The following is a 144,179-nucleotide window of genomic DNA, read 5'->3' as shown; positions in this document are numbered from 1 at the left end:
CACTTCCCAGAGATCAGAGAAACTAATACATCATCTCCTCAACTGTCTAACTGGTGATAAATATCAGGCATTTGAATTTGACCTTTTAAAGTCTCCAAATGAGGGCTGAGCCGAAAACGATTTGGGGAGTCATTTAGAGAGAGAACTAAGAATGTATTGACTGTGACTTAACGGCCCAATGTTTGAGCCACTTCTGTAATAAAGCAAAAGAGAGTAAAAGTGACTGGTGATTTCTATTTGAAGACAATGTGTGGCCATTCTTTAACATTGAAAATATCCCCCAAAACATATTTTGAAAATGTGGTACAAAAAGAAAAATTTCTCATTATCTCAGTAATCACCTCTGGTTCTACGCTAATGAGGTAGCATATAATTCTGCTTCTTTTCTCAGCCACAGTAAAGTAAAAAGTCTCTATCAGCAAGCCTATGCATTATATGTAACCCATTTAATGAATCACAGGATAGTTTGGTCTTATTAGTAGCTTACTATAAGAGTACCAATTGACAAAATATGAGGGACAAAAAAACTTGATTTAACAAGTTTCACCATGGAATGGAAGACAACACAATTCAAGGACCAAGATGGCATTGTTAACTTTGGAAAGAATAGAATCAACAATAGAACCAACCGGGAAGATTTTTAAAATGGCAATGCCTGGCCTCTTTCCAAGACGATATTCTGATTCAATGATCTCAGAAGGGTCTTGTCCTGGAAAACATTTTTGATGCTTCTTCAAAGATTCTAGTGAATATCCAGGTTTGAGAACAATTGGGACAGGAGGCATGAGGAAGTATTAAGATTTTTAAACACCAGAATTAGACAGGTGAATGTTTCAGGCAGTTTTTATTATTAACGAATAAAAGAAACAGATCATTCCTACTATCTGTGATAAAAAATAAATGGTGGTTATGGTGGAAATAGGAACAATTACCTTGGTCACTTAGGAAAAAATTGGAAGATAATTTCACCATTGTAATTAAAGGCAAGGGACTGAATCCCTGTGGACTAAGAAATTTAACTAGGAAAAAAACCCCTAGAAATGTAAGCCTTTTCAATTTACTCAGTCAGTATTATTGTATCTTCTTGGAAGCACCAGAAGGTGAGATTGGAAGAAGAAATTTTAATCACAAAAATTCTAGGACCTTTTTGGTTTCAATGAGGCAGAAATGGGTGAAAACCTGTACTTTTTCAGAGACTTCCAAAGCAAAATATAATTTTATATTAACTTGGCATGAATTAATTCATCCCAAATTTAAAACTTGAATAACATTAAACTTGACTAGGTCCTGAGCTTTTTAAAAGGATACTAAGTGAATGTAAGGCATTGTTATGATTTGGTTGTTCTGTAATGTATGCCACTTGAAAAATCACTTAGAGAATCTCTTCATGGATCTCGCACTATACTTCAACACTTTTTTCCCCTAAGAACCCCATATTCAACTCTGCATAAAGCATAGTTCTGTTTGATTAAAATGTTACTTTAAAAATGGAAGCCATAGACTTTTCCTTTCAGAGACCTATACTCTAGTTGAGAGAATAAGTATTTACTCAAAATAATAGGTGGCAAGTAAAGATGGAAATCGAATCAATGTATTTGTCATGGGTTGAACTGTGTCCCCCTCAAATTTGTATGGTGAAGTCCTAAACTCTAGTACCTCAGAATGTGATCTTAGTTGGGGATCTGGTTCTCACAGAGGCAATCAACTTAAAATGAGGTCATTAGGGTAGGCTCTAATCCAAATAATTAGTGTCCTAATAAAAAGAGGAAATTTGGAGACAGACGTGAACACAGGGAGAATGCCATGTGAAGTTGAAGAAAGAGATGAAGGTTACACTCTTACAAGTTAAAGAATACCAAAGATTGCCAACAAACACCCAGAAGCAGGTGAGAGGCATGGGATTCATTCTTTCTTACAGCCCTCCGGAGGAACCAACTCTGCTTACACCTTGATGTGAATCTTCTAGCCTTCAGAACCAGGAGAAAATAAATTTTTTTCTTTCCTCCACCCAATTTGTGGTCTCATGTTCTGGCAGCCCTCAAAAACCAATATTATATGATTAAATACCAAAATCATGATAATGATAATGATTAAGATGGTTGAAACTTATTTTTTGAGATATACTTTGGATCAAGCTTTGTGCTGAGTGATTTACAAAAGTTATCTTTTGTAATCTTTACGACAAATCTAAGAGATACATATTAGTCTCACTATAGAAATTTTTATAAACAGAAGAAGAGAAGGCCAGATGATATCATGATTGGCAGTAGAGTGATAATTCAAACCTACGCATGTCTGATCCCAAAATACACGTCCCTGTTCAATGCTCTGCACTGCTTTTGGTAGAGCAGTAGAAAAGGCCACATGACTGAGTTTAGTGAATGGGGAGAATTTTATCTATTAAAATGAAACAAAGCTCATGAGGATGATGAACTTGTTCTAGAGCTTGAATGAAGGAATGAACCCAAAATATTGAGGTGGCTTGAAGAACAAGGTGTATTCTTTTTTTTTTTTTTTTTTTTGAGGAAGATTAGCCCTGAGCTAACATCTGCTGCCAATCCTCCTCTTTTTGCTGAGGAAGACTGGCTCTGAGCTAACATCTGTGCCCATCTTCCTCTACTTTACATGTGAGATGCCTACCACAGCATGGCTTGCCAAGCGGTGCCATGTCCGCACCCGGGATCCCAAAGGGTGAACCCCAGGCCGTCAACACAGAACATGCGAACTTAACTGCTGCGCCACCGGGCCGGCCCCCAAAGTGTATTCTTGATGAGGGAAGTTACCAGAGCCAAGACCTCACATCGGAAAACATCATGGAGTATTTAGGATGAAAGAGTAGGATTGTCAGTGTTTGTGTTGAAAAACTATGAGGAGAAACCTCTTGAGAGGGAGGATGTAACCTCCTGTGCAGTGTCCTGAACCTCAAAATAAGTAGTCGCCGTTTGTTTATCTGACAATTTGGAAGATTCTGGAGGCTTTTGAGGAAAGTGACATAACTCAGTGGTACTAAAAAAAGTAATTAAAGAATATTGTATCCAGAGAATGGGAAGTAAAGGATTTACTTTACTGGACATTGGATGAGGTTACCGGGAAAGGTAGAGGAAATTTTCAGAGGTAGGCAGTGTGTCTTTCTAATAGATACTAGCCATTCTCTATATGGGATACTGTGAGCAGGTCCTCTTTGAAAGCAGGAATATGGACTATATCAGTAGTTCTCAAACACTAGATAGCATCCATATCACCTGGAGATTTGTGAAAACATATTCTTGGGTCCAACCCCCACAGTTTCTGATTAAGTAGGTCTGGGGTGATGCCTTGGAACTCACATTTCCAACAAATTCCCAGGCGTTGATTTTCCCTGGTTAGGGGATAACACTGTGAGAACCACTGGACTAGGTGAGTGCTTTCTCTCCATTTTAGGATTATGCTCTACTTAACCTGCTGTGGGCTTTTTGCTGTGTTCTGCAGGAAGACAGTGTTGCTGGGTTTATAACTCTTCTTTTAATGATAAAAGGAATCATGTCTGCAGTTGGCTGGTTTCCTCTTTGTTGGTGCTACAGCAACATGAAAAGGCATCTCTGTCCAGTTTGCTTTGTGTGAATCCTTGCATTAACAATTCCATTTTTTCCCTAGTTAAAAGCTGGCCGTGGCTCACTCTTACACTGATAGAAATATACTAGAACATTTGTCTGTTTGTTTTGCCCAATTTGGTACTGATTTAGAAAATTCTGGGGCCAGCCCAGTGGCACAGCAGTTAAGTGCGCACATTCTGCTTTGACAGCCCAGGGTTCACTGGTTTGGATCCCGGGTGCAGATATGGCACTGCTCATCAGCCATGCTGTGGTAGGCGTCCCACACATAAAGTAGAGGAAGACGGGCACGGATGTTAGCTCAGGGCCAATGTTCCTCAGCAAAAAGAGGACGATTGGTGGCAGATGTTAGCTCAGGGCTAATCTTCCTTAAAAAAAAAAAAAAGAAAGAAAGAAAGAAAAGAGAAAATTCTGCTGAAGCATGGGATATGGATTTGGGTAGCTTCCTACATCTTAAAGTTTCTTCATTTTATATGTGAAAAGAAAACTCAAGATACTGCTCTCCTAAACTGAAAGATAAATGATAATTTAGTTTTTTTACTGTCATTTATGATTAAATCACCTAAAACAGAAGTAGGAATTACATGTAATTATTTAACGATTATTCTGAACTGGAGGTTCATCATCTATATTATTGTATCAGTAGTAGCCCCTTTGGTCTCTAACTTTGGCGCACAAATGAAATTATATAAATGCATGTGTCAATATCTCTCAGAAACAACAGATAATTAGTTATAATTGTTACTTTATTATATAGGCAATGCCGTTCAAAATGCTATTCCTCTGTTACAGAATTTGCTACATAGTGACATATGACAAATTTATAAATGTACTCCTATCTAATACTAGATTATATGGTTGTTGAAGAATCAGACGCTCTGCCCAGACATTGTGGAAAGCATTTGGTATCTCGTTTAACAACCACAACAATTCAATTAAAAAGTTATTTCTCTTTTGTAAAGGAAGTAAATTGAAGCACATAGAAATAACTTGTCAGAGGATATGCGAGTTTGTAGTGGTGAAGCAGGAGTGTGGTTAATGCTACCTGACTGCAACATCTCTACTTATTCCTTTACACAGTCCTGACCATGTCATGCATGTTAATACCAGAGCACAACACATAGAGTAGACAATAAATAAATAACCAAATGTTTAACTTTTGTAACTTCTTGTGGTTCTAGATAATGAAAATATCCATCATGGAATGGGAGAACCAGACATCTAGCTCTGACTTCATCCTGACGGGAATCTTCAGTCACGCTCCCACTCATATCTTCCTCTTCTCTCTGGTCCTGGGCATCTTCACAGTGGCACTCTTGGCAAATACTATCATGGTTCTCCTCATCTACCTGGATACCCGGCTCCACAACCCCATGTACTTGCTCCTCAGCCAACTATCCCTCATGGACCTCATGCTCATCTGCACCACTGTACCCAAAATGGCCTACAACTACTTGTCTGGTAGGAAGTCCATTTCTGTAGCAGGATGTGAAGCCCAGATATTCTTCTATGTGTCCCTCTTTGGTGCTGAATGCTTCTTATTGGCTGTCATGGCCTATGACCGCTATGTTGCCATTTGCTACCCTCTTCAGTACCACAATCTCATGAACTGGAAAATCTGTGGAGTCATGGTTGCCTCTTCATGGATCCTTGGTTCCTTTGATGGGATTGTTGATGTAGCCGCTACTTTGTCCTTTTCATATTGTGGCTCCCGAGAAATACCCCAGTTTTTCTGTGATGTGTCTGCGCTCCTAAGTCTCTCATGCACTGATACTTCCACATTTAAAACACTTGCTTTTATCTGTTGTGTATTAATGCTTCTTTTCCCGTTATTACTCATCATTGTCTCCTACACTCATGTAATTGTGGCTGTCATTCGCATGAGTTCTCAGGAGGGTCGGCACAAGGCTTTCACGACCTGTACTTCACACCTTCTTGTTGTCGGAATGTATTATGGAGCAGCTATGTTCATATACATGCGGCCCACTTCTAATCGTTCCCCAACCCAGGACAAGATGGTGTCATCCTTCTACACCATTCTCACCCCCATGCTGAATCCCCTTATCTACAGCTTCCGCAACAAAGACGTGGCCAAAGCATTCAGTAAGGTACTAGGGAAGGGGAAACCTAGAAAATTATTTGGATAATGATCAACAAGGGCTTTTCCTCTCATAATTCCTCTCTCTCAATCTGATACATTCATTTATTTAAAAACCTGTTTTAGTAACATATATAAACCACTTTCATAAGGTATTTATACGCAGCAGAGTTGATAGACTCTGTGTACACATGCAATCAACTGACATATTTTGAATTTATTGCATTTATTTTGGTTTTAAGAATAAGTCAAAGTTCTTGAAAAGTAAAAAATTAAGTTAGTAAACATATATATCTTAGTTACAGAACTAAATAAGAAATAAAACTGTATTAAATGTTTTCCCTTATTTTGAAAGCCCAGGTCTGATTAAACTGCTTATATTCTGTCTTATGTACTGAGTTAACTAGTACACTTGCCTAATTAAGTTTGTTATTAGTTCTTTCAAAATAAATAGCCAAAACAGGAAGTCACAGATATTTCCTCATTTACCAAAAAGCTTAACTTACAATGAATGCTACTTATGTTTGCAGAGAAAGGAGGGGTTTTTTTTCCTAAGTGTTTGACTTTCTTGACACACTGAGCATTTCTATGTTTGCAGGTTGTCTTTTGATGTCAAATCTGAAAACTCATCACCAAGATCAGTGTCAAGGAGCTTACTGCCTGTGTTTTCTCCTAGGAGTTTTATAATTTTAGATCTTTCATTCCAGTCTTTAATCCATTTTGAGTGATTTTTGGGTATGGTGTAAGATGGTGGTCCAGTTTCATTCTTTTGCATGTAGCTACCCAGTTTTCCCAACAGCCTTTATTGAAGAGACTCTTTTCTCCATTGTATATTCTTGGCTCCTTTGTCATAAATTAATTGACCCTATATGCCTGAGTTCATTTCTGGGCTCTGTATTCTGTTCCATTGATCTAGGTGTCTGCTTTTATGTCATACTGTACTGTTTTGATTACTATAGCTTTGTAATATAGTTTAAAATCAGTAAGTATGATGCCTCTAGCTTTGTTCTTCTTTCTCAACATTCCTTTGTCCTTTCAGGGTCTTTTGTGGTTACATACAAATTTTAGGATTGTTTTCTATATTTCTTTGAAAGGTGCCATTTCAGTTTTGATAGGGATTGCATTGATAGTAGATTGCTTTGGATAGTATTGAGATTTGAACAATTTTAATTCTACCAGTCTATGAGCACAGAATAGCTTTCTATTTATCTGTGTCTTCAGTTTCTTTCATCCATGTCTTATAGTTTTCAGTGTACTTATCTTTTACCTTGGTTCAGTTTATTCCTAAGTATTTTATTCTTTTTATTGCAATTGTAAATAGGATTGTTTTCTTAATTTATCTTCTGAGAGTTTGTTATTAGTGTATAAGAAATGCAACAGATTTCTGTATATTGATTTTGTGTCCTACAACTTTACCAAATTCACTTATTAGCTCTAACAGTTTTTTGGTGGAGTCTTCATGGTTTTCTATATATAATATCATGTAATCTGCAAATAGTGACAGTTTTACTCCTTCTTTCCAATTTGGATAGCTTTTATTTCTTTTTTCTGTCTAATTGCTCTGGCTAGGACTTCCAATACTATGTTGAATATAAGTGGCAAAAGGACATCCTAGTCCTGTTCCTGATCTTAGAGGAAAAGCCTTCAGGTTTTTATGTTGATTATGATGTTAGCTGTGGGCTTGTCATATTTGGCCTTTTATGATGATGAGGTACATTCCCTCTATACTGACTTTGGTGAGAGTTTTTAATCATAAATGAATGTTGAGTTTTGTCAAATGCTTTTCCTGCATCTATTGAGATATCATATGATTATATCCTTCATTTTGTTAATGTGGCATATCACATTGTTTGGTCTGAAGGTGTTGAATGATGCTTACATAGCTGGAATAAATCTCGCTTGATCTTGGTGTATGATCTTTTAATGTATTGTTGAATTCTGTTACCAATTTTTTTTGACAAAAATATAATTCTTGACCAGAGAGGTTTTTTTAAATGACTTTGTAGTTCACAGGTGATTAAATTTTTAAAACTTTCTTCCTTCTTACTTCTGCCATTCTCTCTCGCTTTTTTAGTACATATTTCTCATATATGCTGATATGTATTAATGCTGATATATGCTGATATGCAATCAACGGAAAAAGTACCATAATTTTAGTTTCTTATGTTGAGTTCATGGAAGTTATCTTTGCTTAGGAAACAATATCATAAATAATTAATTACTGCTTATATGTTAATTGGCTACTACAGCCTGTAGATTTAGTTGATGTGACCATGGTATTATCATGTTCTTAGGTATTTTGAAGATCATAGAAATATTGGGAACTTTGTATCCACATAAGCAAAGGTGGGAATTTTGTGCCTCCAAGGTGCTGAGTGAGCTATGTGTGTTTGAATGGAAGATGGCCAGGCTGCATATGCTGAAGTAACCTAGTACTGTGAAAGACCTATTGGATTCCGTTCCTTAAGAAAGATAAGAAAAGTGGCATAAGAGGATGGTGGCCCTATTCATCTCACATCTAATCTGATATCATAGTATCTAACATTATTTGAGTGTATCTGGTACATATTACAGTGGTGAGTGATGAACTGTACAAAGTCATTGAGCACACTTCATTATGAGAAAAGACAACGGGCCTCAAGGAAATGTCATTAAGTGTGTCCTAATCAGTTTCAGGACCTACTGCTTCATCCTCATCAAAGAACCACACTTAATGACACTGAAGGTCCTAATTGCACATCTAATTTATCTCACAACATGTGGATACTCTGCCAGATTTGGGCAATTGAAGCTATAAGGAATAAGCTGAGGGTTACCAATGTTCCACTGATAACCTGTGTGGAGTCCAATACTCTTGTTGATCACAGACTCAGGTATTAAACACATCCAGGTTTACAAGAGAAAGGAAGAAAGTTGGGAGAATATTGGCATCTATAGTAGCTCGGTTCTGCTCAGCTATACCTTTCCCTGCTTCACTCCCTGGACAGGAATGCTAGTACTAATGGATCAAGTATAAAAATACAAACAATGCTATTGGGAGAGGATACAGATCTTTAGGTATGAATGAACAAAGGGTTAAATATCTGCTTTTCAATATAATTAGTGAATGACAACAGGTGAAGCCAAGAAATAGTTGCCTCTAGAAAAGATGTTAGTTGGACAGGTTAGTCCAGTCATGGCTCTAAATTATCAGGGAACACTTTTGCTTTCCTTCCATTCTGGTTTGGCGGGGTTCTTCACCATGGGAGGTAAATGTATAGGGTTGAAGTTTGTATGTGAACATACGCAGGAAATTGCAGAAAGACCCCTCAGCCAACTATTGTGTTGTATGACAGTTCTATAGTCATACTGTCTAGCCCGTCTCTACAAGAATTAAATTGAGATGGGGAGGGGGGTCTGGAAAATGAAAATCATAAATCAGTATTTACTTGAGAATGGATCTGAATACCTTTCTTCTGAGCCTCTCTTTTTTGAGAAAGTGGTGGTGGTAGGCCTTGCTCTGTTCATTTATGATCTTTAGTATTGGGATAAATGTCTCCACTGAGGTTAAACAAAGATGCAAAATTTTCGGATTCTCAGACTGCATTCAGCTAACTTATAATCTTAAAGTAAAATATTTCACTATGTTACTTTAACATAGTAAAGCTGAAAAGGACCTCTATACCCAACCAGGAATCCAGAGTAGTTATTGAGGTCCAGAGATATGAAATGATTTTATCAAGGTCACAAATTTTTGCATTGTACAGACTCACCAAAGAGAGTTTAAAAATTTTAGAAAACTTAAGACAGCAAATATTCTAACACACTCTAACATAAATAAATTTGATGGTAACTATCATGTTCACTTCATTTCTAGTCCAATGTAATAGTTCTTATAGGTTTATATTTGAACTTGTAAATTTTACCAGTCTTTTCAAAAAGACTTTGTGGTGTCATCTCTAAATATATTGTTCACAATGAGATTGGTAACATATATGATAAGTCTTCTAAATCTCAACATATCTGGAAGTCAAGTTATAATCTAAAATTTACTCTGAGTTTTTTGACTCTATTGTTCTTTGACATTTGTTGGAGTGATTACCATCTCACACTAGTGATTTCTGGAAACTAGAGTCTCTTTGCTCTAAGCTCAGTAGAGAAGTATTATTAGAAAAGTAGTGTTCAGGGATTCATTTTATGAGGTATGTTGTGTTGAAAAGCTTGAATGAGCATGGCAAAGTTGAAGACCCAGGGAGTCTAGTTAAAAACTGCCCAATTGGAAAAGTATAAAACCTAATGTGGTTTTAGGGATATATAGACAAAGTACCAACTAGGGAAAGATGGAAATTGTCATGATTAGCAAACTCAAAAGGACAAAGCTGTTTGGTTACTTTGGTGATGGCTGACAGAGAAAGAAATCTAATAATGGTAAATAGGCATCCATCAAAATGATGTGAAAGCCAGTTAACGTATAACCATTTCATGCTAATTAATACAATTAGTGGATCATGTGCTGGACCTGTTGTGACATAAATATCTCCTATATGCCAAATCTAACTGTTTAAAGTCATATTGCTACAAATTTATGTAGATTATAAATAATATGGTCAAATTCATATATGTTACCTCTGAGACGCACTTCAGAATTAAATACACACATAAGTTGAAAGTGAAAGGATGGAAAAAGAAATTTCATGCAAATAGAAACCAAGAAGTAGCAGATGTAGCCATGCTTATATCAAAGAAAACAAACTTTAAGTCAAAATCTATCATAAGAGATAAAGAAGGTCATTGTACAATGATAAAGGAGTTAATTCACCAAAGGATAAAACAACTGTAAATACATCCAACTTTTCAGCACCTAAATTTATAAAACAAATATTAACAGATCAGGAGGGACAAATACACAACAATGCAACAATAGTGGGGGACTTCAATACTCAACTTTCAACAATATATAGATCATCCAATAAAAAATCAACAAGGAAACCTTGGAATTGAACCAAGCATTAGACTATATGGACTTAACAGAGTTATATAGAACACCCCATCCAACAGAAGCAGAATACAAATTCTTCTCAGGTGCACAAGGAACTTTCTCCAGGATAGACCATATGCTAGGCCATTAAAAAAAGTCTTAATGAATTTAAGAAGATTGGAATTGTATCAAATATCTTTTTCAAACACAATGGTGTGAAACAAGAAACCAACAACATGAGGAAAACTGGAAAATTCACCATTATGTAGAAATTACTCAACACAATCCTAAATAACAAATGGGTAAAAGAAGAAGTCAAAAGTAAAATAAAAAATGTCTTGAGACAAACAAAAAATGGAAACACAACATATCAAAAGTCATAGGATGCAGCAAAAGTAGGTGTAAGATGGAAATTTTATAGTGATAACACCTTCAATAAGAAATAGGAAAGATCTCAAGTAATAAGCCAAAGTTTATACCTCAAGGAAATAGAATAAGAACAAACTAAGCCCAAAGTTATTAGAAGGAAAGAAATAAAGATTAGGGAAGAAATAAATGAATTATAGACAAGAAACACAGTAGAAAAACATTAATGAAACTAAGTGATGGCTTTTTAAAAAGATAAACAAAATTGACCAACTTTTATCTAGACTAAGAAAAAGAAGAAAAGACTCAAATAAATGAAATTAGAAATAAAAGAGGACACATTTCAACTGATAGCACAGAAATACAAACGACCATAAAGACTACTATGAACATTTATATGAGAATAAATTGGATAACCCAGAAAAATTAGAGAAATTCCTAGAAACATACAACATACCAAGACTGAATCATGAAGAAATAGAAAATCTGAACCAACCAAAAATAAGGAAAGAGATTGAATCAGTAATCAAAAATCTCCCAATAAAGAAAAGCTCAGGACTAGATTGCTTCATTGATGAACTCTGCCCAATATTTAAAGAAGAAATAGAACCAAACCTTCTCCAACTCTTCCAAAAAATTGAAGAGTAGGGAACACTTCCAAACTCATTTAACAAGGTCATTATTACCCTGATACCAAAACCAGACAAGGATACCACAAGAAGCGAAAATTACATGCCAGTATTCCTGGTGACTGTAGATGCAAATCCTCAACAAAATTATAGCAAACCAAAATCAAGAGCAAATTTCAAAGATCATACACCATCACTAAGTGGGATTTATTCCTGGGATGCAAAGATTATTCAATATATACAAATTAATGAATGTTATACACCATACTAACAGAATGAAAGATAAAAATCATATGACCATCTCAATAAAAGCAGAAAAAGCATTTGCCACAATACAACATCCTCTCATAATAAAAGCTCTCAACAAATTCGGTCTAGAAGAACTGTACATCAACATAACTAATAAAGGCCACATATGCAAAGCCCACAGCTAACATCATACTCAATGGGGGAAGGCTGAAAGCTTTTTCTCTAAGAAGAGAAACAAGACAAAAATGCCACTCTCACAACTTCTATTCAACATGGTATTGGAAATCCTACCCAGAACAATTAGGCAAGAAAGAAATAAAAGGCACTCAAATAAGAAAGGAAGAAGTAAAATTGCCTTTGTTTGCAGATGACGTGATATTATGTACAGACATACCTCGGAGATATCGTGGGTTCCATTCCAGACCACCGCAATAAAGCGAGTCACACAAATTTTTTTATTTCCCAGTGAATATAAAAGCTATGTTTACACTACATGATAGTCTATTAAGCGTGCAATAGCATTATGGCTAAAAAAAAAAATGTATGTACTTTAATTAAAAAATACTTTATTGCTGGGGCCGGCCAGTGGCGGAGCGATTAAGTGCACACGTCCTGCTTTGCCGGCCAGGGTTTGCCGGGTCGAATCCCAGGTGCAGACATGGCACTGCTTGGCACACCATGCTGTGGTAGGCATCCCACATATAAAGTCGAGGAAGATGGATACAGATGTTAGCTCAGGGCCAGACTTCCACAGCGAAAAGAGGAGGATTGGCAGCAGTTAGCTCAGGGCTAATCTTCCTCAAAAAAAAAAAAAAACCTTATTGCTAAAAAATGCTAACCATCATCTGAAACTTTAGCGAGTTATAATCTTTTTGTTAGCGGAGGCTCTTGTAAAAAAATGCAAAATCTGTGAAGCACAATAAGGAAAAGCAGAATAAGATGAGGATGCCTTTATAGAAAGCCCTTAAGACTCCACCAAAAACCTCTTGGAAGTAATACACAAATTCAGTGAAGTTACAGCATACAAAATCAAATATAAAATCACTTTCATTTCTAAACACTAAAAATGAACTATACGAAAAAGATATTAAGAAAACAATTCTATTTACAATAGCATCAAAAAGAATAAAATACTTAGGAATAAATTTAATTAAGGAGATAAAAAATGTGTACTCTAAAACTATAGAACATTGATGAAAGAAATTGAAAAAGACAAAAATAAATGGAAAAAGATCCTGTGTTCATGGGTTGGTAGAATTAATATTGTTTAAATATCGATATTACTCAAAGTGATCTATAGATTCAATGCAATCTCTACCAAAATTCCAACGGCATTTTCACAGAAGTAGAAAAAAACCTTAAAATTCGTTTGGAACTACGAAAGACCTCAAATAGCTAAAGCTATCTTGAGCAAGCAGATTGTAGCTAGACTATATCATTTCCTGATTTCAAATTAATTTACAAAGCTATAGTAAGAAAAACAGTATGGTACTGATGTAAAAACAGACACAGAGGGCCGCCCCGGTGGTGCGGTGGTTAAGTTCCCACGTTCCACTACTCAGTGGACTGGGGTTTGCAGGTTCAGATCCCAGGTGCAGACATGGCACTGCTTGGCACGCCATGCTGTGGTAGGCGTCCCACGTATAAAGTAGAGGAAGGTGGGCACGATGTTAGCTCAGGGCCCGGCTTCCTCAGAAAAAAGAAGAGGACTGGCAGTAGTTAGCTCAGGGCTAATCTTCCTCAAAAAAAAAAAATAGACACAGAGACCAACTGAACAGAATCAAGAGTCCAGAGATAAATCTTCAACCAGGGCACCAAGAAGATACAAGAGGGTAAAGTTAGTCTCCTCTATAAATGGTGTTGTGAATACTGGATATCCACGTGCAAAAGACTGAAATTGTACCTTTATCTTATATCATATACAAAAATCAACTAAAAATAGATTAAAGAATTAAATGTAACACCTGAAATTGTAAAACTCCTAGAATAAAATATAGGGGACTAGCTCTTTGGCATTTGTCTTGGCAATGATGTTCTGCATATGACACCAAAAGCAAAGACAACAAAGTCAAAAATGAACGAGTGGGACTACATCAAACTAGAAAGTTTCTGCAGAGAAAAGGAAACAACAAACAGAGTGAAGAGACAATCTACGGAATGGGAGAAAGTATTTACAAACCATACATTTGGTAAGGGGTTACTATCCAAAATACAAAGGAACTCAAAGAACTCAATAGCAAAAAAACAAGTAACCTGATTAAAAAGTGAGCAAAGGAACTGAATATACATTTTTCTAAAGAAGACATATAAATGGTCAATAGGTATACGAGAAAGTGTTAAACATCAACAATTGTCAGTAAAACACAAATCAAAATCACAATGAGCTATAGCCTCACATCTGTTATAATGATTATCATCAAAAAGACAAGAGATAACAAATGCTGGCAAGGATATGGGGAAAGGGGAATCCATATATACCGTTAGTGGGAATGTAAATTGGTACAGCCATTATGGAAAACAGTATGGAAATTCCTCAAAAAATTAAAAATAAACGTACCGTATTATCTAGTAATCCTACTTCTGGATATATATCCAATGGAAATAAAATCAGCGTCTGGAAGAGGTAGGCCCTCCCATATTCATTGCATCATTATACACAATAGCCAAGCTATGGAAATAGCCTAAGTGTCAGTGGACAGTGAATGGATAAAAAAATTTGGTTATTCAGCCTTTTAAAAGGACAGAAATTCTTTCATTTGTGACAACACAGATGAACCTGGAGGACATCATAATAAGTGACATAAGCCAGACACAGAAATATAAATACTGCATGATCTCACTTATATGTAGAATCTAAAAAAATTAAACTCATAGAAACAGAGAATAGAAGGGCTGATTACTAGAGGCTGGAGGGCAGGAGAAATGGAGAGATGATCAAAGAGTAGAAACAATCAGTTATAAAATGAGAAAGTTCTAGAGATCTAATGTACAACATGGTGACTGTAGTTAATAATGTATTGTAAACTTGAAATTTGCTAAGGGAATAGATCTTATGTGTTCTCACTCTCCCCCTGAAAAACCCAAAACAATAAATATGTGAGGTGATGGATATGTTAATTAGCTTGATTGTGGAAATCATTTCATTTTGTATACATATATCAGAACATCATGTTGTATACATTAAATACATATAATTTTTATTTACCAATCATACCTTAATAAAGCTAAAAAATAAATAAATGAATGAATAAGCGGTCGCGGATTTAAACAGTAATTTCTCCAAGGAAGATAGACAAATGGCCAATAAGCTCATGAAAAGATGCTCAACATCATTAGTCATTAGGGAAATGCAAACCAAAACCACAATGAGATACCAATTCACTTCTATGATGATGGCTACAATTTTAAAAACAGCAGCCTCAAGAATAGTTTTACCATTTCACGACAGAGTTCCAAACTTTCTCAGGAACCCTAGGGGCATTTCATGGTCCAAAGACTCCCCTTTCTGTGGAAACTATATACTGATGTTCCCAAAATTTTTGTTCCAAGTGATTTCTTGAGTCCCAACACATTTTCCATTTATAATGAGGAATTATTTTCCCTTAATCACCACATTTTTCTCCCTATTTGCAAACCCTGAACAGACATGTGATCCACCCTTAGGTTTATTTGAGTGTTAAAATAAAACTCATTCTAAAGATCTAGAACCTAGCAAGGAGTTGTTTGGTCCCTCATGTAACGTAATTCTGAATTACCTTTTATTTACCTCAAATACTCCTAGCTAAGTAGTTATAAAATTGGATCAAATAGAAGCTTGACAGAAATTTAAATCTTGGTGTTTTATATGACGATATGTCTAAATGCTAATCCCATGGTACATTATGTCCATTACACCCCAGTAGAAATAGTGTAAGTATAGTATTTGTTGTTAACCAGTTTTCTATAACAGAAACTTCGGTGGGAGTCTGACATGATTAGTTCAGTACTTGGACAAGTTTGGAAGTGCAAATGTCATTTTTCTATGTCATAAATTGTATTTACCATAATTCTTAGACAAATGTGGAAATAGCTTGCTGTTTACATGATACATGCAATAGATACAAACTGGTTTTTAAAATTTGTGGTGCTGCCGGTTTGCGCCTCCATGACCTTGCTGATTCACACAGTTTCTGCTATGACTGCCTAACCAAGCTGGGTAGGTGGGGGCAGGATCAGTTCTACTTGTAGCCTAGATAGTGGCAGCGAACTCTTGCCTTCACAGGGCCCCAAACTACCAGATGGGAGTTTCTCTTCAGTGGCGTTTCCTGCCTTAGAACCTCCTCTTTTATTAGGGCATCCTTGCGGGACTTCGCCTTTCGAAAGTGGTTCGAATTGCACATCCTGCCTGCCTCACTTGCGACTTGTAGACCACCAGGCGGTCTGTTTAATTGACATTGATTTTTTTTTCCTCGCTAGTTGGAGGACTAAACTCCAGTGGCTCTTCTGGAAGTTGAGAGTTACACTCCTAGGCTTATTGGGAATCGCAGGGTCACAGCCCAGAAGCACCACGCTGTCGAGGACTGTGGGTCTTGATTCCTCTGGGCGAAAAGATCGTGAGCCAGGGGGCGCGCAGTTCCTGACCCCAGCTTCTGAAGTCAGCACCTGTGGTCACCCACCCCCGCCCCAGTATGAATCGAAGAATTTGGGAGTATTTGCTGGGAGAAGGGGCAAGTTTCGTGGGAGCGCAGGACTCCCTTCCACTGCTCTTTCTTCGTCTTTGCCTGCAGCGGATCCTATCTTTCCTGAACCCCGTGCGCCCCTCTCCAGGTAGAAGGTTGGGTGCGCCGTTTGGGAGACACAGAGAGTTTGAGGCAGTCAGCGCCACATGACCGAGCTGTGGTGGCCTCCATGGGAGCTGCCTCCCTTGAAAGAAGAGTAAGAGAGGAAACAGGCCCCCAGCCTCTTTCACATCTTCGGGTCCTGTCGCGCCCCCTCCCTTGGCGCCTGAGACCTGAGCACTGAGGGTGGAAATGGACTCGCGACAGAGCAAACAGGTGGCAAGGAGGACGCCATCTTCATTCTCCAGTCTCAGGGTTCTGGCTTTCCCTGCAAACTTCTTCTGGTCAACGATCCCAGGTAGGAAGGACCTAACGGAAAACTCTGAGGACTCAGTTGGGGTTCCAGGCCTCTTCCCTGGTCTTTGATGATTCTTTGGTGGGTGGGGGTGGCCTAATTCCTTATCTAGTTGTTTTGCTAGTAGCTGTGTCATACGCAGGGAATATGTTAATTCAAGGTGGCTGTCTTTTGAAATGGACACCTCAGCAATCAAAAGCTTAATGTCAGGCACTTACACTACATACTCTTACCATACAATCCAGCAGTCATGCTCCTTGTTATTTACTCAAATAGTTGAAACTTGTGTCCACACAAAAAACTGCACGCAAATGTTTTTAGCAGCTTTATTCATAATTGCCAAAACTTGGAAGCAACCTGGAAGGAAGATTTCCTTTAGTGGGTAAATAGATAAATAAAAGGTGGCACATCCAGACAATGGAATATTATTCAGTGCTAAAAGAAAATGAGCTATCAAGTTATGAAAAGATATGGAGGAATCTTAAATGCATATTACTAAATGAAAGAAGCTAATCTGAAAAGGCTTCTGTATGAGTCCAACTAACTGACATTCTGGAAAGGCAAAAGGATGGAGACAGTAAAAAGATCAGTGGTTGCCAGGAAGGGGGCATAAATTTATCAATTTTTACTTTTATGGATCATGCTTTTGTAACCACAGGCCCACTAGAACCAGTTCCAACTGACCCGATCTTATCAACAGAGTGATTAACAGTTGTTTTTCAGAACCAGTAAGCAAAAAACCTCTTGCCAAGTCATGTTGCCAGAGTACATGCAGAGGAGAAAATCTTGACCTGAAATGACATGGGAACCAAAGATTCTCCCCCGACAGAACCAAAAGACCAGGACATGACCAGAACTTGAAAGCTGGACTCTTGTTAAAAGCGAGGGGTCCATTGTCCAGGAAGATCTGGTGTTAAAGCCTCTTCTGTACCTTCCCATAAATGTTTAAAATAGCACCATAAAAGTTTAAAATCGCCCCATAAATGTTTAAGGCCCACCAATCAAAACCTGCCCATTGGTGTTTCTGCATACCAGCCTGTTCTCCTTAACCTCTTAAATTTCACCCCAAACCTTGAATCAAGGAGACAGATTTAAGAGCTTCTGCCTCCTGTCTCCTTGCAGGTCAACCTCACAACAAAGCCTTTTCTTTTCTCAAAAGCTGATGTCGTAATAATTGGCTTTTTTTTATGTGCATCAGGCAGAGAACCTCCTTTTGTGCGTGGCACTTTTGGTGTCAAGTTTAAGAACTCTTAGCCTGGACCTAGGTCACAAAGATGTTCTTCTATGTTTATTTTCCAAAAAGTTTTGCAATTCTACTTATAGAATATTACACTCAATACAAAAGTCCACCAGCCAAGGCCAGCAGGGACTCACATATAGTTAAACAAAGTTAGATTTTTTGGTTTTCTGTGGCAACTGAGGATGCACCCCAGAGGACACTTGAGAACATTTCAGTAAGGAAGATAGGGGAGGGTTGTTTGTCTGTTTGTTTTATATATATCTAGTGTTTGACCTTGTACTGGCTGTGTATAGCTCCAGTGGAAGACATTGGTTTACCCATTGGCTAATTTAACTTCTGGAAGAGGCTCAAGTACCAACAGTGAATGTGGGTTAGTTATGGCTTAGTGTGCTTGATAGTTTTCAGTTTTATTTTTAGATATGAACCTTGTACAAATAAATTGATAAGAGTTATCTGAAGGCGTTTCCAAGAGAGCTATAACAAACGTTTTAAAAAAAATGTATGATTCTCCTTCATCTGAAAATTAATTTCCTTCATCTTTAAGGAAATTTTAAAAAATGGATAGTGGATAATAAAGAGGAAATAAAGAACAAAGACATAACATCTTCAGGGCCTTTCGTTCCTCCCATAAAGTATAATCTAAATATCACTTATTGACAAAGGTGTTTAAAGCTAGAGACAAAATCTTTTTGGCAATGAATTTGTTGACATTCAATCATGTCAGTCTTTGTAAGTGAACATCAATATTTTTATTTTAATATAAAAAGGACACAATTGTATTTCAACAACCATTAAAACATATCATTAATATATTTTTTGAATTTATCTTTTTTAAAATTGTAAAGTTTTAATTAATAGACTTCATTTTTTAGAGCAGTTTTACAGAAAAAATGAGCGGAAAGCACACAGAGATCCTATATGCCCCCTCACCACCCTACAGTTTCTCCTCTTACCAACATCTTGCATTAGTAGGATACATTTGTTATAATTGATGAACCAACATTCACACATGATTATTAAACTAAATGCTACAGTGTTATAAACTAAATCCCTTTGTGTTACACAGTCCCATGGGTATGGACAAATGCATAATGTAATATATCCACCATTACAGTATCCTAAAAATTTTCGCTGACCTAAAAATCCCCTACTCATGCTTCCCTACCTCCCATCTGCCGTCTGACTCCCTGGTAATGATTGATCTTTTTATTGTCTCTATCATTTTGCCTTTTCCAAAATGTCACATAATTTGATCATACAGTATGTAGCCTTTTTAGTAATATGCATTTAAATTTCCTTCATGTCTTTCATGGTTTGATACCTCATTTCTTTTAGTACTGGATGATATTCCATTGTCTGGATGTACCATGGTTCATTTATCCATTCACCTAATGAAGGACATCTTAGCTGCTTTCAAGTTGTGCAAATCGTGAGTAAAGCTGCTGTAAACATTTGTGTGGTTTTTATGTGGACAAACATTGTTAACTCATTTGGATAAATACTGAGGAGCGGAATAGCTACGTCACATGCTAACATTATGTTCACTTCTGTAAAGAACTGCTAAACTGTCTTCTAAAGTGCCTGTACCAATTTGCATTCCTATCAGCAATGAATGACAGTTCTCACTCTACATCCTCATCAGCATTTGGTGTTCTGGATTTTAGCCTCAGCATGACCTGACCAGTGGTGCCATGTCCACGCCCATGATCCCAACCAGCAAAACCCTGGGCCACTGAAGCAGAGCACACAAACTTAACCTCTCAACCACAGTGCTTGCCTCACATCTTCTCTCTGATGTGCCCAGATTCACCAGAAAGATCTCTTTCAATGACATACCTGGAAGTTAAAGACTGCCTACTCTGAATTCTGGTATGAGAGTTGGGGAAGAGGGCTGAGATTTAGCAGCCAGCATGTATAAATTTGTGTGATAATTCTATTTCCCCACCCATGATATCTATCACCTTACCTGGGTGATACCTGGGGCCTTGTGTCCCTCCTTCAATACGCTATCTGTTTCATCTTGTTTATGCCAGGGTTGGAAAGACATTCTTCCTTATTTTAACCCTTCACCAATTCCCTCTCAGTTCCAGAAGTACCTATGGTGATGAATTCCTGAGCCTTTAGAAAATTCTGTAGGGCAACTTAGGTTGGTTTTTAGTTTTCCCCACTACAAAGGTAGAATTAAATTTTCTCTTTTCATCTAGGTAAGTTGACTCTGGTCCATTTGTTCTTGGCCTTTATGGCTGTACGTTTTTTTCCAAAAATCAGTTTTTGTGCCCCATTTGTTTTAAAGTCATATATCCTATAAATATACTTTTTTGCATTGTCTTGAAAATTTAGCACTTATAATTAATTTAACAATATTTAAAATTAATCAACATATTTACAATTATCCAAACAATACAATGGCCTTAGAACACTTATATCTTATGACTTCCCTCCCAAAGTTCATGATTTTATTATTCAGTAATCTGTTTGCTTTATATAATCATAATACCATTATTGTTTCATACAATGTATTAATTTACCCACATATTTAGTAATATCATCTCTCCTCACCGTTTATGCATGTAATATTTTCCTCTTGGAAATAAAAATATGACTATGAAAGTAAATACTCTGGCTGTATTTATATATCTTTGCAAAATAATAATATTTTTATGTTCATATATATCAAATGTGTGTACACAATACATGAAAAAATGGTAACATTGTCTATCTTTGGAGAGGAAGGAAATGACTAGGCTTAGGCATGATCAAGAGGATATTATTTTTTGTATATTACAGTGTCATGTAATATTTCAATTTTTTAAATTAACTTTTTCATCTTGAGAGAATTGTAGATTCACATGGATTTGTAAAAAACATTACAGAGAGATACCAGTTTCTCACAGTGGTAAGTAACATCTTATAAAACTATAGTACAATAATACAACCAGAATATTGACATTGATACAGTGAAAATACAGAACATCTTTATAACCTCAAGGATCTTTCATGTTGCCTTTTTATAGTCACACCCACCTCATTCCTCCATCTTCACCCCTGGAAAACCCTAAGCTATTCTACATTTGTATAATTTTGTCATTTTAAAAATGCTATGTAAATGGAATCACACAGGTTGTAACCTTTGGGAATGGCTTTTTTCACTCCGAGCAAGTATTTCAATATTTTATTTTTATTAAGTGGATCCTGATGAGGATCAAAGCTGCCCCACTGAGAGAAGCCCAAGGCATCCTGGCCTACATGCCAATCTATATCATCCTCCAGGAAGTATATAATGTCCTGACCTGATTTGACCTGATTCATTTCCAAAGTTATATGACCACGCAATAACCAGACCCCACCTGCACTGATACCATTTTAACGACTTTTTTACATGATCTGTGCTTTGTTTAGTAAAGAAATAACTCACATACCCATGCCTTATAAATTTAGCCTACCCTCAACCCATTGCAGCTCTTCCCTGCCCATGGGTCCTGTCCCCATGCTACTCCATGCTATTCTCTGAATAAAAGAGCACTACCACCAGACCTTGAGAGTCCAAAAGATCTTTCTTTTGACTCCTTGGCTCGCTGAGCCTGCACCAGATTATATTATTTTTCTGGTTGAGGAATTAAAATTTATTTTCCTAAAAACAAGAAAGTGTGAAAACGCTATCAAGTTTCATTGTTTATTAATTGGTATAATTATAATTTTCATTGAATTAACTGACTGACCAGTATCTCATCATTGGAATGGCAATGATTCCTTTGTAGTATGATTTTGACTAATGAACTTCATCTTTTAGTCATCAGTTCCTACTTTTCTTAAAGACATGTGTCCAAAATCTGTGGAGGTGGTTGTCTTTACTGATAAGAATCACGGGGCTCTAATAAAGCAAAGCCCACCCCAATGAATTTCTTAGCATTCAGAAACATGGGTTCATTTTTTGAAAAATAACCTAGACTGAAGGAAAAAACCGCATCAAACCCATAGAAAGAGATGAAACACAGAGTCAAAATGATGATCTTTTCCATTGCTCTCATCTCAGGGCTCCTTTTGAAATTCGTGCTTGATCTGTGAAGGTGCTGTATTTGCTTATGATGTCTGTAGAGGCGAAGCATCATATACACACTAGTCCAGCACATAGAACCCAGGAAGGAGACATCTCGAAGGCCATGAATGTGAGAAAGAACCACCTAATTAGGTCATCCATTCCTAAAATAAAACAAGATTTGACAATGACTCTGGATAGAGACCCATTCCTTAAGGTTGACACTGAGATAATTCAGTTAGAACAAATGAGTAGATTAAGTATCCAGCTGAAGAAAACAGAGTAAAGGATGTACAATGGGTTTCTGATTTTGAATGCTGCCCAACAAGAGCTACCAGGACAAATGGTGAAGGCTTGCAGAGTGCTTAAAAGACTTGTCAAACAGATGGAAAGACCACGCGACACTCTGTGTAGATAAGCATTTGTCTTACATACAGCATCATCCATGAAAGTTCTAAAGCCCAAAGCTGCTGCTTCCTCAGGGATTCCTATAGTACAAACTAGTAACATGTGAACCAAGGATAAGTGTATTATTATTAAGCATATGGGCCTTTGTTTGATTCTCACAATGAAAATATAAGCATAGCCTACAAAGAGAATGACATTCCCCATGATACCAAGTCCAGTTTGAAAGAGAAAAGCAATTCCCAGGATGCCACCCACTGAAATCATTCTGACACTTCATGGACTGCAGAATTACAGGATGAACTTCTAGTACTTGTTTTTTTAAATTCCTAATTTTAGCAGTTATTACCTGTGGTCTCAAAGAGGCATTGAAAAGATTAACCATGCTCTAGGGTTGCCTTCTAGGGTTTTATTTGGTGGAGAATGTTGCTATAATCACTTTAGAGTGTTTTGCATCTGAGAATGCTTGACTATAGCTAACTGTGTGTTGTGTGATGATATATTAGTAATATTCAGCAAGATTTGCAACTCCATTTCCTAAGCCCATTTGTCATGCTCCAAGATTCCTCCATGTTGTTGGCTCTGAGAAGGAAGGTAATAACAGGAAGTAGAATAAATGGTGGTTTTTTTTAGCACAAAACAGATATGGAAAGGGCAAGCCAGGGTCAGCATTCTTTTGGAACAGTCATACAGTTCAATACTTACTCCATTCTTCATTGTTCATCTAAATTTTTGCACTGATGCCTTAACTATGTAAACGTCACCATTTAAAAATCTTAAATCATTTATTTTTCCTTCTTTTTACTGATAACTTCCCTATCTAGAGGACCATCCCTTTTATCAGTTCTTTCTAAGAAAAATAAAGTTTTGGGTTTATTGGTCCTCTGCATTGTCTTTTTGTTTTTCCTTTCATGAGTTGCTGGTTTTTATCCTCAACTATCCTTCAAAATAAGGGCACTGCTCACTTCATTGCATACTGCTGAGCATGGATCTCATTCCTCTGGGTTCTAGCCAACACTCTCTCTCCTTAGCTTTTCAGTTCTACTAATATTAACACCAAGTTCCTGCTGTATCCGTTGTAGATCCTGTTTACTTCACTCACATCTTTGTCGTCAGTCACTTTGCAAGTAACACTTCTTGATCCATCCTGATTTGTATGCCATCTTTTTCCTGTTGAGATTCTGGTACCAAGTATGCAATCTCTCATTATCAGTTCCAAAATCAGACAATCTCTAAAACTGAAAGTTTTTTTTAAACATTCGTTAAGCAACAAAATCTGACCTGACTTGCTGCACACGTTGCATTTCCTCCCCACTAAAAGCTAGCCTGAAATTATGTGAGATTTATGTTGATGTCATCTAGCATGGATATCCATGCATTTTGTAGCAAAAATATCAATGTGATTAGTTATGTGTGCAGCCCTAGGCCTTGTTGCGTGTTCTGTGTAATATTCAGTACATACATTGTATTATATTTCTAAATTCTGAAAAAACTACTTATCTCTGAAACACAATTGGCCTCAAAGATTTTAGATAAAGGATTGTGAGCATGTAGAAACTGATTTCCATATATTTGTAACTCACAGCAATCTATTACATAGGCACCATTATTATTCCCACTTATTTAATAAAAGGGTCACACAGGATTCAAATCAAGAAGTCTGGCTCAAAAATTAAGTGCCTAACAAGTTATTACATATTGATTCTCCTATAGCTGTTTGGAAGCTCCAAGTACATGTTTGGGAACAGCAACTGAGAGTCTCAATCTAGGATTATCTAAGATATTTTGTTGGCAAATCTTCAACTCAGTATATTGACTCTTTCTTTTTGTCATGTTCATCAAAAAAATTCTTCCAGTTGTCCTGTATACATGCTGAATGCCTGTTTCCCAACGTCCTGGGACTGAAGACCACAGTATTATTTTCATGGCACCTTTATAATATTAAAAACTATAGTTTATGACTGTGTTGGTATAAAAATTAACATAATCCAGGCTAGAATCATTATTATATATTTATTATTGTCATACTGTTTTTTCTTAGGATCTTAATAGGAATTAAATTTAAAACATTCTCACAAAAAGCATCATGCTCGCTAGGCACTGGGCCTTCTATGCCCGCTGTACCTAATGGATTAGTTGAATTTCCCTTGTATTCCACGCACTATCTCTGCTTCTAGTGTGCCTCGTGTCTCCCATTACAGAGACCCTTTTTTTATTCTCTCCCCATGGTAAGCTTCTAGTTTTATGCCTGAGTTGCAAAAAAATGGCTGGTATATGGAAGGAATGGAGAAGATTTCCAGCTTTCAGCACCTTATTTTTATGATATGTCCTTTCAAAACCGCTTCAAGAATTACGTGATAATTTTGAATTCTTGATAATTTGGGAATTTTTGAAATTCTCTGGTTTTCATTGGTGTGATTCTTGTATTTCTGCATTGTTGGGTGAGATTCAACTGTCTAGAGTCTGTTAAGTTGGGCACCTCTGATTCTTATGGTTTCTTGTTACAAAAATGCTGTTGCTGTTTTGTCCTATTTTAGTCTCCCCATCTGGATTTATGTGTTAAAATTTCCACCACTGTTGTTTAAGAAACTTTATTCTTTCAACATACATGATTTTTCATGATATCAGACAAGATATCTAAAAAATGTCAGCATTGGCTTTATTTAACAAGGCTTTATTTAAAAGGGATGTCATATAAAGAGACATGTGAAAAAGTGAGGAAACAGGAAATGAGGTAGTGAGCAAAAAGGAGATGGATGTATATGAACATGTATCATGAGGCATTAGAAGATGTATAGTAAGTATGGGAGAAAAAAGATGTAAAGAGAAAGAGATGGAGACTGTAGAAGAGAAAAATAAAGGAAAGTGAAGCATCACAGAAGAGAGAAAGAGGGAAGAGTGAGGAGGGAGAGTGGGGAATGCAAGGGAAACAATAAAAGGACAATAGCAAAAGTGAAATTTGGAAGAAAAACACTATAGCATTGAAAAATCCAACAAAAGGGAAATTAAAACCCATCAAAATATAGTGGGAAAGGAAGAAAGGAAAAATAGAAGAGCAAGTTGAAGAGGGTCACATCAGTATCACAGCAGGATGAGTTGTTCCCTTTGTCTCTCCCCTCTAAGTAACAACCAGTAGGACATCCATTGACCAACAAAGGACTCCCTGCAGAGCACACCAGAATGCCTGAGAGATCTATGTATCTATACATCTGAAAGTGGGTGGGCTGGATCTCCAGGAGGCAGTGGAAGGAGGGAAGTAGCCCTCTCCACCTCCCCCAGTGGAAATCCAAAACACAGATACCCCTGGCAGGGGCAGTGGTGCCCTAACCTGAGATTTCAAAAAGCACACCAGTGCGCACTGGTGACTAGAAGCTGAAAGAGCAGTAATGCTGCTCACAGCTCAGCCCCTTCCACTCCCCCAGGAGTGGTAGTTGGCAATGTGACCTGAGGCTTCAGGAGCCACAGCATAACCCATGACAGTCTCCATTGGCAGCATCCTTGACACTGGCTCTACTAGCTGCAGGGACTGCATACAAGACCCAAGACCCCTGAGAGTGGCAGTGACACTTGTGAATGCAGCACCCTAGCAGTGGTTCTGCCAGCACTCCCAGATAATCCAGGAGCAGCAGCACAGGTGGAGCATGGGGTAGCAGCATCTGAGCCTATGGAGAGCTTTCAGAGAGCTTTCAGAGAGCCAGTGAGGGAATAAAAGATCCAGGCCACCCTGGAGGCATCAGAGGTACTTGCAACCTGACAGCTCTGGTCATGACACATATCACTGCAGTGACATCATAAGCAGCAAGTCACCAGCAACCTTGGAGGCACAAGCAGCAGAAGAAGAACACTGATGATGCCTTTAGCAGAGGAAGTAGAGGATGAAAAGTGAAGGCTCTCAAATACAACGAGAAGCAGCTCAGAATCAAAGTAACCAAAGCCTTACCTAAATAAGAAAGGTGTTTACTACCACAAATGCACCAGAAGAGGATCAGTTCATGAAGAAACATGAAGAACTACAGTAACACAGCAGAAGAGAAAGAAAATGACAACTCTCCAGAAACAAAACTTGAACTCACAGAAGATTGCTATCTGACTGACAGAGAATTCAAAATAGTTGTCATGAAGAAACTCAATGAGTTACAAGAAAACTCAGAAAGGCTGTGCAAGAAAATTAATGAACAGAACTTGAACTTCACCAAAGAAATTGAAACTCTAAACAGAGACCAAACGGAAATTCTGGAGATGAAGAACACAATTAATGAGGTGAAAAATAAAGTATAAAACATTGGAAATAGAGCAGACAATATAAAAGAGAGAATTTGTGAGCTAAAAGATAGAAATCTATAAATGATTCAGATGGGAGAGGAGAGAAAACTAAGATTTTTAAAAAATGAAGACATTCTACAATAAATATTTGATTGAGTTAGGAAAGGCAACTTAAGGATAAGGGGTATCCCAGAAGGACAAGAGAGGGAGAAAGGAGCAGAGAACTTATTCAAAGAAATAATAGCTGAGAACTTCACAAATCTTGGGAAGGAACTGGATATACAAGTACATGAAGCTAATATAACTCTAATTATCTCAACCCAAAAATATCTTCTCCAAGACACATTATATTAAAACTGTCAAAAGTCAAAGACAAAGAAAGAATATTAAGGGCAGCCAGAGAGAAGATAATAACCTACAAAGGAACTTCCATCAGGTTTTCAACACATTGCTCAATAGAAACCATACAGGACAGGAGGGAGTGGAATGATAAATACAAAATACTGAAAGATAGAAATTATCAGCCAAGAATACTCTGTCCAGTAAAACTATCCTTCAGATATGATGGAGAAATAAAAGCTTTCCAAGACCAAACTGAGATAGTTCATTGCCACTTACCTTACAAGAAATGTTGAAAGGAGCCCTCCTACATAAAACAAAAAGGCAAAGGTATATAAAGCTTTGAGAAGGGTGATAAATAAACAGAAAGAATCAGAAAATTGCAACTCTATAACAGAATAGGTTAGTAAACAATTATAACATAAAGCCTAAAGGGAAAGAAAGCATCAAAAGTAATGATAACAACATAAACTTGGTCATAAACTCACAACACAGATAAGAATAATTTGTGACAACAAATATGTAAAAGGAGAAGAGGAAAACAAAGGAAACTGCATAGGCTAATGGAGGTAAGAGGCTATCAGAAAAAGGACTATCTCATATATGGCGATCTTTTATACAAACCTCATGGTAACCACTACACAGAAATTCACAACAGAGTCACAAATCATAAATAAAGAGAAAACTATTGCAGAAAACCACCAAACTGAAATGGCAGACAGAAATGCAAGGAGAAAGAAACAATGGAAATATAGAACAACCAGAAAACAAAAGACAAAATGACAGTATTAAGCCTTCATATATCAATAATCACTCTAAATGTAAATGAATTTAATTCACCAATCAAAATACACCGAGTGACTGGATGGGTTAAAAAACAAGAACCAACAATATGCTGCCTCCAGGAGAAGCATCTCAGTTCTAGAGACAAACATAGGCTCAGATTGAAGGGATAGAAAATGATACTCCAAGAAAATGGCAACCAAAAGAAAGTGGGTAGGGACATTATATTACGATAAAAGGGACATTCCACCAAGAAGACGTAACACTTATTAATATATATTCATCTAACATAGAAGCACCAAAGTATATAAAACAACTATTAACAGTCTTAAAGGGAGAAATTGACAGCAACACAATAATACTAGGGGACTTTAACACCCCGCTTAAGTCAATGAATAGATCACTCAGACAGAACGTCGACAAGGAAACAGTGGCCTTAAATGAAAAACTAGAACAGGTGGACTTAATAGATATATATAGAACATTCCATCCAAAAACAGAATACACATTGTTTTCAAGTGCTCATGGAACATTCTAGAAGATACACCATATGTTGGGGGAAAAAGCAAGCCTAAATAATTTAAGAAGATAGAAATCATGTCAAGAAACTTTTCCAACCACAATGGTATGAAACTAGAAATCAACTACAAGAAAAAAGCTGGAAAAGTCACAGATATGTGGAGACTAAACAACACTCCACTGAACAACTATTGAATCAATGAAGAAATCAAAGGATAAATCAAAAAAATACCTGAATACAAATGCAAATAAAAACACAATATGACAAAACTTATAGGATGCAGCAAAAGGGGTATGAAGAGGAAACCATATAGCAATGCAAGCCTACCGCAAGAAACAAGGAAAGTCTCAAATAAACAATTGACCACTACACATAAAAGAACCAGAAATAGAACAAAGCCCAAAGTCAGTAGAAGGATGGAAATAAGAAAAATCAGAGTGGAAATAAATGAAATAGAGACTAAAAGACAATAGAAATGATCAATGAAACTGAGAGGTGGTTCTTTGAAAAGATGAACAAAATTGACAAACTTTTAGCTAGACTCACTAAGGGAAAAAAGAGAAGACTCAAAAGTAAATAAAATCAGAAATGAAAGAGGAGAAATTACAACAGATCCAACAGAAATACGAGGGATTATAAAAGAATAGCATGAAAAGCTATACACCAAGAAGTTGAATCACCTAGAAGAAATGAACAAATTCTTAAAATCATACAGCCTCTTAAAATTGAATCAAGAAGAAATAGAGACTCTGAAGAAACAAATCGTGAGTAGAGACTGAAAAAGTAATCAAAATATCCAAAAAAACAAAAGTCCAGGACCAGACAGCTTCTCTGGTGAATTCTACCAAACATTCAAAGAAGATTTAATATCGTTCTTTCTCAAATTCTTCCAAAAAATTGAAGAGGATGACATGCTTCCTAATTCATTTTATGAGGCTAACATTATCCTGATACCAAAACTAGACAAGGACAATACAAAAAAGGAAAATTATAAACTAACATTGCTGAGGAACACAGATGCAAAAATCCTCAACAAAATATTAGCAAATCAAATACAGCAATACATTAAAAGGATCATACATCATGATCAAGTGAGATTTATACCAGGGACACAGGGATGTTTCAATATTTGCAAATCAATCAATGTAATACATCATATTAACAAAATGAAGCATAAAAATCACACAATCATCTCAATAGATGCAGAGAGAGCATTTTACAAGATTCAACATCCGTTTATGATAAAAAAAAAAAACCTCTCAATAAAATGGGTATAGAAGGAAAGTACTTCAACATAATAAAAGCCATATATAACAAACCCACAGCCAACATCATACTCAGCGGTGAAAGACTGAAGGCTATTTCTCTAAGAACAGGAACAAGACTAGAATGCCCACTCTCACCATTCTTATTCAACGTAGTATTGGAAGTCTTAGCCAGACCAATTAGGCAAGAAAAAGAAATAAAAGTGATCCAAATTGGAAGGACGGAGTAAAACTGTCACTATTTGCATAAGACATGATTCTATATATAGAAAACCTTTAAGAATCCACCACAAAACAATTAGAAACAATTAATAAATACAATAAAGTTGCAGGGTACAGAATCAACCTACAAAAATCGGTCATATTTCTATATACTAACAACAAACTAGCAGAAAGAGAAATCAAGAAAACAATCACACTTACAATTGCAATAAGAAGAATAAAATAACTAGGAATAAATTTAATCAAGGAGGTTTAAGACCTATACACTGAAAACTGTAAGACATTATTGAGAGAAATTGAAGAAGACCTAAAGAAATGGAAAGATATCCCATGCTCATGGATTGAAAGAATAAACATAGTTAAAATGTCCATGCTACCTAAAGTAGTCTACAGAGTCAGTGGGATCCCAATCAGAACCAATCACATTTCTCACAGAAATAGAGGAAAAATCCTAAAAGTTGTATGGAGCAACAAAAGACCCTAAATAGCTGGAGCAATCCTGAGAAAAAAAGAACAAAGCTAGAGATATCACCCTGATTTAAAGATATGCTACAAACCTATAGTAATCGAAAGAGCATGGGACTGGCACAAAAGCAGACGTGAAATCAATGCAACAGAATTGAGAGCCCAGAAATCAACCCACACATATATGGACAGCTAATCTTTGACAAAGCAACCAAGAACATACGATGGAAAAGGGAAAGTCTCTTTAATAAAGGGCGTTGGGAAAACTGGACAGCCACATGCGAAAGAATGAAAATAGACCATACACAAAGATTAACTCAAAATGGATTAAAAACTTGACTGTAAGACCTGAAGCCATGAAACAGATGGAACAAAACGTAGGCAGTATGCTCTTTGATGTGGGTCTTAGTAGTATCACTTTGAATATCATGTCTCCTTAGGCAAGGGAAACAAAAGAAAAAATAAACAAATGGGACTACATCAAACTAAAAAGTTTCTGCATGAAAAAGGAAATCATCAATAAAATGAAAAGATAACTTACCAACTGAGAGAAGATATTTGCAAATCACATATCCAATAAGGAGTTAATATCCCAATATATAAAGAGCTTATACAACTCAACAACAAAAAAAATGAACAACCCAACCAAAAAATGGGCAGAGGATATGAACAGACATTTTTCCAAAGAAGATATACACATGGCCAATAGGTACATGAAAAGGTGTTCAGCATAACTAATTATTAGAGAAATGCAAATTAAAACTACAATGAGAAATAACCTTACTTCTCTCAGAATGGCTATTATTAAAAAGACAAGAAATAAGTGTTGGAAAGGATGTGGAGACAGGGGAACCCTTACACGCTGATAGTGGGCATGCAAACTGATACAGTCACTATGGAAAGCAGTATGAAGATTTCTCAAAACACTAAAAATAGAAAGACCATATGATCCAGCTATTCCACTTCTGAGTGTTTATCCAAAGAACACGAAAACATTGATTTTAAAAGTTATATGCACCCCTATGTTCATTGCAGCATTGTTCACAATAGTTAAGGCTTCGAAGCAACATCAGCACCCATCAACGGATGAATGGATAAAGAAAATATATTTTCTTTATATATGGATAACATTATATATATATAACACATATATTATGGAATACTACTCATCCATAATAAAAGATGAAGTTGTGCCATTTGTGACAACATAGGTGGACCTTGAGGGTATTATGCTAAGTGAAATCAGTCAGACCCAGAAGGACAATTACCATACGACATCACTCATATGTGGAAGATAAACAAACAGATACAGAGAACAGATTGGTTGTTACCAGAAGGAAAAGGGGTTGGGGGAGGGCAAAAGGGATGAAGGGGCACATAGGTTTGGTGATGGATGGAAACTACACGTCTGGAGGTGAACACAATGCTGTCTATCCAGAAGTCAAAATATAATGATGTACACCTGAAATTTATATAATGTTATAAACCAGTATGACCTAAATAAAATTAAAAATTTTAAAATATTGTTTTTAACAAGGCAAGTCCAGGAGACTGAAATGAGAGAACCGGCCCCCTAGCACGTTCCTCCTTTGTCCTTAGTGATTTGCAATCACGATGTTCAAGGATTTTTCTCTCCATTTTGTACCACCGGGTTACTGGTAAAGGCATAGCAATCTATTTAGGAAGATAAAGTACTGTTTTGTAAGTCAATAAATTTAAGGAAGTGGACTCAGGGTTTGGGGCATCTGCATTTGAAGCAACCACTTCCCACAGTTGAACATCTTGTTATTTAATAAACTAATCCATATGTTACAGAAAGCTTGAAGATTTAAATGTTTGTGAGTATATTGCTTTAGATTGAGAAAGAAACCTTTAAAGATCAAAATATGTTCCAGCATAATTTCATTGATGTATAATTCACTGTTTAAAATAACACTGTGTAATTCAAACCATCCTACATTACATGAGAATTCAGCATTTCAAAATAATTAAACATTGTTAAGTCTTGTTGCTTTAGGATCATCTATAAACTTCAAAAGGAATCATTTGAAAGGGCTATATGTGATTAAAGCAATTTTCAGTTTAGCTGAACCATTTGTAAAGATGTAAAATCCAGGCAGCAATTTAAATATTTCAAACTGCTGGTCCACAAGCCTGATTGGACCCACAGTTTTGTTTTCGTGTTTTGGCTTATTCTGTTCACATTTATGTTACCTGCACATCCATATTTCTCTGAGACACTGAGTTAGTAATCTCTAAAGGTGATATTAATTTACATTAGCATAACAAAGAAATCCAGATATTTTATAGAGGCCAGCCCAGTGACCAAGTGGTTAAGTTTGTGCACTCTGCTTTGACAGTCTGGGGTTTCACGGGTTTGGATCCTGGGCACAGACATGGCATCACTGCTCATCAGGCCATGCTGAGGCTGCATCCTACACAGCACAACCAAGGGGACCTACAACTAGAATATACAACTATGTACTGGGAGGCTTTGAGGAGAAGAAGAAGAAAACAAAGAATTGGAAACAGATGTTAGCTCAGGTGCCCATCTTTTAAAAAAAAAAAAAAGATATTTTATAAAACATCCTTTCTTGATGTTACAGTGATGAGTTTTGTTGTGTATGTTTTAGGAAACAAATTAAAATAAGTACCATAAAAATTATCTTAATGTTGAAAATTCTTCTGGCACTATTCATAATGACTCTACAAAACTCATCATTTCTACATTATAAGTAAATGTAATTATCTATGACTCAGACTGAAGACTCCTAGTTAGCAATAAGTCAAGTCGTTTTCTTAAGGAAATAAGAAAAATCTGAACGGACTTAATTCTTAAGCTGCTTCCTCATTTCTTACAGATGATGCTCCCCATGGTCCAAAGTATTTCAAAGCAATGCTTAGTTAGCCAATAAGTATTAAATTCCATGATTTTTTTCAAATAACTTTTCTCAGAATGAAGTCTACACTCTAAGGAGAGTTAGTCTATCCAAACATTTTTTTTAATTTTCTTATTCAAAGGTGTCAGCGCTGCTTGAAGACTAGGATTGCATCCAACTGACTAACTGAACTGATTTTATTTACAAAATTTCGTCCTTTTTTAGCTGTTTCACATATATGTTATCCCTCCTTCTCATAGCCACATTCTTCAGAAAAAAGAGATTCTTCTCATTTGTTGTTTTGAGTATAGTTACCCTAATGTACCCTCAATAAGAATTCATTGTATTCTGTTGGTAAAATTCACCCTTGTTATGCTCCTTGTCTGCACACTTTTTCTCACAAACTCTGGCAGAAATATGTTGCATTTCTTTGGTTAGTAACATATTTAGATATACTCAACCCATCCCAGTTAATTCTAAGATGAATATCCAAATATTTGGATGTTGGTGATTTGAATCATTTCTCTTACAGCTCTGAATTTTTAATAGAATATAATCTGGTGGAGGCTTCTTGTCTAAGGCTGGTGACCCACACTGGAATTTAAAGTCTGGTCCCAAGACATATTTCCATTCTTGTTCCCTCATATAAGTGTATTTCTGATACTCCAGATATGCTACATTTCCCATGTTTACTAGACACACTCTGAACTCTTTAGTTTGTGTAACACTCCTCAACTTTCTCTGTTTCTGGAGTATCTTCTGCCCATCTCTACCTCTTGAAATCCTATTCATTTTCAAATGTACCTATGAAGCATCAGCAACCCATTGAAACTTAACTGATACTGTGTTCTCCTAAGAAAGTTTCCCAGAGGGTTATTTACACACGAACACGCATTCACATACATACCCCATATCTCACATTCTGATAAGGTATATACTGTCTATACATATGCTCATTACCTTTTCTGTAAGTGATTTGCCCTTTGTCAAAACAAATATGAAATAAAAATCATTCCAACTCTAGCCTGCAGTGCTATGAATATGTTCTGTGTGCAGACGTCCTGTGTGTGCCTGTGTGGGTATGGTTGTGAAAGGAATAGATGTGTAGTCATGTATTTTTGGAAAAGTGCAATAACAAATCAATAGCTGTGCCCTCACACAGGCAATAATGCTTATCCTCATGCATTATTTCTCTGGTTCCTCTTTTAAATGCTGACAAGATTTTTCTCTGCATCATACCATCTTCTCTGTCCTTTACTCCTGATCTTTCCTGTGCTAATGGGACAACTTCAAAGCATAGCTTCTGGGCATATTTCCAGTACTTTCACTTCAATTATCCCTTGCTGTATACCACATTACCCATCTTCCTCGATTTTATAATGGGGTTACCTTCTAATAAATGTATTGTAAATTGAAAATACTGTAAGTCAAAAAATGCATTTAATAAATCTAACCTACCCAAAATCATAGTTTAGCCTGTCCTACCTTAAGTGTGCTCAGAACACTTATTTTAGCCTATAGTTGTACAAAATCATCTAACAAAAGCCTATTTTATAACAAAGTGTTGAATATCTCATGTAATTTATTGAATACTGTACTGAAAGTGAAAAACAGAATGATCATACGGGTGCAGAATGGTCGTAAATGTATTGGCTGCTTACCCTCCTGACCGCATGGCTGGCTGAGAGCTGCTGATCACTGCCACTGCCCAGTATCATGAGAGAGTAACAGTACAGCATATTACTAGTCCAGGAAAAGACCAAAATTCAAAGTATAGTTTCTACTGAATATATATTACTTTTGCACCATGATAAAGTCAAAAAGTCCTAAAATAGAGCCATCTAAGTCAGGGACCATCTGTATCTGAAAGAGGAGATACACTGTCAGGCTTACATAATTTATTTCAATGGAAACTCTATTTTCATTTCCTGGAAGTTGTGCTAAGCATTGACTTTGGCTAGACCCAGGACTTATAGTTTCTTGTGGGCCTATATAGCAACACTCTTGGAATGAGGAGTGATATGTATTTCTCAGTCCCAGCAAAGAATACTGGTTAATCCTTAAGAAGAAGGATTAGAAGGAAGTGTGTGTGCGTGAGTTTGTAACTTTAATTACTTAGATAATTAAAGTTTAACATTATGGGACTTTTATTTTCTTTCTTGGCTCTGTGATTATTTTAAAAAGGTATTTTTAAAGTGTTTGAAAAATATGTTTAGGTATTTATATAAATTTAAAACAAGGATGTAAACTATTCTTGTTATTTTAAATCAGTAAAATTCTTTATCAAAAATGACAAGAAAATTCACCTAAATATTATGAATGGGTGTTCATATTCTCTGTTCAAGGATGACTGCTTTTGCCTTTTTTTCTATTTCTTTATTCATTTAGAGTTTGACAAATTTAGGGTCAACTATGCATTGATTTTATATTGAGAAATACAACTGAAATTTTCAAAATAAATATGAGATAGTTTAAATAAGGAAATTGGTAAAAGCCTACTAGGAAACTACAAGTGTGATTTTGAGAATATTTAAAAATTCTGAGTGGTTCAATTTTTCAAATGTAAACCTCATATTTTTCCACCCACTAGGGAGGTGGCATCCCACCTAGTCTTGTAAGGTCCTTCCAAAGAGTGATATGGGTTTATTGTCCACATTCTTTATTCTCTTTTGATCATATCCCATAAAAAAGATGAGAAAATACTTCTCCTTATGAACAAACAGGAGAAAAAAAACTCACCCAAGTCATCAGAACTATAATGAGGCTAGTGGGAAAATTGAATAATAAATATTCAATCCTTAGAACAACACTATGAGGCAGGTATGATTACTATTTCAACTTTATAGAAAAAGAAACTGAGATACAGTGAAGTTAATACATTGCCTAAATTTATAAAACTAGTAGATGACAGAACAAGGATTTGCACCCAAGGAGTCAGCCTCCAGATCCATGATGTTAATTCCCATTCACACATGTGATTTTACATTTTTAAAAGCTCATTCCCAGCAGCTTCTATGGAGTAAGCATTTATTGGAGCAGCACCAAAACAGCACCAATGGACAAAAAACCTTTGCAGTCACACTCAAGGAAGCTTAGTCTCCCCTTCAGCCATCATCCCACATGTGGATTATCTTCAAACTTTTATTCTCACTCATGAGTTCTGATACTTCCTGAATTAATTCCCTCCAGTGCTCAAATAGTACTTTCTAAAAGCTTCTTGAGCACTTTTCTTTGCTGCCTTAATTAATTTTTATTCTTGGCCCTTTTTTTTCAAAGCCTAAGTTTTCATTTTACTCACCTGAGTGGAAAGCTCCTATTTGCTGTGAATCTTGGCAGTTAAAATCACATTAAATAGTAATGGTAAACGTAAGTAATAAAACCACATGTGTCTGGAATTTTAGAATGTACTTCTAGGAAACTCATGAGTTAAAAGAAGTAAGAATTGTAGAAGGGAACAATGCAAGTACATTTCAACATGTGGGAAATAATTATGATCCTTGGAACGGCTTTAAAATTATTTCATAAGAGAAAAATAACAAGAAAACAAATGTTTCCAATAAGTTTGGAATTTTAGGGAAAGAAAAGAATTTTCTAGACAGTAAAGATTAGAAACATCAACTTGAGAATAAATAAAATCATGAATAAACAAATAATTATTACAGAAATCAATTAATCCAGGTATTCAAGTATAATACACTCGAGGCACATAAGATTATATGGGTGAGTTATTACAAATCTTTAACAGATAATTCCTGTTACACCAAACTGTTTCAGAGAATGAGATATCAACCAACCACAACCAACAATGATCTAGAGTCTTTTACCCAACTCATTTATAATCTAGGAAAGTTGAGATATCAAAGCTGGGCAAATGTAGTAGTAGAAATAAAAGTATGGAAGACCTCATTATGTATAAATTTGAAAAAATCCTAAATAAATTATTATCCAGTTTAGTATAGCAATATTCACATACATATATCCAATTTCATGATTGAATGGGGTTAATCTCATAAATAGGAACATACCAATAAGTATATTGGGCTGTACTATCAAATTCAATTGAAAAAACCAGCATTATCAAAAAGTTCAACTAAATTTAACACTGTACAATGATAAAAACCTTTAGCAATCCAAGAATAAGAAAATTGTCTTAATGAGGGGCATCCAGGAAGATCTCATTACAAACCTCAAAATTCATTGTGAGACATTTTAAATATTTTACTCAAAATCAGGAATGAGCAAAGATAATAACTATTACCACTACTATTCATACATTGTCCTAGAAATTCTGGTGATGCAAAGAGACAAAAACAAAGACAAATTAAAAATCAAAATGATTAAAAATGAAGAGATAAAATTGACATTATTTTCAGGTAATACAATTTCAACATAATGTCTTCAGAAAATCATTGTTGTTGCTGGATGTGAGCATAATCTGTACATAAAAGTAAATAGCATTCTGATACACCAGACAAAGATGCCAGAAATATAAAAGCAATGTGCTAAAAGAGAAACACGAGGGGGTAATAAACTTAGATGTTCAACCTCACTATTAAAACAACAGTCAGCTAGAGATGGGTAAGTATTCATTGCAATGCTTATTTACCCATTGATATATAACATATATCAGCCCAAATTTCTATCAATAGGGGCATGGATAAATAAGTTGATGTTATATTTATACAGGGAAATATTCTACAAATGTTTAAAAGTTCACATGAATAACTTGACTTATATCGACATAGGTTAATTTCAAAAAACAGTGTATGAAAGATGCAAATTGAAGAATTATTTGAAGAGTAGAATATCTCATGTATCGAGTATAAATATCTTCCTAATGACATTATATAAGTTTTATGAATGCATACATATTCAGAAAAATATACATTATTTCCTCTTATCCTTGGTTTCCCCAGAGATAAACAATTCTGAAGTTTTAAATTGTGCACCTTTCTGCGTAGTGTGATGAAATCTCACACTGTCCCACTTTGTCCCACCTGGAGCATGAATCATCCCTTTGTCCAGCATATCCATGCTGTATACACTACCTGGCTCGTTAGTCACTTAGTAGCCATCTCAGTTATCAGATTGACTGTTACAATATCACAGTGCTAGTATCCAAATAACTGTCGACATCATCTGCTCCTGACATCCAGCCATCTACCTTGTCTTGACTCAATGATTCTCCTTCTAACCTGTCTTCAGAAGGACCATAGTAGCCTAACACTAAATCATTCACCTCACTTCATCTCATCACATAGGTGTTGTCTCATCTCACATCACCACAAGAAGAAGAGTGAGCACAGTACAATAAGATATTCTGAGAGAGAGAGACCACATTCACATAACTGTTATTACAGTATATTGCTATAATTGTTCTACTGTCATGCATCACTTAATGACATGGATATGATCTGAGAAATGCATAACTAGGCAATTTTGTCATTGTGGGAATATCACAGTGTTCTTACACAAATTTGGATGGTATACCCTACTACACATCTGTGCTATATGGTGCTAATCTTATGAGACGACCATCATTGACCGAAATGTCATTATTCAGAGCATGACTGTATTTTATTAGTCGTTATTGTGTTAATCTCCTACTGTGTCTAATTTATAAATTAAACTTTATCATAGGTATGTATGTATAGGAAAAAACATAGTATATGTAGAGTTAAGTACTATTTTCAGTTTCAGGCATCCACTGGAGGTCTTAGAATGTATCCCCTGCATTTAACGTGGGGACTACTGTAATAGCATACCCAGGAATAATAATCACAAATTCAACTGTCTGATTAAGAAAAGAAAAATAAGAAGTGAGTGGTATGATTGTGGGAAGTTACACAGAGGGAATCAACTCTAGGTAGAATTTATTTTCATTAAAAACAGGAAAAGAAATAAAGTCATAAAGTTAAGATGCAATAAACTTTTAAATTGGATATCTGCATATTTATTCTATCACTCACTTTGTACCATGTATCATTAAAATATTATACAGTAATAAAAACAATAAAATAAATTAATTCCAGGAATAAAATTCTATTTTATTTTTATTTATTATTTTATTTACTTAGTGCCTCAATAAAACTTGATTTGATGGTTCAATTGACTACCGAAATCATGTAGAGTTGGTTACTTGGCTTTTAAAAAGAGAAAAATCCTAGTTTGAATACAGTGAGTAGTCTAAATATTGAATACAATAGAGTCTAACATAAAATCAGTTGACAGAATAAATGATCTCTTATGATCTAACTATAAAGCTGATTACTAGATTATTTTCTATGTAAAACATCCTGGATTCATCAGAAAAAGTGTTTTTAATTCCAGATGTACATAAATTTGTAGAGATATTATTTTAACTTTAAACAGATTTGGCCTATAGGAGACATTTATGTCATAACAAGCCTAGCACATGCTCTACTAATTGTATTAATTAGCATGAAATGGTTATATGTTAACAGGTTTTTCATATCATTTTGATGGATGCCTATTTACCACTATTAGACCTAATTATCTGTCAGCTGTCACCAAGGTCACCAAACAGCTTTGGCCTTTTGAGTTTGCTAATCATGAAAATTTCCACTTTCCCCTAGTTGGTACATTGCCCTATGTCCCTAAAACCACATAAAGTTTTATACTTTTCCAACTAGGTAGTTTTTAACTAGACTCCCTGGGTCTTCAACTTTGCCATGCTTATTAAAAGTTTTCAGCTCCCATGAGATACCTCATTTAATGAGTCCCTCAACACTGTTTTTCTGATAGTACCACTGAGCGTGGAACAAAGTGCTCCAAGTTTCCAGCGATCTGAGATGATGATCACCCCAACTGATGTTAGAGAACATTAGAATAAAAAAACTCAGAATCAATTTTAAATTGTAACTTGACTTCCAGACATGTTGAAATCTAAAAGACTTATCATATATGTTACCAATCTCGTGATATATTTAGAGATGGCAATGCAGAACCTTTTTCAAAGAACTGGTAAAATTTGCAAGTTCAAATATAAATCTATAAGAAATACTATATTGGACTAGAAAAAAAGTGATCACTGTAGTAACAATCAAATTTCATTGTGTATTTGGTCCTCCCCAGCCTTGCACATTTATTGTGTTAGTTTCCTAAAATTTTTAAGCTCTCTTTGATGAGTCTGTACAATGCAAAAATCTGCGACGATGATAAAATCTTTTCTTATCTCTGGACACCAATAACTACACTGGGTTCCAGGTGGGTATGGAGGTCTTTTTCAGTTTTAATATGTTATAGTAGCATAGTAAACATAGTGGAATATTCTACTTTAAAATTGTAAGTTAGCTGAACGGATTCTGAGGATTCTAATATTTTGCACATTTGTTTTATCTTAGTGGAGATGATATTTATCCTGACACTAAAGATCACAAATGAATGGGACACCCCTTCCTCAAACCAGAGAGGCTTGAAAAAAATGTATTTAAACCATTCTCAGGTAAATACTCGTTTATGATTTTTATATTCCAGGCCCCCTCCTCCATTTCAATTTCATTCTTGTAGAGATGGGTTAGACAGCATGATCGTATAACTGTCACATAACACAAAATGTTGGCTGAGGGTTCTCTCTGCCCTTTCCTGCACAAATCTCAACTCTATATAGTTAATTTTCGTGGCACAGAAGCCCAATAAACCAGAATGAGAGGAAAGGCAAAGTGTCCCCTGATAATTTAGAGCTATGCCTGGACTAACCTGTCCACCTAATATCTTCTCTAGAGGAACTGTTCTTGGCATGACCTATTGTCCTTCACTACTTATATTGAAAAAGAGATATTTAACCCTTTCCTCATTCACACCTAAAGATCTCTATACTCTCACCATATGCGTTTCATATTCCTATTCTTGATCCATTGGTACCAGCACTCCTACCCAGGAAGAAGAGCAGGGAAAAGTGTAGTTGAGCAGAATTGAACTACTCTAGACACCAATATTCTCCCAAGTTTCTTCCTTTTCCTTTGTAAACCTGGATGTGTTTAACATCTGGGTCTGTGAACAAGGATACTGGACTCCACACAGGTTATCAGTGGAACATTGGTGACCCTCTGATTATTCTTTATGGTTCAATTGCTCACACTTGGCAGAATACCCACACGTTGTGAAACAAATTAGATGTGCATTTAGGACCTTCAGTGTCATTAAGAATGTTTCTTTGATGAGGATGAAGCAGTAGGTCCTGAAACTGATTGGGACACACTTAATGAAGTTTCCCTGAGGCCTATTGCCTTATCTCATCATGAAGTGTGTTCAGTGAGTTTATACAGTTCATGACTCAACATTTAATATGTACAAGATACAGTTTCACTCAAATAATGGTAGATACTATGATATCAGATTAGATGTGAGATGAATAGTGCCACCATCCTCTTCCCCACTTTCCTTATCCTTCTTAAGAAATGGAATCCCAATAGCTTTCAGAGCACTGAGTTTCTTCAGCATACGCAGCCAGGCAATCTTCCATTCAAACATACATGGTTCCTTTAGCACCTCAGAGGTACACAATTGAAACTTTTGCTTACATGTATCCAAAGTTCCAAATATTCTTATGATCTTCAGAATAACTAAGACTATAATAACACCAAGAAAATCTACAGGCTGTAGCAACCAATTAACATATAAGCTGTAATTAATTCTTTATGATATTTTTTCTTAAGCAAAAGCAAACTCCCATGATCTGAATATAACAATCTAAAACAATGCTATATTTCCATTGATAGCATATTATATGTCAGTAAGATGTACCAAGAGAAAAAGAGAGAGAAAAACAAAAATAAGAAAGTTTTAAAAAACATAATCTGATCACTTTTGAACTTAAAAAATCAAATTAGAAAAGCTCTCTGGAAAGAACTATTTTTTGGTCAACAAAATATTTGCAGACTGAATTCAAGAATACTTTGAAAGAATCATATACCATGATCTAGTGGGTTTTATTCCAGGGATTCAAGGATGGTTTAACATCTTCAAGTCAGTCAAAGTGAAACACCACATTAACAAAATGAAGGGTAAAAACTCAATAGATGTAGAAAAAACATTTGACAAAATTCAACATCTGATAAAAACTCTCAACAGAGTTGGTATAGAGGGAAAGTAACTCAACACAATAAAAAGCCGTATATGAGAAGCCCACAGCTAACAACATATTCAACAATAAAAAGCTGAAAACTTTTCCTCTAAGATCAGGAACAAGACTAGGATGCCCACTCTTTCCACTATATTTGGCAGAGTATTGGAAGTTTTAGCCATAGAAATGAGGCAAGAAAAAGAAATAAAAGGCATCCAATTTGGAAAGGAAGAAGTAAAATTGTCGCTATTTGCAGTAACATTATATTATATGCAGAAAATCTTAAAGACTTCACTAAAAAACTGTTAGAGCTAATAAATGAATTCAGAAAAGTTGAAGAATACAAAACCAATATACAGAAAGTTGTTGTATTTCTGTACACTAATAACAAACTATCAGAAAGAGAAATAAAGAAGATTCTATTTACAATTGCATCAAAAAGAATAACATGACTAGGAATAAATTTAACCAAAGTGAAAGATCCCTTCATTAAAAACTATAAGACATTGATGAAAGAAATTGAAGAAGACACAAATGAATAGAAAGATTTTCTGTGCTCATGGATTGGAAGAATTAATATTGGTTAAATGTCGATACTATACAAAGCAATCTACAGATTCAATGCAATCCCTGTTTAAATTCCAATAGCATGTTTCACAGAAATATAAAAAAAATTTCTGTGAAAGATTGAAAGTAGACCATTATCTTACACAATAGACAATAATTAACTCAAAGTGGATTAAAGACTTGAATGTAAGACCCGTGGCCATAAAACTGCTGGAGCAAAACGTAGCCAGTATGCTCTTTGATGTAGGTTTTAGTAGTATCACTTTGAATATTATGTCTCCTCAGGCAAGGGAAACAAAAGAAAAAATAAATGAATGGGACTATGTCAAAAAACATATGCAAGGCAAAGGAAACCATGAACAAAACAAAAAAACAGCCCATTAACTGGCACAAAATATTTTCAAATCATATATCTGACAAGGGGCTAATTTCCAAAGTATATAAAGAACTCATACAACTCAACACCAAAAAAACTAACAACCTGATCAAAAAATGCGAAGAGGATATGAATAAATATTTTTCCAAAGAAGATATACAGATGACCAAGAGGCACATGAAAAAGTGCTCAGCATACTAATTATTAGAGAAATGCAAACCAAAACTACAATGAGATATCACCTTACTCCTCTCAGAATGGCTATAATTAACAAGACAAGAAATAAATGTTGGAGTGGATTGGAGAAAAGGGAACCCTCATACATTGCTGGTGGGAGCACAATCTGGTGCAACCACTATGGAAAACAGTATGGAGATTTCTCAAAAGATTAGAAATAAAAATATCCTACAATCCCACTATCCCACTACTGGCTATTTACCCAAAGAACATGAAATCAACAATACAAAGAGATTAATGCACCCTTAAGTACATTGCAGCATCATTCACAACAGCCAAGATGTGGAAGCAACCAAAGTGCCCACCAACTGATAAATGGATAAAGAAGACTTGGTATGTATATACAGTGAAATACTACTCAGCCATAAAAAAAGACAAAATCATCCCATTTGCAGTAACATGGATGGAGCTTGAAGGTATTATATTAAGTGAAATAAGCCAGACAGAGAAAGATAAACACAGTATGATTTCACTCATAAGTGGAAGATAAACAAACACATAGATAAAGAGAACAGATTAGTGCTTATCAGAAAGGAAGATGTTGGGGGGGCTGGGCTAAAGGGGTAAAAGGGCACATATGTACGGTGACAGATAAAAACTAGACTATTGGTGGTGAGCATAATGCAGCCTATAAAGAAAATGATATATAATCATGTACACCTGAAATTACACAATTTTATAAACCATATGACCACAATAAAATTTTTAAAAATTCCTAAAATTTCCTTGGAACCACAAAAGAACCTGAATGGTCAAAGCAATCTTGAGAAAGAAGAACAAAGCCCAAGGCATTACACCATACTGTTTTGGTGTGATGATTTTAAAGTATATTAGAAAGCTATAGTAATCAAAACAGTATGGCATGGCATAAAAACAGACACATAGATCAATGGAACAGAATACAGAGCCCAGAAATAAACCCATACATATATGTTCAATTAATTTACAACAGAGAAACCAAGACTATACAATAGGGAAAGGACAGACTCTTCAATAAAAGGTGTTGGGAAAACTGGACAGCCACATGCAAAAGAATGAAACGATCACCATCTTACACCACAAGCAAAAATTGATTCAAAATGGATTCGACTTGAACGTAAGACCTGAAACCGTAAAACTCTTAGAAGAAAACATAGGCCAAAGCTACTAAACATCAGCCATGGCAATGAATTTTTGGATTTGACACCAAAAGAGAATCTGCAAGTATATAAACACACTCAGCACATCAAGGGAGTCACTTTGCAGAAAAAAAAAAAAGAGCAAAACTCCTTCCTCTGTCAATATAAGAAGCATTCAATATAGAATAAACATTTTGGTAAATGAGAAAGTATCTGTGACTCTGGTTTGGATATTTATTTTGAGTGAACCAATAACAAAAGGAATTAGGCAGGTGTAGTATTAGGACATAAGACACAATATAAGCAGTTCAATAAGACTCTGGGCTTTCAAAATAAGGGAAAGCATTTAATACAGTTTTATTTGCTACTTAGTTCTGTAACCAGGGTATACTTGCTTATTGATTTAATTTTTCACTCTTTAAGAAATTTAATTGATTTATACTTAAAACCAAAACAAATACAATAAATTCAAAATATATCAATAGACTGGATGTGTACCCAGAGTCTATCAACCAAGAGTCTATCAACTCTGACGCATATAAATATCTTAGGAAAATGGTCTATACATGTGTAGCTAAAACATGTTTCTAAATAAATGAGTGTGTCAGATTGAGAGAGAGGAGTTATGAGAGGAAAAAGACCCTTGTTGACCATTATCCAATTTATTCCCTAGATTTCCCCTTCCCTAGGACCTTACTGAATGCTTTGGCCACGTCTTTGTTGCGGAAGCTGTAGATAAGGGGATTCAGCATAGGGGTGAGAATAGTGTAGAAGGACGACACCATCTTGTCCTGGGTTGGGGAACGATTAGAAGTGGGCCGCATATATATGAAAATACCTGCTCCGTAATACATCCCGACAACAAGAAGGTGTGAAGTACAGGTCATGAAAGCCTTGTGCCGACCCTCCTCAGAACTCATGCGAATGACAGCCATGATTACACGAGCATAGGAGATAACAATGAGTAACAAAGGGAAGAGAAGCATTAAAACACAACAGATAAAAACAAGTGTTTCAAATGTGAAAGTGTCAGTGCATGAGAGACTTAGGAGCGCAGACACATCACAGAAAAACTGGGGTATTTTTCGAGAGCCACAATATGAAAAGGACAAGGTAGTGGTTACATCAACAATCCCATCAAAGGAACCAAGGATCCATGAAGAAGCAACCATGAGTCCACAGACTTTTTGGTTCATGAGATTGTGGTACTGAAGAGGGTAGCAAATGGCAACATAGCGGTCATAGGCCATGACAGCCAGTAGGAAGCATTCAGCACCAAAGAGAGACACATAGAAGAATATCTGGGCTTCACATCCTGCTACAGAAATGGACTGCCTGCCAGACAAGTAGTTGCAGGCCATTTTGGGTACAGTGGTGCAGATGAGCATGAGATCCATGAGGGAGAGTTGGCTGAGGAGGAAGTACATTGGGGTGTGGAGTCGGGTATCCAGGTAGATGAGGAGAATCATGACAGTGTTTGCCAAAAGTGCCACTGTGAAGATGCCCAGGACCAAAGAGAAGAGGAAGATATGAGTGGGAGTGTGACTGAAGATTCCCATCAGGATGAAGTCAGAGCCAGATGTCTGATTCTCCCATTCCATGATGAATAGTTTCATTATCTAGAACCACAAGAAGTTATAAAGTTAAACATCTTGGTAGTGTTTGGTATCTATTTACTGTCTATTCTATGTATGGTGCTCTGGTACCAACATGCATGATATGGCCAGGACTGTGTAAAGGAATGAACAGAGACTGTGCAGTCAGGTAGCATTAATCACATTCAAGCTCCATCACTACAAACTTGCATATCCCCTGACAAATTATTTCTATGTGCTTAACTTACTTCCTTTACAAAGGAGAAATAACATTTTAACTGAGTTGTTGTGGTTGTTAAACAAGATATCACAGCATCTGGACTGATAATCTGAGTCCTCAAAGACCATATTACCTAGTATTAGCTAAGAATATAACCATAAATAAATTTATCATACGTCAGTATGTAACAAATTCTGTAACAGAGGAACAGAGCGTTTTGAATGTCATTGCCTATATAGTAAAATAAAATAACTATGATTAATAATCTGCTGTTTCCAAGATACATTAACATAGACATTTATATAATTCATTTGTGCACCAAACTTAAAGACCAAACATGGTTACTGGTTATACAGTTACATAGATGATGAACCTCCAGTTCAGAATAAGTGTGAAATAATTGCAAGTAATTCATACATTATGACTAGATGATTCAATCATGGATGAAGAAGTAAAACAATAAAATTATCATTTATGTCTCAGCTTGAGAAGGGCAGTATTTTAAGATTTCTTTCTTTTCACACCCACAAAAATGAAGAACCTTTAAGAAGGTATAGGAACGTATCGACATGCCATATACCCTGTGCTTCTGCTGAATTTCGTTCATCAGCACCAAATGGAGCAAAATAAACATCTTGGTATATCTCTATCAGTGTAAGAGTGAGCCAGGGCCAGCTTTTAGTACTTAGGGGAAAATGTAGTTACTATACAGAGGATTAGACACAAGCGAACTGGACAGAGACTTTTTTTTTTATGGAATGCTTCACGAACTTGCGCGTGTCATCCTTGCGCGGGGGCCATGCTAATCTTCTCTTTATCGTTCCAATTTTTAGTATATGTGCTGCCAAAGCGAGCACCAGAGACGCCTTTTTATGTTGTTGAAACATCAATGAAGAGGAACCCAGCCAACTGCATGACATAATTTCTTTTGTCGTTAAAGGAAGCATATTCTTTCATTCTGCCCACCACTGACTCAATCCAACTGTGTTTAAAGATTGAACAGGTTTCATGCTTTTACTCCCAAATGCTGTTGAAGCCAGCTTTCACTGCTCCTGTGGTCTCTAGCTTCTATACTGCAGCCCCATTATGACAAAATTTTCTGGGAAAGAGGTAGTATGTTTTTAAATCCCCTTATTTTCACATCTCTCTGTTTTTTCATCCCCATCCAACGGAGGATTTACCTGAAGCTAAAGTCCATTACCAGGACTTAGCAGTTCTGTATTCATAATTGTGTGTTTGGTTTTTTTTTCTTAAAAGTGCCCTCAAAGGTGTACAAGTTTGAAGCCCAACCAGGACTGGAGCTGCCCTAGCTCCCATCCCTCCCTTGGCAGAAGGCTTATACAACTCTATCATTCCAGAGGTACCTGCTTCTCCTGCTGTGAAGGTGGGCTGTGGCAGGTGACCCATGATTGCACTCTACAAATCGTATGCAAACAGTATCTATCCTGTTTTCTCCTACTCTCATTTTTCCCCCTCTGGAGATTGCTTCTCCACACTAGATTGCCCTTCCCTCAAAAATTTGTGGTGAAATTAGTGATTTGGGTGTGTGGATTGTAGTAGGAGACTAAGAAGGCCTATCATATGCTGTGGTCCAGTCTATTTAGGCAAAACTAATTTAGAAGACTAATAACATCCACATTTAGTCTTTTATTTTTTCTGGAATACATTGGGTTTTAGAGACAGACCCTCTATAATAATAACATAACAGTACATTTACTTGTAGCCTAATAATACCTCAATTTTATAATAGTATGTCATGCTTAATAAAATTCAAATGAAACTAACTATGCAGATAATTGCAATAAAATAGACAAATTAAGACCACTCTTAACTAAATTCCTTCATTCAGCCAATACTTAAATAAAACTTTTCTCCTGTTTAGAGGATTATTTGGAAGCAGCCAATAGTCAACATCCCTATTTACTAATGATAGCATTAGCTGACAAGAATTTTACTTTTATATATCTATGCAAAATTATTTTCTAAGTAAATGGTTAGAGAAATAAGCATGTTTATTTGGCAAAGTGTTATCAAAATATAAGGACTTCTCATATTAAAACCATCAGTTAGAATGCAAATTTGAAATTCTTTTTTTAATCAGGCTAATTCAGCAATCTTGTAGTGGTTTTTTGCTTTTCCCCACATTACTTGTTTTAAATTTTAAAGTCTATAATTATAATAAAATATGCATATTAAAATGTGAAATCTTCACTTCTATCTTATTCCCCAGAGGCAACTAGTTTTTAATAATTTATTATTTTACCTGCTGGTTACAGTCATAATAATATGTTTTTTTCCTCTATTTTGTGAAGACCATATCTGACATGAAAGTTAAGAATTTATGCCTTGAAATAGCTCTCTATATCTTATACCATTTTCTTCATAAATTTTGAATAATTATAGTATTTTTCATGTCCGTTTCTTCTATTATCTCTCTTTAGAAATTTGTAAAATATCATTAAAATTCGATTGCTTTTTTATTGCATTCATAAGGGAGAACTATGAGTCCCCATATCTCTCACTGTGTTCCTTCACCATCCCTTCCATAACCAAATATTGTCCCTGTTGATAGTATTTATTAAAACGTCTTTTTGAAAGATCATATCATGCTTGTCTATTGATTTAAATATTTTAACACCAATGCAATTTTGTAATTTTAAGAGCATACAAATATTAGGAGCACAAATTCCTCTTTTTTTGGTAGAGATAGGACTGATTCCTCTACAGGCCTCTACCCTGAAGGGGTAGCTGAAATGTAAACGCTTAAAATGAGAGAGTTGGATTTGGGAGTTTTAAGAGCTCACTCTTCAAATGGGACTTTCTGAATACCAAAATAAGAGGTGTATGTGGGGGGACCAACACACCAGGAAAAGCCTTTATCCTCTCAGTCAATTTGGTTGCTGTCCCCAGAGAGCAGTACTCTCATTTGTTTTGCTTCCAGGTATGCACCTTGCCGCCAATTACTCTGCATGGGGAGTGAGAACCAGAGACAATAGTGGTGGGGATTACTGGAACAGCATTTTTTGAACAGATCTTCAGTTAATGTTTTTTCACATAGGGCCTTTGTGTGTAATTCATGACTGCATAAATCTCTGGTTTGTTTATTCAGCAGATATCCATGTGTTTTGATCTTTCCACGTATCCCGTGTAATATTTAGTTTACTGATCATCTCTTCTCCTATAATCATTGTCCTTATTTATTGCTACATATACTCCTCAATATTCTTGAGTTGGAAGCACTCCCATAACTTTTTAAACATACCTCTACAATAGCACTCATCAAATTGCATTGTAATAATTATTACATATGTATATGTGTTAGGCATAGGTATACGCACACATATGCTCTCATCTCCATGAGAAAATAAATACTTCCTTGAAGATGTCCTCACCCATTTGCTCATTCTGTATTTCCAAAATACTTATATCCACAGTCTTTCTCAATTCTTTAGCTGTACATCTCAGTAATCATAAAGCACTTCTTTTTTTACTCCCAAAGATCCAGTCACACAGTCATACAAATTTCTTCTTAAAACTAACTCTGTCATCATACAAATATGTCTGTTCTTATTTCCATAATAACAACCTAATCTCCATATATTGCTACATATTATACCAGCTAATTAAGCTTTATTTCTAAAGTTTCTTAAATTTTCAGCTCATCCTTGTCGGTGTCACAATCCAATGTACACATCAGGATAGATGTGGAGAGGGCTGATGGCCACTCTGAGTTTATTATAACCAGTGTTTCAATACATATATAGCTTACATCTGTTAAACATACACAGGTGTTCTGGATGAAGTAATTAGCGAATGCCAAGAATTCTTAGTGATTTCTCAAGGAGCCCTCCCTTGGCCTCTGTTTTGATATTATCATGTTATTGCTGTGCTCCTATATTTTTATCTCGGAGCAGGCAAGGTCTCTTAGGCAACGGTCCCTCCTGCTCCTGATATCGATATCGTTTCTCCATCTGTGCCCCCGGGCGGCCGCCACCTGGCTTAGGTTGCCCCTCCAGGGGGTCTTACCCGTCATTGGCTAGCCGGCCTTCTCACCTCCGGGTCACAGTTTGTTGGCAAGCTTTTTCCAGTGATTATTAACCCTTCCTGTGTCAGGGGCGGCTACAATCCTACAAGTATATATTAATGACCATCATTGTACTTCAAAAACTCCAGAAACTCCAACTTAACGTTCAACATGTTCAAGGATGTACTCTGCTTACTAAATACAGTTTAATTATCCATGGGAAACTTGTACCTAACTCAAGCTGGCATATTTACTGACCTTGAAATATTTTGTTAGGTAACAGTATTGAAAACACTGAAATAAGGCAAAAAGGCAGTTGACGTGCCTTTACAAAATCATACAAAGAGATTATTTAACAGACTCTTCCAAGGATTATTTAATTCAGGGAATGTACCTGTATTTGTGTGTGTGTGTGTCTCTATCCCTGAGAACAAGTAGTGTGTCTGAATTCCTCCCAATTGTAATGAGAATTTGTGATTAAAAAGTTATCTTTAAATTTACTAGAGAGTTTAAAGAAATAGCAGATTAAAAAATCTCAGTATTATCACCTGCAAAACTATATTTTGCAAAATATTAGTGGCCAATAAGATTGTGATTAAATAATTTTTAAAAACACCTTAGGCTGCCTTTAGTTATGGAAATAATAATACAAAGGGCTTATATGCATTAATACACTCAAAACTTAAATTTCATTAGTTCAACCTTTTGTAAAGTATTGTAAATTCTTCCTCATAAAAGAAAATCCACATCCAAATTCTCACAAAATGTTTCACACTATATAATTATGAATCAAAGGCTTGAGTTTCACTAGTGTCACTGGTTGTTTAAAACACTGCATCATAAAGCACTATAAAGCTATACTTAATTTTTAGAGTACAGAATTATACTGAGATTACCTTCATTCCTACTTACAAGAAGGCCCATTCCAAATATATATTAAATATACGTATATGTTAAAGGAAAATGGGAGAAAGGAGGAAAAAAAGGACAAATGTGCTGATGAAGCTGATTAAATAAGCATAAATTTTAAGAAAAATAGAGACTTAAGAGGAATAAAAATATAGGAGAGAGGGGCCGACTCAGTGGCACAGCGGTTAAGTGCTCACATTTGCTTCAGCAGCCCAGGGTTCACCATTTCGGATCCCGGAAGCAGACATGGCACGGCTTGGCAAGCCATGCTGTGGCAGGTGTCCCACATGTAAAGTAGAGGAAGATGGGCATGGATATTAGTTCAGGGACAGTCTTCCTCAGCAAAAAGAGGAGGATTGGCAGCAGATGTTAGCTCAGGGCTAATCTTCCTCAAAAAAATAAAATAAAATAGGAGAGACCATATGGAAAGGAGAGATAAAAACTTGAACACAGTTGGAGCATATCAAACATGAAAGGTCAATTCATGTGTGGATACCATAGTGTTTTCTAATTTGCATTCTCCCTCAGTTACAAACCCAGCAACACCATCCTCCTGCAGAGCAGAGTAAAAAGCCTGCAGCAGGTCAGCTGGATTACCATGGCACACAAGCATGACATCTAAGATGGTTAGAAAGTACTCATTTAGTCCAGTGGTTCTCACAGTATGATCCCCCAACCTGGCAACACCAACACCTGGGAACTCATTGGAAATGTGAATTCCCAGGCACCACTCCAGGCCTATTGAATCAGAAACTGTGGAGGTTGGACCCAGAAATATGTTTTCACAAGCCTCCGGGTGATTTGGATGCTGGCTAATGTTTGAGAACCACTGATGTAGTCCATCTTCCTGCCTTCAAAGAGGACTTTCTCACAGTATCCCAAATAGAAAAAAGTTAGTACCTCTTGGAAAGACATACCGCTACTTCTGAAAATTTCCTCTGTCTTTCCTTGTAACCTCATCCGGTTTCCAGTTAAAGTAAATCCTTTACTTTCCATCCTCTGGATACAATATTCTCTGATTCATTTTTTTAGTACCATTGAGTTATGTCACTCTCCTCAAAAGCCCCCACAGGTTCCAAAATGTCAGAAAAACAAATGGTAAGTACTTATTTTGTGGTTCAGGACACTGCACAGGAGGTTATATCCACCATCTCACGAGGTTTCTCCTCATTGTGTTTCAACACAAACCCTGACAATCCTACTCTTTCGTCCCAAACATATCACTATAATTTTCTGCTGGGAAGTCTTGGCTCAAGTTACTTCCCTCATGCGGAATACACTTTGTTCCTCAACGACATTTTCAGTTGATTCCTTCATTCAAGCTCTAGAACAAGTTCATGATCCTCATGAGCTCTGTTTCATTTTAATAGATAACATTCTCCCCATTCACTAATCTCAGTCATTTGGTGTCTTCTAGTGCTCTTTACCAAAAGTGGTGCAGAGTCTTGAACAGGGATATGGGTTTGGGGATCAGACATGTCTGAGTTTCAAAAATCATTCTACTGCCAAATGTGGTATCATCAGACTTCCTTTTTTTTTTTAACTTCTATAGTGAGACTAATACATCTCTCTCAGAATTATTGTAAATATTACAAAAGATAATTTTTGTGCATCACTCAGCACAAAGCATAACCCAAAGTATATGTTTAAAATATACCAAGTATATATTTCTCAGGAAATATGTTTCAACTATTTTAATCATTACCATTATCATGATTTTGGCATGTAATCATATTGTATTGCTTTGAAAGTGCTGCCATAATAAGATGCCACAAATTAGGTGGAGTAAACAAAAAACCTTATTATCTCACAGTGCTGGAGGCTAGAAGACTCAGATCAAGGTGCCAGCAAGGTTGGTTCCTTCTGAGGGTGTGAGAAAGAATGAATTCTATGCCTCTCACCCAATTCTGGTGGTTTGCTGGTAATCTTTGGTATTCTTTGGCTTGTAGAAGCATAACCATACTCTCTTTCTTCATCTTCACATGGCAGTATCCTTGTGTTTGTATCTGTCTCCAAATTTCCTATTTTTATAAGGACACCAGTCTTTTGGACTAGGGCTTCCCCCTCCAATGACCTCATTTTAAATTAATTACCTCTGTAAGGTCCATATCGCCAACTAAGATCACATTCCAAGGTACTGGAGTTTAGGACTTCCCTATATAAATTTTGAGAGGATACAGTTCAACCCATACCACATATATTGATTTCCATCTTTACTTACCACCTATTATTTTGTGTAATAACTTACACTCAACTAGAGTATAGGCCCCTGGAAGGTACAGTATATGGCTTACATTATTAAAATAATATTTTAGTCAAACAGAACTACACACAGAGTTGACCACGTGGACGTTAGGGGAAAAAATGTCTTCAGCTATAAGGCTAGGTCCATGAAGAGATTCTCCGAGTGATTTTTCAAGTAGCATACATTGGAGGACAACTAAATCATAATGAAGCATTACATTTTTGTAGTATCCTTTTAAAAACCACAGAACTCAAAATTTTAAAAACCCCAAAACTCAAGTTTTAAATATGGGATGAACTAATGCATGCCAAGTTAATATGAAAATGTATCTATTGCTTTGGAAGTATCTAAAAAATGTACAGGTTTTCACCCATTTCTGCCTCATTGAAATCAAGAAGTTCCTAGAATTTTTGTAATTTAAATTTCTTTTTCCAATCTTACCGTCTGATGTTTCCCAAGAAGATATAATAATACTGACTGAGTAAATTAAAAGGGCTTAAATTCATAGAGATTGTTTTCCTAGTTAAATTTCTTAGTCCACAGAGATTCAGTCCCTTGCCTTTAATTACAATGGTGAAATTGTCCTCCAATTTTTGCCTAAGTGACCAAGGTAATTGTTATTATTTCACCATAAACACTATTTATTTTTTACACCAGGTAGTAGAGATTACCTGTGTCTTTCATTCATTAATAATATAAACTGCCCGAAATGTTTCACCTCTCTAATTCTGATGTTTAAAAATATTAGTAATTTCTCATGCCTCCTGTCCCAATGGTTCTCAGGCTGGAATACTCATGAGAACCTTTTAAGAACCTTCAGAAATGTTTTCCAGGCCAGACATTTCTGAGATCACTGCATCAAAGTGTCTTGGAAATAGTCCAGGCAGTGCTGTTTTTAAAATATTCCCAGTTGATTCTGTTCTTTCCAAAGTTAACAATGCCATCTTGGTCCTCAGATACTATTGTCTTCTATTCCATGATAAAACTTATTAAATCAGGTGTTTTTGTCCCTCATACTTTCTTTGTCAGTTGGTACTTTTACATTAAGCTACTAATAAGGCCAAACTATCCTATTATTCATTAAAGAGCATCCATATAATGCATAGGCTTGCTGCCAGAGACATTTTACTTTACCAAGGCTGGGAAAAGAAAAATAATTAGATGCTACCTCATCAACAAAAAGCCAGAGGTGATTACTGAGATAACGAGAGATTTTCCTTTTGGTACCAATTTTTTTTAACATTTTTGGAGGATTATTTCCACTATTCAGAAATTGTCACACATTGTCTTCAAGTAGAGATTACTAGACAATATTACTCTCTTTTTTCCTTATGACAGTAGTGGCTCAAATATTGGGCCTTTACTCTTAGTCATTACATTCTTAGTTCTCTCTGTAATGACTCCCCAAGGTGCTTCCTCTCCAGCCCTACTTTGGAGGCTTTAAAAGCTCAGATGCAAATATCTGTTACTTATCATCAATTAGACAGTTTGAGGAGATGATGTGTTAGTTTCTATGGTCACTGAGAAATGTGGAATCTTCTCAAGTCCATAAGATGACCCTTGAGGGATGAACCCAGGTAAACACTCAGAAGCCCAGTAACTCTATGAGATAGAAGAGCTTGAGAGTTATTTTAAATAAGTGACAAATGAGGGATAGATGGAGCCTCACCAAAATTATACTTAACTTGCTTCATCTCAGTTTTTGAGTGAATTAATGTGTTACATCATGACTTTATTGGGTGAACAGAGGAAAGATGGAACTTACTCTGGAATAACATTAATGAGGGGGCCTCTTCTTTTTTATACAAGATGTCTCACATTCAATCAAAACAACTAGGCATGGAAAAAGACAGGATCATATAATTGAATACAAAGCAAAAAGATGAAGAAAGGATAATAGACAAGACTTATGGGTAATCCAATGGAATAGAATTAGGAGTCAAGGACTAAATAAAATTATTTTAAACGTGTCAGGAAAAAGAGAGACATGATGGAAAAATTAGATGAAAGTGTATAGCACTCACCAGTGATTGCAGTCTATGATAAAAAAAATCAAACAATGCAGTAATGAAAAATATAATAATCAAACTTAAGAACTCAATAGATGGATTTGATAGTACGCTAGACACAGCACAAGAGATCATTAGTGTACTGGAAATCAGGTTGATATTAACTATACAAACTGAAGCTCAGAGAAAAAAACACTGGGAAAAAAGAGCATAAGAGATCCATAGATCATAGTTAAAAATTCTAATGTACATTCAATTGGAATACCAGAATGAGGGGAGACCAAAGAGAAAAAGAAATATTGAAGAGACCAGAGTAGAGAATTTTCCAAAATTGATGAAAGGTAAAAATCCACAGAATGAAGATATTCTGAAAACCTCAGCTAGAGGAAAATTCAACCTAACACCAGTGTAGTCAAACTGCTGAAAAACACAAATAAATTGAGAAAATCTTAAAAATCAGCGAGAGATAAGATATATTCCTTTCAAAAGAGCAACAATAGGTTGAGAAGACAAATTATCAAAATTGACACAGTAAGAGTTTGAATTCAGAATAGTCTTATACTTACTAAAGAAATTGAATTCATAATCAGAAAACTTCCCTTAATGAAAACCCCAGTTCCAGATGTTGTCACTGGTACATTATAACAAATATTTAAGGTACAAGTAATACCAATTTTAGTCAAAATCTATCAGAACATAGTGGAGAATTGTACATTTCCAATTTCACTTCATAAGACCCACGTAAGTTTTTTGCCAGAACTTGTCAAATAAATCACAAGAAAAGAATGTCCTTCATGAACAGATGCAAATTCTTAAACACTATTGGAGAACTGAATTGAGCCATATAGAAAAAGGATAATAAATTGTGACCCAGTCAGATTAATCTGAGGAAAGCAAACCAACTTTATTTACCTTGGTAAAGTCAATCAGTGTAATTCACCATATTAAAAGAATAAACCAGAAATACAATAGACCATATTCCATAAATGCTGAAAGAACATCAGATAAAATCTAACACCCATTCATGAATAAAAGCTCTCTGCACACTAAGAATTGAAGGAATTTCTCCAATTTTACCAAGGACGTGTACAATAAAAACCTACATACCACCAGATTTAATTAGGAAATATTAAATTCACTTCCCCTAACATTAGGAAAAAGTCAAGGTTTTATTCCCATCCCACTTCTGTTCAACATGAGACTAGAGGTCCTAGCTGATATAATGAGTTAGAAAATGTAGTAATGGATGTAAAGTTTAGAAAGGAGAAAAAAAGCATTCTTTATTCCAAGATGACATAATTTATTCTTGGAAAATACTAAGCAATCTACAAAAAAAATACACTAAAGTCAACTGGATTTATATATACTAGCAGCAAACATTTGGAAGACAAAATTTTAAATAGCCATATAAAATAATATAAAAGCCAGAAGACACATAGGACAATTTTTTGTAAAAAATGTAGAACCATTACTGACAGAATTTTTAAAGGTCATATATAAATGCAGCGATATACCATGTGCTTATATTGAAGAAATAATATCATAATGTCAGTTCTCACCACCTGATCCAATGCAATTCCAATGAAAATTGTATAAGGTTCTCTTTGCAGATACTGAGAAGTTGATTCTAAGATTTACATAGAAAGAACCACAATGCTGAAGGAATTACATTATTGGATTTAAAAAATTCCTATAAATGAAGATGGTGGCATCAAAGGAAAATCAAGCAAATCAATGTTACAGACAGAGAGCCAGAAATTGATCCAATGTATATGGCCTCAAGGCAATTTAAGTGTGTGGTAGGCAGACTTCTAAAATGGTCGCCAAGATTCCTGGCTTAGCTTACACACACTTTCACCCAGTTATTCAATCAGATACTAATCTAGGTATTGCTGTCAAGGGATTTTAATGTAATTAAGATCCAAAATTCATTGTATTTAAGATAGGAAGATTATCAAGGTGAGCCTGACTGAATCACATGAGCTCTCTGAGACCAGAGAGCTTTCACCTGGGGTCCTAGAAAAGAAAGTCAAAGATTTAAAGCAAGGTAAGGATTTGACCTGCCACTGTTGGCTGGAAGATGGAGTGGGCTAAAGGATGTGGATTGCCTCTAGGATCTGAGAGCAGCCCTTGGCTGACAGTCAGAAAGGAAACATGGACCCAAGTTTTACAACAACAAAGAACTAAATTATGCCAACAATGAGAGTGAGCCTTGGAATGGATTTTTTCCCCAGGCCCTCCAGATAAAAACTTGGCCTCACTGGCACCTTGATTTTAGCCCTGAGACTCTAAGAAGAGAACCAAGCCACTCCATGCCAGACTTCTGACTTACGGAACTGTGAGATAAGAAATATGTGTAGGTTTGTGGTCAATGTCTATGTGGCAACAGAAAAGTAATACAAACAATTTGTTGTCTTTTCTACAAGTGGTACCTGAACAACTGATCAAAATTCCCAATTACTCTGCATTTTGTATTTCAGAAGGATCCAAGGAATTTTCCCTTCCCGAAGTCATTGAGACTTGCATTGACGATATAGCACCAGCATGTTGGAGAAGCTCTGTAGTGGCACACATGAGCAGGCCAGGGATGATGGGGAGATGTTATCCCTGAAAAGACACCACTGATTTCAATGAGGGGTGGTGGGAATGTGGAGTGGCAGTGAGAAAGAGGGTAGCACTTATCCACCAGAGAATATATGGTTGCCATTTCTGTAATAGGCATAATTCCTGGAGTAATAAGTATAATGTATTGGTATGGAGGGTTATATAGCTGTGGCTAATTACTCATAGTGACTTTAGAATTAAACTTACCAAAACACTATGGTTTTACTTAAACTCTATAGTTGGAAAAACTCTTGGTCTGGTAAACAGAAAGTTTATTTGGTTCACCAAGTTGGAGAGTCATGGCCTCTCACCTGGTTTCCAGACGTGGACAGCCAAAAACTTGGAACCCCTTCAAAAAAGAAGCCAGTTCCCTTTGAAGAAAGACTTTGCAACACTGCCACAAATATAGAGGCAGTAAATCTTCCTCCAAGTCTTCCTACACCATTTACTAGCATTTTTTTTTCGTCTCTGACGATTTTAGCACAGACCAATACAAGCAATCTGCTTTCATTTGACAGCAACCACAATACACTTCCACAATGTCTTGCTATCAGCTGTCCCACTCTCTGTCATAATCTAGTCCTCAAGAATGCTGAATGGATTCCCACAGCAATTTACACCAGTTTTCTAATTTGTTAACATCACGCACATTAGACCTGGTAAACAAAAAGTAGCAAATACTTAATATGCCTTAGTAAGACATATGCATGCTAGACTGTGGGAGATAACATGTTCAAAATTGCAGTGGTCTGTATATTAAAATGTGATATTGTTTTTTAAATTCAAAACACTCATTATTATGAGGCTTCTTTTGTGGTGTTAAGGAGTGTAAAACATAGCAACATGTCTTTAAGTTTTCTGAGGATTTACCTGGTTTCCTCAGACAACTACACCTCTAGAAATATCAACTCCTTTACTTCAACCACTTTACAACAGTATTGAGTGAAACCCAGAACATCATAACACTTTGTAGCTGATATGGTATTGGGAAAACTGGACAGCCACATGCAAAAGAATGAAAGCAGACCATTATCTCATGCCATAAACAAAAATAAACTCAAAATGTATCAAATCTTGAAAATAAGTCCTGAAACCATAAAATTCCTGGAAGATAATATAGGTAGGTAGTACACTCTTTGACATCGAACTTAAAAGGATCATTTTGAGTACCATGTCTTCTCAGACAAGGGATGCAAAGGAAAAAATAAACAAGTGGGACTTCATCAGACTAATGAGCTTCTGCAAGGCAAAAGAAACTAGGATCAAAACCAAAAGACAACCTACCAATCGGGAAAAAATTTTTGCAAATCATATATCCCATAAGAGGTTAATCTCCATAAAAATAAGGAACTCGCACAACTAAACAACAATAAAACAAGCAGCCTGATCGAAAAATAGGCAGAGGATTTGAACAGACATATTCCAAAGAAGATATACAGACGGCCATAAACACATGAAAAGATGTTCAACATCACTAATCATCAGGGAAATGCAAATCAAAACTACGCTAAGATACCACCTTACGCCTGTTAAAATGGCTATATCACTAAGACTAAACATAACAAATGTTGGAGAGGGTGTGGAGAGAAGGGAACCCTCATACGCCGCTGGTAGGAATGCAAATTGGTGCAGCCACTATGGAAAACAGTATGGAGATTACTCAAAAATCTAAAACTAGAACTACCATATGACCCAACTGTCCCACTACTTGGTATCTACCCAAACAACTTGAAATCAAAAATCCAAAGTAACATATGCACTCCCATATTCATCACAGCGCTATTCACAACAGCCAAGACATAGAAACTATACAAGTGCCCACTGAGTGATGATTGGATAAAGAAGCTGTGGTGTATATATACGATGGAACACTACTCAGCCATAAAAAAGACAAATTCATCCCATTTGCAACAACATGGAAAGACCTGGAGGGAATTATGCTTAGCAAAATAAGCCAGACTGAGAAAGACAAACACCAGATGATTTCACTCATACGTGGAATATAAACCAGCACATGGACTCAAAAAACAGCTCAGTGGTTACCAGGGGTATGGGGGTGGGGGGTTGGCAGAGGGTGTGAAGGGGAGCACCTATGTGGTGACAGAAAGAAATAATGCACAAGTGAAATTTCACAATGATGCAAACTATTATGAACTCAATAAAAAATTAAATTTAATTTAAAAAGCTGTGCTCCGGTGGATCAACAACGTCATGGAGGAGCAGACTGAGACCATCAGACTATGTCCCTGAGACTGCACCTGCCACTAAGCTGGTCCTTTCTGCTGCTAGGAGTGCTCCATTTCCAACTACCCCTCCATTTGTGAGCACTAATCCACTGCTAGAGAGCTTGAAGATGAAGCAGAACACCTCAGGCCCATTGGCCTTCCCACAATCTGCTAGAGGGGTACCCTAGGTGGCTGCTTCATCTCAGAAGACACCCAACCTGCTGGTCCCTCTCACATCCTCACAGCCAGAGACGCTTCCAGAAAGCTCTTCAGACGTGAGGCCAATAGTCGCTTGCTCCCTGTTGACTCCTGCTTCTAACAGATTACCCATCTCGGACACCAACAAAGCCATTTCTGACACTTTAGGTTGCCAAGCCAAGCTCCCAACCACACCTGCTTCAGGTCCATTCCTCAAGCCAGTTCTTCTGAGTACCCTGACTCCTAACTCTCCTGCATATACAGATCCTGTTGGGTCTTCTGATCTACCCATTTTAGGCCAGTGTTGGAGGCCCAATCAAAAAGCAAGAATGGCGGCCCCTTGGGAGCTGCCACCCACTCACCTGACAGTGTGGCCAGTGGCTCAGGGTTTGGTAGCACAGCCCCATCAGCATGGCTGTTTGGGGGAACAGCTGATCCTAAGGGCAGTGGGTACTCTGAGATATGTGTGTCTGGCCCAGTTAGGTGCTCTACCTCTGGATCATTCAGCTTTGTAGAAGGTCCTAGTTGGACCACTGTTCCATCAGCCCTTTTGAGGGATGCTTGGCCCAGAGTAACCAGGGCCCCTCTACTCAGAGCCCAACCTATGCCTTCTACGGAGCCAGTCCCCGAGGGAGCAAGCTTGATTTGGGAACACCCTCACTGCTGCCTCAGTCAGAACATCCTGTGCTTGGAGGGGGCTGGTAGGCAGCAGAGGTATCCCTAGGGCACTAATGCCCCTGCCCGGATCTCTGTGGGAGGAGGACCTGTCAGAGCATCAGCACCTTCATTTTCCATCAGTTTAGGATCCAAGACAACAGGAGGTCAGTCCCAACTGCAGGCACCCAAAGGTAGAACCTCACAAGAATAGCTTCCACAACAGTTCTACTCAGCAATTGGCGTGTCTCATTTTCAAGTGGAAGCTCAGGTGGGCTCTTACCTTCCTGCTTTTCCTTGGAGCACTCTGGCCTGAAGGGTGGGGAATATAGCCGTTCCTCACTTGCATCTTGGGGACTGGGAACTAGATTCTCCCTTAATCTTTCCCTTCCTTAGGCAGCCTGTAAAATGGGATTTCCTTCCTTCAGCTTTTTAGGGAACCTATTTGCCCATGCTGTTAGTTGTCCATACATACTCCTTGGAGGAGCTTTTTCTAAAATAACCTTGAATCTAGCTTTTCTTTGGCAAACACTAGTCATCCCTGAGAGACATCCATGGATGCTGCTCCTGCTGAACCACTTCCTCCAGGTCTGCACTGTCCCTTTGAGAGACAGTAAGCCATCCCCACCTTCTCTCTGCCCATTTAGCCCCTAAACACCTAACGGTTTAAGACTATTAGCTTGGCAGGCACCAGTGGTCAGATTCCTTGCTCCTTGAGAGAGAATCTCTCAGACAGTTTTCTTCCAGTGTTTGAGGGGGCCTAATGCCCATGGCTGCTTACAGCTGTTACCTCCCCCTCCTCCCCTATTTGCTTCAATAGACCCATCTCTGTCTCCCCTGGTTTATGAAAGGCCTTGTTCTTGTGACTTTGTCAGATGTTTGTGTGCATTTGTTCTTTGAGTTGGAGGAAGAATTGATTTGTATGAGAGATGATATATTAGTTTTATATTGCCTCCATAATAAATCACCATTAGCTTAGTGGCTTAAAAAAACACTCATTTATTATCTCACAGGGCTGTGAGCCAGGAGTCCAGCACAAGATGTCCCAGTTGAGTCCCCTGCTCAGGGCTTCATATGGCCAAAATCAAGGCGTTCACTGGGCTGGGCTCTTATCTGGAGGCTTTGGAGAGATTATGCTTCCAAGCTCATTCAGGTTACTTGCATTTTATACTTCCTCACACTTGTAGGACTCAGTTCCCTATCCTTGACTTGTAGGCCCTTCGTTTTCAAGCCAACAAGAGATATCAAGTGCTTCTCTTGTTTCAAATCCCTGATTTCTCCTTTTGCATTTCTCTGAATCCAGCCAGAGAAATTTCTCTGCTTGTAATGGCTCATGTGACTAGATTGGGCCCACACAGAAACCTTAATTATATCTGTAATGTCCCTTTTGCTATGTAATGCAACATATTCATGAGTTCCAAGGATTAAGACATAGACATCTGGGGGAGGCCATGCTGTTAGTAAGAACTGGACTTTATTGCTTGACATATTCTGGGGCTGAGTTTTGGGGATGAAGAAAGCAGCACCACTTTTGTCCCTAAGTGCTGATTCCTGGATTGTCAAACAATGCATTGATTTTCATGAATGAGGGCTTAGGAGGCAATGGAGACTAAGGAGACAAGGCAAGGGACAGATGGCATGACTGACCCTTACTTCTTCCCTCTGCTGGTTGTCATCCGCCTTTCTGACCTCAGTGCAGCCTATGTTATCTCTAGTATATATTAAGAATCCTGAATTCATGAACATACTTTTGAATATTCATCTTTTTCATGCTTTGAATCTTTTCGTCTAATTTATAATTATTCCTCATGCTCATTTTTCTTCCAAAAGGGACAAGCTTGTCAGCTGGGTGGTTTAGGAAAGAAAGGAGAAATGGCAGGAAGCAGATGCCTAAGGTCATTCTCTGTAACAAGGTCAAGCTCTGTAACAGTGAAAATTCCAATTTTGAATGGGGCATTTTTGTTAGTTTATTCTCATTCTGACAAACCCCACAGAGTATATAGATGCAACAACACATTGTTCTTGTCCTCATGAATGGGGCATATTTGTTTGGACTTTTTACCATTCTGATTGTAAAAAGACACCCCAAGAACATCAAAATTTGTTCCCTGTGCCAAAAGAGCATACACCCTAGTTGATAAAACAGTATTTGGGTCTTCAACATGACTATGAGCAGCCGAGAAGTCTGTAATAAAACGTGCATGATGAAATGACTACCCAGAGGTCTATAAAGAAGGTATGCATGAGATAATGTAGTCATTTGGAGCAGCCGGAGACCTGTGAAGTCTGGAGGGAGGGAAACTTTCTGTGGGGAGGGTCTTGTGCCTAAAATGTGGGTAGGATTTGATAGACATCAAAGAGAAGTACATCAGTCAGCAAATCAGGAACCACACAAGGTATTTCAACATGAAGTTCATACAGGGAATTGCTTGGTCAGTGTTAGAAGTCTAATGAAGCAAAAAGGAAATATTGAGGTTACTCAGGGTTGAAAACTGCAGGAAGCAGCTCCTGCCCACTATGATTGGGGTGGGGGGAGTGAAGGAAAGATGTTGGTGTAACAGGAAACTAGAAGGTTAGAGAAGAGGTCTCGGAAAGCTGGACCACAAAGAGGAGGTGCTTGTTGGCTGGGGTTAGTACCTTAGGAGCTCCTAGGATGGGATCTTGTGCAGCTAAGAATCAGACAGCTGAGGAGGGGACAGTTCCTGTATGATGCCAGTACCTCTGAGGGTGCAATAAGCCTGGATGTGCAGGTGTTCTATAAAATTTGGAGAATGGAACAAATTGTTCTCTCAATGCAGAGTGGAGGGCTGTTGCCCTGTAATGCAGAAAGTATCAGAGAACCGACAGTCTTCTAGGGTCCTCTAGTGTCCGACCCTAACAGAAAACCAGTCAGCAAAGGAGTAATGTGTTTGGCAGAGTCTCAGCCCAAGCATCCCAAAGCCCAGTGCACAACCAGGAAGCAATCGTGTAGTAATCAGTACATATGAAATAATATCATATATTTTATATTAACTCTTGTGCATACGTGAGGTTTCCTACTATAAGTTACCCCACGGCAAAGATTTTAAAAGGTGTTATTGTTTTCAGCCTTTACTGCATGGGTATTATATCTGTATATATTTTTTGTGAAGTAAATTGAATGGAAATTATTTCAAATGTTTCCTATGCTTTTTTCCCCCTGGGCTTCAAATCTAAATCTGAGAGTCAAGATCTGCCTCAGTTACTGAGGCATTTAGTGATTTCCCTCTTATTCCCTCCATAACCCTAAAACCAACAAAACTTTGCTTTTACACCATAATACTCAGGATTTCTTCCCACATCCTAATTTATCAGGCTGTTTTTGGCAATGCACAATGACTTTTAAAACCAATAAAATGTATTAGGTAAACATCAAGCTACTTTCATATGTGTCTAAGAATTATAGTAAATACAATATGTGAAATAGAAAAATGACCTTTGCACTACTAAATTTCTCCATTGCTGGTCTGTTCATGTCAGACTCCCCTGAAATTTTCTTTATAGAAGACTAGTTAACAATAAGTACTATACTAACACTATCTCTACTGGGATGGAATGGACATAATGTACTATGGGATTAATGTTCAGACACATCTTTGTACAAAACACTAAGATTTGAATTTCTATCTTCCATTTGATCCAATTTTATAACCACTTAACTAAGTATTTGTACTAAACAAGAGGTATTCAGAATTACTTTACATGAGGGACCAAGCAACTCCTTGCTATGGTTCCAGATCTTTGGAATGAAATTTACTTTAAGGCTCAACTAATCCTGAGAGTGATCACATCTACTTTCAAGGTTTGCAAATAGGGGCAGTAATCCAGCAATGGGGCGAATAATTTCTCCTTGTAAATGGAGAATGTGTTGGGTCCAGGAAATCATGTAAGGGAACAAACTTTTGGGGAATGTCAGTATATGCTTTCCAAAGAAAGAGGAACAGATGGAAGTCTTTGGACCATGAAATGCCCCTGGAATTCTTAAAAATGTTTGGGACTCTAGTTGTGAAATCGCGGAACAATGCTTGAGCCAGCTATTCTGGTTTCAGGTGGGGGAGACATTCTTAAGTCATCAAGAATGTCTTTATAGCATTTCTAATTAGATTCTATTTCTGAAGATGATGGACCACGTATTTTATCCGTTTAAGGTGTATTAATACTTCTAAAGTCTGCAGATTCAGAAAGTCTGCCAGAGTCAGGAGTCTGTTGGGAGGAAAAGCTGGATCAGGACAGAGTTGTCCTGGGGGATCATTTGCTTCTAAGTCTAGGTTTCTTCAGGATCTCACAGGGCAACTTTGGATCCTGGATTTCTGAGCCAACTCACTTTAACCTTCCTCCTTTCTTGATGATCTGATATTCCAGGGGAACCCTATCATCTCAGGCCTTTCCGAAGTTCCCCCTTTAGAACAGGAGCATGTGGATCCTCTCTGACTTCAATATAGTCTTGTTTGCTGTCTGCATTTTATTTTCTTAAGTTGACAATTTTTCCTCAGCACACAGAGCTGACATCCAGTTATCATGAGCTTTCCTCTGGCTTTGGAAAGAACAAATGACACTTTCCAGATTTTCTGCAAGACCTTTGGCTTATTTTCTGTAGGACGCACCTGTTCATATTCATGGCTATCCTCATATACTTTGGAAAGCTTTTCCTTCGTATTAAGCAGTGAATTCTCTTTAGGGCAATTATTCCCTGGAATTTCATTTCATTTTCTTGAATGTCACTGTGAAGGTATTTTGTAGATGTGATTAACATTTAAATCAGTTGAATTTAAGTAAATCAGATTCCCTGGATAATGCGGATGAACCTCATCCAATCAGTTGAAGGCTCCTAAAAGCAAAAATTGAGGTTTCCTGAAGAAGAAATTCTGTCCAAAGACTGAAGACTTTGAAACTCACTTTCAAACTGAGCATTTTCTATCTGCATAGATTCTTCCCAAGTATGGACATATTTAACACAATCCAAAAGTACTTTTTTCATATTGTCTTTTTTCAGCGAATTTAGTATATTTGATTTCTTTAAGTTTTTCAAGAAGCATTTGATGCACATAAATCAGCTTCTTCAGTGATCCTTTTAATGAATTATTGAAGGAAATCCATTTTCTGAATTATTCTTTATATACAATTCCAATTTACATCATCCATGTTATCTTCTCCAGGTACAGCAGCCAGATCTGTCACGCTTAAAGAACTGATCCGACATTCCCTATGAGTAAAACGTCATCCATATTACAGAGTTTCAAACACTCAATTTTTCATTCTGTTCTGCTTCTTGTGAAAGCAGATTGAGACTTTTCTGAAAGTGGGTCTTTCTATCTAGACCAGTGTTTTTAACAATCAGAAGTTGTTCTTTATATTTCTGATATATTTTTGAAGGCTTTAGCCACTTGGTATTGGAAAGTTGTCAATTCATCACCTAATTCTCTGTTCTTGTGAAGATAGCCATCAAATCACCTTATTCTGGACATTTAGATTTCTCTTCTTTCATTTTTTTTTATTTCAACTTCAGTAAAGAGCTCCACACCTTCATACTCCCTTCTAATAAGACAGAACTCCTTAAGATTTTTACAAATTTTGCTCATCTAGAGCAGAAAATATCATAGAAAGCTGATTTTTTAAACGTACCTAAATAGGCTTTAAGCTGCTAAAAAAAATTACAGCTACACAAATCACCAGCCCCCACTGACCTCACATCCTTAGGTAATGCTGTCACAACTTCCCACGTCTTCTTCAGAGCTTGCCCAGAGTAAGCTGCTCGCCAAACCACAGGCTCTCCGTGTTTACCACAGCACCACTGGGCAACAGCAGACTATACACAGCACAAAGCTGAGCATTGCCTTCAGAATCTGAGCAGTGCTGGCAACCAGAACAGACCATCTATGAAGCCGTGGGGCGGGGCAGGTGCTTAACATGTTCAGTATAGTAATACTTCTCAGTCTCTTTCTGGACATGTCACACAGAGCTGTCATTGCTCCATTGTCAGCAAATGGGCACACACGACAAACTATTTTTCTTGCAGAGACAGTAAATAGGGTGTTCTGGCTAATCAAATATTCTGATGTTTTTGCCTCCACAGAATTTATCCTTTAGAGAAATAACTCTTTCCCCACTAGATGTGATTCTGATTGTTTTCAATCATGGAACCCCATGGCCCTAAGCACGGCTGTCAGTTTGTAACACAATATAGATGAAGCCAATTGCTTTTTAACGGACTTTTAATCCTGAGTGGAAATGACACAGAGAAGGATACACCACTGTGGCTGGAAGGTGGGAAGCAGGGAAATCCTGCTATAACCAAACATTAAAGAGGCTGCCAGGGCCAGACCCCTGTTCGGGGAAAGGAGGGTTATGATCAGGAGATGGAACTTATTCCTAGGGCAATGGACAGCCACAAAGTCTTTTAAAGAGGGAGTCTCTGCCTCTCTCGGTTTCAAATTGTCTCTCTCTTTTTGCCTCTGAGCCCCTGCTTCCTATGTCTCTGAATTTCTATCTCTCTATGTCTCTAAAGGTGTCTCCCAGTATCTCTGCATGACTCTCTTTCATCTATCTCACTGCCTCCCTCCTCCCTCTGTCTCCATGTCTGTCATTCATAATGTGTCCTTATGTCTCCATATCTCTAAACTCCCTCACTAAGATCCCCATCAATCTTACTCTTGTTGCTGCATAAGGAGCAGAGGGGCATGAAAGCATTTGTGTGTCTCCACAGTGTTTCCTCGTGCACCTGCAGATGCCCTTAAATTAGAGACTTCCTGAGACCTCCCAAATCTTCACTTTTTAGGTCTTAATTATTGACTTTTGCAGACAGCTCTCCTCTGACCCTAAAGACCCCTGTTCTCCGACTGAAGAGAGCTCTCAATCATTAAATCCCACAAAACTTCAGTCATTGGCCCCAAAAACAATCCCTGAATTCCATAAATCAGGGGCCATTCTCCCCCACTCTACCTCTCAGTTATCACACAGGCCTGTCCCTACTGCTCCCGCCACCCTCTCATGCCATATTGTGCTCCATTTTCACGTGTATTGACTCTGGAGGTGTCCCGGGGATGTTCCTCTTTAACATGAAGGAATATAGACAACGCTGCTGCCCATCCTCAACATAAATGTACTCCCTAGGAAACACACACATTCACACGCTCACACTCTGATACTTCCAGAAACACTGGGCTCACAGAAATACTCAGCTGTCCATCCCATGCTGACCACTCATGGACCACACACAGGCTGACAACATATTAACACAGGCATATACAAACAGACACACAGACACTCTGATGCTTCACCACGAACACTGAACGTACACATGGATCACATTCACACTTTGAACAAACTGACCCATCCTGACCTCACACTGATCCCCAAAACACATAAACACACATCTGACCTTCTCATCCACACACACACACGCTCTCTGGCTCCAACTTGCTAACAACCTACAGACTGTACATTATCACTTAAATATATACCTTCACAGTCAAGACACACACACTCCTCCCACTTGGTAGTCAAGTGAAAAGCAGAATTGGGGGGTAATACAATCTGGAAGCAGGTTTCAACTCACTCAGGTTCCACTTCCACAGAACCCTGCTGAGCTCCCCATGGATGCCCAAGGACTTGCCCAGTGTAAGGGCAAGTGGTGCCTGGATTCCAACTAGCATCCCTGGGGCTGAAGGAGGCTGGATTGTTCAATGACCGCAGGATCCTTAACCAAGAGGTGACCCGCCTGCTTTGTTTGTGTATTTGCACGCGCGCGTGCGTGTGTGTGTACACACACATCTGATTGTGCGGATAGTGCAATTACACTAAAGAATCATACATGTTCATTAACATGATAGGTATGATAAAGATAAATAAAATTCTACCACACAACTCTAAAGCAATAATTTGGGAAAAAATGAAAATCGGAGTGCGCAATACTGAGCTATAGTAATTATAAAAATAATTCCACTTGCAGAAAGTGGAGTGAAATAACGCACACAAGAGAATAACTTAATTAGTTGAAAAGAGAAAACGACATTCATCATTTTTGCTGATAAATGCAGAGTCACCCTAGTCAACCTGCAGGCCGGTGAACATGATAATAAATGCTTGTGTTTAAGATGCTGTGGTGGTTAATTTTATGTATCTACTCGGCTAGGCTATGGTGTCCAGCTGTTTGGTCAAACACTAGTCTAGATGCCTCTCTGAAGGTATTTTGTAGATGTGATTAACATTTAAATCAGTTGAATTTAAGTAAATCAGATTCCCTGGATACTGTGGATGAACCTCAGCCAATCAGTTGAAGCCTCCTAAAAGCAAAAATTGAGGTTTCCTGAAGAAGAAATTCTGTCCCAAGACTGACCTAGGAATCCTGCCTGAGTTTCCAGCCTGCTTGCCCACTCTACACACAAGCCAACTGATAGACAGATACATAGATAGACAGACAGACAGATAGATGATAGAGATAGATATTGAGAGAGAGAGAAGGATTTATTATATATATTCTGCTTCTCTGGATAACCCCGACTGATACAGCCACTGACATTTTTTAGTGTCTTGTTACACAGCAAAAGCTAAATGAAGCAACTAAAGGCTAGAAGTTATGTCTAAAGTCCTAATTAGATCCAAGTTCAATCTTTTTGGCAAGGAGATCATGTAAGTGATGCTGTATACTTTCTGTGACTTCGTCAGTAAGCACATAATGTTAACTTGTCCCGTGGTTAATGATGCTAAATTTGATCCCTAGTGTAAGCGGAGACATAGGTCTCTTTGTAAAGATTTGTTTTTCTCTTTGAGTTGACAAGTGATCTCTGTGATGCTTCTTTGGTACCATGAGAACACCATGTTTCCTAGGAAGTATCCTTTTTTACCTGATAGTTTTAGGGTTCATTGATAAACCTTGCAAAAGATTTTCCCTAAAATGGTTTTCCCCTCTTCGTTGCTCTTACTAGTGCTAGCTTCCTCTATATGGAATCCTTCCAGGGGATTCTCCATCAACCGAATTATGAGTGAAAACTCTCTCGTTGAACTGAAAATAAATGCTGCCCAGCTGTCTTTCCTTTGATTATACTCACACTCATTCACGCTTATTTGGGTGAACAGTCACCAGCTCGCGTCCTGCTCCCCACCCACTCGACACTGATGTTCCTCTCTAAGAATAATATCTATATGATTAAAACTTCTGTTTTTAAAACACACCATTAACATAGTGATAATGAAGGTCAAGAAGCGAGGGAACATTTTTCTAATATATATACTCAGCAAAAGGTTCATTTCTAAAATAGAGCATGCGGTTTAGACTGAAAGAAAAATAATCTTGTTGGAAAATAAAACAGCCAGCACCATCGTCTCTGTGGCGCAACCGGTTAGCGCGTTCGGCTGTTAACCGAAAGGTTGGTGGTTCGAGCCCACCCAGGGACGGTGTCGGCACGTAGGGTTCCTTAGGGGCTTTGTCTACGAGTTTTACGTCTGAGAACTGCTAGTTTTACTGCCGAGATTGTGTCTGACAAATATCAGATTCTGACAGTTTTCACAGGTTAAATGAAAATCAAACTAACGTGCCTCCCCAAGTACTCTTTGGGACAAACTCATTGATTAAAATTTACCGAACCCCTTCGATATACTATCAGATATGAGTGCAATCCGTCATTTTGGACGTAACTTCTCATTTTGTTTCCAGACTCCATCTCCCTCATCTGTGTTGATCCATCCAGTAGAGTCCACACCGCGAAGAGCAACAGCGGTCACTTGGCCAAGACCCCGCGAAGCTTGCCCACCACACCGAGCTGGCGAGGCTCTACCTGAATCAGCTCTTTGCTTCGGGCTTTGGACGCAGTAAGAGACGGCGAAGGAGAGTGCTGGAGGCCCCCATCTGGGATACACCTGGGTTTCCAGTAACTTTGGTCTTTTCCGAAATCATCCGAGTTTCTTCGCTTATAAAATGAATACCAAAGATGATCTCTTATACTTTTCATAAAAGGTATTTTGACATTATCTACCAAAATTACTCAGCAATTCTACTTCTGAAAATTTATACAATTACTGTATTTGTGCAACTAAAATTGACCAGTGTCAGATTTATTCATCACATTTAAAAGAAAAATAATGACAAGAAGCTACAGGTCCATCCATTAGGGCCTGGTTAAATGATACATCACACATTGGAAGTGGAGGCAAAGGGGAAACCAAAAAGGAACTCTGTATTGACGTGCAGCGGATGTACTGAGAACCTCCCTGGGCTGCACTAACCCAGGCAGCCTCAGGCAGCCATAGCCTGCCGGCTACCAGACCGGTTGAAAGGGGCTGGGCGTGCGCCCCACCGTTGCAGGAGGCGTCAGGAGGTTTGTGATGGTCTCTCCCCTCAGCCCGCCTTCTTGTCTCCAAGGTCGCCTATGGACCAAACTTGCCTGCAAGCCAGCTGACAAGAGGTCCAAAGATGTGGTTTGCAGGCCCTGGTAACAGAAATTTGGAAAAGGAGTTGAGAGAAAACAAATGACCATTATGAAAGCCAATCAAAGCAAATTGTTCCTTGAAAAGGACTTGTTTTCTATCTTCTATCCCTTTAGGTGAGTAAACTTCTATTGTCAGGCACTCTCACATTAAATTAAGTGAAAGCTATAACTGGACTCTGTTGTCTTATTCTTTACTCCATGGTAATTAGTGCTTCCTTTTAAAATTCTGCCCTAGATTTTCAAACGGTGCCATAGTGAAATGTACACCCGGAAATGCAAGACATTTTCCATTAGATTATTTGCTCTTTTTTTAAGACATTATACCATAAATTCCTGTTCTGTTGATTTCCAAGAAAAAGCTTTTTTTGTTGTGGAAAAATGGGTATTTTCTTTCTTTCCCATCCTCATGTCTTATTTTCCTTACCCTATTGCATTTAACAATATGCATTTCTGTATCTATATGACTCTCATAATTTTTGCCTTCCCTTCAATTTTCATTAACTTGCTCTATCAGATAGCAAGACATCATTTTACCCTTCATGTTCACTTACTCTCTTTTTAGAAATCTCAGAACCAAAATTTACTGCTCAATTAATGTATTTGGGCTCTAAACAACATCTTTCTAAATAGGTTTGGGCTTTCCCCCCATGCATTTTTAAAGGTTTGCGGTGGAAGTGTATCTCCATTTTGTTGAAATAGTTACCGTCATAGATTTTTGCATTAGTTTCCAGTGGCTGCTATAATCAATTACCACAAACTTGGTAACTTAAAATAAGACATTTATTCTCTTACAGGTCCGGAGGTCAAAAGTCTGAAATCAGTTTCACTGAGCCAAAATCAAGATGTTGGTAGGACAGTTCTCCTTCCAGAGGCTCTAAGGAGGAGTCTCTTTCCTTACCTTTTCCGGTTTCTAGAGATCATTCTTTACATTCTTCAGCTCATGGGCCATTCCTCCATCTTAAAAGCCAGTGGTGTAGGTGGGAAGCATTCCCCCAATCTAGCTGCCATTGTATTGTGACAAGGTCTGGCAATGGAAGGAGAATTGTGCAAGGCACTTCTCCAGGGAACATAATTCTTTAAGCAGAGTCCTTTGTCCTCCTTTCTAAAGCCTATTACTGATTAACGTCTTCCCTCTGTCCTGGAATCCTTGTAAAAACAGGCAGAACTAGCAATAAACATATCTCAAAGAACAAACAGCAGCCCCCAAGGATGAGGGGGTCTATATTGCGTTAATTTATATACTCGCTGTCCTCCTAACTTCTTTGAAGACCCTGAAACTATGTAACCTCTTCCTAAACAATCGATATGTCTGCTGCACATCTGGTATGTAGATGACCACCTTTGATTATTACCTTTAGTCACGCACTGCCCCTCACCTATTGTTCCCATGACGACAATAGTTAGACCACCTCGTGTGATTTTTTCCTATAGAAGTGTACCCTGTCTCCGAAATAAATTGGACTTGCTTGCAACTGCTTCGAGTCTCACGTCTAGCACTTACACTTTCGCCGACGCCGTCTCTCCCGCGGGAACCTGGACTCTGCCGAGGCTGGACCCCGGCAGTGTAGCCTTTCTCTGACTCTGCTCCCCTCTCCTTCCATCACATGGACTTTTCTTCCACATCAAATCTCCTCTGCCTCCCTCTTATAAGAACACTTGTAACTAAATTTAGAGCCCATCCAGATAATCCAGAATAATCTCCCCATCTCAAGAGCCTTAACTCAATCACACGTGTGAAGTCCTACATAAAGTAACGTTTACAGGTTCTGGGAATTACATGTAAAAAATACTTGAGTTCTCTACACTGAAAACAAGTTATTTCTGAGAAAAATTAAAGAAAGCTTAAATAAATAGAATACTCCAAGTTCATTAAATGGAAGATTCAATATATCATAAATGCCGATTCTCCCCAAAGTGATCTACACAGTAAATATAATCCCAATCAAAACTATAGCAAGATTGTGTAAACTGAAAATTGATTCTAAGAAAATACAAAGGGACAAAGATAACCAAATCAATCTGAAGAAGTAACAACTGGACTTCTATTTCCATACGTCCAGATCCATCATAAAGTCATAATAATAAGACATTGCAGTATTGGGGCAAAGACAGACAAATAGAACTAATGGAGCAAAATAGAATCAAATTTATGGCAAAAATCAACCTGCAGCACAGTGAATGGATGTTGAATATTATCGTGATTTTTTCTGCAAATATGGAGATTATTATATGATTTCCCTTTGTTCTATTGATATGATTAAACATATCAATTTTCAAGTGTTAAGCCAACTTTGAACTTCTGAAATAAACCCAACTTGCTCATATTATGTTATCTCTTCTATATTTTTCTGGATTCAGTTTGCTAATATTTTGCTTAGTAGTTTTGCATCTAACATCAAAGTGGTTAGCCTGTAATTTTCATTTTCCTTAATTCTATCTTGCAGACATACTCATACCATACACATCAATATAAGTACAAATATGTTCATCACAGCATTTCTATGATAGTAAATAACTGGAGGCAACCTAAATACTCAGGTTAGCAAATGGCTAAAACTTTGTTACAATCATACAATTATATATGGTGGTTAAAAAGATTATGGAGCATGAAATTGTACTACTGTGCTCACCAAAAAGCGTATTACAACTCTACTATCTACCTTCCTATTTCTATATGAATAGAAAATATCCCAGGGTACACATTTTTTCATTTACTCCAAGAAACGTGTTTTCGCAAACTGTTCTGGAATAGTCAGTTTTCCCTGGCTAAGAGCCTTTATGATGGAATTATTTATTCCTAAACGGATTGAGTTTAAAGCAGACAGAATCACACAATCCTTTTGAAATTCCAAGCCAGAGCGAGGCCGAGGGGCAGGCTCAGGTTTCAGACCTGGAGTACCGTGGTTTGTGTAAAGCCACAGTAGTCCCTCGATGGAGGCGAGTGGGTGGAAACTGGCGTGGAGTTCAGGTATTTCTCAGGCACTTTAGGGCCAGTCCTGGAACGCAGCGGCCTCGCCCTCACCCTCATTCACACTGAGCTCCCGGGAAGCCTCAATCCATTGAAGCTGCTCTTTGCCTGTTAGAAGACAGCCTTCTCAAATACATCTTTCTGTCTCTCCCACCCTTTTTACCCTTTCTGGGTGGTGCTCACGCTAATCCCAGCCCCGCCCTCCTCAATCCTGTAGGAAAGGCTCCCGGACAAGACTGGTTGGTGTCCTTACCTGCTCAGGGCTCTAAATTCTTCCGCATCCTCCTGTCTTCACGCCTAAAAGGGAGGCTGACAGGCGGACGCTTTACATCAATCTTCACAGGAGCTTGTTTCAAGTGTCAAAGCTATTTAGGATGTTTTTGTATTGTAAAAAATTAGAGACTAGAAAAGCACACGATTTAACCATTTCTTTCCATTCCATTCCTCTGGCTGAGTTATTACTCAGCATCTCAGATGCAGTTTTGTGTGGGCGTAGGGATAGCAGATGTAACTGACCAAAGAGGAACTGCCTCTTCGGCTGGGAGTTGGACACAGGACTCCCTCAAAACGGGCAGGAAATCTAATACTGGACCTCAAACAACTTGCTAAAACATTAACTCTGTTGGAGGAACTGGGCACTGAGGCTTACACAGAGTCTTTCCCTTCCCAACTCTACCGTAATAACAGCAAGACAATTTCCAGAGATATGAGAAATCATGGAAAAGTAAATTGAGGAAGAGTACTCTAATTGTGACTTTAGAACATTTTTAGGAATAATATCACTGACTCGAACACCCCATATTAAAGCCGTCATACTCTTTTTACTGATTTAGTCTATTTCCAACAAATGCATAGTCCCAGTTTCTCAGTTGTGAGTGGAACTAAGTTGATTCACAGTATTAATTATAACAACAGGTTCATAATTGAGTCTAATTGTATACGAGACAGTTGGGAGTTAAATTATCCAGTTAGCAACTCTGGATATTAGATAAAATAAATCCATTCATTTTTACAGCTACTCTTCACTCTTTACAAGCCCATGTCCCCTGAGATTCATGCAACAATCATTTATCATATGCACACTGGGAAAGCATCCAGGAAAGATGCTGGGAATAAAAAATACTAAGTGGCAAATTGTGTCCTATCTGAGCCTGTCTTTAATGGTGGAAATGCGGGGATAATACAGTATTCATGGTTGTGTATGAAGTAATTCATATAAAAAAACTGAGTGCTGTTTAAGTGGGAACAAAATTATAAGTGTAAAAACTGTATTTTCCAGCCCTCAAAGGACTTAAGTCTAGAGGGAATCAAGATGACAGTTTCTGGGAAATTTTATTCTACTCATTCTTATTTTCATTCCTCACTCCACCTGTGATTTACCCAGCTTACCTGGCTACAGGTGTGAGCTCTTTGTGCAGAACCATTTGAACTGGAACCTGAGACGCTCACCTTGAATATACTGATACCTAATGTCAACCAGTCTGGGAACATAATTTCATTCTTTCAAGAAATTATTAAGCCCTATATGTGTTTTACTTTCTAAGCTGTTAGCAACTTGAGGGGAAGAAAAGTTTCTTCTTCATCTTATATTCTCTTTATCTAGCAAAGACAGCAATGGGCACTCAGAGTTTTGAATAAATGAATACGACAGCTTGTCAAATTCTGACACTGGATTTTCCTGGTAATCTTGGAAGACATCATGACCTGAGGAAACAATCCACATGAAACAAACTCACAAGAAATTAACACAAAAACAAGGATATCAAGTTTCTAAAATAAGAGTACAACATTACACAGGAGATGTGTTTGTGTGCTGGGTAGCAGAGGTATATGGATTGTGAGAAATGTTACACCAAGCAGGCAGTAATTTTTTAACGTATGGTCATTTTTATGCTCCCAAATAAAATGTACCTATCAAATTAAGATCTTAATATGGGTAGGTTATTTTAGAGCCAAACAAGTGGATGAACCCACTTCACCCAAAGAACACATGGATACTTATATTGATGACAATGAAAAAAAAAAATAAACAGCACAAGCAAAATCAAATTATTATTATCACTCTACCACTTCCTGTTAAGTTTAACAGCCTAGATACAGATCAGTTTTAATCTATACAAGGCTGTGTATAGATTTCTTTCTTAGTTTATTGTGACCTCAGTTTTCAGTTCCTGAGTGGCTCACACTCACTCACAGTAGCCTCCAGGGCTGCTCTGCATGTTGTTTGTGAACCTTCCCTTGTCTAAGCCCCAACACGCAGAAGTGCACCTGAGAGGAACCATTTGAACCCAACTACCGCCAAGGTTCTGCCCACCTTTACAATGGTTTGAACCCAACACTCCATCCATGGAGCTTTGTTTCCAATTACAGGAACACAATAGGCTCTTTCGGACTTCTGTTTGCTTTTCAGGAATGATCTGGAAAACTGGGTGAAAAGTGACCCACCTCTAAAGACTGGGCAGCAATCAGGTCCACACCGAGGGCACTGCTTACCTTCCCAGAGTCAACCATGCCCTCCCATGGCTCCCACTCTACCCCTAATACACATCTACCGTGATGCCTGTACATTTATTTCTATACATTTATTTTTCTACACATTTATAAATATCTGCCTCTTTCTAGTAGTCTATAAGACTGTATGTCCCCATTTAGTAACTTAGTAAATGCTTAATTAGATAACTGATTGATAAAATGGGCTAAGAAATTAATTAGATAGATAGAAAAGGGTCCAGGTTGAATGGGGGAGCTCTGAGACCAGGAGATAGAACAAAGGTGAGTCAATGGGACACAAGGAGATGGAAGCTGGAACTTATCCAATGACCACTCCCCCATAAACTACCAAAGGCATATAAAAAAAAATACATGTTTTTCTTTTCTATAAATACATTTGGAAGGTGGCTCCCAACCCAGTGCTACCCCATTTCCCCAGTCTCTGTTAATCTTTTCTAAACAAAAAGGATGTTGCTGCTGCCTTTACCTGTGGTTAGTAAACAGCTGCCAAGATCAGCCATTATCACCCTAGCTTGAAGTACACGCTCTTTCTGGAGGCAGGAAGGATTTTTACAGGGGCCCCCTAGGCAGGAGGCAGGCAGGCAAGAATCAAACAAGACAAAACAGGCATCTGAAGTAGTCATAAGTATGAATTAGGTTCTTCAGCCAGACATGTACAAGAGTTGGAGCCAGATGGAGAGGCCTACACTTCTATGTCTGGGCTCTCATCAGAGACTCCTGGTCTGAGAAATACAAGAAAATGTCTGTCAGGAGAGTCAGTATCAGGAAGCAGGGCTGGGCTAGGAGGTGGAAGGGGCCTCTCTCCTCTTCAAGAGTCCTTGACCAGAGAGGGTTCCTCCATGCTCTCTGAGGGTGGTGGGGCTCCAAAGATCCTAGCAAGGAGCCCTCGGTTGGAGCGGGCCTGGTCCTGCACGTTAGCCAGGCGAGCCCGTTCACGTCCCCCTGGCCGAGCTGCCTTCCGGGCCCTCAGCTCCTGCTCAGTAGGACGCTGGGCAAAGGCCCAAGAGCTATCCGGGCGGGCAGAGTCCCCATCAGCGGCAAGGAAGCGCTGTCCCCGCTCCACACTTTGAAGATAGAAGTCAGTTTCACGCTTGGCCTGGGCAACCTCGGCCCTCAGGCGTTGCCTGCGCACCTGACGCTCAAAGGCAAGATGCTCGCTGAGATGGGACCAGGTGAAACGGTGCAGGTACTGCGGACAGGAAAACAAGAAAATATCTGGGTAGAGTACGTCACGGATGGAAAGGAGTCGACAGAAGTGGGGCCAACAAGAGGTCACAGAGGTGTCTGGGCTGGGGTTGGGAAGGTGGGAGGATGAGAGGTGCAGCAGCAAGCCTACCCCTCACCTTGAGGTTCCACAGGTCGTAGCGGAAGGGGCTGCGCCTGCGGGCGCCCATAGGCGTGTTGTGCAGACTGGCCGCCACTCGCTTGGCTACTCGCTTGTCCCGGAACTCCACCCAGCCCTCGGTGTAGTCCTTGCTGTACTTGGACCGCTTTTTTCCTCCCGTGGTCGAAGCTGCCGCTGCCTTCTTCTTGCGCCTCACGAACCCATCTACGCATCAAAGACACAGCAGTGGTCAAGGAGGCCGACGCAGCAACCACTCAACTGCATCTTCGACTCCCCGAGTTCTGCAATCCTGCCCGCGGGCCAGGACCCCACTCAAAGTCTTTGCCCGGAAGAGAAGAACTACAGGTCCACCCCTTCCCCCCTGCACCCTTCCCCCATGTCTAGCTCGATCCTTTCCTCAAGCGTCAACTTCACGAAATCAGGTCTGCCCTGAATATTCTATTTAAAACCCGCACAGACCCCCAAACCCAAATCCAAACAGCGCCTGTAGGAGAGCCAAGGGCGGCACATTTATATACTGTCTCCTGACCTGGGCCAGGATGGCAAACGGATCCGTTCAGTGTAGTGAAAAAACCACCGAGGTTTCTACTCAGGCTGTACTCATTTAACAAACTGGTAAAATGAGATCAGGAAAGGGGTGGGCAGAGGTAAGACAATCCAAAAGTTAAGTGTCCGAGAACTAAGGCTCAGCTACCCTGACTGCGCCACCCACATCCTACCCGAGCCTCCTAGCAGACACGCGCACTACAGATTTACCAAAGGGGTACGGCGTCCGGCCCGGGCCCCTCAGCGCCTAAGACCCATGCAGCCGAGGCAACCGCACATGCGTGCTGACCGGCTGCGACAGCCAGCCTCCTGCCCTCACCGCAAAGGCCAGCGCGCTTACCCTCAGGCTGGAAAAAAACGCGCCCGACCTCGCCATAGGCGCTGAGAAGGTTCCGTACGTGCAGAGGCCGAAAGCGGGGCGGGATGTGGCCCAGGTACACAATACCCGGCACCACCCGCTTCTTGCCGCCGCAAGCTGCCTCTTCGGATTCCTCCTGCTCCTCCTCCGCCTCTGGTTTCTGGTCTCTCCCTTCCAGAGGCTCCTGCTCCGCGGCCTCCTGCTCCGATTCCTCTGCCTCCATGCTTGCGGATCCGTGAGGCCTGACAGCCGTAAAGCGCCGCGCCGTCAGACGCGCATCCTGTGCGACGTCCAGCATCGAGGGGGCGGGGCCGATGCGGGTGATGACAAATGAAAGAACGAGACTGGCCTGCAGGCGGATCCGGGCCGAGCGGAGAGGGCGGAAGTGGGGTCCCAGGTCAGCCGGGAGATTCAAAGCGTGGCGCGGGATCCAAGGCCCGGGAGGGTCAAAAACCGCCTGACTCCTGAGCGGGAGAGGCAGGACCTGAAGAGGCAGATCCCCAAGTATAACATACCCTTGATGAGACGCAGATCCCCAAGTATGACAGGCGCCTAATGAGACGCAAAAAGGCGGGATGAGGCAGGCCATTCCAGAAATCTTGAAGAACTGTTTTGGGAGTAGGGGTGTTTTCTTGTTCTAGCAATCAAAAGAGCATTTTACCCAAGGGACCCGGGTGCGACTCTGGTTGGGAGAGTGCTCACCCTTTTCAAGTTTATTTAAATTTCCATTTTTAAATTAATTGAGTTATGAAATTTTAATTATTTTTCAAAATTTAAGTTAGAACTTTGTGTATTTTTAAGCTTAAGTTTTGAAAACCTAATTTAACTTTGCAAATACAGCTTAGGGAAATTTAATTAGTTTAAGGTTTGAAAATTTTAGTCGTGAATTTTTGGTTTAAAATATTCGTTTTAAATTTGGCTTTGTGTATAAGATATCTAGAAAATTTAAATGAGTAACTATTTTATTTTAAAAACTTATTTGGCGTCTATTATATATTTGCATTGATACATTATTCATATTTATATTTATATTACAAATACATGCTGTCAAATGTATACAGTGCCCGGATTTAGGCGACCCCGGGGTGGTGCGCTTAGTTCTGGCCTCCGGGGACCTGTCTTCACAGATTTGGCCTCGTCACAAATTGCCTTTCCGTCTAAGCGCTCAACAACCGCGGGAACAGACCAGGTCCCAGCGGTTCCGCCACCCCTGGCGGCCTGGGGGCGATCCCTACGCCAAACCAGAGGCCGCTTTCCCCGCGCGGGCGCTGGGGCTCGGCGCCTTCTGGTGGACTGAGGACGCGCCCACCAGGGGGCTTCGTCCGCGTGCTTCGAGCGCCGCGGTTCCTCCCACTCGCATCTGCTGCGGGGCCGACTGCAAAGGGCCTCGCCCAGGAACACACACAAATAATCCCACCGGCTTTCCGGAAGGGGCCCGGGACGAGTTGGAGCATAACATAAATCCGCCCTTGCTGCAGCCAGAAAAAATCTCCCGTCCCGTTCTAACGGGGGCGCAAAGTAACCCAGAGGACCTAAGCAGAGGGGCAGATGTGTCCGCAGTTACAATCCGAGATGACAGAATTGCCGGGCGGGCCTCTAAGTGTATTTCTAAAGGATCGCAGCGCCACGATCTTCCTAGGAGTGGTCTAAAGATCTCATAAACTAGACTCCTCGAGTTCTCACACACCTGCTTCTTTAATTTTATTGAAGAGAACTGTCAGTTGCTTTCTGCTCCTTTTTTGGAGAGAGGAGAGGACAGAGAGAAAGAACAGACTTGGTCCCGCTTTTAATTCTTAACCCCTACGTCTTTAAAACACTGAGCTACAGTGAATGAAATGAGAGCACATTTTGGGATTGCTTCCAAAGATCAGGGGCGGAGAGAGGGGCATGTTGGGGAGTCCGTTTTGCCAGTCTGATGGCTAGGATAGTAATTTATGCTATTTCCTCTACCTTGTTTATATTTAGAATTGTCCTTAATAAAATATTTATTCACGTAAGTGTCAACATAACAGAGAGCCCTAAAGAACTTCTTCCCCAAAAAATTAAAATGAAAAGGTTGGCGCAGGGCGTCCTTCCCATTCTCCACGCTCTGCATGACCCCTTCTCAACTCGGTTAAATCAGTCTCGCTGGAGACTCCGTCTTACTTAAACGACCCGGTTGACCCCCCGTGAAGCAACCTTTGTTAGTAGTTTCCTGTATATGTACCTGAGGATCATTTATTTATCGATTGCTTATCCTACCAGTTCACCTATGAGCACAAGTTACAATCAACTGCTCACTGCGTTCAAGTTTTCTGTTATGGGTTAAGGGTCCAAGCGTGCAGAGTCTCAATGACAACCTTTCAAAAGGTTGAGTCCTTCGAGCCGGATTCGAACCAGCGACCTAAGGATGACCACGAGCAAGCTACCTACAGTCCTCCGCTCTACCAACTGAGCTATCGAAGGATCTAGAGGGTATTTTCTTAGAATACTTTAAACAGTGTGTCTACTAATGGTTTTGGTTTTGACTACTAAATGTTTATTTCAAAAACCAGCAAACTGAACGAGTTTTCTGGGCTGCTGGAAATATTCTAAAATCGATATGGGTAGTGATTATAAAAGTATATTAAAAAATTAAAGCCCTTGAACACTTAAGATTTGTGCTTTTTACTGTGTTTTAGGTCTTAAAAAAAGCCACCACCAATGTTCGTTGTCCTGCTCTTTTAGGTATAGTATAGATAGGTGTAGATAGGAACATCGCACTAATTATTCCTGCTGTCCCACTACCAGGTCGCTTTGTCTATGAAAAGTGAGTGATAGATGATAAGGTTATCCTAAATATAAACAATTGGGTTGAAGAGGGACCTACTATCTGGAAGCAGAGTTACTCCCAGTTCATTTTGGAAACACTGCAACTCTCCTTTTTAAAGGACAAAGAAAATAATGTGTAGACACAAATGTACTAGACAAAACATGAGAGACCTGTGTGTGTGTGGGGGGGGGGGGGTGTTTAGGAATTGAGTGGCTCATATTATATTGCACAGTGATAGTGGGGCAAACAAATGAAACACACGCTTCCCCAAATTTAAAAAAAGAGATGTAGACATTCCATTTATGGCAATGCATTGCTAATGAGCACCTTTAGTGGCATTCAGCTTCCTGGCACCTGAGACAGAAATGAACACCAATGGAAAAAAGAGGAAGCCATTTGGTCACACTCTTCCCAATGATGTATTTATGGAAAAGATTTCTGATGAATTTGTCTATGAAAGATCATTGCTTATTAAAATCAAAGTTCTCCATAACTCTAGTCTTGAAAAAATAAATTTTTCCTCAAAAGGTCCTGTCCAATGATTTCCATGAGAAACATCTGCGACACATAATTAATATTTAATTCAGTTACTCAGTTCCTTTCCATGAGAAACTAAGAATATATGTTCTAGTGCATTTCTTTCCAATAATCTCACGTAATCTGGGGAAAATGGGAGAAGCCAGAGTAGAGAAAGTCCAGAGAGAGGGACAGTTTCTGTGTGAGAAGGTCTCTTTCACATATCAACTGTCCTATCTGAGCCTTGGACACCAGGTATGAAAGCAGAAAAACCTCAGGATCTCAGGTCACATTGTCACTCAAATAAAAGCTTCACCAATTTCCACAGAAAGCAGCAATGGGGCCAGAAAAAAAGATTCAGTGTTTTTCTCATCAACTAATGCTAACGTACAAGTGCTCATTTGTGATCCCAAAGCCTCATGTCTCACAGTCACATGGTATTGCAGAGTTGATTTTAGTCTGAAAAACTCTAATAGCTGATCTCGCCAATTATTTCTTTTACCCATAAACTAATGTGAGTACAAGATTCCCCCTTCAGGGACTCTAAATTACAATTCCATCTGCCTGGAATGCTCTTTCCCCTGGTAGTCCCCTGGAGATACAAGGGCAAGTAATCCACATCTCTTCACACTAGATTTACAGGTCATCTTCTGGGAAGACTTCCTTCTTCCTCTCCTTTCAGAATTTGGTGTCAGAGCTACCCTTCTCTTCCCTCTTGCTTCAAATCCAAGCTGAGAACTGGCTTATGGGTAAATCTGACTCTCCTGAATCATGTCTGGAAACACATCATCATCACTTGATTGTAATCTACACTCACTCTGTACATTTCCTACTGTTTTAGCACCTTCTCATCTTGCTAATTGAGACCTAGATGGTTCTGACTCAACCTTGCCCTCTTCTCCTAAATTTACGGACAACCCTAACAGTCCAATGGAATACTAGCCAGCAAGAAAAAAGGAACAAACTATTGATAAATGTAACAACAAGGAAAATCTCACATGCATTGTGCTGAATAAAAGAGGCCAGATACAAAAGGTCACATAACTATATGATTCCATTCATATGACATTCTTACAAGAACAAACCTATAGGGACAGAAAATATCAATAGTTACCAGAGTAGAATGTAGGAGGAGGAATTTACAAAAGGATCATGAGGAAATTTTGAGAAGTGGTGTAACTATTTTATATCTTGATTGTAATAGTGGTTACATGACTGCATACATTTGTCAAAATTCACTGCACTAAAAAGGGTCACCTTGCTGTATGTAAATTTTAACCTAATTTTAAAAATGGGAAAATAAACTTTCAAAAAATTAAAGTGTAGGTTATAACTTATTAAAAAATCAATGTAATCATCTTATAAGACCGAAAAAGAAAAACTAGATGATAATAGATGCAGAAAAACATATGACAAAATTAAGATATATTCATGACGAAATTTCTGCGAACTAATGATATAAGAGAATTTCCTCAAGCTATAAAGACATATTTAAAAATCCTACAATTAAAATTATATTTAATGGTGAAAGACTGAATGCTTTGGCTCTAAGATCAGGTCTAGAGCAAGGATGTCCATTCTCATGAGTTCTATTCAACATTGTCCTAGAGCTTCTAGCTAGGGCAATGAGACAAGAAAGAGAAATAAAATCCTGTGAATTTGAAAGGAAAAGGTAAAACTGTATTTGTATATGACACAATATATCTATGAAGAAAATCCTGAAGAATCTACTATAAAGCTACTACATATGAGTTTACCAAAGCTGCAGGGCACAGATATAATAGATTATAATTCTGTTTATTAGTAAGTGTTCCTACTTATAAACGATGAATAGCTGGAACTTGAAATAGAAAATACCATTTGGAATGGTATAAAAAGTGTGAAATATTTGGAAATAAATTTAACAAAATACAATGAAAATACATTTGAAGACCATTTTCATTATGGAAAGCAATATTTTTTAGATGTCGATTCTTCCAAATTGACTTATACATTTAATGTACCGTCTCAGTGAGGGTTTTTGCAGAAGTTGACAAGCTGATCCTAAACTTTGTATAGACATGCAGAAGATGCCAAATATCCCAAACAGTTTTTAAGAACAAAGTTGGAGGACTTAACACTACCTGATTTGAAGATTTACTATAAAGTTATAGAGTCCAGAAAAACATACCCACATATATACACGGTCATTTGATTTTGACAAAGATGCCAAGATAATTCAATGTGGAAAAGACAGTCTTTAACAAACGGTGCTGGACAATTTGAGTATTCACTTGCTGATACATGAACTTAGACCCTTATATAACGTAATATACAAAAATTAACTCAAAATGGATCAAGACCTAAATGTAAGGACTAAAATTATAAAACTTCCAGAAGAAAACATAGGAGAAAATCTTTGTAACTTCAGGTTAAGCAAAAAACTCTTAAATAGGACACAAAAAGCATAAACCATAAAGAAAAAAATGATAAACTGGACTTCATCAAAGTTTAAAAAAAAAAAACTGTCTTGGAAAACAAGAGAAACAACGGAGCACACAAGCATCCCCTGCAAGTTCAATTCCCACTGTGGTTCGCACCGCAGGACCTCGTTTCCTCACGGCGTCGACCCAGAGTTAACGAGGGACGTCACTGAACGCTGGACCCTTGCAACAAAGTTCCCATCTGTGCTGAGACTTCCTGCTCACGCCCTGCTTGTCCTTCTGAATCGGCAGAACCTTGGGAAACTACCTTCGAAGGCTCCTTCTCATGCAACTCTCGGCTCCTAAGTCAGGCTGGCGACTGGGCCTCACCTCGAACCCAGGGCTTTTATTACTTATTATTCATGTTTCTATTATTTATTAATATATATCGCCCTTGCTGGCACCCCGATACATTTTTTTCACCCCCACGCGAACCTGCTCTAAGCTACGGAGAAGGACTGAACCCAGTTAGAATGCGGGCTTGACAATTTTTCTCAGGACGCGTCCCAGTTACATTCCTAACATACGGACGGCCCAGGCCGCCTCCTCACCTCGCGGCTGCCACGCTTTCCTCGCGGTCCCACTCGCGCGCTCCTTGTTCATTTTAAGGGAGATGACTTTTTGTTAATCGTCCTCCACTCCCGGTGTGTGTGTGAGGAGGGAGAGGGGATGAGCTGATTCTGTCCCTTTTTCATCCTTAACGCCGACCTCTTCTAAATACAACGCAGGGCGAAATGAGAACACATCCTGGGTTTGTGCAAAAAGATCAGAGGCTGGGGCGGGGTGTGTATTTGGGGCAGTTGGTGTAAAAATGGTGATTGTATCTGGGAGATGGCTACGACGAGGTGCATTATACTATTTTCTACTTTGGGGTATGTTTGAAATTGTCTCTAATAAAAGACTTCTTCAGAAATCGCTAAGATAACGGAAGACCCCAAAGCCCAACGCATGTTCAGATCTCCAAAGTGAAAACCTTGGGGGCAGGGCGCCCGTCCCATTCCCCACACTTCTCACGCACCTCCTCGACTGAACTCCGTCGTGGAGGCTGCCTCTGGTTTGTTGGTGCAGTGTAGACGCGGCAGGAGCCTAACCTTTAACTCGGGTGGGCGAGGGGGAGGGAAGTGAATAAAAGCTGCGTTGGATGATTAGCAGTGGGAAGCAATAGTGACCTGGAGAAGCCGGGAGCCGGCCGGAGACTGGGGAGGCGGGGAGTTGAGAGGTGTGAATTTCACCCTGAGAGCTAAGACTTCCTGGAAATGTCTTTCAGTGACCTAGCTGCCCTTCCCTAGAAGAAGCAGGCTACTAGTCCATTCCGGACATCTTTTATGCATGTAAATAAGAGAGGTCAACGAGTTCATATTTGAACAGAAACGGTACCCTAATTGGTGGTGTCTTCTGGCGACGTTCTTTTGCAGGGGGAAAGAGATTATTCCTTAATGTTGATAAGCATCTAAATTTTATGGTGGGTTCATGATTGTTTGCGTCTACGAGTTTCAAAACTCTCGTCCTTCGAGCCGGATTCGAACCAGCGACCTAAGGATGTCTATTAACACACCTACAGTCCTCCGCTCTACCAACTGAGCTATCGAAGGGCTATCTATGAGAAATCTTACAGAATCCTTAAAATAATGTCTATCCTAATTCTGTTTTGATAATAATTGATATTCATTTTTTTAAAGTACAGTCAATTTTAAGCAGTCGTCTTAAACACTGAATGTGTTCTATGTAATGATCTAGAAAGTTGGTTTCATGGGTTTATAAATATGTGAAGTTCAATGGATTGTACATTTAAGACGTTCAGATGTTACTCTATGTGTATCCGTCCGGTCTGATTACCTCCTCCTTTTTCTATCAAAAGTGTCTAGGTTTGCTCGATGAATGATACGGTTGCCCTAAATACAGACAACTGGGTTGATGAGGATCCCAAAGTTGTGAACAGAGCAATGTCCAAGGCATTTGGCACAATAGTGATTCTCCTTTCTGAAAATCTAGTGGGACACACACTATATTCATAACTCTAATGATGAAACATGTGGAGTGTTTTGTGCATGTGTGTGTGTGTGTGTGTGTGTGTGTGAAATTTTCTTAGTTGATAAACAATTTGGATGGTTCATATTATATTGCATAATATAGTGGAGCAATTAAAGTGAAACAAAAACCCCTAAAAATTTTCAATGGAAATGTAAATATTCCTTTTCCAAAGCAAATCGTCAAACATTGAGAGGTTCAGCAGAGATTGCTGCATGCTCGGTTTCCTTGTACCTAAGGCAGAAATAGACACAAATGGAGAATATGTTAAATTACCAGGAGAGACAAGTTTTTCCTTGGTAATATATTTAAGGAAAAGATTAACTGAATTTCTCTGTCAAATACCTGTGCTTATTAAAATACAATTTCTACAAAACCATGTTATTGAAAACATTCCAAATTTTTCTTCAAATGGCAATTACCAATGCCTCCTAGTAGGAATATCGAGAGCACATAGTTGATATTGAACTCAGTAATTAAATCTTTTTACATGAGAAACTAAGAAAATAGCATCTAGTAAATCTCAATGTTCCTAACCAAAAAGGGAATCAGCAGCTAGAGAGGAAGGATCCTAAAAAGTGGACAGTTTCTCTTGACATTGTTGTGTCCTATCTGTGCCTTGAATACCAAATAGAGAACAGCAGAGATGGCAACAGGTGGTGAAATTTCAGGATGGTGCTGGGTTCAATAGCTGCTAAAGAATTGTTGTCTCTGTTGGGATGCAGAAGCATTACTGGGGTGACACGTAGAGGGAGAGAAAGCCCCCAACAAGGAAACAGGGAAGACAAATCCACTTTCCTCCTCCTCCACGAGCCTTGCATTCTCCCTCTAGCTTCCCTTTTTAGCAAAAGCTAACGTGGAGCCAAGTAGTAAATCAGCAGAGTTGTTTACAGAGTACCACCTCCTTTTTCACAAGGCAGATTGAAGAAGGATGAGTGTCTTAGTCTGCTCAGGCTGCTATGACAAAATACCACAGACTGGGTGGCTTAAAAAACAGACATTTATTTTCTCATAGTTCTGGAGGCTGGGAAGTCCAAGATCAAGATGACAGCCATCCTGTTCCTCGTGAGAGCTCTCTTCCTGGCTTGCAGACATCCACATCTGACTCTCACACAGCAAAGAGAGAAGGAGAAAGCGAGCTGTCTGGTGTCCCACCTTATAAGGACACTAATCCTATGGGATCCAGACCCCATCCTTACGACCTCATTAATCTCAATTACTTCCGCATTCCAAATACAGTTACACTGGGGTTAGAGCTTCAAGGTATGAATTTTGGAGGAATACAATTCAGTCCAGAGCAGTGAGCTTAGAGTTGAGTCAATAGTTTAACAACTAGTAAACCTTCCATGTGAATTTTAAGATAATATTCTTGATCTTCATTTTACCTCTGTGGAAACTAAGTGGTTAGAGAATTTAACACCTAATTCAATATTATTGGAAACTAGAACTCCCAGCTCATGGTTAAAAGCCCCCAGACGAAACAATCACTTCCAGTTCACAGCCAGTCATCCTAAAGCTCAGTTCAGAGATCAGAGCTATGGAATTGGGCTACTTTCTTTCACTCCAGTTCCACACCCGCACCCTTAATAGAATCATGGAAAATAAATAGAGAGAAGAGTGAGTGGAGGCCAAATTGACTTCTGTAGCTGCGTAAATTGTGTCCAGAGAAGAGTAAGGAGAAAGCACTCAGCCTATGGTGAGAAACAAGGTAAGGCTGACCTTGAGTCAAGCTTTGAAGTGAATGGTAGTTTTCTACACTCTCTTGGAACACCTGAGTTTTGAACTCTCTTATCTAAGATGGGAGGTGGGACAGGAAGGTGGAGGGTTTCCTCCCACAGAAAGTTATCCACTTTTTTGTCAGCCTTGATTGCAATGCAAAAGCAAAAGAGAAGAACAAGCACTAAAGGCATCATAAGGGCCTTGGAAAGGCCTGCTTGGCATGCCCTGCATAGCATGGTGGCATAGAGTCACTTTCTTAAATAAGATGTTCCACCTTCTCCATTTCAGTTTTGATCACCTTACCGCAATATGATTGAAACTAGAAAATAACGTTAAACCAAAAAAGAGAGAGAGAAGTCTCTAACGATGGAATTTCAGGCAAAGAAGCAATTGAAGGTGTAGCTGTCAGGTGAGGGCCTTCGTATGTCTTTCCCGCAAGTGATGGGCCTCTGGCAATGCCTGAGAATCCTCCTTTTCAGAACTAGCTCTGAACAGTACCCAGCACCCAGCACAGTACCTGGTACCTAGTCCGCCATAGGCCCAGAAGAAAAAGAAGCAACTGCTGCCTTTGTCTTTTTGCAAGGACTCTGGGTCTAAGCCTGCAGCCATAATTATATTCGCTTTTCCCATTAATGCTTACCTTAGAAAAATAACTTGTACACCACTTGATCAAAATTGGGACTACAGCAGCCAGAATGAAGGAAGAAATTAACTGGGGCGCAAGCCTCCTGGAGGCCATGTGTCCATGGACAGTAATTTAAGAAAAAAAGCCAAAAAAAAAGCGGATCTTAGGGGACATTCATAGGGACTCTGGAGAATCTGTTCCCTGCGCAGGCGGAGTCAATTGATGGAAAATTTAGGGGTGCACGGATTGGCAGGAACTATTAGGAAGGCCAAAGCTGAGCCTCATTGCTTGAGAAACTTGATTTTCCCTCCTGGATGTTTCTGCAATTTCCTGCCGGTTTCCTGTTTCCGTAGATAAGATTCCAGTGGCCACGTCTTGCCTAATTTCAAAGACAGGCGTTTCTGTGGACTCCACGCCCTGGTCCACCTGCACTCTTCAATCTTCTCCCGACAGGATGCAGCACCATAGAACAGGTTATAGGTGGCCCCGAGGGGCGGCATTCGTCATGGGGCTGTTTGATCACCATTGATTCGCAGTCTCGCACTTCATCTCCTTGGCTAACGCGGACTACAAACAGGTGGCAGCCAATTTTGAATTACTTCCAGATATTAAAGTGTGCAAGGGAGTAATGGGGCTACGTCGAGGTGGGGAATTAGCTCAAATGGTAGAGCGCTCGCTTAGCATGCGAGAGGTAGCGGGATCGATGCCCGCATTCTCCAGTTTTATGTTTCCCCCTTTGGTCTTTATTCTCGTGCTCCTATAAATACCTTGCCAGTTAGCATTACCAGTTAATGGCAAATCATTACACAGAAGACCTTTCCTTCAAGAGCCACCTACTCAAGGTTACCTCACCTTCCTTGAGGACCCACGTACTGTGAAGATACTTCGGCTTGTGACCGTACTAGGATAGGCAAGATTGAACTCTTTGGGATTTTTCTCACGTTTTGCAGATTTGAATATTGGTCTCGCCAGGTAGATTTACAAATTTACGTTTCAACTATTTATGCGTTAATATTACATTTTCAATTTTCGGAATCTATTTCCCACATGTCCGACCTATTGGGGGCCACCTCAAGTTCTTACAACTGGAATAATTTCCATTTCTTCAAGAGATAGTGAAGAGCCAAAGAATATGTAGGTATGTTTGAGGTTTAACATTCACTCTTCCTCTTCAGGAGTCATTTGGCTGTATATTCGGAGGTGGTGGTGTTGTTGCTGCTATTAATACTGGAATATGGCAGAATATGGCCCAAATATGGGAGGGAAATTGCGCCGCAAAACCTATCTGGATCGGAATCTATGGTGCCGCGGCAAGAACCACGACTATCTAATAAACTTGGCATCCAAGGCCCAAAAGTCATCGTTGAAAAGAAAATTGGGCCATTTTGCCCCCAATTCGCTTTCAAAAAGCAAGGAGTTAATGGGGAGCTACCAGTTTAGACCAGTCTCTACCCCTCAATATGGGTAGTTTCCAATGTTTGTTAGGCCGGGCTTCTAAAAACACTACCCTAATTCAACAAACCTGGGTTTCTGTGTTCTGTATTAGCTCTCCAGGTGGTTCTGATACATACCAAAATTTCGGAATTATTTACTTAAAGAATAACAGTTCTGAATCATGGGAAGGAAGACACAAGAAATTGCCGGGCACAAAGTCCACAGACAATTCTTCCCTACTTTGATTTAATATCTTCGAGTCGAGGACTCTTCCTTAGGTATTCGGGATCACATTTTTGAGACACGGTACAAGTGGGATTAATATATTTCAATGAGAGTGGCACAAAATTAGCAAATATTTTCTATTGTTAAGAGAGCTCTACCTTTTGAGCTAATTCCCAGCATGAATAGAAAATCCTATCCACTTTTTCCTTTGTTTTATTTTTTCTCCTCAAATTTTTGTTTCTCTTCTAGCGGTGATTCTCAAAACTTGCAGCACGTTAAAATCACCTGGGAGCTTTTAAATCTACCAATGCCTGGGTCCCATCCAAAGTGGCCCAAACGTAACTGCCTTGTAAAATCTTTCCAGGTGATTCGGATAACCACCAACTTTTCTCAGCCAGGGTTGAGAGCCACTGCTAATTAATTAAACGGAGAATCACGAGCAGTGCCGCTGAATTTTATCTCGCCCCCCAGGTGGTGGGCAGCTGCATCCCTTGAAAAAGAACCTTCCCAAAGATAAGGAGACTAAGCCCACCAGGGGGCGCGCGTGCCCCACCAATTACCCCCAGGTCCGCTTCATTCCTACCAGCCCGCCCCTCTCCCTGGGTCCGGATTCCCTAGTGGTGGGGCGAAGACTCATCTCTGGACCCCTAGCCCAGGGGGCCCGCCTCTGATCCGCCTCTTCTGGGCTCAGGACTTCTCTGCGGCCACATCTGTATGTGAACTATGGGGCTGAAGTCTGATCGCGTGTATTAATAATTGTTGCGGAGAATAATAATTTGAAAAATTAGACTTGCTGCGCAACAAGAATAATGTTAAATAGATGCACACCGAGGAAATGTATAACTGAGATGACTTTTTGAGGGTGGGCATGAAAAACAACGCAAAAAGTGAACTCCTTCGAGCCGGACTCGAACCAGCGACCTAAGGATGCCTGGGAGCTTTACACTACAGTCCTCCGCTCTACCAACTGAGCTATCGAAGGAATCACACTCTTTCGCTTACCCGCCGAGGATGCCATCTCTGCATAAGGTTGGGAGACCGTAGGCGTTTGCTGCTTCATTTGCTAGCGTTGCTGACGAGTTTGCTCTAGCCGCTTCCGTGTTTTTGTTGTAAGCCAGCACCCCTTTGGAACTAACACTCAAAGGTCCCCTGCCCTGGACCAAGAAGAAAACGGGAGCACGCACTGATTTGCAAAAACGGAAAATAAAATGATAAGGAGACACAAGAAGTGATAACGACTTGGCGATGAATGTCTTTTATTGTGATGAGTGAATTTAAATAACCAATTTTGACTGGACTTATAAACAGGCTTTGAAGAACTTTAATCTGCAATTTTAAGAGGATAATTAACAAAGGAGAAGGAGGAGGAAGAAGAAAGCAAGCATAGGGTTAGACTCTTCGAAACCATACTAAAATGTTCTTTAATGGACATTAGTCCCTACAGATAAATCAGACTATCACACTAATTCTAAACTCAGCAAAAATCTGTCGATGAGGAGCTAAAACAATATATTTGTAAATTTTCTATCTTAACACACTATAGAAAGTAATAGTCAAATGCTAGTTAATTTTGCAAAGTGTAAGTTTCTAGTCTAGTTTTGTTGAATGTTTGAATAGCTCAAAATGGCTATTACAGTCTCCTGTTAATCAAATCTACTTGAGGTGGCCTCCCACATCAGGATCTGTTTTGTTCTTCACGTTCCATTAAATATCGTTACATTGTCATACAATAGAGCCATACACAAAGGGCCAATGATCTCCCTTAAGTAGAACATTAAGACCAATCTTCACTCCTCTACGGCACAAAGAAAGATTTTGTTTTTTCTGAATAAGAAGTAAAAGCAAGTTGCTAATTACTTAATTTGGCCATTAACTTCCTCAAATCTTCCCGAAACCGTTTTTGGGAGGGGCCAGCCTAAATGAATTAAATATAAAATTTTACCTCCTCCTCAGCTCCAATTGACTAAGTTATCCCATTTTATAGATATATTCAGTATTATCCATTTTGTCAAAGTAAACACTTTTCAAAAAAAATGCATGGCTCATACAAATGTAAAAAAAAAGCTTGTCAAAAGATTTATTTCATTAATTAATGAGAGAACCATCAAGATGGTAAAACGTTCAAAGAAATTATTTACATTCAATGAAAGAAACAATGCTATGGTTAACATTCTAAATTAGATACAGAAATGGAAAATGCCCTACAGGGCTAAAACTGTTACTTTTTCTACAGGGCAGAAAACAACTACATCTTTACCAAAGTTCATTTGCACCACTATCAGTTATCTACAAACTAACATTTACCCTTACAGAGGTGAAAATAGTCTAATCAAAAGGGCCTGCCACTCTCCCCAGAGGCCCTTTCTTGTGAAAGAAAATCATTGGGTCCCCTCCCACCTTGTCAAAACAAAGTTACTTGCTGACAGAGCAGCACTTCTCCAGGGGGGCAATTTTGCCCCGCACCAGTGGACATTTGGCAATGTGAGGAGACATGTTTGATTGTCATGATTCAGGAGGAGCTCCTGGCATATAGTGGGTAAAGGCCAAGAATGCTATCAAGGATCCTACAAGGCACAGGACAGCCCCTACAACGAAGAATTATCCAGTCAAAATGGCACTAGTGTTGAGGCTGAGAAACCATGCCCTAGAGAATGAAAATAATTCTTAGGCAGACCTGTTAGAAAATGCTCTAGATCTAAGATGATATTGAAAAGTTATGCAGCCTTCTGTTTATTTTTCTATTTTATTGCCTATTTCCAAGTTTTTGTGTGTTTTTTTAATCTAAAGGCTGGAGAAGGCCTGGAAAATACAATAAATGTATATTTTGAAGTCAGTTTGAAGTTTTTTTGAAAAATTAATTCCATTCATTTATTTTGGGTTTTTTTTTAATATTAGTGATACATACCCCGTCACTCAATCTGTACCTTTCCCTAATCATGCATAGTCACTTTTCTAAAGTTCCGAGTTCTTTCCCTTAACATTTTCTTAATCTCTCTTCTCAGTTTCTACAGCTACCACCTCATTTGGACCCTCCCCACCTTCTGACTGGACTGCTGCAATCACCTTGTAACGGATCCCCTTGTCCAGATTTGTCCTTTCTGTTCTGTTCTCCACACAAGCGTCGAAAGGTCTTACTGAGAGGAGTGTGAGGCCCACGAGATTACCACCACTAAAAGAAGTCCTTGCTTCCTGCCACTCTCCCTACAGGCCCTTTAGTGTGAAAGAAAATAATTGGGTCCCCTCCGAAATGAAAATTCATTCACAGGAAGGAATGTGAACCCTCTTATCAAAGGTCTGATCTACCACCAGAACCATCCAGTTTACGACGAATTTGATTTCATGAAGTCTGGCAAGCACCAGTCTTTGTGATAGTGGATTGGGGTTCATACTTACATGACTTTATGTGTGATCCTACACCCGCCTTAAGAGACAAGATCCATGACTTCCTTCATTTTCTCTGGCTCCACAGTATGAAAGATTCAGATAGAGACAGACAGACATGCCTAGGGAGCCTTGAGAAGGGGAGGAGTGGGGACAGGCGGTAGATTGGAGGGATTCTGAGGGTGTGTGTCAATCACTTGTATCCTTGTAGGTCAGGAATCGTATCTGATTCTTCCACATATAGCTAGAATTCTATGTATTTTCAAAATAAACTAGAACTCTGTGAAAACGGGAAGAAGCAAGAAAGATTTTATGTCCCTATTTTTATCTGCTTCAAAAGCATTCCCAGATGCAGGTAGGAGATGAATTTCGAGTCCTCCTCCCTACCCCTCTCCCAACCCGGCGAGAGAGAAGAGAATCAGCCTTGCGTGTTCTGAACACAGCGGCGGTGCCGGAAGCCGAGGCCGCAGGTGAGTGTGGGCGCTCGGAGCTCCCTGATTTAATACTTCGGCAGGCGACAAGAACTTTAGAGACGCAGGTGCGGTTTAGACACACACAAGAAAAGCTTCGCCAGGTCCCCCGTGCACCTCGGCGGGAAGAGCCTCCGTATCCCCGCGCCCCGTTTTGGGCTCCGGACCCGGAGGCACTCTCCCTCTCTTCCGCTTTTCCTCAGCTTCTTCGCCCGCCCCGCCCCGCTTTCTTTTCCCCTGCGTTGGGCAGCGCAGTTGCTTTCCCGAAGGGTGGAGAGGAAGCTGGCGTCCAGGAAGCCCACGCCGAGCGTGCTCCACGGCCCGGCCGGCGGGTCACGTGGCGGAGGGCGGTCACGTGGCGGAGGGGGCGGGGCCTGTTTGCGATGCCCCGGAGGAGTCGGGCCGCTGCTGAACTCAGCCCGGCGGAACTGAAGCCCCGTTGATGGGGCGAAGAGAGGACTTAGTAATACGCTCTGTGCATCCGAGTAATTATCAGTCAATAAGTGTCCTTTTGTTTTAAACGCGGCCCAGGTTGCAAAGCAACAGATCGTTTATTCACTGACTTCCATTCATTCACTGATCTGTTCATTCAGCAAAGGTTTACTGTGCGCCTGCTGCGGGCTGGGGGCGGAAGCTCTGCGTTCTTTGTGATCTGGTGGTTCCTGAGGGTGAGGAAACCGGAGTACTGACCTCCACGTGTCCGGCAGGACTTGGTAATTATTGCAGCAGCGCGGGATGAGGCCAGAAGAACCCCAAGTGGAGACTGCTTGTGTAATGCGGGAGTGAGTGCAGAACAAATTTCTGTGAATTGTATTTGAATAGTTACTGTATTGTAATACTTCAAAAAAAGAATAAATATGTATTGAACGACTCGTATACACAGACCCCGTTGAATACAATTTAGAAGTGAGTAATGAATTTCCGTGGTAGATTATACAGGACCACGACAGGTTACTTAGTAGTAGTGTATATGATGTAATGAAAAGAACCAGGCTGTGGAGCCACTTAGGCCACTTTTGAATACTGTCTCTTACTAGCTGTGTGATCTCTCTAACTTCCTTGTGCCAAATGGGGATGATGATAATAAAGATAATACAGATCCTATGGGGTAGTATTGAGAATATCAAATGAAATAGCATTTGTAAAGCACGGTGCACGGGTCATCCCTACAGGCTCAAACAGGAGAACCCACACAGTGTTTTGAAAGGCTTTCATCTGGACCCCATCTTTGGGTAAGTTAGAGTGGAAATTTCGAGAATACACCATATGAAGCATAAGAGTAACAATTTAATCCTTAAAACAACAGGTAGCAAACAATGCCACAGTTAAGTAGATGGAATTTAGACTACCTGAGTGATCAGATTTGGGTGAGATTCATTAAGGAGGGCCTCCTAGATCTGGTGAAAATTTTTAGAGAGGAATTTTGAAGGAAGTGATTGATCACAATCAAATTAGACAAAATAGAGATATTTTTAATTGATTCCGGGATCATGTATATGTGAGCAAGGTCTAAAGGTTACTTGATATATTTTTTTTTACATTGGGCTCAATAGTCATAATTGAATGAAAACTTCAACTGTTCGAGTTTTGTAACGAAAATTAATGAAAAGAAGTAATATGTACACAACAGTGACCTTCATATTAAAAAACGCGTTCTGAGCACTATTCCAGGCACTATGCTAAGTGTGGGAATGTACAGAAACAATACAGTCTCCCTAAAAGCTGTCAGAATTTAAAAGCTCAAAGAATAAGTTTGAGTCGGTCATGGAGTAATGGTTTTCAGCTTGGAAGTTTTGGCTCAGAATTCTTGGTATTTAAGTTAATGAAACCTCTCTAGTTGGTAATTTAGTCCATACTTTAAGAAAAGTGTATGCTGCTAATGTAAACATTTGTTTTTTTATAAAAAGTCCTGGGATTATTTGAACTCCAGACTTCAGCTGATTATAAAAATATGTGCTGGAACACAGATGGTGAAAATGACTAGACAAGGCAAAGCTAAATTAATCATACTTGCCAACAAATGCCCTGCCGTAAGGTAGGTCATTCCTTCATTCCTTCTCTGATATGATCTTTAGATTGATTGCAAATATCTAAGACGAAGACTATCATAAGACGGTTAAAATGCACATTGTGCATACCAACAGACATGGGATTTCCAGGAGTTTTTCAAAGTAAAATTTAACATGTTTTTCCTTGTGTTTTTTTTTTTAATTGATTTGTGGCTTCTCATTCCTCTATGACTTTTGAAAAGATATTCTATACTAGAAGTGTAAGATAAGAAAAGAAAAAGCCAAAGAAGCTAGGAATGTAAGACAGGTTAAGTCCATAAAACTTAGCTAGACATTAGATAACCATCAGGAAAAAATATCTAACATTTCCAAGTACCTGAAATGTACTGGGCATTACACACACTTTACTGACTGAGGTCAGGGGCCTTCTGTTCTGTTGTGTTCGTAGTTAGCTCTCAAGCAGATAGCATAGTGCCTTGTGCGTGGTAAGGTCTTAATAAATGATAACTGTTGTTATTAATGCATAATAAAGAAATTTTAGTGAATAAAAGAATGATCATATGTAGTTCTCTTGACACTATGTGAGGTGGGAATTAATATTGTCAGAGAGGTAACTTGTCCAAGATTTTATTACTACTAAGAGGCAGCATCACAATCTGTTCAGACTTCAGAGGCAGCCGTCTGATGCCTTCACCTGCTGATGCTCAACACAGCAAATGCATGCAGTGAAGAGAGTCAGGTAGCTTGGTTGGCTCTTCCGGAGAAAGGGTACAATGTAGAGAACTGCTAGAGGAATTTGAGTTGCAGAAGAATTTGGTGAAAGATAACGTGCATCAAACTTGAATGAGAGAGCCCATTTTCTGATTATCTCCAATCCTCTTGGCTGCATTGTCTTTCATACAGTCCTCCAAAATAATGTGGGGACTTTTCCCTGGAGAGACCTTATTACAACAAGGCTGTTCCAGGCCTCTCCTGACTCCTGGTCCTTCTTCAGGGTGTAGCCTTTTGAGACTGGGTAAGATTGCTGGCTGGAATGTTCCTTTTTTTGTTTTGTTTTAGTTTTCTTCTTTTTTTTTTTGTTTTTTTTTTTTTTGAGGAATCTTAGCCCTAAGCTAATATCTGCTGCCAATCCTCCTCTTTTTGCTGAGGAAGACTGACCCTGAGCTAACATCTGTGCCCATCTTCCTTTACTTTATATGTGGGATGTCTGACACAGCATGGCTTGACAAGTGGTGCATAGGTCTGCACCCAGGATCCGGTCTGGTGAACCCCAGGCCAGCAAAGCAGAATGTGTGAACATAACTACCGCGCCACCAAGCCAGCCCTGACATTTCTCTTTTTTTTTACACCTACTTAGTTATTAGCCAAGATCTGGGGAAGGCAATTTCCAGTCCCATACTTGGATTCTTATAGGTGTTAAGGAGAGCTGTCCTTTTTCTGACCTCTTTTTATTTTACTGTTTTCCCTTTCTGAAGCCTGTCTGGTGTCCACTATTTGTGCATTTAACATTGATATATTTCAAATGATAATATACGTCCCTAGAAAGGTGCATATTGATGGGATTCAGGTATTATGTCCAAAAGGTGATTTGTGTGCGTTGAAAGTACTCACTCATATTATCCTGATTCTCATAAAAGCCCTATAAGTACACAGAACAAGCATTACACCCCTTTACTAGGAGACTGAGATTCTGATAATTTAATTGATTTGTCTAACACCAAAAAACGTTTAAAGTGACAAAAGCTGTGTCTAAAACCTATAATCTTCACTCTTAGCTCAGTGTTTTTTTCATGCTCTCTCCCCACTCATATCTGCTTTTATACCAACCAGCACAGAAACAAGATTATAAGGTATGGTGTGCCATTCTTTTTTGTATAATAGGTTTACACTGCTAATCAAGTTCATCACTATTTTTACTTTTCCGCAATAGAAAATCAAAGTGAGTTTTATGGTCTAGTGGCTAAGATCAGTGGGTACCCTGACAGTGGCAGCAACACTAAATTGGGTACAGCTTATGGAAAAGTACTAGGGCGTGGCTGTCATTGATCCATGTGTGAGCACCTTGAGAAAGTCTAATTGGAATCCAGTTACAATAGGACATGTGTTCTGTGTTCTTTTATGTGATGGTCTGTCAGGTATGGACACAAGAAAAGACACAGGAGAGGCTCAGGAAAACAAAAATTTATTATACTAACAGGTCCTAGAGACACGAGGCACAGCACACACAACGAAGGGTCACATGGGGAAGCCTCAGAGTGGTCAGGAGGCAGAAAGCGGGAGTAGGGAAAGGCTGGACCAGACTGGAGGGTGGTCCCTAGTTACCTGTATCTGGGATGCTCTGGGATGACTGAGGTTGAGGAATCTTGCTTCCTGTGGTGTTAAGAGACAGATAGAGGAGGGATCTGGATTGGTTAGTTTGTATATCAAAAGCATGCTTCTGGCATGTTCCAGGGCATCATCTCTTAGCCCTTAGCTATCTCTAAGAATTGGCCAGCCCCAGGAGGGGCATTCTCTCCCCAGACAGAAAGGTTTTTAAGATGTCAAAAGGTAATACATATACAGAAAATAAAAAATATAAAAAATACAATATGAGACACACACAGAGCTGTAATAGACATGGAAACAGAGGTAAGCTCCTGAGGTGTGTGCTTTGTACTTTCTGAGCTTACTTATGAAGAACATATTGTTAACATGTTCAATCAAAGGATATAGAGATGACTTACAAAATGTGAAAAATGTTCAACCTCACTCCTAGTAAGAAAAAGATAAACCTATACTGAGATACTACTGTTCACCTGTCAGATTGACCAAATAATGTTTCACAAAACACTGTTGGTGAAAGTGGGAAGAAACAGTCATTTTCAAATATTGCTTATGGAAAATAAGTTGATATCATTTTTATGGAGCACGGTTTGACAATATCTATCAAAATTACAAAAGTGCATTACCTTTGATCCTGTACATCTAAGTATTTTTCACTAACCAATGGCTTGCACATGCACAAAATAACTGCAGGAGGTTAATCGTTGCCGTGGTGTTTTCATAGCATGGACACCGTGATGACCACCAGTGCAAGGTTAAGGAAATAAATTATGGCATATCCATATAATGGAATACTATAGAGTTCTGAAAATGGAGGAAGAGGTTCTATGTACTGATAGGGAAAAATCTATTATTGTGCACACTGTGCAGAACAGTGTGTGTTATCTTTCTATAAAAAGGGAGAAAATAAAAACACCTATTTGTATTGACTTGTGTATACATAAAGAAATCCTGGAGAGATACACACAAAATTAATAGCAATGAGAGTTAGGTTTTGGGGTTTTGTTTGTTTTGTTTTTGTTTTTGAAGAAGCAGGAACTAAATTGATTGGAAACAGGGTTTTTCAGTTTATACTTTTTTATATATAAGCATTGTGACTGTTACTTACATAAAGAATTAAATAAACTGAATTTTTAAGAGAAGGAGCAAGCAATTTTTTCTTTTTTAAAGATTGGCACCTGAGCTAACAACTGTTGCCAATCTTCTTTTTCTTTTTTTTTCTGCTTTATCTCACCAAACCCCCCTGTACATAGTTGTATATCTTAGTTGCAGGTCCTTCTAGTTGTGGGATGTGGGACGCTGCCTCAATGTGGGCTGACGAGCGGCGCCACGTCCAAGCCCAGGATCCGAACCCTGGGCCGCCGCAGCGGAGCGCGTGAACTTAACCACTCGGCCACGGAGCCAGCCGCGCAAGCAATTTTTATGAACATGAATTGCATTGATCAAATGTTTTAATTATTAAAATGCAATATTCAGTAGTCATCTGCATATTCCCTTTGATCATTTGTAATTGCTTAGAATTGTATTTATATGCCATAAACTAAAAATTCTTTTAAGAGAAGTTACTGTTTTATTTTGTTTGAAAAACACCATGCTTTGGAAAAGAGAGATTAAAAGAATATTTTAAGGAGCATGTTCCAGTATGCATGCAGTATTTATTCACAAAGCTAATTTAACTATTAAATCTTTTTACAGATTTTTTTAAATGAATATTTAAAGAGTTACAAAGCCTTGACATCTAGAATTCCTTCTTTCCTTCATTGTAAGGGAATATGGAATCCACAAGGTTCTGGGGAACCCCAGGGCACTGCTTGTAAGAAGTGACATTTGAGTGAAGAGATTAGTACAACGTTCCCAGAATTTCTCAGTTCATGGCACCTTTAACGTCTTGTCATTTTTTTACAGTGCCCTTCGGCCAAGAGAAATACTTAATTCAGTTCATTAAGTAGTTAGGTTCAGACAAGTTAATAAGAATTTGTCCTAACAACTGTTGTTTGAAAAAAACATGACACACATGACTTGAAAAAAGAATTTTGATTTGATTCTTAATTAAGCACAGGTGTTTGACATGGCATGACTCAAATCCAGTCGTGTGTACAAAAGATCTCTTGAGCTATAATCTCTGAAAATGGCTGAGGTCATGTCATTACATTTTCCTTTTTATTTCATGTTCAGAAAAATAATACTGTCTTTTGTTTCTGGAATGCCTAGGCTGTTGTCCTCTTGGGCTGCTGGAGCAGATCACCGCTCTTGAGTAGCATATTCCCTTTTTCCTTTACTTATGGCCTGGCTTCTACAGTTTTCCAAGTCGGCCCTGGAAACAGGATTAAGCCCCAGAATTCCAATTCCTGTTTACTCCTCTCAACTACCAAGGCTTCCTGAAGCAACTTAACTGCACAGATTACTGTTGATCACCTTCCCAGAATGGGCTAAACTAGAACCTTATATTCACAAAATTTTGGTTGTGTCTACCTTGGCTTTTTTTCCAGAGACTGACCTCTCAAGGTCATACCTATCTCTAGGCTTACGTGTTCCTTATGCAGCCCCTCAAATTACTGACTTTAGGCTTTTTTTTCCATATCTGGTTCAATCCAGTATCAATCAAGCTCCGGTTAGGAACAGAGAGTCCGTGGATTCTGCTTTCAGATTATCTGTCCTGAGGAAAAGCCACTGTAGGATATGTTTTCATTAATTCAATAGCATTTACTAAACAATTCATATGTATAAAAGATTGCATTGTCATAAAAGCAATGCAGCTAAATCATTCATTCAACAAATATTTGAGTGCCTACCATGTGCCAGACAAGTTTCTGAATTACAAAATGTCAAAGTATGTTTTGGTTGTTTTTTTTTTTTTTATCCACCTGCTGTGGACTGAATTGCATCCCCCCCAAAATTCATATGTTGAAGCTTTACTGTAGTCTACACTGAACACCCAGTGTGGCTGTACTTACAGTAGGAAGTCATTAAGGTTAAATGAGGTCATAAGGGTGGAGCCCTGATCCAATAGGATTAGTGTCCTTACCAGAAGAGATGCCAAAGGGCTCACTCCATCTCTCTGCCATGTGAGGACACAGCACGAAGGCAGCCCTCTGAAAACAAGCCAGGAAGAGAGCCCTCACCAGAAACTGAAACGGCTGGCACCTTCATCTTGGACATCTCAATCTCCAGAACTGTGAGAAAATAAATTTCTGCTGTTTAAGCCACCCAGTCTGTGGTATTTTGTTCCGGCACCCCTAGAAGATGAAGACACCCCCCCTTGCCCTTTTTAACCTCCTTTAATCAAGGACTCCTTTGCAGTTCAAGTGTTCTATCAAAGCAGTTAGGTTAGCTGGTGCTCAGGACCAAGCTCAGGGATAACCTTGGCCTTGGAGATGATGCCACAGGTCTTGGGTTCAGAAATTAAATTTTTAAGAATATAAACTCAGTTTGAACAATATAACTAAGGGGCTATAAGAATAGGAAAAAGCAGTCTGTTCCAAGCAACTCAGAAGATGTTTAGAATCCAGAGACCCAGTAAGTTCATTGATGATAGGATATGTTGTGTATTATTAGCAATGCTTGTTTTCCTATCGAGGATATCCCTTTATAGTTCTCATAGGACCCAGGAAACCAAAACATTAAGCAGAGGCTTCTGGGTGAGTAAAGGGAGTTCAGGCTTTACAATAAGACTTACAGCTTGTTAGTATCCACACCATCTGGTGTGTAAATCCTCAATGATTAGTCTCTCTAGTAAGTAGAATATTCGTATGAATCAGAAAAAGAATCTTTGTTCCTTTGATTTCACTGGATAAGCACTGGTAATTTCTTAACTATCCAATTCCATCACCATCACCTATTTTTTAAATCAGTCACTCCCAGTGCCTTCATTTCCTAATGTGAGACATTAAAATACAGCTGAGGATTTAATTTTCGTTGAGTCAATTACATTCACCCAGTAGGAAGACAACAGCCTTCTTGAAGGCACGGACCATATTGTCTGCATGTTTTCATTTTAAGTATCCAACACAAAAAAGATGCTTAATAAAGATGTCTTCATCAATTGATTTGAAAGACTCCTTGCCTTGTTTAAAAGAGAGTTGGAAAAGTGTCAAGGCTCAGTGTACTCTTCTAGGAAAGTTACTTCTTGTTCATGCATTTTCCGTTGACTCATGATTCTCGGTTTCATTGTGTGTGTTCTGACAGCACCTCTGAATTCTAGGGAGTCCACCTAGTTTAAAACATGTGATTCCCTGTGCCCAACTATAGATGTTGTTGATCTAGATAGGCAAAATATAGAATAGTTTTAGATCTGAATATAACATCACCTGTAGCGAGTTGATGTATTAATGACAATATTCAGGTTCCTGGGTAAAGAAAAAAGGAAGGTTTGGATGGGGGAGGATGGAGAGTGGTAATTTTCGTGTCTCCAGCATGCTCAGAAGTGGACATTCTTTCAATGCAATATCCATATTCCAGGGCTCTTGGCAGTCTCAGTGGGGTGCAGACAGCAGTATCAGGTTTTCACAGTGACATAAATATTGTTATCATCTAACTCCTTTACCTCTGAGTATATACTAGGCAACCTTTCATATCAATTTTGCCTTCCAAAATTTGAGGGCAATCAAAAAGAGAAAACACTGGGTCACTTGACAGTTTTGTTTCTTGGTATAAATTTATAAAGCTGGCATTCTGACTTTAAAGTTATTCTTGACTATCATTCACACCCCCATTCGAATCCACCAGGAAATCCCTTTGACAGCCTTCCAGATATACCCAGACATTGTGTCACTTCTCCCTTCCTCCCCTGCTGCCACTTTGTCGCCAGGAGCCTCCTAACTGGTTTCCTTGTTTGTACCATTGTCGCCTTAAGATTTATTCTCAACACAAAAGCTAGAGATCCTTTTAAAAGGTAAGTTAGATCCTGTGACTTTTCTGTACAGAAACCAGAGACTTCCCACCTCACTCAGAGGTAAGTCCCAAGTCCTTACAAAGCCTGTAAGGCCTCACACCTTTTTGACCTCCTCCCCTTACTCATCTCCCCTCAAACATTCTGCTCCAGCCACACTGACCCCTGTTGTTCCTACAACACACCAGACATGCTCCTGCCTTAGGCTCTACCTGATTGCTCTATTTAGAAACTCTTCTCGAAAGTATCTTTGTGGCTTGTCTTTGCTCAAATGTCACCTTCATGAGGCCTAACGTGACAACTCGATTTAATACTGCAACATGCCTCACACCTATTCTTAGCACTTCTGATCACATTCTAACATCCTCTATAGTTTGTTTTTATATTTATTACTTATTATCTGCCTCCTTCCATAGAATCTAAGGAGCAGGGATCTTTGTTTTGTTCACTGATAAATCCCAAACGCCCAAAACAATGCCTGACACATAATAGTGCTCAATAAATGTGTGGAATGAATGAATGGATGAATATGTTTCATTTGGTGTGTCAATGCAGTTGTTGGAGCCAAGCTAAGGACTAGCCCAGAAGTGCAGTCTTCACCAAGGAAGAAAGCACTCTGGAGAAGTGTGGTTTTCAGCACAGTTTACACCATGTCAGAACAAAAAACATACATCACACATAACAGGGGTACTACTTTTTTTTCCTCAAGGTTTCAGGAGGTATTTTGTTTAAAGAGTAGCATGTACACAGTGGGTCAACATGACCCTGGTGCCGTGGGAGGGGAGTTCATCTGGCATCACAAGAAGGGAGGCATCAATTTTTATCTTCAAAGAACACATTCTTTGGCTGTAGGGTAGTGATCAAATGCAACCTTTACTTTAATGGTTAAAGCAGATGTACAGTTTATGTCTAACAGGCCGTAAGTCAGGCTTCTTTAGTTCACATAAAGTTCAGGCCAAATCAGGTATAAACCAGAATGGTTTCCCCATATACCTTGATAGATAAAAATTTCTTTTCAGGTGAATCAGAACCTCAACCCTCCAGAGTCTCCCTGAACTGAGAAGAGGAAGAGAGATTGGCAGAAAAATACATAACAACAGGTTTCTAAACCAAAAGGCTAATGATTTACACCTAGAAACATAATGTTTCACATAAGGTGTTGACTCTCCATGGCGTTCTAGCCTGAATAGGCAGCCAACTTGCTATATGCATCAGGTTAAAATAGAAAAGAACATCCTCAAAAGCAATGGTTTCTGAACCATCAGAGATTCAGATTCACTAGGTCTGAGATGGGGCCTAGGAATCTGAAATTTTAGAAGCTCCCCAGGTGACTCACATGTACAGACAGACTTGGATGCCCAAGCTAGAGCATTCCTGAGGCCTGAAGAGAACATTGGAACAATGTTAGTGAAGTGAGACATAGGTATGTGGCTTTTAGAATCAATGAAGAGGGATATGTGTGAGCTTTCTCTACTCACAGTCATGGTTGTTTTGGTGATGAACACATACCAATGAACCTGTGAAAGCTTCAAAGGATTGATAAAGGATGACATGCCTGGTGGAATTTTCACACAGAGACAGGGAAATCTCTTATAAAAAATCTTGATCAATTTGACCAAGGGACTGATTTTCAAGTCATCCAAATAATAGCAAAATCCACTCCTATCTGGGATAATATTTCTGAAGCACAGGGCTTAATAGACCTACTCCACAACCAGCATCGATTTGTATGATTTGTAGGAACGAAGCGAATAAACATGAGTGGCTGGACAGGACAGATTTTTTCTAGAGGGTAGAAAGTTCAGAGGAGTAGGAAGTAGAAACGCAGTTTGGACTTTGAAAAACAGACTTAACTCTTTAGATTTTATTTTGTAGACAACTGCAACCTGTTGTGGGTTGGTTGTTTCTTTTACTTGCCATATGAACGGGGAACAGGTTGAAAATAGCATTATCAGTTAGGTGATCCATGTGCTATCCAGATGTGGGTAGTCAGGAACTGAAAGTGTTTGTGAGGTAGTGATAATAGAAAATTCTTCTCCCATTTGACCATAACGACGCTTGCTTAGACTAGAAAATGAAGTCACCATCCTCAAAACTCTCCACGGTCACTGCTGCCTCTGAGCGTCTGCCCATCAAACTGTTACCTTTGTTTGGATTGTTTTCTCCACCTTCACACTTTACCCTTTCCAACATCTGTGCCATCCTTTTCCCTGCATCCTAAACCTTTTTTGGTGGAGGTAGTGCTTCAAAATCATTTGAGGACCTTAAATATACAAAGCCCGTGCCTTACCACAGACCATGTATTTCTAGTATACAAATACAATCTCTAATATATCAGAAAAATGTATTCCCGCTAGGGGGCGAGATTTATACAGCGGGCGGGAGTAGCTCCATAGACCCAGTAAAACATAGCCAGCCGCTCACCGGTATCCCATATATGCCATACTTGTGTTAGGCGCTAAAACTCTGTTTGATCGTGGTGAGGGACCTCGTTTTGGAGATTACACGAGTATACACAGATCAAATCGAGAGGTAAGCATTGGCAAAATATTTCCCCGCCCAACGTGGGGCTCGAACCCACGACCCTGAGATTAAGAGTCTCATGCTCTACCGACTGAGCTAGCCGGGCACGTGTGACCCAGTCTTCCCCAATGCAATATGAGAATATACAAATTCTTCTTGGCCTGGCATGCAATACAAGATTCTAGATTTTATTTGTTTTTGTTTTGTAAGTAAAATCACAGGAAACTCAATGTAAGCATTATCTGAAACTATTAGCGTGCGTTCCACCCACTTTGCCTCTATCTTCCCTCTTCGCCCCATTCTCACCAACCTGTATTGATAGACCACAAAAGGTTTCTGGGATCCAGGAGTCAGAATCTCCGCATGCTGCATGAGTGACCTCAATTCTGGCACTTCCAGAGCTCCTGACCTGGTTACCAGCGTGCCTCCAAGCACAGCCCCAAAGGGCCCAGATCGTCAAGCCCAGACTCTGTATGTACTGGGCCTTCCCTGTAACCCGTTGAGGCATTCCTCTCCTGTTTGCCTCACCTGTCAACTCTCGCTCTTCTTGTCACACTATGTGGATGTGGCCCTGAAGATAATCTGTGGCCCTGAAGATAATTTCAGGCCCTTTATTCTTGTTCATTTGTTGTCCTTCTTCACAGTCAAGGTTTACACACACAGAAAAGGTGGGGAGGGGTGTTGCAATTTTATTTTAATATAAAATATTTGACAACCACTGGAATATAGGATCTAGCGATTTTTGTATGTTTTGTTTACCACTAACCGCAAAAGTTCATTGAATATAATAGATGCTAAGCAAATATCTGCTTAATGAGCGTACCAACGATATTCTCCAGGAGGAGAGAGAAAAGTGCCGAACTCCTGAATTAGGGGGGAATACTCAACTATATACTGAAGAGGAAAGCCGAAATAACTTGTACAAAGGTTTCCAACACCCCAACTCTAGTTCCGTGTTTGATGCTTCCATTTAAATCTGTGTGAGGTGATGAATGAATGATGGATGACACATAATTGATATGTGACCAGAGTCTTGTTATACTTTTCATATGATCACAACTGTGTAGTCGGAACTCATAAAAGAACCAGAAACATTTGCCTTTGCAAGAGTCACTGGTGGAAAACTGAAGAAAAGCCAAAATTGAAAAGTACTTGTCTCTCTTTTAATTAGAATTATCAAGTTACTTATTGGGATCAAGCATATCCAGCCTACACATTTCTACATGAAGGTATAGCAGTTTAATTTAATGGCAGCTGTACCAATTTCTGTTGTGTGAGAAATGTCACGTCGAATTAGAAAAAGTTCAGCAGCCGGGAGACAAAAACTGGGCTCGTCCGGGATTTGAACCCGGGACCTCTCGCACCCTAAGCGAGAATCATACCCCTAGACCAACGAGCCACACGTCTTTCCCCTTTTTCTGAATATGTTAAATGTTTAGTAAGTTTCTCTGCTTCCTTTCATGTAAGACGCTATAATAACCGACGTTTTCTTTCTCTCTCTCTCTTTCCCCCTTTCACCCCTATTTTTGAAAGCAGCTCTACATGGCTCTTAGAACTTCCCCGGATTTTCCCGCAACCCAATCTTTTTGAGGACTGTTTTAAAACGTTGTTTCTCAAAGGTCTCTGGCTCATCCTTTCTAAGAAACAACCATGGCGTTTGTTAAAAACGCAGAAACCTGTGCTCTTTCTCAAATTTATTGAGTCAAAGTCTCTGGAGAGAGGCCCAATAAGCCGCATTTTTGACAAGCTCCCTAACTCATCTACAGCTGTAAGCGTGAGGCTGCCAGAGGTCCCCTTGGGCGTTCCCAAAACCCATGTGGAGCTTTTGGCTTGATCTCAGTATTTTCCACGGACAATAGTGAAAACTGGAGTAAATTCGCTCAACAGCATACAAAGCTGTGAGATCGTGAATAAAGGAAATTAGCTGTACAAAGAACAAGGGGATACATAACTTAGTTGCTGAAAGTGGGTTTTGGTGGGAAACGAGGCTGATTCAAGGGACTTACCATCAAGATACAGACAGAACTGAGGGACTGCTGGCGTTGTCCAACCTGAACCAACAGATTTATGACAGAGGGCAAGGTAGATTCAGGAAAAAGGCTTAGTCTTTTCTTACGTAAGAAATCAAAGTAACAAGAGAATACTCTCAGGATGAAATTCCTCCGTTGATGTGTGAGTAAGGATCTACTAGACTGGGAATCCGCAACTGAGCCATCGGAGATAATGAGCACTGCCTTCTCACACTGGCCCCGCATTTCATTTATTTGAAAACATCCATGTTTTCAGACTCTTTCGAGGGCAGTATTTGGCAACTAAACACACAGGTGACGCCGTTTCTCCTTCTAAGGAATTTAATAGGAGTCTAAGTTGTCCTGCGGCTTTCTTGTTTCTCTAGGGCAAACTTTTGGGGCACCCTGAATTGCAAAGGTGGGTGATCTGGACTTCCCTAAGATGGTTAGGGCTTGTGGCGAAACGTCGCTTCTGGAGTAAGCCCCAGGGTGTGCCTGTTCTGCATTCGCGGAACGTGTTTTTTCCCCTCCCTCTAGGGGAGCAGCCAACACTATCTTATCACATAAAGGCAGTGTAAATTCCAGAAAAGTAGGCTTTGGCCCGTACGGGGATCGAACCCGCGACCTTGGCGTTATTAGCACCACGCTCTAACCAACTGAGCTAACCGGCCACCTGCTGGGAAGCGGCTTGGAAAGCCTTAATCAGTAGTTATTCTCGTTCTTGATAGTGTGTTTTTAATGGCAAAGAGTACGGTGCGCCCGAGCTGTTGAATTCTCCTACACTAAGCTAGGCTTCGTCCTTTTTCCAATATTTGTCCTATTTTTTCGTGCCATGACGTAGCAACGAGGGACTAACAATACCTCCTCCTCCCCTTTCTGTGTTTTCAGGCCAAGATGATTTCTGCCTTTTGCAGCAGCCAGATACCACAGATAGCCGTTCATTCATTGGTTCTGGGCAAATTTCCAGGTTGCTCCTCTTCAGCCATCTTTTCATTGGGTGTGTTTTTCTACGTTTCAAATTTCATTCATTACAGATAAAGATATCCCCAAATACCTTAAAGTTATCCTATTTCCTTCTCGACATATACAGTTCTATATGCAGTGGTTAAAAGAACACTGTAAGGAATTAATGAAGAGGAGGATACAAAGTATAATGATTCGTTATTTTAAAAATATAATTTCTATAGAGGAAGATTGGCACAGATGTTAACTCAGGGCGATATTCCTCAGAAAAAGAGGAAAATATTCTAAAGGCCTGGAGATGCCGGGGATCGAACCCGGGGCCTCATACATGCGAAGCATGCGCTCTACCACTGAGCTACATCCCCGCCCTTGCCACGCGGGCGTTTATATCTCTCCCCAACTCTTTGAATCTGATTTCTCCCCCCGCCCCCTGCCCCGCAGTTCTAAGATTTTCTGAAGGCTGAACTAAATTCGTCTTTATGTATTCCGCAAGATCTTGAAACGGTTAACGGGGCAGCATTCATCCACATTCCAAGTGGAGGAAACCTTCCAGCCATCGGACCCTTGTCAAGCGCTTAACCTAGAGACGGAAGGGTGGAACTAACCACCTCGAAATCTGAGGAGAAAAAGGAGAGTGGAACTCTCCTTTAAAAACTTCTTTCTTTCCTTTTTTCTTTTTCTCCAAAGACAGCTGAGACTCAGCGCAAAATCAAACCACCCTTCTGTCCCTCGACCCCAAAGTGCCGCCAAAAAGGTGATTCAATTACTCCTTAAAAGCATCAGCACCGGGTCGGCTTCCTTTTGAAAGCGTTCTGTTTGGGTCCAAACGTAGAATATTTGAGATATTTCTGTGGGACGCCTAGGAACTGAAGGCCAGCATTCTGTAGTTCTTGTGACTGCACTGAGTTCTATATAGTACATATACTGTGTAGATTTACAGTATTTATCTATACAAATAATATAATGTATATCTATACTGTATAAATAGAAAGAATTTGAGGGATCTTATAATTAACGTAACATGGTTATATCTCGGTCTTAAAGAAGACCCTCGTTGTGGCTGAGTTTCTACGCTAATTATGGCGTTCACAAGCAATTCCTGAATGGCTGGCTCTGAACTGGAATCACAGGTGCCGCTTCTAAAATCACTTTCAAGTACATAGTTAAAGTGACTACAGTTGATATGGGAAACGACTTGCACGTGAGCCCGGATAGCTCAGTCGGTAGAGCATCAGACTTTTAATCTGAGGGTCCAGGGTTCAAGTCCCTGTTCGGGCGTTCACCTTTTCTTTCTCAGGTCTGCATTTTTATCCTAATAAATAGAAACAAAAACGCAACTAACAGGCTGATATCGCTAAAAGATGAGAGGAAATCCTGACCATGGCATAGACATCATAATCTAGGACCTGTCCGGATGATAGAAGGGCGTTTTAGCAAAGCGGCTGGAAGCCACAGCGCCACACAAAGCATTTCATCTAGAGTGCAGCAAAAGTTTCATTAACAGTGGTCGTAGGTTATCAAAGGTCAAGCTCGCTCTTAAAGGCAACAAAAGCACAGAACTGCTCCCTCTTTCCTACACTGGTGTGCTCCTTTTGATCCTCTGCTTTGCTCAGCGCTGGGGATGCCCAGGTACACAGGTGGTGGTGCTGGCGCTCAGAACCCAGGGCCTAGTGGGAGCGCTTTCCAAACGTTCTTGGCCATGACTAAAGTTTAGTGTACATCTGAACACACACACATACATGTAATAGGAACAAAAGTTGCCTGAATTACCACTTATTCTTACCACATGCACTACATTCTGATATTTCAGATTCTATTTTATTCTTGACAATGCTGGAGGCTACCCGCCATCAAATTGATTTCACATCCACTTCATTGAGAAACACTGGGTTGTAGGATAATCATAAAGATGACACATAACATATAATACAAGGCAATGGGTGCTGTGCTGAGTAACCTGCCTGATCCGCCCCTCCCCGTAAACCCAAGTCCCCTCTCCTACAGTGACCCAAAGCCTCAAGTCGCCTGAGCAAACGGGCACCAACACCATTTCTGCCCTGCGAGAAACCAGTGAAGAAAGAACTTAGCAGCCCCTGCCTCAGACTTCGTGTGGTAACTGCCAAAGCAGAAATTTCATCCTAATGGATCCAGAAGATAGCAGAGAAATTAGATTTTACCTTACTATTAAAAATCATCAAATGAGCTACAAAACCTCTAGAGAAAAATAACAATGCTTCTTCTCAGCTGCCTTGTTGGTAGAGTAGGCAGCATGTCAACCTCATAATGTGAGGGCCTTGAGCTCAGTCCTCAGAAAACTGTAGCATTTTGTAGCAAGAAAAACACGGCCGAAGAAGCAACCCAGGGCGCTCATTATTATTGCCATTACAGTCACACAAAAAATATCTTCATACTTTGGTGAGGCCACACAGCTATAGATGACAGTTTTTCCTGTCTGTAAGCAAGTCCATTTGGGTTGTGACCCCACAGTTTCTTTACAATGCTCAGAGCTTTTTCAAAAGAAAAGGAACTTGCATTAACTTTAATTAAACACAACAAGGCAACTGTCTCTTGCAACCTTGTTAAAATAAGCGGTGGGAGAGGGTCACAAAATTGAATATTAGTTCCAAAATGATTCTGGCTTGGCCTCAGAGAGTGTGCCAAGCGGTAAAATAATAAATGTTAAGCTGTCACACTGCTTGAGAAGATGAAGGACTTACCGATACATCAGTATTTATGTTTAGAAGAGGGTCAAAAAACTCCCTTTCTTTTCATAGTCTTTGGGGGATAGAAAGAGAAGACAATCACTTGAACTTTTACATTTTGCCTCTTGGATCTTAGTGGACTGAAACATCAGCCTCATTATGTTGATTGTTATCTATGCTTCAACAAGGATCCAGCTGGCTGCAATTGGTGGACTAACAGAGTTGCCAAAAGTGTTACTCCAATTCCAGGAGCCACGTAATTTGTATATTAGATAGTTATAAAATGGCACTGGATCAAGTTAACAGAAAATTATATTACCACTCCACACTATTCCCCAATCTCTAAACCTGTCTCCATTAGCCTGGATATCTTCAAACACCTAAAAGTCAACTAGTTCTAATCATTTGCTCTTCCAGTCAAAACCAAATGTGTGGCTGGCACTCTCCATTCAAGAAACCCAGCTACTTCAAGGTTGGTGTAGAGGAAAAAGCTAGTAAAAGTTTCCATGGCTCATTTACCCTTCTACTGGGCAGGCTGAGTTTAGACAAACCTTCAGATGTAAATTTCCCAAGCTACACTTCTTTTCTACCATTTATTAAAATATAAAACACAGAAAAAGTATACAAAGGACTAATGCAGACCTCAATAGCTCTGCAGAGGTTCTTTGAATCTTCTGGTCTGTCAAGTCGAACTGGCCCCCCTCTTCTCCACTTTTGAAATCTCATGTGCCTTCCACCTAACTCATCCAGTCTCTGAAGACTTGATTAAAAAAGAAAGAAAGAAACTCAACTAGTGAAAACAACTCATTGTTGGGAGATAATTCTTCAAGGATCTCTCACATTTTTGCATGTATTGCTTGGAAGGCACTAACTGCCCTTTGTTCTGGATTCTTTTCAAGGATGCTTATACAGCATAGCAAACACCCTTGGAAAATAGAGATAACGTTTCTCTCCAGAGCAACCGGCAGGCATGCTTCCTGCCCATTATAAAGGATCCCTAGGGTTAGGGTTTCTCTCTTATATCACAACCTACTGCATGTACAAATGTCATGGTGTTGCCCTCTGGGAATTTGAGCCAGACAACCAGAGAATTGGCTATCGTTATTGGTGGAATAATAAACTGTTCACTGTCTCTGACCCAGGAGTCTTCTGAATCGTACCAGTATTCATGAAACTGTGTGTGACAGGCTAACATAAGAAGTTTAGCTTGCGAGTTGGGTAAAATCTCAGACTCTTCACATTTCTTGACACTCAGCAGACCTCATCTCTTCTTCCTTCTCCTGTATTCCTTATGTTGATTAGTTACACAGCCATCCACATAAATTCCAAAGCTAGAAATTTAAGTGCCTTCTCAGACTCCTTCCTTTTCCTCACCGTACTCCTCCATATCCAATCCATCACCAAGTCCACCTTTTAAATACTTAAGAGGGAAAGGTGCAGGGAATTTTGTGAAAATCTCATTTCCTTTTCTGCTCCCATCCTACCATCCAAATTTAGGCTCTTGCCATCTCTTGCGGGGACTATGGCAATTATAACTATCTTTTTCAGCAAAGTGTACAACTGTTCTGTTACATCCTCTTGAAAGTCCTCATTACGAGGCCTGAACAAAGCAGTATACTTTAAAGTCAGGAAACCTCCACTTCCAATATCCTCCTTCTAATTCAACCATACAAAGGCCAACTGACACAGTTTTTTGTGAAATGCAAATCTGATCAGGCTTTTCCCCAGAGTTAAACTTTCAAGACATAGAGGAAAAAAAACTAAAATCCTTTGCAAGAGAAAGATCCTTTCTGAACTGCCTTGCCTCTGATGTATTTCTCCCCTTATCCCCTTTCTTTGTTCTTATGCTTCATCTAAGCTCAACTTAATCTGTGGCTGCCAGAGCTGTGGAGAGAGATGAGCACTGTCTGGAAATTCTTCACATCAAAGTTCATGCTTTGTTCATGGCTAAAGCCTTTCTGCAAAGTTGCCTTCGAGTCTTTCATTGCAAGGATGGACTGCTTAGAAACCATGGAGTCAAACCTTGGAGCTTTTCACTTTTGCTTTTTTCTACACTTTCCTCAGATAGGGGAACTTTTTCTCCATCTCTGGGAAATGGATGCCTGTGCTCTCTGGTGAGGACAAGGCCCTTGGGCCTGCCTTGTAGCCTTGGCACTCAATCAAAGCTGTATAAATGTTTGCTGAATAAATCAAAGAATTAATCCTTAAAAGCATGTCATCCTCCCTGAAGCCTCCCCCTTCTCCTCACTTTGCCACCCCCACACCCTACACCCACCAAATTTTCCCTTCCTTTATACCACAGCTCGAGTGTGTGGACAGCACTCTTTTATCACTTATATCTAAATGACTGAATTTACATATACATATTGTAATTAAATATATGTATTAGTTATATATTTATATATATTCTTAGCTAAAATTAATATGGTTAATAACACTGTATTGCATATTTCAAAGTTGCTAGGAGAATAAATCTTAGAAGTTCTCATCACAAGAAACAAAATTTTTTTGTAGCTATTTACGGTGATGGATGTTAACTAGACTTATTTTAGTGATCTTTCAGCAATGTATACAAAAAGTTGAATCATTACATTCTACACCTGAAAGTAATATGTCAATCATACCTCAATAAAAAAAATAAGTGACTGAATTAATAAGCTGAACTCTGATTCATCTTTGTGCTCCCTCAAGACTTCATGTGATTAACTTCATCATGGTCACCAAAAAGGAATTTGAACAAGTGCAAGAAAAGTAATAATAAAATTACTAATATCTACATTTATGGAGGGACCGGCAGTGTGCCAGGCACTTAAGTACTTCTGCAGGGTTTCTTAACTTGGGAACTGGGGAACTTAATGGGAAAAAATTTTTTTACATCTTTAAAATCTCTAACAGAAAATTAGCATATCCTTCACATGTAAATGTAGGCAACAAACTACAGTCAGAAGAGAAGTACCTATGGCTTTGTCGCCAAGAAAAATCACAGAAATTCTCACATCTCATACTTGAGATATGAAGTATGTTACAAATATCTCACACTTAACTATTTCGAAATTATAGTAGTCATAAGACGAGTCTTCGTGCCTAATATTTCACATATTAACGAAGAAACAGACGTATTAATATATCATAAATTATTTTGTTTGCTAACTGTAGTATAATTGATTTTCTTTGTTATTCTGTGTATTTTTTAATGATTTTTAAAATAGTTTGAGAAGGGCCCCATGGGCTTCCTCACGCGGCCACAGGGCTCCCAGGCACCTAAAAGCCACCTGTCCCGAGATGACCTCCGGGCGCTGGCCATCCCCTTCGGCCGGGACTTCACTAGAGGGCACTTGGGCTTAGAGCCCGGGACGCGGAGCCCGAGCAGGGTCTGCGAAGGGTCTGAAGAGCAATACAGAGAAGCAGCTTCACGGTCCCAGCCGCCGTACCCGCCTGCGTAATGACACAGTCCAGGGCCGGCTGCGCGAGGGCACAGGCAGCAGCGCGGAGCTCGGGGCGGCCCAGAGGGGCGGGAAGCGCCGCCGAGCGCGGGTGGCCGCAGGGGCGGGACATCAGGGCGCCCGCCTGGCCGCGTCCTCGGGCGGTTCAACTAGGGCGTTTGTAGGTCATCTTTTCTGACCCAGGGTGGAAGCCATTGGAGCGTTTTGGAGAGGAATGGCGTACGTTTCACAAGGGTCATTGTGACTACTGTTGAGAGTAGAACGAAGAGGGGCACGGGCGGTTATGGGAAAAGGTTTCCCTCCCTCTTCTTTCCAGCTCTTCCAGGAGCAGTGCCTTCGTTTTGAGGGTCACAACTTTGATTACTGAAAACTCTGGATCACTCTGGCTGTTTCATGTCAGACACCCAAATTCTCAAAATATTTGTAAAGCAGGATGTTAATTTATAATTTAAATATAGCAATGTAAGTGCCAAATGGATCCGAAAAGTGGGCAAGGAGATTTAAAGGCTAGTTTATGATTTCTTATTTTGCTCTTCCCCACTTCAAGAATATTTGTCTAAAAAGTTAGCATCGTTGTGCAGAAACAATATCCCTTCTAGCTTTATGTTGCCAGAAATGCACTAAAATTCTGAATTCTATATGACCACTTTCCCCCTGGAATTTATTGTCCTTTCATTACTGCCATTGTTCATTGGCAATTACAGCTCTTTAGCTTGTAGAATATTATTACTTGCATTTCATTGTTTCCTAATGGTATCTTCGGAAATTCCTTAACTTTTTCAGAAACACCAAATTACTTTTTTGGGTGGATTACATTTGAGATTTATACCAGTGATCTTTTCAACAATAAGGAGGCTTCTAAACCCTGGAGTTATAACGTGGGTCTTAATCTGGATTTTACTACTCACTGTATGACCTCAGGGCACATTATTTTGCCTCAGTTTCATTAAATGTAAATTAAAATGAGGATATATGATTCAACTCATAGTCATGGAAATAAAATTATGCACGTAAATCAATGGGCATACACAGTGTGTGGCAAACAATAAGCACTTAAGAAATATCTTATTGTAAAAAACCTAGTATTTGGTTATGCATTTACTTTTTTGAATCAACAATTTACTGAACATCTACTATGTACCATATTCTCTTAATATCTTTGCAAATGTTATTACTCTTACTAGAAGCTTTTTCCCCACTTGTTGCTTGACCAATCCCTATGTTTTCATATTGCTGCTTAGGTGTTAAATGGCCCAGGCGGTCCTCTCTAATACCCCTGCATGCTCTGGCATCAGGGTTAGTCTCCTGCAGCATCGCAACACTGAGCACACTACTACGTGCTGACTTTATTGCATTTGACTTTGGACTCTGAGAACAGGGAATGTTTATCTTTGACCCTGATCTGTTTAGTAAACAGAAAGCACAAATAAATGTTTGTTGTTTACTGAATAAAATGAGGTAGGAATAGTTGAGCACAGGAAGGATTATCATACAGCTTGATAAAGTAAGAATTTCCAGCATTCAGTTGTGACAGCCATCTGACTGGTCTTCCTCCTTCAATTCTTCTCCACTTTCAGCGTGTTGCTCATTTCATCAGCCAAACACATACACTAACTTAGATTGCATCATTTCTCTGTTCAAAACTCTAATGGTATCCCATCACTTTCAGAGAAAAATTACAGCCTGGAGCTATCAGCTATCACTCTTACTTACCATCACTCCAATTCAGCCACATCTGCTCATTCTTCCTCTGAGTGCCAAACACATTTTCACCTCATCTCTTTGCATTTGCTATTCCCTTTGCTGGAATGCTTTCCTCTCATATTCACATCTCTTTTTCTTTTACTTCATTAAGTGTTCTGCTCAAATCTCATCAGAGAGGACTTTCTTAACTACCCTATTTAAATAGCACTCACTTACACTTGTTTACTTAAGGCCCCTTGTCACATAAACTTGTGTGTTTTCTACCCTCCCCCAACTAGAAGATAAGCTTTGTGAAAACAGAGACTGTTTTGTTCACTGCTGTACCCTCAGCACTTGGACAATGCCTCACTTTAGAAAAAGGAAAAGGACACATAAGGACTGTGAGGAAAAAAAATTGTTTGCATACACAGAATATATGGTTATCTAGGCAGAAAACCCAAAGAAGTATACAGACATATAAGAATTGAGAATTTAGCAAGGTTGCTGGATACAAAAATCAACTTTAGCTAAAACCAGAAAATGTAGTAACTAAAATATACCACATAAAAGAGCATCAAAAGGTATAAAGTCCCCAGGAAATATTAACAAAAGAAGACATTTATGGAGAAAATTATAAAACTTTATTGAAAGACATTTAAAAAGCCTAAATAAATGCTATACCATGTTCATGGATTGGAAGATTCAACACTGTAATTAATCCATAAATCTAATAAAAATTCCAACATTTTTTTTTGTTTGATTTAGAACTTCTCAATCTAATTCTAGAAATTGTATGGAAAAGCAAATGGCTAAAAATAGCCAAGATACTCTCAAGGAAGAAAAATTTGGTGATGATGTTGGAGGTGGAGGTGGGATTTGTCCTGAGATATCAAGACCTTTTTCTAAAGTTGTCATACTCACGATTGTATAGTACTGCCACAGGTTAGACAAATTGACCAGTGAGTCAGAACAGAAACCATCAAGAGACCCACACAAACACACAAACTTGATTTATGAAAGAGACAGTGTTACAGGTCAGTGAGGAAAGGATGAACTTTTCAGAAAATGGTGCTGCAACAACCACTTATCTATATGGAAAATATATTATATTGAACTTCTATCTCATACTTTTCACAAAAACCAGTTCTAAAGACTAAAGACGTATGAAAAGCAAAACTGTAAAACTTTTACAAGGCAGTAAAGAATATCTTTATGACTTTGGGTAGGAAATGATACCCCCCTACCACCAAGCCAACTTGTATACAGCTCCATAAGATACTTTTCAAAAACAGTTATTTCCAGCAGGACATAGGTGACAATCCATAACATTTTACAACTTCCAAACACCCCTCCCCAAAAAGTCAACAAAGTCTTCTGTTCCTGCTTTGAACAGGCAAAGTTGTCAGAAGGGGTGGATATTTCACATGAGGCATGTAAGAGCTTTTCACAGGTCATTTCTGACTTGGAGAAAACTACAAACTCCAGGATTATCAATGGGATGATCCACAAATTGCAAACAGGAATCTTGGCTCTTTTGAGCAACACCATGTCGATGTCTTCATCAGAAGGCCTGAGGATTATTACCCAACACAGCTGATTTTAGGGATGCTGGTTTTCTGAAACCATAACTCTTGGGTTCAGAAAGTCAAATATATGCTGATGGTATCAGGAAAGGCAAAGACATGAAGTTTTGCTTCCACACACTGTAAGGCGTCTGAGCCAAAGTGACTGACTCGTGTGTGAATGTCAGAGAATCTCTCCCAGGGACCAAGAATAATCTTCAAAAATGAGGACAGAAAATACTATTTTCCTCCATTTTAATCCAGCTTCTGAAACACTCTGTTAGTGGTATTTGCCCTTTCCACAAAAGACAACAAAGTGTCCTGTGTGCTAACAATATAACTTAAAAAGAAAAACAAAATTCTACATTTTTATAAAAGTTGATTTAAAAAAAAACAGTATTTCAAACAGCAGAGTCACTACAAGTACAGAGCTATCAAAATAGCACACTTCACTTGGCATCCCCGCTGCCTTCCGCTTTCTGTGACTGGACTGTGGTGGCATCTCGGTTTTTCGCAGGGTTGTTCCCATCCTTGCCACTATCTGCTTTCCCCTTTCTCCCTTTGGGTAGCTTCTCTCCCTTCTTTGCAGGGGCCTTTTTAGGCCTGGGCTCTGGTTTTGGGGGGGCAGGTTTAGCGGACAACCGTGCTGATCTCCTCTGTGGCTCATCCTTCACCTTTGCTTTGTCACCTTTAGCATCTCCTTTTGCCTTTCTCTTGGGCATGGTGGCAGCAGTACTTGGCCGGTGGCCTTGCCAGTCCAGAGGGCTCGTCTGTCCTCCTCACACTGCTCCTAGAAAGATTTCTTTAACAAGACACAAAAAGTATAAACCATAAAGGGAAATGACAAATTTAACTACATTAAAATTCAAATTTAACTATATTAAAATCAATAATTTGTGTATATCAAAAAGACAGCATAGGGTCCAGCCCCATGGCCGAGTGGTTAAGTTTGCGCACTCTGGTTCGGCAGCCCAGGGTTTCACTGGTTCGGATCCTGGGTGTGGACATGGCACTGCTGAGGCCACACTGAGGCAGCATCCCACATGCCACAACTAGAAGGACCCACGACTAAAATATACAAGTATGTACTGGGAGGATTTGGGGAGAAAAAAAAAAGAAGATTGGCAACAGTTGTTAGGTCAGGTGCCCATCTTTAAAAAAAACAAGAAGATAGCATAAAAAAGTAAAAAGTCATAAGCTAAGCAAAGATTTTCATAATGCATATAACTGACAAACGATTAGAATCTAGAATATGTAAAGAATTCCTACAAAATAAAAATTCAAAAACAATGGACAAAAGCATTAACAAGTACTTCTTAGAAGAAGCATGAATGGTGAATAGGCACATAAAAATATGCTCAACCTCATTAGTAATATGGGAAATCCATATTAAAGTCACAGAATATAACATTTCACACCCATCAAATTGGTGAAAACTAAATTGTCTGACAATATCAAGGGCTAAGCAGATGTGAAACAATTAAAACGTTTATACACTGCTGGGGTGTGTGTTTATGTGTGTAAATTAGTGTGTTCACTTTGGAAAACAATGTGGCATTATCTAAACCAATTTCACTTGTAGGTGTTTAGCTAGAGGAATTCTTAGAGGTGTACACAGGAGACCCCCTACAAAAATGTTTATAGAAAAACTCTGTAATTTCAAAAAACTGAAACTGGAAACCACCCAGTGTCCTTCAGTAATAAAATAGATAAATACATTTTGGTGAAATCTATGCAAAGGGATACTATTCAATAGCAGAAATAAACAGATTACAGCTACGTACAGGCAAAAACATGGATGAATCTCAAGAACATAATGTTGAGCAAAAAAAGCAAGTTGCAAAATATGTATAGATCCATTTATAAGTGTAAAACTAAATGACATGCTTAGGCCACAAGCATGTAGTAAAACTAAAAAAAGCCTAAATATAAAAATCAGGACAGCAGTCACCCCAGAGGAGGTTGAGAGGGGGACGGAGGTTGGAGAGGACATGAGGGTTAGTCCAGAGACAAGCGAGTGGGGGTGGCATTTTCTTCCTTAAACTGAGGATAGAGGGGGTGCAGAGGGAGAGGCACATGGCTGGCGTACCATTATTCTCTATATTTTACACAGAGAAATTTTATGTGTCTACTCAAGAATTAACAAAAACTATTTTTAAAAAGTGGGTAGCACAAAGCACAGATTCAGGGCCACATAGAAGAGAAAGTTATTTATTTTGAGTTTGGGTAATTAGGTCCCGGACCTAATGGCCAGCATTCACAAGCACTGTATGACTTTTTTAAAGCTTTAGACCAAGACTAGCTACTCTGTTCCACCTTTGAAAACATTTCCTGGGGATTTATGTAACCCTATGCCCTGCCCTACTCCATAATGTTTTATTTTAAGAAAAAAAAATTATTATCTTGTCTCTAAATTGCTCCAGAGTTGTTTTTTTGCTAGACCTCACCATCTAGATATAGTGGACAAACATGATCTTTGAGCAAACTTAGATTTGATTTTTATGTTCCTTGGCTAACAAAAGTGACCACCTATAAATGGTGCTAAAACACCAAATTATCCATTTTTCTCCCTATTTTTTCACTATGACTAGAATTTCTGGAAATTTTGTACTTTTCCTTCATTCTTGTGGAAGAGAGGGAGAAATGAAAAGAAGAAGGAAGAATCAAAGTGGGAGTGTGCCTTGAATCAGTCATTATGTCCCTTGGTACCTTATAAGCAACTTTGGGACCAGGGATTAAACTGAGAACAAACCGTTCCATTCTCATGTTGAACAGCGATTCACTGAAAAGCTAATGTGAAATTAGCTGGACACTTCTCTTCCCTTACTGTGCTCTCCCCTTGCCTCTAAATACCGTATTCTAAATCAGTGATGGGCCAAAAAGTCCCTGTTGTCAGGGAGACACACTGCAGTTCTACTGATCCAGCTAGACCCGACCCGCTCGCTCCTGAAGACATCTTTCCCTGGACATCACATGCATTTAGGCCTAACTGCAGTCCCCTTTTCCTCCCTCCCCAATGCACCACTAAAGAAATGCTTGAACAATTCTTAGACAACAAAATTAAAAAAAAAAATCCAAAGTTGGACATAATAAAGAAAAATAATTTTTAAATAAAATGAAGGAGAAGGATGCCAGAGATCACACAGGTCAATTTGGGGTATGGTAATGGTGTGCCCAGAAAGGAAGAGGGAGGCAAAGACAGCTGTTCTTACAATGAAGGAAGAAATGTTGAGAGAGATGTTATGGCATGAAAATCACTTGGCCTAGCATTAGCATGACTTGGTTGGCACCTGTCGCCCCAGTATAATTAGTAATAATGCTCCCTTTCCCTCTCAAAGTATGCCGATTTGGACAATAAATGATAAGGTCATCCTAAATATTCTGCATATATTCTCAGAGGGCTTTTTGTTACCAGAGAGTGAAAAAGGAAACCGAAAGGTGAGCCTTTGCTCTAGGACACACTTCCCTAAAGAATGGATACTTCATACCACTCTCCTTCCATTCCACTCCAAAACTGTGTTTCTTAGCCCACGTCCCAGTATGGGAAGGCTCACAGTCTGTTTCCTAGACTCAGTCTTCTTCCTGTTAGATCCCTTGCAGTCCATCCCAAGCAGGGAGCCATGAGTGCCACATGTCAAAGGCCAAAACACAGCAGGTGACAATAAAGATAAATTCAAGGAAAACAGGCCACTAGCTGGATGCTGTATCTGAGTCTATGAATATGGGTTAGTTCCTTGAGACTCACCTTTAGGAAGTTTATCAGGACACCAGGTGGCTGACTCTCCAGAGACCTTACAAATGTAGGAGACACATACACAAATAATGAAAAAGGGCTGTTGGGATAAAAGGTCATTTTGTTTCCATCAAGCTCAAGGAGGGTTGGCGAGGGAGGGGCTCTTACCACACAGTGGTGTTAATGTAAAAGAAATTATTTGAGGTTGAGTATAGGGGATTGCTTAGGGCAATGAAACTATTCTGTATGCTCTATGTATGCAATACATATGTGGTTACATGACATTATGCATTTAGCAAAACTCACAGAACTGTATACAGAGTGAACCCTAATGCAAACTACGGACTTTAGTTAATAATAATGTGTAAATATTGGCTGAGCAATTCTAACAAATGTACCATAACAATGCAAGTTGTTAATAATAGAAGAAATGGAAGTAGAGGAAGAAGAAGCATACAGGAACTCTCTGTACTTTCCACTCAACTCTTCTATAAATTTAAAAGTGCTCTAAAAAGTAAAGTCTATTAATGTAAAAAAAGATATTTTAAGAATAAAAAAAGAAAGAATTTGTTAGCTAATAAAATATAGAAGTCATAGGATCACACATATTAAATCATGCATGTGAAAGAAAATTATTAACTGGCAGATAAATCTTCTAAGTAATTTTATAACTTTTGGGAATACAGAGATAGGACTTTCCATGGTATCACCAGGACAAGAAATTATCAAGACAGATACTGAGGTACAGATACAGATACTGCCAAGACACGGCAACAATTTTTAAACTTTTAGGAATCTAACAATTCCCCTTTGTTAAAAATAACACTTCCAAGGACAAAATTATATTAAACAGAGAAGAGAACAAGTTAGCGAAAGTTCTGAATCACTCATCTTCTTATTGCAAAGAACTGGACTGAAATTCTTGTGAAAGTTCTCAGTTTAACTCTTCATTTAACCAGACTGCTTGTTTTAGAATGTGGAAAGGTATCTCTCCTTCAGCAGCCTCAGGGGAGAGGAAATACCTGCTCCATCCTTTTCTTAAAATGCTGTTGTCAGCTAATGAAGACTTGCATATTTTTCATTTGAAAAAGACCTATGAAGTTAAATTAACTGGCAGAAATAGTTTACAAAAAACAGTGAAATAAAAACCAAATGTCTCTTCTGCAATAGAAATATGCAAATACTGAGTAGATGGGGAGATGTGCCAAAATATTCTGTGGGGTTAACTTCTGGGAATTCCCCAAACTGTGTCAATAATGTACATAATACATTGATCTCTGTCCTCAGAAATAAGCTGAATTTTAGTCCCCCTGCTGGATTCACAGGTTGAAGTCCTAATGCCCAGTACCTCAGTCTGTGACTGTATTTGGAGGTAGGGCCTTTAAAGAGATAATTAAAGTAAAATGAAGTCATATGGGTGGATCCTAATTCAATATTTCTTGTGTCCTTAGAAGAAGAGGAGATTAGGACACAGACAACACAAACTGAGGGAGAATCATGTGAGGACACAGCAGGAAGGTGGCCACCTGAAAGCCAAGGAGAAAGGCCTCGGAAGAAAGCAAACCTGCCGACACCTTGATCTTGAACTTCTAGCCTCCAGAACTGTGAGAAAATAAATTTCTGTCGTTTAAGATATGCAGTCTGTGGTATTCTGTTATGGCAGCCCTAGCAGACTCATACAGGAGGGAAGAGTGTAAAAATCTTAGTGACCTACGACACACCGTGGATTAAATTAATTTTGAGGTTTTCCCCAGCTCTCATAATCTTTTTCCCATGTTTCTTTCTCTTTCATTGTGAGTCTATCTCCAGTGTCCATGAACCAAATCCAAACTCATCCAATACACCCCCACCCTCTAAGGCACATTTTAGCAGCATCCTTTCGCTCCTTTGACTGTTACTGAACTGGGTTTCTGGCAGATAGTTCTAACTTGGTTCTAGTCTCAATCCCACCCCAAAGTCAGAAGGCCACCCTCTGCTTACTTATGGTGAGATAGTGCCTCAGGGTTGGAGGGAAGACCTGGAAGGTTACTAACATCAAGCTTAGGAAAGAGAGAATAAAGGCTATAGTAAAAAAATAAAATAAAAGATCATATGCAAGGTGCAGTGTGCTACAGGAGCAAGACGTCACACAGTGCCAGTCACTGCCCAGGGCGTATTTGTTCTCCATCTTCCAAAGGAAATATCAGACAAGGCAGACAGCCTGAGCTTCCATTTGGGGTTAAGTGAGGGAGGGGTAGTGGAGGACGGTGAGAAAGGGCAGAGTGTCTAAAAGGGTAGGCAGCTGCTGCATCTTGCAGAATGCACCTGGTTTGAAGAGAAGGCGAGAGCCATAGGCTTCCAAACACTGTCACTCATCTGCAAGCAGTTGGCTTGGGGCACATTCAGCTTCCCAGCTAGAGTACTCCTGCCCATTGGCATTAGAGAAAGATGGAGAGGACAAATCCCTGTCATCTCCTGGGCCCCAAGACTCCTGTCTCCTTTCAGGGCACCACACTAACTCACTTGTATTTCTGAGTGGTATAGAGGGGACTATAAATAAAAATGTCTCAGACAAATTTCTATTGAGCACATGCCCAAGCTTATTATCTTGCTAACAAGGGAACCTACAAGATGATAAAACCATGGTTCTTCTAGCGAAGGTATGAAAATGGAGGAGTAACAGGGCTGGGAAAGCAAATGCCTATACAAGTGGCCTGTTTTAAAAAAAAAAAAACAAGAAAGAAAAGAAAACAGTTCATTAGGTAAGGGTTGCTCTTTCTTTTCTTAAGGCCATAAAAACATCACATTCATATCAGTCATTTGAAGGAACCTGGAGCAATGTGATCTGAGAGACTAGGCTGGGCTAACCCTTAAAAATAGTAATAATAATAATACACCTAAGAAGGAAATCCTAAGGATCTACCTGAGGATGTTAGGTGGAATATCGAGACTGCTTTCCCAGAAAAGCGTGTGATTGATCCACTTAACATGGAAGCAGGTTATATGTCAGATGGAGGTTATAGGCCACACACCAGGGCGCAAGGCTTGATTTTAAACTGGTGCTTCCAGTGACTTTTCTCGAGCTACAAGGCAATAGGCAGAATCCACAGTTGGTCCATTTCTTAACTTCGGGGTCTTTTTTTCCTTTTGACAGGTAGAACAAAAGGCCAAAGTGTTGGAAGACTCAGCCCTTCGACGTCCCCTTAATGGGAGTTTCCCGAAGGTGAGGCCTCGTAAACTGGGGAGGAAGGGAGGAAGAAAGAGCCCAAGCCAGGCCAGCCCCACCCGCCCGCCACGACCTCTTCCAGGCCACAGCCCTGCTGGTCCAATCCTTTCAGATCCCCTCCTCGCCTCCCTTTTTGCAGCCCTGGATTCCCACTGGGGGCTTCTCATCCTAGAAGGGCCTGCGATCTGTGACCCCACCTCCCGGATTCCGCCTTTCTCAGAGGTTCCCACTCGGAGCCCAGAGACAGAGACTGCAGTGACTCTGGAGACGGGAAGGCAAGGCGGGGCTGTCGGGGGCCGAGGTCCCTAATCACGGCCAAGGCCGGACTGCACGAGGGTCCCAAGTACACGGAGGGCGGCGGGACTACCCGCATTTTCCGGAGACTCACACTGAGGCCTCCGAGGTGGTCACCGAGTCGCGCGGCCGTCCGAGAGGCGCGGGGCTCCCAGCTGCGGCCCTGGCCGCGCGGGTGCCCTCGGCTGGGGCAGGGCGGGCGCGGACCGTGGGAGAGCGAAGAAACGCCCGGAGCCGGGCGCTGCTGGGAACAGGAAGGCCAGCGAAGCCGAGGATGCGCTTCCGGGGCTGCGGCGGCGGGTCGCCTTGCGTCGGAGCGGGGGAGCGCCAGGTTCTCCCCTCGCGATAGGTGTCTCAGCTTCCGAAGCCGCGGGGCTCCGGATCCACCTTGAGCAGCGTCGCCTCAGCACCACGGCCCTGGGCGAGCAACATAAGGAAAAGAGAAGAATGTATTTATGAAGGCGTGAAAATTTTTAAAAATAAAATTTTAAGGGACATAATGGGGGGAAAAAAAACTCATGTTTCCGCCCGGTTTCGAACCGGGGACCTTTCGCGTGTGAGGCGAACGTGATAACCACTACACTACGGAAACAGGACGAGAACTAGCTTACCCGGGTCAGCTGTTCGCCCTACAAAACATGCCTCTCCTGTTTCGTGGGTGCAAATATGCATCTTTAATGTGTGCATGCGTCTGTGTACTGCTGCCTCAAACCACAGAAGCGTAGACCAAGCCCCTGCAGCATATACATGTAAAGCCAAATTATTAATAATTTCTTCTGGAAATGAGCGGATGGGGGAGAACAAAAGAGAGACTTAGTCATTAGGAATGACCTTTCACTATTATTTCTCATTCTGAATCTCCCGTTTTTAATTTCTTCCCTTTTGTTTAATAGGTTACTTCAAACTGTTCCTTCAGCCGGAGTGCACTGGGCGAGGCATATTTCTCTCGCAAAGCTTTGGTTAGCGCCACCGCATGGCCGGATGCGGAATTTGCTTCACGAAGGAGTGATGACGTCGGCTGTGGTCAAAAGCGGCGCTCTCTGGCTCCTGAGACTTCTAGGCAAACTTTGCAAATTTACTGAGTGCACTGAATTCTTCAGTGGTCGGCAGAGAAAAGGAGTAAAATAGGGCTGTGCATACCGAGCCAGCCAGGAGTCGAACCTGGAATCTTCTGATCCGTAGTCAGACGCGTTATCCATTGCGCCACTGGCCCCGCACGTAGGTGGGCTGCTGGCCGACCTGTGTTCAGTAGAAACCAGACAGCACCGGTCCACCCTGTGGGGTCTGTGCTTGGGCCTGAAAGCTGCGTTGTCCTGGCTCGCAGCGTGTGGACTCCCCGGCAGCCACTTCTGCAGGCGTCCCCATGTCTGTCCTCCTTTCTCGGTCTGCCTCTGCCGACCGAAAAGTGGCGGTGGGAGGCGAGCCCGGCATCTCTGGTGCAACAATATTATCTCTCCATTCATTCAACCAATATTACTGTTTAAGGCACTGGAAATACAACCTTGAAGAAAACAGATGTGATCCCTGCCCTCAGGAAGCTTACATCGCCGTAGGGGAGACGATAATAAAACACTTAGTAAGTAAAATGGTGATAAGCACATGGAAGAAAAAAAAAACAGGAGAAAGAGAATAGGAAAGCCCAGCAGGGAAGGTGATGAACGACAGAGAAATGCGGATATCAGGAAGAAGAGCGATCTGGAACAGAGGAAATCTCCAGGGCAAAGGCCTGAAGGTGGGAGTGCGCCTGGGATGTTCCAGTAATGTCGAGGAGGCCAGTGCTGAGCAGAGATGGCCAGGAGACCTGGGGAGTTGACCTCTGGGCTTGCAGGCCCTTGTAAGGACTTTGGCTGTTACTCTGTAGGAAATTGGAAGCCGCTGTAGGGTAGGATGATCTGATATTCTTTCTTGTTCTCCTTGGGTCGTTAAAAATTTGTAATTGTAGATGTTAACCACATTTACAAAATACTGATACCTCACAAAATTGGGATTCTCTGCCCGATGCACATAAACAAGCCAATTAATTATGGCATCAGCCTTTGAGAGAGAAATCAGCTTTTATTCTGCGAGATCCATCTGCAGGGAGACAAGGGGCATGTGCCCGCAGATCTGTCTCCCTGATTCAGGATTTAGGGCAAAATTTAAGGGGTTAGGGAGAACAGGCTGGCACATCAAAATGCTGGTGGGACAGGTTTTGATTGGTGGGCTTCAAGCAGTTATGGTAAGGTTTTAAACATTTATGACAGGGTGGGGAAGGAATTTTAACACCGGATTTTCCTGAATGAGAGACCCCTTGCTTCTGATATGAGTCCGATTTTCAAGTTCTGGTCATGTCCTGGTCTTTGGGTTCCCGGGGGAGGAGAATCTTTAGTTCAGAGGTCATTTCAGGTCACGATTTCTTCTTTTATGCATGCTCTGGCTATGTGACTTTGAGTTTTTTCTGAAAGACAATTCTTAATCACTCTGCTGATAAGAGATGGGGTCAATTGAAGCCGTCCTGGAGGGCCTGAGATTTCAATACCTTCACAGCAACATCTAGATTAGTGTTTAATTAAATAACTGGGTACTACAGCCTAGCTAAGTTGACACATAAAACTAACCATCACAGTGGTGGACTCCTCCTCCTCTGCTCAGTGCACTATTCTTCCAGTTTCTCTCCTAAGCATAGGGAAAATGGCCCTGTCTGCCACTCCCACATTTCTTCACATTATTGTCAGCAGTCTATGACAGAGTGATCTGTGCATTCTCCAATTTCAGATGTGTGAAACAGAACCAGTGTGAGGGGCCTTTCCATGGTCCTTGCTGGTGACAGTGGATATTGAGTAGAAGATGCGATTCACACCCAGATTTCTGGAATGATTGCTCTAAGTGTCATTTTTCTCCCAAGATTTGTTTCTAGCTTTTTAACTCCTTTGACTTCCCAGAATTTCTGTGCAAATTTTGACAGCTGCCAGTCAAAAGAAAAACCCAAACCAAATACTGTTTGCTTTGCTGTCTTTCTGAATGTCTGCCACATTTTGGTCAAAGCTATATCAGGTGTGACAGTGCTGTTTATGATTATATTGGCTCCAAGCACACTAACAATATGATGGCTAATCTTATAATATTAAAGAAATAGATGCTTATTTCATGGAGTCTCAATCAAACTATATGTTGAATTCATGGATTTTCAATCCTTTTCTGAAAATAGGAAATCTAGCAAAGTCATGGGTTTTTACTGCCCCCTCCTGCCCCCGTCATGTATGGGGGCAGAGGGAAGTACCAATGGCTGTCTTATTGTGTGATAGAGAAATCTTTCAAATATTGATGCAATTTAGAAATACTGAAATGTTGATTTCAGCATTATCACCATGACAACAGATTTCAAGCCAGACAGCCAATCATAATTACAGATTTCATTTGGGAAATTACTTTCACAGCTATGGCAACAATATATAAATTCTTCAGAGTTTCACTAAAGCCTTCAAATTATATTCCCAAGGACAAATTCATTTCACAGAGAATAGAATAAATTGGAAACAGTTACAATACTCACACAAGCCCCCACCACAATATAGAAATTCTTGTGAATGCTCTCAATTTGACATTTTATCAACATGTAACCGAAAGTTCGGTCTCTGAACCCGTCGCCAATCCAAATAACGAGAACAGAGTCATGAGTGGAAGAGGAAAGGTTTTTACTATGCCAGGCACAGGAAGCAAAGCAAGGGCTCATGCCTCAAAAATTGCTAGCTCCCCATGAGGAATGGGTAGGGATTTTTATTGGGGGTTTTGGGTAGGGGAGGGGGCGCATGTAGCTGTGCAGGCTGGCATTTTCCCACCAGCCTGGTTTGGCCTTGAGAGGCTGCTTGCAGCAAGGCCGCGGGGAGGGTGAGATAGGAGGATGGCAGGTGGGCGTCCTTTGCCTTTGTCTCTTGTCTCGTCTTCCTGTTTGAGGCGGGTTCGAGCCCCAGGAGTGAGGAGTTGAGGTCTGGGAAGCCTCCGCTCCTTGATGTTCTTGACACAGCAGCTTTCCTGGCAAACTCAAGGACACATGATTAGCCAGACTTCAGAGTGCCTCCAACTCCAGGCCACCTGGGCTTTTAACAATTTGTAACTCCCATTTAGTTGTAAAGCTCAAGGAGTCCAAGTTTAAAGAAACAGGTATTTACATATGAGTGGAGCTAGAGAAGCAGGAAAGGGGGTGGTGGGTTTTAGTTTTAACCCCGTATACGCAGGGTTCAATGTGGGGGAGCTGATATCAGGGTTGATGCTAAGAGCCTGTAACATATTCCCCACTGTCATTTCTTGCTTTCCATTTCTATGGAAAAGGGGCGTTGTGGTCGTCTAGCTGCTTCCTGCTGTATTGGGGCGACGCTAGGGGGTCCTTGCGATGGAAAGCTTGGACATGCTTTTGCCAGTTTTTTCTGTGGGTGGTTAGTGTTCCAGTTGCAGTCCTGCAAATATGGGAAATATAACAGAAAAGGAATTTAAACATAATGTATATCCCAGCCAGGCTGCAACTAGAAAATGCAAGGAATAGAAATGAATTAGCAACATGAAGCATCTCATGATTGTTTTCTAAAGAGCAACTTAAGACCCTCCAGCGGTTTACTTTCCCAATTAGCAGGAGAAGACGTTTGTGGCTGGAAATTATCTGGACATTTCTTTACTCGAGTGTGGTGGACCCACGGTTTTACACCTGCCAATTTAAGGGATGTATGGGTGGTTAACAACACATCATAGGGCCCTCTCCATTTTTCTTCAAGTTGTTGTTCTGGCCCTTGTTCCTTCCACGCCTTCAGAAGTACTTTGTCTCCCGGCTGGAATGGATGTAGTGAAGTTTCAAGACAGGGAGGAGACCTGGAGGAGATAAGCTCACGCATAGTAGTTAATATTTGACCCAGATGCTGTACATATTGCTTTAATCTAATTTCCGTAATTGCATGGGGGTCCTCCCCTTTTCCCCATGGAGCTAGGAAGGGTCTCCCATATATTATTTCATAGGGGCTTAATCCAAGTCCACTTCTAGGGGCCACTCTGATACGGAGGAGGGCAATTGGTAGCACTTTGTCCCACTTTAGATGGGTTTCTTGACAGAGTTTGGCACTTGTCTTCTTTAGAGTATGATTCATCTTTTCCGTTTTTCCCATGGATTGTGGTCTCCACGAGGCATGCAGCTTCCATTTGATCCCAAGAACCTTACTTACTTGTTGTGTTGCTTCAGCCACAAAGGCAGGTCCGTTATCACTCTGGTTGCTAGATGGCAATCCGAACCTAGGGACAATCTCTTTCAGCAAACATTTGGCTACCTCGGTGGCTTTCTCAGTTCTGGTGGTGAATGCTTCTCTCCATTCTGAAAAAGTGTCTACAAATACTAACAAGTATTTGAAATTCCCGGTTGTCTTAGGCATTTGTGTAAAGTCCACTTGCCAATCCTCACAAGGTTACTCCCCAGAATATTGAGTTCCCTTTTTCAAGGGTTGCCTTTCTGTGTTTGGGTGGTGTCTGGCACAGATTGGGCAAGAGTAGGAGGCCTTCCGAGCCAGTTGATGTAGCTTAGGCCCCCTGAGGTGAGGTCGTAAGAGGTCCACTAAGGCATCTCTTCCATAATGAGCGCATTCATGCAAGTATTTTATTAAGGGCCACACCAGGGCCTCAGGGAGTAGATTGAGACCGTGAGGATTTATTTTCCATTTATGAGAAGGATCCCAATTATTAAACTCCCATTCTTGTGCCCTTTTCAAATCCTCCTCCAGCTAGGAGGGGTCACATTGACTTAAGCCCAATTGTGGGATGAGGGCCCCCCAAAATTTAGGCCCTCTGGCAGCTTTCTTGGCAGCCTTGTCTGCCATTCGATTTCCAACAGCCACATATGAGTCAGTCTTCTGATGGCCTGGGCAGTGCATAATGGCTACTGCCTTTGGTTCGGTTACTGCTTGTAGTAGAGCTCATATTTCTGGGGCATATTTTATTTCCTATTGCCCCGCAGTCAGCAGCCCTCTTTCCTTCCATATGGCCCTGTGTGCATGGACTATCATGAATGCATATTTAGAATCTGTGTATATTCTAATACACAGATAGTTGCAAAGCCCTCGTAAGAGCAATTAACTCTGCTTTTTGTGCCGATGTTCCTGGGGAGAAGGCTTGTGCCTCGATAACCTCGCCTTCTGTTACCACTGCATAGCCTGCTCATTTTTGCCCATCCTCCATGAAGCTGCTGCCATCAGTAAACAGGTCCCAATCAGGATTTGTCAAGGGCTGATCCAACAAGTCTAATCGGCTGGAACACACAGTCTCTAAGACTTCTAGGCAATTATGAGAGTTAATATTATTTTCAGAGGTTGGTAATAAGGTGGCAGGATTTAAGGTTGTTACAGTCCTTAAAGTGACATTGGGGTCATCTAACAAAATATCTTGGTACCTGCCCATCCTCCCGGCAGTTAGCCAATATCCCCCTTTTTGTTCAAGGAGGACAAGCACTTCGTGGGGCACATATACCATGATAGGCTGTCCCAGGGTAAATTTCTCTGCTTCCTGGAGTAAATCACAGATGGCAGCTATAACCCGCAGACATGGGGGCCATCCTTTGGCAGTGTGATCCAATTGTTTAGATAAAGAAGCCACTGGTCTGGGCACCTCTCCCAGACATTGTATCAATACTCCCAGAGCTATTCCCTGTCTCTCATGTACATATAGCTTGAATTCCTTTTTTAGATGTGGAAGGACCAAGGCCGGTGCAGTCAACAACTTTTGCTTTAAAGCCTCAAATGCCTGCTGGCATTCTCCTGACCATACGAGGGGATCTGTTTCTTTTCCCTTCAAAGCATCATATAATGGTTTGGCTATCAATCCAAAATTGGGAATCCAGATCTGGCAAAACTCTGCCATACCTAGGAATCCCCTTAACTGTCTTCTATTTTGAGGAGCTCTCACCTGCAAAATCCCCTGTTGTCAGTCAGACATTAAGTTGCAGGTGCCTTGGCTTATTTGAAAACCCAAATAGGCCACTTGTTGTTTACAGTTCTGGGCCTTTGTGGGGGATACCTTGTAGCCACACCAGGCAAGGTGATTTAGTACTATGATGGTGTTGTTCAAGCAGTGCTGGTAACTAGGACTTGCTATCAGCAAATCATCAACATATTGTAGTAATGTTCCCTGATTGAGTTGGAGTCTGCTCAAGTCTTTTGCCAAAGTTTCATTAAACAGGGTAGGGGAGTTCTTAAACCCCTGAGGCAACACAGTCCAACAATATTGGTTGGTGGCCCGTGTATCTGGGTCTTGCCACTTGAAGGCAAACAATAGTTGAGATTTCCTTTCCAATGGAATGCAAAAGAAAGCATCCTTAAGGTCCAACACTGAAAACTAGCCATATTCCCCTGGTACAGTAGTTAATAGTGTACAGGGGTTTGGTACTGTTGGATGTATATCCTGTATAATGTCATTAATGGCTCTTAAATCCTGCACAAACCGGTACTCATCTGAGTGTGGTTTCTTGACAGGTAAAATAGGCGTATTGTATGGTGATTGGCAGGGCCTTATCAGCCCATGCTGCAAAAATCTTTGCAAAACCGGTTGAATACCTTTTAAGGCCTCTTTCTTCAGGGGATATTATTTCTTTCTTGAACAAGAGGCTCCTTTTTTAAGTTCAATTTTTATTGGGGTGGCAGATCGAGCTCGTCCGAGCACTCCGTCAGCCCAGACGGCTGTGCTCACGCGTTCGTGGATCTCGGGTGGTATTGGGTGCTCTCCTTCTTCTGTTCTTTCCAGGAGGGCTTGTAGTCTGAGTGCATTTTCCGGTGGCACCTGTAGGTGAAGCTGCTGCTTCTTGGGTGAAAAAGTTATCTGAGCATTCAGTTTACAGAGCAAATCTCGTCCAAGGAGAGGAATGGGACAATCTGGTATATATAAAAAGCTATGTTTTAACTTTTGTTCTCCCAAGCTGCATTCCAGTGGTTGTAGCATGGGTCTGTGCTGAGTTTCGCCTGTGACTCCAACAATGGCAATTGAGGAATTACTTAATGATGTCAATTTGCTGTTTAACACTGAATAAGTGGCACCAGTATCCACTAGAAAATCAACCAGTTGGGCCCCCACTGTCATTTGTACCCGGGGCTCGTGGGCGACTATTGGAATGGGAGCTGCCAGCATGGCAAGGAACCCCGGACCCCGTCAATCATCATCTTCCTCCTCTAAGTTCCGGACTCGAGGGGCCATGGGCCTTCTTGGGGGAAGACATCTTTCCCCTTTGGTGTCTATTTCTAGCTTAGGGCATTCGTTTTTCCAGTGCCCTTTCTCCCTGCACAGGCTCACTGCCTTCTCTCTAACTTTCGGCGTCTTTTCCTCCTCAGTCTTGGATCCCCTTCCCATTTCTCCATTTTAGGGAAGCTGCATAGAGCACTTTGACTGGCCTGGCTTTATGCTCCTCCCGAGCATTATAAACCTTAAAGACAATTTCCACTAATTGACCAGGGCTCATGGCTATGGCCCCTTCGACCTTATTAAGCTTCCTCCTAATGTCTGGGGCACTCTGTCCAATAAAGGTCATGTTGACCATCCGAAGGTTTTCAGGGGCTTCTGGGTCTGAATCAGTATATTTTCTGTAGGCCTGATCTATGCGTTCTAAAAACGCTGCAGGGTTTTCTCCTGTTTCTTGCTGGAGTTCCTGAATTTTGTTTAGGCTCCTTTGTTTGGGGACTCCTTTCTGAAGTCCAGCCAAGACACACCTTTGGTAATGGCTTAATAGCGCATTCCCTGCATCCGTGTTTGGGTCCCAACTGGGCTCTGCTTGGGGAATGGCCACGTCGGGAGTGGGAGTTTGATTGGGATCCTCATCATGCAAATGCTGAGCCTCTTCCCTTATTTTTACTACTACAAGGCGTCGCTCATCGCCTGTAAGCATTATACTTAACAAAGATTGAATGTCTGCCCAAGTAGGCGATGGATAGAAAAAATAGTTGTAAACAAATCTGTCATCTTTTGTGGGTCTTCCCAGTAGGACGGGTTCTGGTTTTTCCAGTTTAGCAAATCAGAGGTTGAGAAAGGGGTATAAGTCCAATAGTAGGCAGCCAGTTGCCCCTGACCGTTTGTCCCTACAGGCAACTGGCGCAGAGGGAATTGCCCTGCCCCCATTCCAGAAGACCCCTGGCCAAAAGGAGTACCCTGTCGGGTTCTCGAGGGGGAGACAGTTCCTGCTCCTGGTTCGTTCCTAGGCTGATCTGTTGGGGACTCGGCCCCCACTACCACCTCTTCATCTGATATGGGCAGACACAAAGGGGGCGGTTGCTGTGGGGGTTCCCTCCCACTTTCCGCCGCCTGGGGTTGCGGTGGGGAGCGGAAGGCACCTGCCATTGGTGGTTGTGTCACATTGAAATTAGCATTAAAAGGATTTAACACACTTAAGGCAGTTATGTCCTCATTAAGTTTTTCTTCTGGTGTCCGAACATCTTTGACTACCGGAGGCTTGGCTTTTTGCCGGGAGCCGTGGCTACATCATTTGATGGGCTGTTTGACAGGGTCCAGCCGATTAATGCCTAGGGGTGCAGGGTCGCCCCTTGCTGAAGAATAACCAGCCGGACCCTCACATAGTTCTGAAACCTGTGCTGCTTCTAATTGCCCTTCATTCCTTTTCCTTTCTTAACCTCTAGTTTTCACTCCTTTGGGTGGCTGCTTGGGAGGCACTACCTCCCGGGAAAATTAGATATAGTAAGAGAATGTGACCACCTGCAGGTAACTTTCAAGATATTTTTCAGTTAATTAATGGAGGAGCACACAGTCCCATTTGAGACAAGCAGAAAGGGATCCTGCCCAGATAAGATGTCGAATTAGGTTTATGGTCTCCATCTGGTTAATGTTTCCTTCTCCCTCCAGTTCTTTGTCTAAATATATACATGCATCGTCCTTCTAAGTTTGCTGGTTAATTGGATGATCAAGAAGTATCTATATATATTATTCTTGACCTTCTGCTTTCTGTTAAAATGTTATAGACGTCTTCTCCTAAAAGCAATAAATAATTGATGAGTAGAAGGGCCGAGGGGTGCAGGGATGCCCCTCGGTGAAGTATGGCCGGCCGAGACCCCTGATATTTTCTGAATTATATGCATGCTTTCTATCAAGGTTATGTCTATACTTATTTCTATTTTTTATTGTTGAAGATATATAGTTTAGCTTTGCTTTTTAGCCCTTTACTTTACTAACAAAATGATACTTTCTCTGGCAGTGTGCTTAAGGGACTGTTAGCTCCACACTCTAAAAGACAAAGGAATGCTTTCACCCCCTAAAGGGTGCGAAAATGTAAAGATATTTAACTGCTGGCTGAGAATGCAGATAGCCCTGGGGATAAGACACCCTGGAGTTGCCTTTTGTTCCCATTAACCATCTACACTAATGGCGTAAATGATTGAGGGAGGCAGGGATGGCTCCCCCAGGATGTAACCAGACGGAATGCTGTCCTGTCCGGAGGCCTGGACCTTCTCTCTTTGATTTAACTTTACCATGAATTACAACAGATGTCTAGGTACCTATCTCTTTTAGCTTAGAGACAACAAACACTAGGTAATTGCGGAGAAGACGATCATTAACCTTATGCTATATAGAATGGAATGCTAATAAATATTCTTGTGCTCGTTTTTTACTTCCTTATCTCTCTGAGAATATTTGTAAAGCTATTTCTGTACTAATCCTGAAAAATATAAAAACGACACTTGTGCACAGTAAAGGTGGACTTGCTAACACCTACTCAAGTCTCACGTCCTCTTTATTTTCCCCTCCCTCAGTTCGCCGACGCTGTCTCTCCTGCGGGAACCTGGACTCTGCCGAGGCTGGACCCCGGCAGCTTTTCTTTGGACCATCAGCTTGGTCCCTGGCCGTTCACCTTCCTGATTATGGAACCGCATAAAAGCCTGCACGTACGGAATCTCATCCCACTTCCCAGACCTTTCACAAAACCACTCCAACTGCAATATAGTGTAATAATTTAAAGTTCCATTCAATGGCCATCTTTCCTCACTTTCCAAGACATACATCAGCCAGGCAGTGTTACAATAGAATACCATTTGATTTTTCCTCATTGGCTTATAACTATGGGTCGACCAATCAGCGAATATTTTCCCCAAGGGGCTCTTAGGTGGAACAGATATGGCGCCTCCCATGTTGACACTTTGAAAGAACAGATAGACAGACAGACAAAAAATACCAAACAAGCGTGCTTTCCCAAAAACCCACGGCCACAAACGGAAGCCAAAAACCAAAACCAAAGCCAAAGTGCTTCCAGTCCCAGCTTAGTCCGTGTCCTACACTCGGGGGCGCCCAACAAATGAAGATCGGCTGTGCAGAGCTTCCCAAATGAGCTAGGACAAGGGACCTGGTTGCGCACACCCTGGGGACTTACCAAAATTTGGCCGGGGCGTCGCGGCGACTTCAAACAAATGCACTTTCCTTTTCCTCAAGATAGTTTCCCTGGTAACCAGAGGTCCGAACAGTCGCCCTGGGAGGAGGCAGGAGGGAAGACTCCCAAAGCAAAATGGGTTTTGGCAGCTGCTGGAGCGGCCCCTCCAGCTGTCCCTGGCGCTCCTAAGCACCGGCCCTCGGCGATCTGGCCTCCCTGAGTCTTCCTCCAACCCTCCACTTCCCCTGTTGGGGCAGGCTCGGAGTACGACTCTGGAGCATCCGATCAAGCCAAGGGGGTCTCAGTGGGGACCACCCACGGGTCCCATCTGGGTCGCCAAATTTGTAACCGAAAGTTCGGTCTCTGAACCCGTCGCCAATCCAAATAACGAGAACAGAGTCTTGAGTGGAAGAGGAAAGGTTTTTACTATGCCAGGCACAGGGAGCAAAGCAAGGGCTCATGCCTCAAAAATTGCTAGCTCCCCGATGAGGAATGGGTAGGGATTTTTATTGGGGGTTTTGGGTAGGGGAGGGGGCGCATGTAGCTGTGCAGGCTGGCGTTTTCCCACCAGCCTGGTTTGGCCTTGAGAGGCTGCTTGCAGCAAGGCCGCGGGGAGGGTGAGATAGGAGGATGGCAGGTGGGCGTCCTTCGCGGTTGTCTCTTGTCTCGTCTTCCTGTTTGAGGCGGGTTCGAGCCCCAGGAGTGAGGAGTTGAGGTCTGGGAAGCCTCCGCTCCTTGATGTTCTTGACACAGCAGCTTTCCTGGCAAACTCAAGGACACATGATTAGCCAGACTTCAGAGTGCCTCCAACTCCAGGCCACCTGGGCTTTTAACAATTTGTAACTCCCATTTAGTTGTAAAGCTCAAGGAGTCCAAGTTTAAAGAAACAGGTATTTACATATGAGTGGAGCTAGAGAAGCAGGAAAGGGGGTGGTGGGTTTTAGTTTTAACCCCGTATACGCTGGGTTCAATGTGAGGGAACTGATATCAGGGCTGATGTTAAGAGCCTGTAACAAACAGAGATCCTTTGGACAAGTTTTAGGACAAGAAAGCTCCTCTCCTCTGTAGCTGCAGAGGAGAAGGGACGGCTCCTTTCTTTCTTTCCAAGACTAGGTTTTAATTATGAAGTCTTGTATTTTTAAGGTGCGACTCTGGAATTCCAATAGTTTAACATTATAAGCAAGAAGCAGGCAGATGGAACCTAATTTTACGGAAAGAAATGGGATAAGGAATGACTGGAATTTTATTTATGAGATGAGAAACATATAGCTTGCTTCCTGCAGGGACCAGTTCTTGGTGCTGGGAGTGTTCTGACGTAAATATGTTACACGACCCGGAGGAGTGTTCTCCTGTAAATGCGGCCGGTTCCGCTTCCCCTGCTCCTCTCCTCCGGGCGCTCTAGGTCATGCTTCACCCTGGGAAGCAGGAGCTGCTGAACTCTTGCCCTTCCGGGCGGTTCCTCGGAGAAGGCTCCCCCGGAGAGCGCCGAGGGTTCAGGCTCGTGCCTGCGTTTTCCTCGCCCCAACCCCGCGCGAAGGGAACTCAGTTTTCCTATAGCTGCGCCGTTCCTTAGGTGTTTGTGGGGCGAAGCGGAGGTTCATCTTTGGGCTCTGGGAAAGCATCTGAGGTACTCCTGCCACGCAAAGGCCGGAAGATAAATGCACAGAACAAAAGCAAACACCATTCCTTTTCCTTGTTGATCTCGGCAGTAGCAGACGTGTTGGCTCCGTGGCTTAGCTGGTTAAAGCGCCTGTCTAGTAAACAGGAGATCCTGGGTTCGAATCCCAGCGGGGCCTTTTTGTGGTTTTCCTGCCATTGATAAAGGTCATGGTTGATCGAAATGTAGCCTTAATGGTTAATTTTCCCTATGGATTTTCACGGAAGTCTTTTATGTTGGTGTGTGGGTGGACACTCTTCTTGTTTACGAAAAAACAGACAAAGAAGAATTTCGTTTTCTTTTGGAAGAAAGAATTTCTACCTTTCTTGGTGTTCTTAGATTTTTATTCCACAGATAATATTTTCTCAGCAAGTATGACAGGAACCAGGGAAAACAGAAGGGAAAGTCACCAAATTTAAACTCCAAGCAACATCATAATCTCTGGTCACTCTATTCTCTTACCTGGGGAAATCCCAAACCGATGCCCTCTCTATCTGCAGCCTATATTTTCAGAAAAGTAAACCTCTGTAATGATTGATAAATGTGTTGTTCAGAAGGCTGCAGCATCTCAGTTCATAGCAGCCACTAAAATCTAACCATATAACACAAGTTGTAATTATCTATTTAAAAGGGTGGCCTTGTGCTCAGAGGTTTTTGGAGGAAAATCAAAAAGAAAACAAATATTTGTAACTGTGATTTCAGAAAAGAAAGTGTGGGGGAAGTGTTCATTTTATTGTGTATCAAAGTGGATAGCCCACTAGATCGCGCAGACTTGAAGCAGGCAGCATCCAGGCTGACTTGAAGAAGTGCAGGAAGGGCTGAGCTGCATTCTCCCAAACTCTCCAACAGGGAGGAGGCAAAACTGGGAAGTATGAAAAAAGTCCGGAGTTTTATTCATAGCTGGGCTTCTTTACATAGAAACTCACGACCAAAGAAACAGAAATTTGCTGTAACTGTTACCGGCCCTCTTACTCATCTCCCAATACCAAGCACCCCATCACATGGCGCAGAAAGTTCCACCAGCCTGGCTCTCGCCTTCAGAGCACATTACTTTAGGTAGATGGTCAAGGCTTGAAATATGATCTCCTCTCCTATTTGTGGAAACACAATGTCCCAATACTTTGAGGCCTCGTTCAGGAAACAACTCTACTTTTATGGAGACTTTCTCTACTCACTCTGCATCTTAATTCCCTACCTTTCTCTCTGGGCATCAGACATTGCTGATGGAATGTCTGTTCAACAACAGCAATGGAAAGGCAGATCCACTCTTTCACTACATTCTCTTATCTTCTTTTCACGAAAGCCTTTTTTCCAGTCCCAGAGTACAGACCTTCCTCAAATGGTAGGCCAGCTGGGTCAACGCTAGACCACTATTCATCCTGTAATGAAATCTGCCTTAACTTTCACCTTTCTGCTCAATCAGGCTCTAGGAACACCTTTACAAGGATGCTTTTAGCCAAGTGGCACTCAATAGATTGCATGAGCTGTAACACCGAGGTAGTGATACTGGCTACTGAAGCTATGGAATACTCCAAGTGAGGAATCTAACCATCTCTCCCCAAAGCTAAAAATTCTTCCTAACTCTCTATACGTCAATCATCAAAGTGATTTATGTGTACAGGTGGAAATGGTTTGCAATCAAATGTTTGTTTAACCACTCAGTGCCTATTTGCCCAAGGCCTATTATGTGGCAGGTACCATGCTAATCACACATGGCTCGTGAGTTCTGCCCTAAAGAGGCTGGTGGGAGGGTGAGGCAAACAATTCAACGGCAATCTCAGTACAGTGGGATGTAATCCACTGGTAGTGGAGGGTACTGCTGGCCACACTTCAATAATTAACCCAGACTGGGTAGAGGTAGAAGGAGGTGGGGAGAGACTTTATGAAAGAAGTAACACCTAAAACGAGCATGAAGGAGATGTAGAACTTATCGAGGCAGGAGAGTGGGCCAGGGAGAAGGAGAGGAAGAGGTACTCCAGGCAAAGGGAATGGTGTGTGCCTAGAGGTGAGAAAGAGGATACCCAGTTTAGGTAAATGGAAGCAATTAGGGGAGGGGGTATGCAGATCTTGAAACTTTTCTTAGTCTAGAGGTGACCCATAGGCCCTTAGGCATCCTCATCATTTGTGGCCTCATGAAGACCACAGATGGACTTGACTTGACAATTAATAACTATCAAGTGTCTCATGCTTTCTTTTAAAAAGATAGTGTATTACCAAAGCAGTGTGGATGGCATTTGAATTTACAGGTTGTGGATTAAATAGGGCCTGTAGCTAGGCTGCTGCTATTTTCCTATGAGGACATGGAGCAAAAGGGACTGTATTTCCCATTTCATCCTGGATAGCAGCACTCATCTACTTGCTTCATATCTTTTTCTGCTCCAGCCTGTCTACTCCTCAGGAGAGGGGCTGTACCAGTCCTGTTCACTGCTGGATCTCCAGAGTCCAGCACAGGCCCTGCAAACAGTGGGTGCTCAATTTAACAAAAAATACAATTTATGAGGCATTTATTTTTGCCAGGCATTTATCAGGAGTTTATTATTTGCCAAGCACTTTACATATACCAAGTCATGCAATCCTCACAGCATACTTAAGAGGTAAGGTTCAATTATTTCCTCCATTTTAAAGAGAGCACCAAAGCACAGGGATACAAAGTCACTTGCCTAGAAGGTCATACAGCTCATAAGTGGCAGAGCCTAGGCAGCCTGAATACCATTGGACCAACTATTGGCCCTCCAGACACCTTTAAGTGCTTCTCCCTATTATCCTAGGGGATGTACTATTTGCCATTTCTTCTTTTCTCAGCTGTTGCCAGAGCCCAAGTGGGGACTCTAAATGGGCAGAAATGGACTGAATGTGTGACCATCTAGGCAATAGGGGAATTTCCACTTGTTTGTTCTTTTTTAACCTTGTTGATGACAGTCTTTCTAATACATACCAATTCGCTTTTGTTTCAGTATGTATGAATCTTTCTGTGAGTTTTGAGGAATTTGGGCAAGAGAGTGAAGGAAGAACAATTCTAAATATCAATGATCATAAAACAGATTTACCCTATTTTCTGCCTTTGTGACCTGGAATTAGATTGGATTTCTTTTTTAAAAAGGAATGGTGAGGAGAAAATTCCAGTCACCTGAGGTTTTGTTTAATTGGGGCTTTGCAATAAATTATGTAAGAATAATACTCACTATCCAAGTTTTGAGTTCAAAATAGAAATGTATGTTAATATTTGTAACTCTAGCTATTAATGATCAAGATAAGCAGGCTGGACATCAGGAAACTTGAATTTGAGGAATATTTCTGGAAATGTCACTAAAGATGAACTTCCGTGTGTCTAAATCACCCTCCCTCGGTCCTGGATTCTGTTCTGAACCACAAAACTGTCAGACTCTCATGACCTGCAATTCGCTCCTGCTGTATCTCAAGGAAAATCTTACACAGATTCATAACGGAATATGTAGGAAGATGTTCATTGTGATGGCAAAGTGTTGGACTCAATCTGGGAGTCATCTCTGGGTGAGTAGGTGGACACACTGCAGACAAAAGCAGTTGGTCTAGATATGCACACAGCAACACAGATAAATCTCAAAAATGTGGTTCGAAAAGACTAAAGTAAAAATAGGATAAGATATATGACACGGTGTCATTTATCTAAATTAAAACTCATGCACTGAAATAAAAAATACATGTTCTACAAAAACGTATAGAAAGTAAAGAATGAGCTTTTCAGTGATTTCATCTTATGGGGATTGGAGATGGGAAATGAGATTGAGGAAAAGGAATTAAAAAGGAATCTACAAATAAATAAAAGAGGGACCCTGCGGACATCAGGTTATCACACAGTATCAGTGTGATAATTGACGAGTAACTTTCGTTCAACTCCTTGAATATGAAGGAGAGGGACAAACTACATAGAGACTGAGAAAGGAGATGAGATTAAAATGACTAGATCTTAAACTGTCTTTTGGGTACAGAGTGCTTTCATTCTAGAGCTCGGATAATTTATTTAAAAAAATTCATCACTCCAGGGTGGGAATATGGGAAAAGGTAGGTGGTACGATCGTTAATTGTTAAAAGCATTACTGTCAGGAGTGGGATTCGAACCCACGCCTCCAGGGGAGACTGCGACCTGAACGCAGCGCCTTAGACCGCTCGGCCATCCTGACTCTCTGTCAGCTAAGCCTGCTCAGAATTGGTTTCTGTGTCTAGCTAACACTAGCCACCTTTCAAGATGCGGGAATTCTTCAGTTAAAAAGCGAAACCCTCACTTAAGTAACCTCCCCGAACGCCGACCCTGGGTGGAAGAGCGGAATAACGCTGGGGTTGCCGGGGCCGCAGAGGAGCGTCTTCTGCGTGAACTGGGATTCGATTCCAGGCTGCTCCGAAGGACTGCTGGCGGGCGGCGGGGCACGCGCGGGCCATCTCAGGGCACTTTTTGTCCGCTCTAAAGTAATGGCACCCCTGCTGCTAGATTTGCCTTGCTTGAATTTACAGTTTAGCTCAGGAGGTTTTAGGCTATTCCAGC

At 39.9% G+C, this 144,179-nt stretch overlaps 4 protein-coding genes, 3 long non-coding RNA genes, 14 other non-coding genes and 1 pseudogene across 26 annotated transcripts; 6 read left to right on the top strand and 16 right to left on the bottom strand.

Annotated features, from left to right (window-relative positions):
• Positions 1 to 4,774: 4,774 nt before the first annotated feature.
• On the top strand, positions 4,775 to 5,737 carry OR2M22 (olfactory receptor family 2 subfamily M member 22). Its single transcript, XM_001496131.3, has one exon. The coding sequence runs from the start codon at positions 4,775 to 4,777 to the stop codon at positions 5,735 to 5,737; it is 963 nt and encodes a 320-aa protein (XP_001496181.3).
• On the bottom strand, positions 22,113 to 22,949 carry EQUCABV1R-PS936 (vomeronasal 1 receptor equCabV1R-ps936 pseudogene; annotated as a pseudogene).
• OR2M20 (olfactory receptor family 2 subfamily M member 20) lies at positions 45,464 to 46,417 on the bottom strand. Its single transcript, NM_001391235.1, is given in 1 exon segment — positions 45,464 to 46,417. A coding segment is annotated over 1 exon segment (954 nt).
• A 946-nt stretch (positions 46,418 to 47,363) lies between these two features.
• On the bottom strand, positions 47,364 to 47,473 carry LOC111769377 (U6 spliceosomal RNA). Its single transcript, XR_002802368.1, has one exon. It is a non-coding gene; the product is annotated as a U6 spliceosomal RNA (small nuclear RNA).
• Positions 47,474 to 70,821: 23,348 nt separating this feature from the next.
• On the top strand, positions 70,822 to 70,895 carry TRNAN-GUU (transfer RNA asparagine (anticodon GUU)). Its single transcript has one exon. It is a non-coding gene; the product is annotated as a tRNA-Asn (tRNA).
• Positions 70,896 to 71,521: 626 nt separating this feature from the next.
• On the bottom strand, positions 71,522 to 75,697 carry LOC138919456 (uncharacterized). Its single transcript, XR_011429653.1, has 2 exons — positions 75,148 to 75,697; positions 71,522 to 71,926 (listed from the first exon to the last, which is right to left on the bottom strand). It is a non-coding gene; the product is annotated as an uncharacterized lncRNA (long non-coding RNA).
• Positions 75,698 to 77,461: 1,764 nt separating this feature from the next.
• On the bottom strand, positions 77,462 to 79,954 carry ABT1 (activator of basal transcription 1). Its single transcript, XM_001505089.7, has 3 exons — positions 79,637 to 79,954; positions 78,749 to 78,954; positions 77,462 to 78,594 (listed from the first exon to the last, which is right to left on the bottom strand). The coding sequence occupies exons 1-3, from the start codon at positions 79,950 to 79,952 to the stop codon at positions 78,214 to 78,216; spliced, it is 903 nt and encodes a 300-aa protein (XP_001505139.2). The 5' UTR covers positions 79,953 to 79,954; the 3' UTR covers positions 77,462 to 78,213.
• Positions 79,955 to 82,009: 2,055 nt separating this feature from the next.
• On the bottom strand, positions 82,010 to 82,099 carry TRNAY-GUA (transfer RNA tyrosine (anticodon GUA)). The gene is given in 2 exon segments: positions 82,010 to 82,045; positions 82,063 to 82,099. It is a non-coding gene; the product is annotated as a tRNA-Tyr (tRNA).
• A 4,829-nt stretch (positions 82,100 to 86,928) lies between these two features.
• On the bottom strand, positions 86,929 to 87,015 carry TRNAY-GUA (transfer RNA tyrosine (anticodon GUA)). Its single transcript is given in 2 exon segments — positions 86,929 to 86,964; positions 86,979 to 87,015. It is a non-coding gene; the product is annotated as a tRNA-Tyr (tRNA).
• A 3,426-nt stretch (positions 87,016 to 90,441) lies between these two features.
• TRNAA-AGC (transfer RNA alanine (anticodon AGC)) lies at positions 90,442 to 90,514 on the top strand. Its single transcript has one exon. It is a non-coding gene; the product is annotated as a tRNA-Ala (tRNA).
• A 1,833-nt stretch (positions 90,515 to 92,347) lies between these two features.
• On the bottom strand, positions 92,348 to 92,436 carry TRNAY-GUA (transfer RNA tyrosine (anticodon GUA)). Its single transcript is given in 2 exon segments — positions 92,348 to 92,383; positions 92,400 to 92,436. It is a non-coding gene; the product is annotated as a tRNA-Tyr (tRNA).
• Positions 92,437 to 95,671: 3,235 nt separating this feature from the next.
• LOC138919696 (uncharacterized) lies at positions 95,672 to 96,181 on the top strand. Its single transcript, XR_011430103.1, has 2 exons — positions 95,672 to 95,790; positions 95,899 to 96,181. It is a non-coding gene; the product is annotated as an uncharacterized lncRNA (long non-coding RNA).
• A 10,899-nt stretch (positions 96,182 to 107,080) lies between these two features.
• Positions 107,081 to 107,153, bottom strand: TRNAK-CUU (transfer RNA lysine (anticodon CUU)). The gene has a single exon. It is a non-coding gene; the product is annotated as a tRNA-Lys (tRNA).
• Positions 107,154 to 108,374: 1,221 nt separating this feature from the next.
• TRNAP-AGG (transfer RNA proline (anticodon AGG)) lies at positions 108,375 to 108,446 on the bottom strand. Its single transcript has one exon. It is a non-coding gene; the product is annotated as a tRNA-Pro (tRNA).
• A 1,207-nt stretch (positions 108,447 to 109,653) lies between these two features.
• TRNAI-AAU (transfer RNA isoleucine (anticodon AAU)) lies at positions 109,654 to 109,727 on the bottom strand. Its single transcript has one exon. It is a non-coding gene; the product is annotated as a tRNA-Ile (tRNA).
• Positions 109,728 to 110,312: 585 nt separating this feature from the next.
• On the bottom strand, positions 110,313 to 110,384 carry TRNAA-CGC (transfer RNA alanine (anticodon CGC)). The gene has a single exon. It is a non-coding gene; the product is annotated as a tRNA-Ala (tRNA).
• An 840-nt stretch (positions 110,385 to 111,224) lies between these two features.
• Positions 111,225 to 111,297, top strand: TRNAK-UUU (transfer RNA lysine (anticodon UUU)). The gene has a single exon. It is a non-coding gene; the product is annotated as a tRNA-Lys (tRNA).
• Positions 111,298 to 118,465: 7,168 nt separating this feature from the next.
• Positions 118,466 to 127,289, bottom strand: HMGN4 (high mobility group nucleosomal binding domain 4). 5 transcript variants are annotated; one of them, XR_011429652.1, is made up of 4 exons: positions 126,736 to 127,289; positions 126,045 to 126,204; positions 123,155 to 123,200; positions 118,466 to 120,211 (listed from the first exon to the last, which is right to left on the bottom strand). XR_011429652.1 is itself a non-coding variant. In XM_005603629.4 (3 exons), exon 3 carries the CDS (start codon positions 120,129 to 120,131, stop codon positions 119,859 to 119,861), a length of 273 nt encoding a protein of 90 aa, XP_005603686.1. In that variant the 5' UTR covers positions 120,132 to 120,211; positions 123,155 to 123,200; positions 126,736 to 126,873; the 3' UTR covers positions 118,466 to 119,858. The 5 variants fall into 5 exon arrangements, 4 of the variants coding, with proteins under 4 accessions (XP_005603686.1, XP_023480340.1, XP_005603688.1 ...); XM_005603629.4 differs by lacking the exon at positions 126,045 to 126,204 and having other exon boundaries at positions 126,736 to 126,873; XM_023624572.2 differs by lacking the exon at positions 126,736 to 127,289 and having other exon boundaries at positions 126,045 to 126,182.
• TRNAV-CAC (transfer RNA valine (anticodon CAC)) lies at positions 127,161 to 127,233 on the bottom strand. The gene has a single exon. It is a non-coding gene; the product is annotated as a tRNA-Val (tRNA).
• Positions 127,290 to 127,781: 492 nt separating the features above from the next.
• On the bottom strand, positions 127,782 to 127,854 carry TRNAR-ACG (transfer RNA arginine (anticodon ACG)). The gene has a single exon. It is a non-coding gene; the product is annotated as a tRNA-Arg (tRNA).
• Positions 127,855 to 130,298: 2,444 nt separating this feature from the next.
• On the bottom strand, positions 130,299 to 138,593 carry LOC138919454 (uncharacterized). Of its 2 annotated transcripts, none has more exons than XR_011429651.1 (2): positions 138,007 to 138,593; positions 130,299 to 131,074 (listed from the first exon to the last, which is right to left on the bottom strand). It is a non-coding gene; the product is annotated as an uncharacterized lncRNA (long non-coding RNA). The 2 variants fall into 2 exon arrangements; XR_011429650.1 differs by having other exon boundaries at positions 130,299 to 131,480; positions 138,007 to 138,406.
• Positions 138,594 to 139,725: 1,132 nt separating this feature from the next.
• TRNAT-AGU (transfer RNA threonine (anticodon AGU)) lies at positions 139,726 to 139,799 on the top strand. Its single transcript has one exon. It is a non-coding gene; the product is annotated as a tRNA-Thr (tRNA).
• Positions 139,800 to 144,179: the final 4,380 nt, after the last annotated feature.

This window comes from Equus caballus, chromosome 20 (genome assembly GCF_041296265.1).
Source record: "Equus caballus isolate H_3958 breed thoroughbred chromosome 20, TB-T2T, whole genome shotgun sequence".
Classification (NCBI taxonomy): Eukaryota; Metazoa; Chordata; class Mammalia; order Perissodactyla; family Equidae; genus Equus; species Equus caballus.
Note: the sequence above shows the minus strand (reverse complement) of the source record. Positions and strands in the feature narration are given on the sequence as shown.

Bases quoted from the DNA above. Each gene is read 5' to 3' on its own strand.
- OR2M22 (XM_001496131.3), top strand. From the start codon at position 4,775: ATGAAAATATCCATCATGGAATGGGAGAACCAGACATCTAGCTCTGAC.
- ABT1 (XM_001505089.7), bottom strand. From the start codon at position 79,952: ATGCTGGACGTCGCACAGGATGCGCGTCTGACGGCGCGGCGCTTTACG. The intron at 78,955-79,636 runs GTAAGCGCGCTG...TTTGATGCGTAG, and splicing joins CGTTTTTTTCCAGCCTGAGG to ATGGGTTCGTGAGGCGCAAG. The intron at 78,595-78,748 runs GTGAGGGGTAGG...TCCTGTCCGCAG, and splicing joins ACGACCTGTGGAACCTCAAG to TACCTGCACCGTTTCACCTG.
- HMGN4 (XM_005603631.4), bottom strand. From the start codon at position 120,131: ATGCCCAAGAGAAAGGCAAAAGGAGATGCTAAAGGTGACAAAGCAAAG.